At 42.9% G+C, this 144,179-nt stretch overlaps 1 protein-coding gene and 1 long non-coding RNA gene across 8 annotated transcripts; one reads left to right on the top strand and one right to left on the bottom strand.

The window, feature by feature from the left end:
* Window positions 1-31,802: 31,802 nt before the first annotated feature.
* On the bottom strand, window positions 31,803-114,501 carry SPRED2 (sprouty related EVH1 domain containing 2). 7 transcript variants are annotated; one of them, XM_037896040.2, is made up of 6 exons: window positions 114,033-114,501; window positions 60,435-60,612; window positions 59,318-59,486; window positions 56,490-56,554; window positions 35,779-35,928; window positions 31,803-35,115 (listed from the first exon to the last, which is right to left on the bottom strand). In XM_037896040.2, the coding sequence occupies exons 1-6, from the start codon at window positions 114,077-114,079 to the stop codon at window positions 34,465-34,467; spliced, it is 1,260 nt and encodes a 419-aa protein (XP_037751968.1). In that variant the 5' UTR covers window positions 114,080-114,501; the 3' UTR covers window positions 31,803-34,464. The 7 variants fall into 7 exon arrangements, with proteins under 7 accessions (XP_037751968.1, XP_037751966.1, XP_037751965.1 ...); XM_037896038.2 differs by having other exon boundaries at window positions 56,481-56,554; window positions 114,033-114,431; XM_037896037.2 differs by having other exon boundaries at window positions 31,803-35,118; window positions 56,481-56,554; window positions 114,033-114,430.
* A 1,500-nt stretch (window positions 114,502-116,001) lies between these two features.
* Window positions 116,002-137,028, top strand: LOC122465242. Its single transcript, XR_006289940.1, has 3 exons — window positions 116,002-116,539; window positions 135,694-135,818; window positions 136,763-137,028. It is a non-coding gene; the product is annotated as an uncharacterized LOC122465242 (long non-coding RNA).
* The last annotated feature ends 7,151 nt before the right edge of the window (window positions 137,029-144,179 follow it).

Here is a 144,179-nt window from a genome sequence, read left to right as displayed (position 1 = left end):
GACTGACATGATGCAGGATCAGGCCCCAAAGGGCATAATGACAGAGCTCAACTTGAAAAGGCAGAAAGGCTCTTTTGTGACCAGAGCCCTTGCTTTCTTTTCCATATATGTTCTGTAAAATATATACATCTACTATAAAAGTCACAGCAAATGCTCTCCCACTTGGACCACTGTGGGGCTGCTGGATCTGCTCAGTATATGGGGAGAGGAGGCTGTGCAGTCCCAGCTGTACTTGAGCCATAGGAATTTTGATACCTATGGCCACATTTCTCGAGGCTTGTGCGAAAAGGGCTATGATCAGGACACAGTGCAGTGCAGAGCAAAGATAAAGGAGCTGAGGCAGGCGTACCATAAGGCAAACCATTGCTCTGGTGCTTCACCTAAGACCTGCCAGTTCTATAAGGAGCTGGATGCTATCTTTGGTAGTGACCCCACCTCCACCACCAAGAGCACCGTAGATATTTTGGCGGGTCTGGAGGCGGTGGAAAGAGGACCCAACCTGGAGAAAGTAGTCATTGACAAAGAGGTGGAGTTAGACAACCATGTGGAGCTCCTGGTGAGGTCACCTGGTGGGGCAGGCAGCCAGGAACTGTTCACCACTCCGGAGCTGTCTAGCAACTCTCAGCAGTTGCTCTCCAGTGAGCAAGAAGCAGGAGAGGAGATGCCTGGTAAGTGGCTGTGGTTTGTGTAGTGCAGAGGTGGGTTCAGGGTATAGAAATGTACAAGGTTGGCTGTGTTTCTGTGAGCTGGACATTTCCCTGGGTAAATCCCATAGCTAATCAGTATGGCAGAACAGGGTGTTGATGCATGCTGAGATCTCCCAGGACTCCTCCATAGAGATCTCCAGGAAACTTTCCTGGAGATACTCAGCAATCCTCTGCTGAAGGTTCCTTGGCAGAGCTGCTTTTTCCTTCCCCCATTGTAGGAAACTTTCCTGTGCCATTCGGCAATCACTTGTGCAGGGACCAAAGTGGCACACAGGCGACCAGCATAGGGAGCAGGGCGGAAGCCACAAGTATAGTAGATGTACCCTCACCTCCCTGCTTACCCTCAGCAGTGAGAGGTCTGCTACAATGAACCTCGCCTATGGACAAGTGTGGGAGAATTTTATAGTTTTTTCCCTAGGTGGCTTGCAGAGTGCTCTTTTCCCCCCCATGTTGAGCACCCCACCCCCAGCCAACACTCACCATGCTTTGGTGTTCGCAGACATGTGTGCTTGCCAAAGATGAGTGAGAGAGTGACTGTTATGTTGCAAAAGGTGTATTTAACTGAAATGTTTCAATGCTGTGAGTGAATTTAACAATCATGCTTCTGTGCATTGTTCCTTGTGCTTTGGCAGATGTGGCCTTCAGGAACACCCCCACACATACACCAACCGAGTGTCTCCGCCAGATAAGAAAGTGCCCAAGACCCAGCAAAGAAGACATGTTCCGGGTGGTACTGCACTGCTCCAATGCAGAGAAAAGGGAACATAAGGCATAGAGGGAAGCTGAAAGGCAGGACAGAAAAGAAGATCAGGAGTTTGTTAAGGACACTACTGAGCAGGTGATTAAAGTCATGGAGGAGCAAACGCAGATGCTGAAGTCCTTAATAATTCTGCAGACTGAGCAGGTACGGGCGTGCCTGCCCTCCCCTGCAGCACATTCAGAACCCTTCTCCATGCCCCCCTCCCCTGAAACTCCGCCCGCACAGTCCTTTCCACTTTCCGGAACTTCTCAGCTTCCCCTTCACTCCACCCCCTGGGACAACTTTCAAAGTGATAGCTGGATCTACACACAGCTCTAAAAGTCTGCCCTTCCCTGGCACCTCCTTTCCGTGTGTGTGTGTGGCGGTGGCAGCTGTTCTTGTACAATAAAAGCAAAGTTTTTGAATGGTAACATCTTTATTTGTTTCCTACGAATTGAGATAGCAGGCACTACCAATCCAGACACAGGCGGTTTAATCCTGTGCTTGCTGGAATGTAAGGCTCCAAAATGTCACTATTGCTTCCTAGGACAACTACATGTAATGTAACATTGCAGCACCAATCACAGGGATATACATTGCTGGTTTTCATTTTCCAAGTGTTGCTTCAAAGCCTCCCTGATTCGACTTGCCCCACTCTGGGCCCCTCTGACAGCCCTGGTATCTGGCTGCTCAAAATCAGCAGCCAAGCAGTTTGCCTCAACACTCCACCCCTGAGCAAACTTTTTACCCTTAGCTTCACAAAGATTATGCAATGTACAACAAGCAGCTATGACCATGGGAATATTATCCTCATTGAGATCTAGCCTGCCATAAAGGATTCACCAGCGCATCTTTAATCTGCCAAAGGCACATTCCACTGTCATCCACCACCTACTCAGCCTGTTTTTGAACTGCTCCTTACTGCTGTCCAGGTTTCCCGTGTAAGGTTTCATGAGCCACGGCTGTAAGGGGTATACTGGGTCTCCCAAGATCACTATAGGCAGTTCAACATCCCCCACTGTAATCTTCTGGTCTGGAAAGAAAATCCCCGCTTGTAGCTTTCTATACAGGCTGGTGATCCTGAAGATATGTGCATCATGTACCTTCCCAGACCGCCCTGTGTTGTCGTCAGTGAAACACCCATGGTGATCCACAAGTGCCTACAACACCATAGAGAAGTACCACTTCCTATTGACGTACTCCATTGCAAGGTGGTCTGGTGCCAAAATTGGAAAATGTGTGCCATCTATCGCCCCTCCACAGTTCAGGAAACCCATTTCTGCAAAGCCATCCACTATTTCATGCACATTTCCCAGAATCATGATCCTTCATAGCAGGATGCGATTAATTGCCCTGCACACTTGCATTAACGTAGCCCCAACGGTTGACTTCCCGACTCCAAACTGATTTGCGACCGACTGGTAGCAGTCTGGAGTTGCCAGCTTCCACACAGCAATTGCCACACGCTTCTCTACCCATAGGACAACTCTCATTCTGGTGTCCTTGCACCGCAGGGCTGGGGCGAGCTCTGCGCACAGTTCCAGGAAGGTGGCTTTCTGCATCCGAAAGTTCTATAGCCGCTGCTCATCATCCCAGACCTGCATGACGATGTGATCCCACCGTTCGGTGCTTGTTTCCTGAGCCCAAAAGCAATGGTCCACCCTCTGCAGCTGCTCTGTGAATGCCAAAAGCACTATAAAGTTGCTCCTATCCATATCCTACAGCATGTCAGGCAAGCGGGAGTCATCTTCAGTTAGGAACTTCACGATTAACTGCACTGCCATCTGTGATGTCTTCATGACAGTTATCAGAGCATAGGAGAGCAGTGCGGGATCCATCCCTTCTCACAAAGATGCCGGGGTGCACAGCAAGGAAGGGCTGTTGAAAAATGCCGCAAAAGAAAGCCAGAAGTCCATGGAATGCTGGGACAGAAAGCAATGCATCATGGGACATTGAGCCCAATCCCAAGATGCGCCACGATCTGCTCTGCCTTCCCACAAGACGTAGCAGCAGCAGGTGTCAAGCTGGACTGTGGGATAGGTACCCGCAGTGCGCTGCTCACACTGTCAATGTTAGTGCCCCCACTGTGGATGCGCTCTGCTGATAGAGGGAGTGAGTGTGAACATGCAATGCCCATTTTTATTATAGTGCTTTGAGTGTTGACATAACTTTTGTCAACACAACTCTGTAGTGTAGACAAGGCCGGTTACATATACAAGGCCTTGGTACTGCTGGATGTGAATGGGCCTGATGCTTGCAGTCAATTAGAGCTCTATGCAGCACAGTCTTCTTCCTATAAGTCACAGCTTGCATTGCACAAGGCAAGAGGCAGGGGTGAAAACCTGGCCTTATTGGAGCTAATGGGAGTTTTGCCATCAACTTCTCTGGGGCCAGGATTTCCCCCCCACAGGTCTTTGTATAGGGTGCAGTACACTTAAAAGTAAAATGTGACAAGTAGAATAGGAACAAGACCTTAGAGGAAAATGCCGAGTTTGTCCTTAATAATGTAAGACACTTCTTTTGCACTCGGCAGGGGTTTTATTTTCCCTGAGCAGTATATAATCAATCAAATTATGCCCAAACCATACAAGAAATACTCCAGATGGCACCGTAGCATGTAAAAGAGGCCCAGAGTACAACCAGTCTGGGAATATTTCTACAGAGAACTAGCAAAAGGTACAAATTACTTCACAAATGGTCATCCCACAAAGCGTGTGCTAGGACTGACGACAGCTGCAAGAGTAGGGAAAACAGAGTAGAGTGACTAGTCATTAGAGCAGGAAAATGGAAGGCAGGACTGACGGGTATGCCTTCGACTGGGCATGTTGCTTCATTTATTTGTACCTCAGTTTATCTAGCTGTAAGCTAGGTGTCATTGTTCAAAAATATTGTGAGGCTTTGTCAGAGTGCAGAAAAAAGGCAGAACAGAGTCAGCAGTGGCAAAAAAATGAAATTAATAGGCAGCAGGCTTAAAGCAAACACAAGAAAGTATGTCTTCACACAACACACAGTCAACTTGTGGAACTCATTGCCAGGGGAAGTTGTGAAGACCAAGAGTAAAACTGGGTTCAAAAATAATTAGATAAGATCATGGAGGATAGGTCCATCCATGACTATTAGCTAAGAGGTCAGGGATCCAACCCCATGCTGTGTGTGCCTCTTAGCCTTGGACTGTCTGAAGTTGGGACTAGACAAGAGGGGATGGATCATTCGACAATTGCCCTGTTCTGTCCATCCCCTCTGAAGCATATGGCACCCATCCCCTGTTGGAAGACAAGATACTGGGTGAGATGGACCATTGATCTGATCCAATATGGCCATTCTTATGTAAAACAGCAAATTTGAAATACGTGAAGGTCAGACTTTAGTCCAACCTGCAGTGTCTAGTTAAGCTTGATAAAATTTCCCAAGGGGACAGGAGTAAAACTCCTCCTCTTTCCTTGCATAAAAGCTTGTTGAGTTTCAAATATCTAAACCACAGACACATCACTGCCCCTCCCCCTCCCAACACAGAGAAACCCAAACACAGGCCACTCGGTAAAGGGGTAGAAAGGCAGCTAAGGAAAAAGGGGGTTGGGGAATACATGCATACAAAGCAGGCCTGTAGAACTGCATACCGAAGAGCAGATGATAGCATTACTTATTTTCACAGACAGCTACTTAGCTGTCAACATAAGGAACAGCCCTGAATAGAGAACGACAGACAAGGCATAAATTACAAGGCCAACTAAAAAGAGAATATGGATCACGTACTACTTTAAAAGGCAGACCAGATGTCTTCAGATGCATTGAACTGTTCGTTCGGCAAGAAGAAACGCTTTCCAGATTGGCTAACTAAGGTTACAGTGCATGCTTTCTCTGCGCAGCTGAATGGAGCTCCTCCACTGTGGGGTGAGTCTTTCAGCAACCAGTTTGCAGTTAAAAAAAATTATTTTTATATATAAAGGAGTGAGCGAATCCATCCAAGTACGTATTGGAACAAAAATGACAAAGAGCTGTGGGTCTGCTTGCCTCCTTCTAACTTCAGGCTCAGTTTTTCAGAGATCTAAGAAAGCCTCTCATGTCTGCGCATGTCTGATTTGGCCTGTAAATTGCCAATTCCATATTTTGTCCCAAGTGCCTAGAGATACGTAGTATCCCCAGCTGGCCTGCCCACACCTCTGGGCTAAGTCACCTGGGTGCAGAGGTGCACCTATCTTGGGAAATTCAGGCCCCAGAGTTTACGTGGCTGGTCGTCCCCACACATCCCCTTTGCAGTCCCACCTAGCCAACTATCTGGCACAAACCCCAGTTCTCTGCATGTCAGCATGAGTCTAGTCAATCTGAGAGAGGATTACTGCTTTTGCTGGATCACGTTCACCATTCCATTTAAGTGGATTAATGGAGGTTAGCTCCAATTTAGCCCTGCACAGCACTAGCCAAGTCACATTAAGTTCTCTACTACTGGCAGTATTTTTGCTTTTCCCTTGTCATGATGCATTCTTAATAGACTTGTGTGCAAAAGCAGCTTTGTAATGTCTTAGGCTCCTGGTTTCCAACATAGATTTGGCATGTCAATAACGCTATGAATATTTAGACCTATAGTTTGCTTGAACTCACACAGAATTGACATTAACCCTTTCTTGACTCCGTTATCACCAGTCCTGGGAGAATGGCATAAGTACGCCATCCCTATATGGATACTCCCCTGCCCTTACAATAGGCCTGTCTGTACCCACGAGCTAAGTCAACACAAAACCACCATTATCTTTGGATTCTTTACATTAACCTCAGGATTAGACTGCTCTGAGGAATTAAAAGCTGGCGAAGACATGGTGTTTTCAACAGAGGACTTTAAACATACTCTTCCTTCCCTATGTTATGAAATGAAGGCATAAATTGTTGTAATGCACTGAAATGAAGACACCCATTATTATTATTAATAATAATAATTATTAGAATACTGCTTAAAGTCACCAATCGAGATCAGGGCCCCCTTGTGCTAGGGGCTGTACATATGCCGATTAAGAGACAATCCCTGAAGAGCTTGCAATCTAAATAATAGGCACCTGAGACAGAGAGACTAAGTGACTAGCCCAGGGTCACATGAGAAGTCTATAACAGAGCTGGAAATTGAACCCAGCTCTCCTGAGTCCCAGTCCAGTGCCTTAACCAGAGATCATCCTTCCTCATGAGAAATTTGCTTTTTAAGACAGCTATTTATATTTTTTAAATACACTTCCTACTCCATCATGCTACATAGTAGCCTTTACCGAGTAGCCAAATAATCTTATTAGTGTTTTCCTGTCATTCCTTCCCCAACCCCTCTCCTACTTCAGTCAGTCACACTGGGATTGGTTTGCAAGATCTGAGAGACAGGGATCATGTAATCCAATCTGTACAGTGAGGAACCCAGCATACTCTTGAGTGCTGCAAACTAGTAGGAACAGATGTATGGGGCTAGGTTTTAAACACCCAATCCAAACTTATTCCAGCATCATGACAATTTTATTAAAATCTCCTGGATTGCTTTCAATAGTCTGCTGCTGATTCCGGGAGACTCCAGGCAAAACCTGGAGGGTTGGCAAACCTATCTTCTAGCGTGATGTTTGCCTTTGGACCTACGTACAATACAAATGCAAGCCTGTTGAGGGGAGTCACTTGCAACATGTTGTACCACAGTTTGGCTAATTCCTGGTTTTGTTTTACAGTACAGACAGGAGCTAAGCCAACTTTGTAAGAAGCGTAGTAAAGCCTTGCCATGGTCCTGACATCGATGCAAAGCTTGTGTAAATGTGATGCTCTAGAAGATCCTTTGTGGTATATAGTGTCTTCCACAGCTTCATATGAAGTTGTATGGGTATCTTCCTCCTTCTCAAATACATCTGAGAAGTATTTACATTTAAAGGAAATACATCTAAAATGTATAAGCTTGGGAGGAAACCATGTTATTTTAAATTAAATTTTATACAGATATATTACCTTTCAACCCAAACCACTTTTCAAATGATATATAATAACTTTACTCAGCATGGAAATGCAGCTAACTCAGCTTGCAAGTCAGACAACTTTTTCAAATGTAGGCCACAATCCTGCAAAGATACATGCCTGGGCTTAACTTTACACACCATGAAGAGTTCCATTGACACCAGGGGGGTTACTCATAGGGCATTAAAGTTAAGCATGTTTGGCACCTTCAGCCATAAATGACCTCATGTAGTGAGGACCTCAATTTTACATCTCTGAGAAACACCAACCTCCAGTTGCAGTGTCCTAGACCACATTAGGATATTGCTCCAGACGGCAGCTCAAAGGGAAGCATCTCTCCTCCCAAACCCTGACACTGCTGGACTTAGTTGGTGAGCACCATCCAAGGTACTACGTGGACTCACTTGTGAAATCAGAAGTGATCAAAGCCTGCAGGTATAGAGCCAAAGGCCATATTTTATGTGAGAACATATTTCTGAGGCTTCTGAAGCTAAACTGCAGCTAACCCGACCTACTCGAACATGTCCATGTGCTAACATTTGGACCAGATTCAGTGGAGCTCTCGCGTTTGAGTTGTTACTAACAGCAAGACCCAACTATCTTAAGCTTGCTGTAGTCCAGGTATAATTCTCATTACTGTTGTGAAAGCCGAAGGAAATCTCTTGACATCACTGACTTTCAGACTTCTCCCAGTTAATGGAAAGATGAGGTACGGGATGGAAAAATGTAGGAGCAGACTGTTCATTATGGCAACAAACAAAAGCAAATCATCCACCTACAACACTTCAGTGATACATCCTATACTCGGAGGTTGAATTATCAGATCATGTGGCTAACCCTGCAGCCAGAGCTAGACTGAAAATTACTTGATATGTGCCTCTCCAGACTGGGAAAACTTTCCACATTCCATCACGTAGGCTGCATCAGAGTATACGATTTAAAACCTCCCAACTTGTATAAGGCCTTTCATCCAAGAGTCTGAAATTGCTTTACACAACATATTGGCCGGAGGGAGAGCTCAGTGGTTTGAGCATTGGCCTGCTAAACTCAGGGTTGTGAGTTCAATCCCTGAGGGGGCCATTTAGGGATCTGGGGCAAAAATTGGGGATTGGTCCTGCTTTGAGCAGGGGGTTGGACTAGATGATCTCCAGGTCCCTTCCAACTCTGATTCTATGATCACTAGCACTATTATACTGCGGAGCTACACTAAGGCACAGAGGATAGGGCACACATTTTCAAAATGTCACTAAGTTTAGGTGCTCAGCTTGATACATCCAGGCCTGATTTCCAGAGGTGCTGAGCGCCTGTCGCTCATGTTAATGTCAGCGAGAAAACCAGGATCTAGGTCTCAAATTGGGCTCCAACGTTAGTGGATCTATTTGGGACTTTTAGACTTCGCCTTTTCCAAAGTCATGCATTCAGTCAGTGGTAGAACAGCAAATGGAGCAGAGGTCGGCAACCTTTCAGAAGTGGTGTGCCGAGTCTTCATTTATTCACTCTAATTTAAGGTTTCGCATGCCAGTAATACATTTTAACGTTTTTAGAAGGTCTCTTTCTACAAGTCTAGAATATATAACTAAACTATTGTTGTATGTAAAGTAAATAAGGTTTTTAAAATGTTTAAGAAACTTCATTTAAAATTACATTAAAATGCAGAGCCCCCCCCGGACTGGTGGCCAGGACCCAGGCAGTGAGAGTGCCACTGAAAATCAGCTTGTGTGCTGCCTTTGGCACACGTGCCATAGGTTGCCTACCCCGAAATAGAGCTTGAGTCATAACAAATCTATCAGGTTCTATTACCTGATTGCCTATTACCTATTGTTTAGCCTGTGGAAGAGAAGAATGAGGGGGGATTTGAGAGATGCTTTCAACTACCTGAAAGGGGGTTCCAAAGAGGATGGCTCTAGACTGTTCTCAGTGGTAGCTAATGACAGAACAAGGAGTAATGGTCTCAAGTTGCAGTGGGGGAGGTTTAGGTTGGATATTAGGAAAAACTTTTTCCACTAGGAGGGTGGTGAAACACTGGAATGCGTTACCTAGGGAGGTGGTAGAATCTCCTTCCTTAAAAATATTTAAGGTCAGGCTTGACAAAGCCCTGGCTGGGATGATTTAGTTGGGGATTGGTCCAGCTTTGAGCAGGGGATTGGACTAGATGACCTCCTGAGGTCCCTTCCAACCCTGATATTCTATGATACCTCAACTGACCTACTTTCATGAGTTAGTCAAGCAAGAATAATCATCTACTCCTGCTTTCATCAAAACCAATGGCTGATCTTCTGCTGATGTCATTTGGAAGCAGGATCACAACTTTGGCCCTTATACTGTACAGGGACTGTGATGGTCTCTCAGGCTGCAGAGGTTACGAACAAGTTGTCCTTTCGTATTGGTTTATAAGGGAGGAGAAAGTGTACAGAAAAGCTTTCCACAAATCTAAAATAAACACAGAGGCATTTTTGTATTGTTCTATATTGTATGTATTGGCCAGGATTTTAGAAAAAATAAATATTTAGATATGTTTCCAAATACCAGGCCTAGAGTGAAACCCTGGCTTCACTCAGTGAGAGATTTGCCACGGATTTCAATCAGACTAAGATTGCAGTCCTGATTTTAAGAAGTGCTGAGAACCTAGCAGTTCTTCTTGACTTCAGTGGGAGCTGCGAATGCTCAGCATCACTCAAAATTAGGCCACTTTTATTTAGGATCCTAAATGTGGCCCTGATAATGATACAGGTCTATGGTACAATTATTTCTGAAACTAAGGGATAGGTGAGGCCCAGAAAACGAGTACCTTGAATCCAGTCTAATCATACCTATTGAAAATGATCAAACAAACATGCTCCTCTATCCTCACTGTCTGCCTCATATGCCCACCTAGGATTATTGTGTCCCCTTTTTGGCAGCCAAGAGCACACAGGGAAACTATACAAGAATAAGAATGTACCACTCTTAGCAGGGAAAACTGGAAGATACATAACAGAACTTCAGAACACTTATTAGCTGAGAGAGAAAAGAATAATAAACACAACAGCCAAAACCAGTTGCAAAATGGCAGCTTTAGGGCTAGCTGTCACAAAGCATGCTGGGAAAAACCAGTTACTAACCCTTCCGCAACTGTTGTTCGAGAGGTGTTGCACACGTCCATTCCAATGTAGGTGTGTGCACATCCCAAGCACAGTCGCTGGAAATTTTTCCCTCAGTGGTATCTGTTAGTCGGCTCTCAGGCCTTCTGGTGCCATGCGGACATAGTACCAGTATACAGGGCCCTGCCAACCTCTCGCCCCAAGTTTCTTCTTTCTGGCCAACTCTGCTAAGAGGGGTAGGAGGGCAGGTCTTGGAATGGACATGTGCAACACAACTCGAAGAACTACAGTTACGGAAAGATTTTTCCTCGTTGCGTGCTTGCACATGTCCACTCCAACGTAGATAGACTCCCAAGCAGTTGTATCGGTAGTGAGCTTGGAGTTCATGGACATGGTGACTGCAATACAGCTTGACCAAATCTGTCATCGCCCCTGGCCTGCTGAGTGATGGCATAATGAGAAGAAAATCTGTGCACCGACGACCAAGTCGCTGCTCTGCAAATGCTCTGAATAGGGACCGGTGCCAGAAACGCCACTGAAGATGCTTGTGCTCTTGTGGAGTGGGTAATTAGGACAGATGGAGGTGGAACACCCACCAGCTAGTAGCACATGTGGATACACAATGAGATTCTCTGAGCTGAGATGGGGAGACCCTTCATCCTATCTGCAACTCCTACAAAAAGCTGGGTGGATTTCCAGAACGGTTTGGTCGTTTCTATGTAGAAGGCTAGTGCATGCCTAACATTTAATGAGTGGAGTCTCTGCTCCTCCCTGTTCGCATGTGGCTTTGGAGAGAAAACCAGCAGGATGATTGCTTGTTAGCTATGAAACTGGGAGACCACCTTTGTAAGGAAAGCAGGATGTGGATGCACCTGCCCCTTATCCTTAAACAAAACAGTGTAGGGTGGCTCTGAAGTGAAGGCCTGGATCTCTGAAACTCATCTGGCTGAAGTAAGAGCCACTAAGAAGGTCATTTGCCAGGAGAGGTATAGCAGAAAGCATGCTGCCATTGGCTCAAACAGGAGGCCTGCAAGCTTTGATACGACCAGGTTGAGGTCCCAGGGGGGACTGGCTGTTGCACCCAGGGTACAACCTCTTAAGATCTCTAAGGAAATTGTTAGAAATATTGTTTGAAAAAAAAAAAAAAAAGTGGATCAGTCATTCACCCAAGGGTGAAAAGCCAAGATCTCTGCCAGGTGGACTCTAATTGATGAAACAGTTAAACCCTGCAGTTTTAAGTGCAGTAGGTTCTCTAGAATGAACAGCAATGACCATAGTGTAGGTAAGACACCCCTCTGGGAAGATCCGACAGAGAACCGCTTCCATTTCAACTGGTAAGTAGCCCTGGTGGAGGGCTTTCTGCTTCCTCGGAGAACCTCACAGACCTACTCCGAGCAGGCTAGTTCTGCAGGGTTTAGCCATGGAGCTTCCAGGCTGTCAGGTGGAGGGACCTGAGGTTTGGTTGGAGCAGACAACTGTGGTCTTGAGAGATCAGGTCTGGATGAACAGGTAGTGGGATCAGTGATGCCACCAAGAGGTCCAGCAGAGTGGCAAACCAATGCTGGTGGGGCCAAGTCAGAGCTATCGGGATGATCTTCAGCAGAACCTTGTGTACTAGCGGAATAGGAGGGAACGCATAGAACATGGAAAGAGGAAAGTGTCTGAGGGGGACATGGGGCTGTGACTCAGAAGGGAACAGATCTGGTGACATCCTATTGTGCCTTGTCATGAACAGATCCACCTGGGGAGTCACTCTCTGCTGGAAAACAACCTCTGTGACATCTGAGCGAAGGGACCACTCAGGGTGATTGGAGAAGGATCTGCTGAGGTGATCTGCTAGCTCGTTTTTGCTCCTGGTAGGTAGGAGGCCTCGAGGAGAATTGAATGGGCTAAGCAAAATTCCCACAACTGAACTGACCCCTGACACAGGGGGGAAGAGAGAGCTCCTCCCTGCATGTTTATATAGAACATGGCCATCGTGTTGTGTGTGGGAACCAACACTTTTGTCTGTGACATGAGGCAGGAACACCTGGCAAGCCAGGCGGACTGCCCTGAGCTCCCTGACATTGATGAGCAGAGAGCGCTCCTCCAGGGACCGAAGGCCTTGAGTTCCGAAGGGATCCAAGTGAGCTCCCCAGCCCAGTGCTGACGCGACTGTGACCAGGGACAGTGATGGATGGGGCTGTGAGAGAAGAATGCCAGTGCAAACCACCAGTGGGTCCAGCCACCAATCAAGGGAGGCAAGAACCAAATGAGGAACTGTGAGGACCATATACAGATGGTGGCAATTTGGTGAACACACTGAAGCCAGCTACGCCTAGAGAGGTCTGTGGCGTAGTCTCATGTACTGCACTAGATAAGTACATGTGGCCCAAAAGCCTCAGGCAACTCCAGGCTGTCATAATTGAGTGCACCTCAGGGATCACCATGAGTGCCAGAACTTCTTGAAACCACCCTTCTGGGAGCAAGGCTCTGGCCTGGACAAAGTCGAGCACCTCTGATAAACTCCATCCTCTGTACCGGGGTAAGGATGGATTTCTGAGTATTTACAAGCAGGCCCAGGTCCCAGAAGGTCAACTGGATGAAGTGAACGCTGGACTCCACCCGAGCCCTGGTCTGGCCTCTGACCAGCCAGTTGCTGGGGTAAGGCTACACCTGCACCCCTTGCCTTCTCAAGAAGGCCGCTACAACTGAGATGCATTTTGTAAACACTCGCGGGGATGCTGACAGGCCAAACGGGGGAAACTGTGAATCGGTAGTGCATGTGATCCAAGATGAATTTGAGGAACCTTCTGTGTCCCTAAAAAACTGAAATGTGAAAATAGGCGTCTCTCAAATTAAGGGCAGTGTACCAGTCCCCTGGATCTAGGGAGGGGATGATAGAAGCCAACAAGACCATGCAGAACTTTAGCTTCTTGAGGTAACTGTTGAGCTGGAGCAGGTCCAGGGTAAGTCTGAGACCTCCCTTGGCATTTAGGATTAGGAAATAATGGGAGTAGGACCCCTGACCCCTTAAATTCCATGAAGCCTCTTCCACAGCTCACACCTGCAGGAGTGACTGCAGCTCCTGTGCCAGAAGTTGCTCCTGAGAGGATTCTCTGAGGAGTGGAGCAGGGCAGGTAGAACTGAATTGGAAGGTATATCCATCCCACTTCTACCATGCTTAGTACCCAAAACTCTGTAGCATGCCCAGAGGAAGAGGGACAAGCAGTCCACAAACAAGGGGTAAACTGCATCTGAAGTCTCCGACTAGTACGGCATCCTCGAATGCCCCATCAAAAAGGCCTGCTTAGAGCCCCATGAATGTCGGGGAGGGGCAGGCATTGATGTCAAGGACGGGAGTGGAGGGCCTGAAGCCCCTGCTTTTCTTCCTCAGAGTCCTGCCAGGCTGGCAGGGGGAAGAACTGGGAGGACTCCTGGGGCTATATTGCTTTCTTGAAGTCACCAGGGTGTATAAGCCCAGAGACTTCAAAGTAGCTCCGGCATCCTTGAGGCCATAGAGCCTGGGTGTCTGTCTGCTCTGAGAAGAGCAAAGTGCCCTCAAAAGGGAAGGTCCGGGAGGAACCTCTTGCAGGAGGACTGAGGAAGCCATGGATCTGGAAAACTCCCAATTGGCATCTTGGGGCAATGAGTCCTAAAAATTTAACAAGGAATCCCACTGTTAAAGTTGTATCTGCTCAGGAGCCCTTGTTGGTTAGCGATCCTGAGCTGCAGGACCCCAGTTGAGCAGATCTTCCCCCCAAACAGGTCCAACTTTGTGTCCTTTGCTTTGCGGGGGTCACCCCTTGCAAACCTTGCCACTCACACTCTGACTGCAGAGACCACAAGGGATCCTGGACCAGAGTAGGTATATAGGAATTCATACCCTTGAGCCAGGACCAAGTAATTCTTGGTCTTCTTGGTCATGTGAGGTAGGGATGCTGAGGATTGCCACAGGGCTTTAATTGGGACCATGATGACCTCATTGAGAGGGAGAGCCAATCTTGACAGGCCTGCAGCAGTCAAGATGTCCACCAAAGAGTCGGAGGACTCCTTAACCTCTTCTACGTGTATGCCTAGGTTTTGGGCCACCCTCTTCAGCATTCCTGGTGGGCCTTATAGTCGTTGAGGGAGGGTGACCTGCCTGCTCCAGCCACGGCCTCATCAGGAGAGGAGGAGGAGGAGGCCAACACCGGCAGAGGGCCTTCCTCCTCACCTTCGGCACCAACCAGATCCCATGGCATTGGTTCCTGGTGCTCACTCCCAGCCTCAGTACTGGAGTCTGGATTGGGCGCTGCCTGAAGGGGAGGAACTCTTCCCTCAGAGGCCACCGAACAGGAGCACCTCGATTGCAGCCCCTGCATTTAGGGAAACCCCATGCATTCCAGAATGGCCATTGCATGGGTACCAGCCAATGCCCTGGAGATCGACAGCCCTCCCTGGCCCGGGTCCAGCACCGGGTAGCACTGACTTGAGATGTGATGGGATCAACTCCTGTCATGAGAGGAGTACACCTCCGACTCTGAAGATGAGAAGTCTGTGCCCAGCGACCATGGAGGAGTGGCCCTGACTGGTGCTGGGGAGTGGAAGAGTGGGACCGAGCCATCATGGCCAGTTTCCTCTCAGACAGCACCAAGGGCCTCAGTGCCAAATGGTAGGCTGCAGCCTCGTGTTCTCTTCTGCCTGTCAGCACTGATACCACCGACTCTTGCACTGCTGTCAATGCCGGTATCGAGAGAGAGAGAGGAGGTCTCTTGCCACAGCAAAGGACTCTGGGTTTGAGGGTATTGCCATATCACTAGTACCGCGCTGCCCTTCCGGTGCGGATGGGATGTCCAGCAAATGGGCTGGAGACAAAGGTGCAGACTGAGCTGCTAGAACTGCAGAGTGGCCTGACAAGGATTGCACTTCACTCTGGACTCTGTGCCTGCCCCTTCTCGGGGTCAGGGAACATCCTCTCTCAGCTGACAGCTTCTTTTGATTCTTCCTCAGCACTGGAGATGGAGAGCAGTGCGGAGACTCCTGGAGGGCAGGAGGAGCACTTCTCATGGATGCCAAGATGCTCGGAACCAAGTTGGAATGGCCTGGCTCCAAAGGAATTCAGCCTAGCCTCCCGATCCTTTTTAGAACAGGGCTTGAAGTCCCTGCAAATTTTGCAGCAGTCCCTGATGTGAGCTTCCCCCAAGCACTTGTGACAGCTGGAGTGTGGGTTGCTCAGGGGCATGGCCTTGCGGCAGGAGGCACAAGGCTTGAAACCCAGCAAACAAGGCATGGTGCCGAGAGAACTTGGCTAATCACAGAGAACACTAACGACGAATACTTCATAACTATAAAGAACAACTATCTACAATTTAGAAGAAACAAAGTCCACTGAGAAAGACTTGCAAAAGCAAGGTAAGCACAGTTCTAATGACCATCCTGGGTGGTAAGAAGGAACTGAGGGGGCAGACAGGGCTCTTTATACCAGCACTAGAAGCATGCAGCACCAGAGGACGTCAGAGCCGACTGAGGGGAAAATTTCTGGCGACTGTGCTTGGGGTGCACACACCCCTACATTTGAATGGATATGTGCAAACACTTGAAGAAGAAAAAGGGTTCCTGTCAGAGGATGACCCAGCACTGGGGAAGTCCCCACAAAAGGTGTTCCACAGGGATGCTGGAATTAGGGGTGCTGGGGGTGCAGCAGCAGCACCCCCTGGCTTGAAGTGGTTTCTATCATATAATTTACAGTTGTGTTCAATGGCTCTTAGCACCCCTACTATACAAATTGTTCCAACACTGCTGGTGTCCCTGGGTGAAGGGCTGCTTTGCTGTGGTGTGGAGGAATTACATACATAGTAAGTGTTTTGTGCTCAATGAACACAACCTCTTTATCACTGTTACAGTAGATAGGGGACACAATTATGAGTCATATAAAGCTTTGTGCTTCAGAGCAAAAACCAACCACTAACTGCCTGGGCTTGGTAAGAAATATCCTCTATGGGCAGGTCATTCTAGCAAGGAGTTTCTTGCATCTTCCTTCTGAAGTTATTGGTTCCAGTTGGAGACAAGATCCCAGCCTAATAGGCCATGGGTCTGTTCCAGCATGGCAGTTTCTATGTTCCACACTATTGAATGTTTGGTACAGCTAGCTAATAAAAATAAATGCTAGCACATTCCCAGCACACCTCCCTTCTAGGGAGGATTGCAGTGACATTTTCAACAAGATGTTGCATCAAAATAGTGGGAAGATAACATCTGTAGGAATCTCCTTTATATTCGTTACAACAGAGGCCTCTCTCTCTCTATCACACAGAACCTACACATTCATAAGGGTCTAGCTTTATTCCCCATGACAGTTGCAGTGTAACAGAGCAAGTCCACCATTTCACAGCACTGTACAGATCATAGCAGCATTCTCTCACTACCCCTCTCCCTGGTTACTTTCAGCACTGTCAGTCACATCTGTAGATCACAGTCCTTCCATTAGGAAGCTGGGGCTTGCAGGCTGAGCCTTCTTGAAGATTTATTTCAAAGCTCAGATGGTCACAAAAGGCAGTTGCTCCACTAGAAAGGTATCAAATTTTCTGTGAGTTCAAAAACTGTCTCTGCTCAGCATCTGGATTCTCTACTCCTCATGCCACAGCTTTACAACCACTTCCTTCAGGAACTTGCAATAACCTCAGCATGGATGGCACCTTTTCAGATCTAAGTTGTGTGAAGGGGGTTTACCTTTTTTTTTTAAAAAAACAAAACAAAACAAGCTCCTTTCAGGGATGCTCATTTCAGTGCTTGCCATCATGTAGCAACCCTCGTATGCTTAGACTTTCATTCACTGGTTAGTGTTTTAAAGAGACTGTCAACTTGAAAGCTAACCAGATTAAAAAACAAAACAAAACAAAAAAAAAACAAATTTAAAGTGGTTTGAGGGACTACACCTTCACTGAATGCTCCTGCCAATTTGTGTGTCTTTAAATCAGGGCTTCTTTTTGTTTTACAGTGTTTCTCTCTTTCCTGGTGGTGTTTGAAAGTCTCATGAGGACAAGGAAAACTGACCAAATTAACACTGGAAATGGTGAAACTGTCTATAAGGAAAGTGCTGTCAAATGCAGTGTGAACAAATGGGATAAATATCAACAACAGTCTGATCTCTTTTGTTTTGTTCTACAATTTCACTCTCTCACATTCATTCCACGAGCTCAGGTGTTACGAGCGACAATGGCAGGTACATCCTTTGCAGACAGATGTGATATCAGTTGACAGCGTGGCTTTTAGGGGACCTGGAGTTTTCTCTCTTGCATTTTCCACACTTCTCTTTGAAATTTTAGCTTGCAAACATACTTGTGCTTAAACCCGAGCTCCGTCTGGTTCCCAGTGCATTCTCTTCCTGCAGCTGGTTCCTAACCATGCGGAATGTGTGATGTTCTCGTAGCAGCATACTGTTATCACCCACAGAGTTATGACTCTGCAGCTGCGGACGGTGGCTCTTATTTCATACACAAATCTTTAGAGCTGATGTGCTATGGGCGATGTAAATTCCTTTTCACGGGCCGTGTCCATAGCCATGGTAACATCCCATCGGAAGTGGGGAAGAACGTAAGGCCTAGGAAACTGTGGGAGGTTCACCTTATGGAGTTCCCAGTGAATGCGTCTCTTTGGGAGAAGGGCTTGGAGACCACAGAGAAAGCAAGGGGCGTGGCATCCAAACCAAATCCCAGGAGTGAAATCCTACCGCATGGAAGTCAATGGGAGTTTTGCCAGTGACTGCAGTTGGATTAGGATTTCATCCCAGGGATAAATGGGGAATGGCAGCTCCAGCCTTGTCTATGCGCTGTTTTTTGCTGACCCTTTCCCACCTGCATTGGGAAAATAAAACTAAATTCAAAGCCTGTGAAAACACCTGCTCAGTAGATTTGTATCTTTACTGCATATTTATTTTTAAATTAAACTCCCCGAGATCCTGCATTTTCTCCTCCGTCTTCTGCACGGCAATCTGCCAGTCCCCCTCGGGGTATGTCTACACAACAAAAAAAAAAAAAACCCAAAACCAAAAAAAAAAACCCCATCCTTTGGCAGTGAATCTCAGAGCCCAGATCAACTAACTTGGGCTTGCAAGGCTTGCTCTGTGGGGCTAAAAATAGCAGCGTAGAGGTTTGGACTCAGGCTGGTGGCCAGGCTCCCCCCTTGCCAGGTTTCAGAGTCCGGCCTCCTGTCTGAGCAGGAACATCTACGTTGCAAGCCTGACTCAGTTGACTCAGGCTCTGAGACTCCCTGCCAGGTTTTATTTTTTTGCCGAGCAGATGTACCCTCAGTCTCCCAGAGATCTAGTGTCCCTTCTCCATAGGGTATGACCCTGTTAGACGCACAGGTGGGACAGATGTCTGTATCACAAAGCACTCCACTCCAATTAGCACTCAGGGAGGATATGCATTCACACACCCTACTCTAGAGTACATTTGGCCAGACAGGGAAGGGGAGGGGGATGGTATATGACTGCTACCCATGCTGTGGATGGAGGAAGCCATTTTCCAGTGGCGTTAATCTGGCACCTTTATAATTCCTTGCCAAAAGATCATTCAGGAACATCCTTTCATCTCAGCTGGTTGAACGCACAGGACCAATACACCCAAGATGTACCGACTTCCTGGCATAACCACAGCTTAGTAGCTGTGTTGTTGCTTATTACTGTCCACTTGTAGACAACCATAATTGCCATTCAGCATTGAGCTAACAAGCGAGAGAGAACTAGGCTGACATACCTTCCAGTTGGGTGACAAGATATTTGCTTCACGGTATCAATAAATAAACGTGTTTTCCTTTCCCCCTTTGGAAGGCTTCCCTTTTCTGGGGTTGGGCCTGGCCAAAGGCCAGTGCGGATCTGAGGTTTTCCTCAACACATTCACATTCATTGAAGCATACCCTAACCAAGCAGAGAGCTCCTTTGGTGAGTCCCAATCCTGGGGCTATTGCAGGGAAGCCTCTTTCATTGTTGTCAAGCCACTAGGGGCTGCCATGCAGCTGGAGTTCATTTATTTATTTTTTTAAAAGATTTACCGTGTCATGCGTTTTCAGCTCATTTTGATAATTGCAAGATTCTGCCTCCGTAGCAATTTCCCCCTCACCTTTTCCTTTTTGCAGCCTGAACCTTAGCAATGCTAATCTCTAGCCATTCCTCTTTGAACATCAGCACCTGCTGGGGAGAGGAGGGCTGGGCATGGACATGATAGAAGCTGCAGGGTGCTCAGCACTTTTGAATCAAGATCTTTAGTCAGTTGCCTAAATATGGACTTAGGACATTGTGTTTTAAAACTTGGCTTCAACTTTTATGTATATTTTATAGCTGGGGCAGCACACACTACAGCTCAGGCTGACTTCCGGTTTCGATTCTAATCCACCTTTTTCAGTTGTTCATAACCTTTTAACACAAATTCCTTTCAGTTTGAAATTTCCCAACCATATCTTTTTGAAAATTTGGAACAAAAACAATGGTGCTGATTCTGAGATGTGTGCATTAAAAATACTATGCTTCCAACAGAACATCTGCAAAACACGGTTGAAGTTTGGACTTTCTACCTTGGCTTGTTTCATATTCTTAATAAACCACGTTTGAAGAAAAATAAAGTAGAGACTATAGGTTTAAAGTTGTGCTTGTGAAGTCAGAAATGTCACATGAGGGCAGAAGAATTTTGCTATGTAAACTTTTAAAACAGGTTGCATTTTTAATGCATCCAGAGTCTGAATCCTCCCAGAGCTAAAGGTGATCTGAATTTAGGTGGTCTCAAATGTAAAGGGGACTTGGATTTGGAAAGTTGTCAAACTTGATACTTCAGGATCAAGAAACTGAAAATTCCATTGGCAAATGTCCCCGCCCTCTTCTCTTTTTAGAAAACTGAGAAAGAAAATTCCATCCAAAAATTCAACCAAATAAGCCGACATTAACGCAGCATTATGGTAGAGAAATCAAGAACTCTAATGTCAGGAAATGCACCATTGAGACTGAAAGCTCAATATTAAAACCATCCCTTGCCTTAAATATATTTTGGTCAACTGTGAATACTATCATAACTTAACAAATGTAGATGTTGAAACAGAAATTCCAGTTTATAATACACTGTGTACTTGACAAATATGATAGTGGTCTAAGGATAAACCACATTTTAAGAGTATATTATATTGCAAAAGGGGGAGAATTCAGACTGAGTTTAACTCAGTGTTTGTTGACTTTGGAGTGGCTGATTTCACTCCAAAGTGTATTTACTGATATATCAGTATACAGTTATCAGTCACACATGCAGGCACAAAGATACTTTTGGTTTTATAGTGCTTTAAAAAGTTACACCAGTCAAAAGTACTGATGTTGTCATCTTGTCTTACCCTGCATAGACAGTGGGCTGCACTCAATGATCAAATAGAAATCAGACCCAAGTCTGTCAACTCTTGTTTACAGGCAAGAAATGGCAGAATCAGATGAATGACACTGACTGGCTGTGCATGAATGCAGGGAGGCTTGCTAAAAATATTTGGAGAGATTTAAGTGCACCGCACCAAAAATACATGCATAGTTTCCACCATTGTAAATATCTAGTCTCTGGTCAAGAGCCAAGCATTTTTATATTTATTTCCACTTGTGCCATCAAGCCGTTGAGGAATTTAATCTCATCATTCAAAATGTTAAGAAAACAGCTAAAGGCACATCATCCTGGGCTAGGATGAGGTATTAGAAAGTTGTTCATTCCTTTAAGCATCATGCGCTGAAGGCACTGAACCATCTCTGGGGTTAGTTCTGCAATCAGAGTCTGCCACTTTGTTTGTAAGAACGGATTGGTCATTTATGAAGCCAAGTTTTATCCATAATAAACTTTGGGAACACACACAACAATGGATATGCTAATGGCTATCTCATGCGTAAGCTTCAACTGTCATGACAGCTGGCTGGCAATTCACATTCCAGCTGGAATTAGCCCAAGACCCTGATTTACGTGTTCTATACTAATTGAGACAATTGGTTTGTTTCATGCTCCATCTAGAAAGTTGGTTGTGTAACCCAAAACTTCGCAAGCAGAAAGGCTGCTAGCAAGAAAGGAAAGATGGTCTTGTGTTAAGGCCTAGTCTAGAATGCAGACTACTTTTGTTCAACTCCTGGCTCTAGCACAGATTTCCTGTATGACCTTAGCTATGTCACTTAAGCTCAGTTTAAGTGACATAGCTAAGGTCTCAGTTCCCCACCTGTGAAATGGGGATAAATAACACTTCCGTTATCTGCCTCGTCTATTTAGATAGGTTATTTGAGGACAGGGAATGTCTCTTACTATGTGTGCTTACCACAATAAGGCCCCAATCTTGGCTGGAGCCAATAGTAAATTTAGTATTAAGTAGCACCTAATATTTCATAACAATGTCAGAGCTCCTGGTCCCTGTGATGAGAAGGCAAAAAGCATCCTGGGCTCCTGGAAAGTTGCAAGAGGTGGGAACAACCATAATCATGCTAGTCAGCGGCAGAGAGAGAGAGAGGCGGGGATAGTTATACTGAAAGAGCAATGGATGTGTGCAGACAGGGATGATTTGGAGGAAGGCTTATTCCCCCACCCAGACATCAATTAGTTGGTTACAAACCTGTTTTTATTATTTACTAGGTTCTAAAAAAAAAAAAAAGCAGCCATGAGCTTTGTATCTCCTGGCTAAAGGGTTCTGTCCCTGATGGTAACAGTGTGGTGTGGAAATTATTCAACTAAAATACTTAATGATCAGGCAACATTAAGAATCTGACCTAGAAAAAACCTCCCTTGTGTGTATTACAGAGGTTGTATAGATGGAGAAATATGTATTAAATAGATACCTACCTCTGGCTGTTCCAGCTGTCTCATGGCTGATTTCCCTTCTCTCCAATCCAGGTAACAATCTGATAGAATCATAGAATATCAGGGTTGGAAGGACCTCAGGAGGTCATCTAGTCCAACCCCCTGCTCAAAGCAGGACCAATCCCCAATTTTTGGCCCAGATCCCTAAATGGCCCCCTTAAGGATTGAACTCACAACCCTGGGTTTAGCAGGGCAATGCTCAAACCACTGAGCTAGCCCTCTTCCCCACACCCAATCCAAGGGCTCTCTGCAGCAGACTCCTTTGCTCTGGTCTGCAGCTTCCTTTTATATGGGCCAGCTGGGCCCTGATTGGCTGATCCAGATGCTGCCCTAATTGTCTGCAGCCACAGCCCTAATTGGCTGTTTCCCTGCAACCACTCCTTTGGCTGCCTGCTGCTCAGCCTCCCTAGGCTGGTTTTAACCCTCTCAGGGCCAGTGCGGGGCAGGTGCCCCGTTGCAGCATGGTATAGAACTTTTTACACAAGCACAAACGCAACATGTGACGAACAATAATATTATGTAGGCAAGAATCGTGCTATAAACTAAACATTATGTAATATATAGCACTAGCTGGATTGTAAAAAAAAAAGAAAAATCTTCCTCATGCTAGGCAGAGAAATGGTGCTCTTATCCCATTGATCTAAAGGGGAACTGGGGTCAGGCCCTTCATATTTATTATTTCAGTCTCCCACTTCATTTTAAACTCTTAAACTGACCCCCTTATGCTTCCTCACTTATTTCAGTGGCAGGACTTGCGGACGGTTTAAACTGAATCCTGAGTTGATTAGCTGAGACAGGTTCATGAATGAACCAGATAGAATAAAAACAAGGGTGTAGAACACAAGGTGTGTCAGACTGTGGATTGCTACACAACAAGGACCTATTTACAGCTGAACCAGCACCTGCGTGGAGACTTCTTCTCCCATTTAACGTCACTTAAAGATTGCTGTTGAACGTCTGATGATAAAAATAGCTAGTAAGTATGCATAATAAACCTGTACATTATTTTGCATCATATACAGATAAAGCAGCCCCTAAAACCAAATTGCAATGTATGATATTTTGATTGGAGAGTGGTGAACTCAGCAATTGCAACTCAGTGTACTATACACATCTCTACTGTGATTAAATTACGACTCACCTCTTTTGGGGGCAAGAATAATTACTTATTGTATAGTCGTATAGAATTTAGCTTAATAGTGGTAAGCTTGTACCTAAGCTAAATTATAACTTAATTGGCATAATTGAATTTGGTGGGATAAATCTCATGACTGGAATATTGGTACTGAAGGGTATAGCTTGTTCAGGGAGGACAGACCAGGAAAAACGGGAGCAGGTGTTGCATTATACTTCAAGAATATATATACTTGTTCTGAGGTCGAGGAAGGGAGAAGCAGATGAGCTGAAAGTGTCTGGGTGAAGATAAAAGGGCAAAAGAAAAAAAAACATGGTAGGGGGTCTACTATCGACCATCAAATCAGGAGGAAGAGATGGTGGATGAGGCATTTCTAGAACAAATATCCAAAAGACAAGATCTGGTAGTAATGGGGGCTTTAAGTAACCAGACATCTGTTGAAAAGGTAAAACAACAGAACACGCCATGTCCCATAAGTTCTTGGAAGATATTGGGGACAACTTCTTGTTTCAGAAGGTGAAGGAAGTAATTAGGGGGACAGACATTTTAGACTTGATTCTGACTAACAGGAAGGAATTGGATGTGAACCTGAAGACTGAAAGCAATTATGGTGAAAGTGATCATCATGCAATGATAGATTTTATGATTCTAAGAAAAGGAGGAAGTGAGAGTAGCAGAAGGAGGAGGATGGAAAAATTCAAAAAAGAAGACTATTTACAAAATCAGAAGTGGTAGGTATGGACCCATGGGAATAAAATCTAAGGGAAAAAGGAGTTCAGAAGAGCTGGCAGTTTCTCAGAGACAATATAAGAGGCACAACAGCAAACTACCCAATGCAAAGGAAAGATAGGAAGAATAGTAAGAGGCCAAAAAGTCTCCATCAGGAGTTCTTTAATAATCTAACGATCGAAAAGGAATCCTACAAAAAGTGGAAACACAGATAAAGGGCACTTCCAGTTATTGGTCTGGGCTTAGAATTGGAAGCTTGTATTTCTGAATGTAAACAATATGATCACACTCTTCCTGACTATGACTTGTTGAGGTGGTACCTCCTAACATAAAAATGTGTGGGGAATGTTTATGCTAGAAGGAATTCCTATAGTGGAGGGGTATCTCCAGATTTAGGAGGATTCACATATACAGAATACCGAGCAGACACATTAGTGCCTTGATGATGGATGCATGTCCCATGGTTTGGGGGGGATGCATGTTCCAGCTTTTTGGTGATGCCTTTTTAACAGACTGGAACATTTCAGTTACTCCAGTAGTAAATCTTCAGAAAGTGAGTTACTTCTTTGAGTCACAGGTTGACGTTATGGAAGAGGACAACAGAGACTAAGAGAGGATATATATGGCCCTGTAAAGGTGAAAGCAAGGAAGGAGGAAAGAAATCTCATGTCATGAGGCCACCTGAAAACATGCTGCACCAAAAGGCCCAAGAAACAGAGCTGAAGAGTTCATGCCAGAACTACAGGGACAGAATGTGCTGAACTGCGAGTTGCAGCCTTTTAAGAGTAACCATGTCCTCAGTCCAGGAAGCATAGATTCCCTGTTTGTGGGGTTAACGGCAATGCAGGCCACAGGATCGTCTATGCAATGATAGCCCTGCTAAACACAAGTCCTGACTCACATTGCAAATACTACTAAGGTGGTCTGCAGAGTTTGTGTGGGCAGAGACAGAAAAACATTAACAAAATCAGACCTAGAATCTTTGAAAAGCTGCAATAAATGCCATAAGTCAGGCCAGTTAGGTTATACATCTAAAAGGTTCTCTGCTTTGTGGATGGATGCAGACTTAGATAGCATGCCTTTGTTCAAAAAGAGCTATTTGAAATGCTTTAAAAGGACATTCTTAGTTCGGAGCATGTCCCATTGCACACCCCATTCCACAAAATATTGACCACAGTTCCGTTACTCTTCAGGCATAAAAAACAAATGGCAACGAATTAAATAATGTAAATAATTAAATTGGCACTCTTGTATGTCACTTCAATATTTGTTTACTGGAAAAACAGCTGGTATTTTCAAAAGTGCTCAGTGTTAGCCTAACTCTGCTCCCATTGAATTAGATGGCAAAAGGTACAATTTACTCACCTACCCATAATTTTTCTGTCTCTGAAGTGAGTACTTGGTACTCTGTGATCCATTACATCTGGATCTCCTTTTTCCAAGCATGGAGGCACCTCCCTTTTTTTTTTTAAACCTCTCTCTCTAGTTTCATAATGTAGTAACAGCCTGTGGTACTGTTCAGAGACCTGATTGCCACTCTAGTGTACGCTGGAAAAGGGTTGTGGTTACAGCTATACCAGCAAACTCTCTTAGTGTAGACACAGCACTCTTTTGCTGATCCCGGTTTATACTAGTTTCACTGGATGAAATAAACTATGCAGCATAACTGCTCCTACACAAGGGCTTTTCTTTAATATAGAAAAGCTACAAGTGTGAAGAGGGGATTCCAATTCCCACCATGTGGTAAGAGGGAACGTTGGCCCGCATGGCCTCCTATAACCTCTCATAGAACACGTGGTGATATATGATGACCGTGCAGGTCAACGGCCACTGCTGAGGAAAAACATACAGCTCCAGCGCATGACACACATGCGCACCTGCTTTTGGAATACATATAGGGCTATAGGGCCCATCGCTCAAAGAAGAATCCCAAGATGTCTCCATCTCTCCCTCTTTCTAAAGGAATCCCCTGTAAGGGAAAAAAAGGAAGGATTTAAATATTTCCCCCCCGATTAGAGGATGCCCTGGGTTATGTCTCTCAGAGCAACAAAGTGCGCACTTTAGAGAGAGAAAAATTTACGATAAGTCAAATTGACTTTTCTCCCTTGTGAGCTCTGGGTGCTCTGTAATCTATTACAACCGGGCAGTAGCCAGCAGTAAAACCAATCATCAATAAAAAACTGAGCCAAGAGGAAAACCAGTTTTTATCTGCAGATGAGCTTTTATTGTTTAACTTTTGCTTTTCTTCTCCCTTTCCCATATGCAAGGTGCAGGCCTCAGAATCACCTCATCTGGAATAAAAAATTGCACATAAGGACTGCAGGTGGGTAAGACCTCAGACTTAGTTCCTCTCCTGGCCAATGCAATTGCTAATGGGGACAGTATTTTAATAGAAAGTACAGGGAAAATCCCTCCATATATTAAAAAAAAGAAGGTTCAGAGATTACCTAAAGCATCACATCATTCCACCACTCTCCTGACAGTGTCTTGGGTGCTGCACAAAAGGGTAAGGGAGTGGAGAAGGCAACAAGAATCAGCCCCAATAAAGAGCCTTTCTAAGAGCAACTCCAGTATCTCTCTGGTTGAAACACAATGATTCTTGTCCTTTCAAGAGCACCATGAAGATCAAGTTCTCAGAATCCCTTGAAATGCCCAGATTTGGGGACAGTTTCTAGATCTGAGAAGGAAGCCCACAAACTATCCTGAATATTCTCCTGTAAACTGAGAGGTTTTGACAAGAAACTCAAGTGCTGTAGGTCTGTAGGGAGAGAATCCTGGAATAGAAATTACCTACAGACCAGGAGCTTCAAAGGTGCTTAGCTAATATATTTAGGAGTCAGAGACCATGGGTGCCTGGGCCACCATAACTGATAACTGCTTGAGGACTCAATGGTTTTAGGCAGTGTGGCCTAGTGGATCGGACATTGGATTAGGACTCAGGAAAGCTAGGTTCAATTCACAACTGCTGCTTTGCTGGGTGACCTTAGGCAAGTCACTTCCTTCCATTTTTCCATCACTAACGTAGCAATAATGATATTGACCTCATCCGTAGAGCACTTTGACATCTAGGAATGAAAAGCAACATAGAATAACTAGTTTTATTCTCATATATCCAACTGGCATCTGCTTAGTCAGGTGACCTACAGGCTGCTCTTACTGTCCTTAGTGAGGGCTTGGCTTAGTGAGGGCTTACCAAGCATGGGCACTTCCGTAAACAAACAATAAGTAATAAATCAACAAAACTTCCCGCTCTAGGAGCAAGAAAATTTCCCTTGCTTCATTCAGGATTCTTAATGTGTCCTGAGGGGGCACTATTGGTTGCTTCTTATGTGAATGGCAACCAAATTCAGAGGAAATCTTGAGAGGGAAAAGCACCTTCTTAGCTGCTTGCTACTGTAGGAAGTTGTTCTGATGAGTTTCTCAGGACAACCATGTACCTTGAATTGAATAGGGCCTGTTAAAGCTCCCTCAGTGATGCAGAAGGTTCCTGATTCTGGAAATTCCATGGACAATCAGGAACATGTGTAGAATACAGCAGTGCGTCGCCATCACAGAATATATTTTAATCCAATCACTGTCTCATAAAGTAAGTGGAGTACTTGGGGAGTTCCCAGAAAAAATACAAACTGTGAAATATTTCCCTGGGCAACTGTACTAGAACCAGGAATGTCTGCTAGAATGTCCAGAGGCAGGCCAGATCTGACTGAGAGGACACTAGGGAACACCTCTGAAAATAGATGAAGGCAAGGGACTTAAACAGTTGGAAGGCCCAGTCAGTATGTACAGATAATATTTTGTATTGGTGGGCCATCAAGTCATCTGTGAGCTTTCAGTCATAGACTGGACATCAGATATATTGGTAGACTGGTAAGCCAAGGAGGGGAGAGAAGCCAAAGGCAAAGCGCAGGTAGCACTGGCAAATTGGCACATGAGGACAGGCTCCAATCCCGAAGCGAAGTTTAACAGAATGATCTGAACTTCATGCAGAAATGGGCTTTGCACATTGTCATTCAGCCTGGAGAGAAACAATACTGGGCAGAACTTGTCTGTTCTCTCCCAGCTAGCCAGTGTCTTGAATGAACCCCCTCTCCCTGCACTCTCTCTCTCTCACACAAATAGTTCTCAGGAAAAGGAGTAACTGTTTCTGGTGAAATAAAGTCTGCAATTGCCTGTTTACTTTTCCCAAGGAAGGAGAGGAACTTGAAAGTCTATGGAGAGATTCTCTCAGGTAGTTTTGAGCCCATCAGTCTGATACGGATTTTTAATTTGATTTGGAAGGCTTGAAAGCTATGGAAGAAAGCTTTGTCCTAAGTGAAAAAACAGTGGAAACCAAGGTGTTTTTTACTCCCCTTCTGCTCCTGTTTTGTCTCATATACCCTTTTGGGGTGCTTTTTTTGGTTAGAGTACACTAAGGCATCTTACAGAAGGTGTGAACTGACCACCTCAGAAATGGCAGAGGCCCCAATCTACTGGGCATCCCAGTCTCACAGCTGTAAAGAATGCTGTTTCCACAGCTACAGCTTTTGCTGCTGTCCCAGTCTGTGACCTGCCCTTTGGAAAGACAAGGGAATCAAACCAACCTGATAGCTTTCTTTGACAGGGTAACAAGCCTTGTGGGTAGGAGGGAAGTGGTAGATATGGTATATCTTGACTTTAGTAAGGCTTTTGATACTGTCTCGCATGACCTGCTCATAAACAAACTAGATGGAATACAGCCTAGATGGAGCTACTGTAAGGTGGGTACATAACTGGTTGGAAAATCGTTCCCAGAGAGTAGTTATCAGTGGTTCACAGTTATGCTGGAAGGGCATAACAAGAGGAGTGCCGCAGGGATCGGTTCTGGGTCTGGTTCTGTTCAATATCTTCATCAGTGATTTAGATAATGGTATAGAGAGTACATTTATAAAGTTTGTGGATGATACCAAGCTGGGAGGGGTTACAAGTGCTTTGGAGGCTAGAATTAAAATTCAAAATGATCTGGACAAACTGGAGAAATGGTCTGAAGTAAACAGGATGAAATTCAATAAGGACAAATGCAAAGTACTCCACTTAGGAAGGAACAATCTATCAGTTGCACACATACAAAATGGGAAAAGACTGCCCAGGAAGGAGTACTGCAGAAAGGGATCTGGGCATCATAGTGGATCACAAGCTAAATATGAGTTAACAGTGTAACTCTGTTGCAAAAAAAGTAAACATTCTGGGATGTATTAGCAGGAGTACTGTACGCAAGACATGAGAAGTAATTCTTCTGCTCTACTCTGCGCTGATTAGGCCTCAACTGGAGTATTATGCCAGTTCTGGGCACCAAATTTCAGGAAGGATGTGGACAAATTGGAGAAAGTCCAGAGAAGAGCGAGAAAAATTATTAAAGGTCTAGAAAACATGACCTATGAGGGAAGATTGAAAAAAATGGATTTGTTTAGTCTGGAGAAGAGAAGACTGAGGGGGGACATGATAACAGTTTTCAAGTATGTAAAAGGTTGTTACAAGGAAGAGGAAGAAAAATTGTTTTTCTTAACATCTGAGGATAGACAAGAAGCAATGGGCTTAAATTGCAGCAAGGGAATTTTAGGTTGGACATTAGGAAAAACTTCCTGTCAGAGTGGTTAAGCACTGGAATACATTGCCTAGGGAGGTGGTGGAATCTCCATCATTGGGGATTTTTAAGATGTTGGACAAACACCTGTCAGGGATGGTCTATAATATATTCCTGCCTCGAGTGCAGGAAACTGGACTCGATGACCTCTTGAGGTCCCTTCCAGTTCTATGATTCTGTTCTATGTGAGTGCTGTTCAGAAGCCCCTTACTCATGCAGTAATGCTCTATGAGCTTTAAAGCCTTGCAGAAATGGTTTTAAAAACACCCGTACAACACAGTGGTGTGCTCTCCTCGCTTAACAATGGGATTTTAGTGTCGGATCGTAGCCTTTCTGATTGTCCACTGGAACTGGCAGGCTGATGGTAGGAGCAACTAGATACTCAGCAGTGTGGCTTAGATGAAAGCTGTCAGGTTCAACAGGATGGCTGGCTAGGCCAAATTGGAACACACAAAGGGAAACTGGAAAGAGAAAATCTTCTACCTGCAGATTCCAGCCATTTTGGTATATGCAGTGGTGTTGTAGTCATGTCCGTCCCAGGATATTAGATAGACAAGGTGGGTGAGGATATTTTTTATTGGACCTTCTGTTGGGGAGAGACAAGCTATTTTGGTGGCACATGCAAGCTAGCCATATGGGCTGGGGTGCTGTGCTGCATTGCTAAGACAAAGCAATCAGTGGGTGTGGTAAGCAAACAAAGATGGCAGGCTGGGTAAGACCACACTGTCCACAGGGAGGCCAAACAGAAAGTCTGCTGGAACGAAAAGGATAGCAGTATGGGCTACATCATGAAGAACAAGGCTGCACTTGAGGGAGCCACAGGAATTGAGGGTTAATTTGCACCAGCAGGCTGGTAGAATGGGCCAGACTCTGACTGGGAGACGGAGGGGAGAGAAATACATTGGAAAGAGGGGGGAAAAGAAAGGGCACAATAGCGGGCTAAGCTGTGCTGCAGAAACCCACATCTGAGGGAGCGGAGAAACCCGTCAGGCTGCCATGATCATGATGTCATGGGAACTGGTACCAAATACAGGGAAGCTGAGCCATTTGAGTGTGTGTGTGTGTGTTTTGGGTTTCTTTGGTGTAAACTCTGGTTTTGGTTTCAGAGCCTGTAAGAGTCAGAGCGGCCCTCAGATGGAGGGGGCTGACAGAATCAGTGACGGGATGGGGATTCAAGAGATCAGGCAGGATTGGATAAAACCCCTTCCTGGAATTATTGGGGTAAAAAATCTGGCTACTGAGGCAGTCTGAAAAGGGTAGTGGTGGTGGGGGTGTGTGTTCCTGTGCTGTGGGTTTTCCATAACTTTCTAACTTACCAGCTTCTTAGTGACACTCCTGGACTCAGTATTTCACCCCAGTCAGAACAGCAAATGTCCTTGGCTGGGTTTGGGGCTCTCTAGCTTGTTGCTTCCAAAATGCCAGATCCCTTGCTGCTGAATTTCCACCCCAAACAGTTCAAAGCTTGCCTTCCACCACTGCTGTGGTTGGGAGTCAGCCAAGGCTGCCATGTGTCACCTTGCTGTACAGTGACGGAGACCCAGAGTTCCTGTGATCTTAATTGGGCCTGCTACAGAAAAATCAAAACCAAACACAATGGGAAGCCTGGAGACACAAAGAGGAGAGTCCTAGGAGAATCTCTTGCTTCTTTGAGTGGAGATGAGGCACTGGGAGACAGCCAAGTCTCTGAACAGCTCCACTCGCTGGCAGTATATTGTCACTCTAGAGGGAGAGGAAACTCCATCCTTGGAAAATGAGGAACTCAGTTATAATAGAGCATCAGGTGCCCAAGAGGAAAAAATCCCCATTGACCTCACTGGATGCAGATTTAGGCCAGTGTTGAATGCAATCAAAAATCCCACGCTAACTGGAGGAATTGGCATCATGTGTTCACCTGGCTTAAAAAAAAAAAAAAATTCTTCCTTTATCCCCTCCCCTCCCATGATCAGTTCTCTCTTTTGAGTCACCCGTATTTGTAACAATGCTAGGTCCCGGTCTCATTTCCAGATTTGCAAATAACGTAAGCAGCAGCATTTTGATACGATGTATTTATATTTACATGGACTATGCTGATCATACATATTAGAAACAATAAAAAAAGAAGTTAACTAAAATGTACATCATACACTTGTGTATATATATATTTTTTACACAGAGGTAAAAAGGCTTATAAAAAATCAATACAACAGGGTTTTAACTTTTAGTATACAGATACATTATGGATGTAGGCTTCAGGCACTTTCATTTGTTAATGTGAGCAATAGCTTGAAAAAAACCTCTTCACAACCGAAAAAAATTTTGGTTAATGTTTTGTTACCACAGATACAAAAATAAAATCTGGAGAATGTCTCTCAAATGATCGATGTCAGTATTGCAAAGCTGACTGGGAAAACACGACACACTGTTCAGCTGCAGTGTGGAGACCAATGAGAAATATTTACAAAGAACGCCTCCATTTTCTACCCTTGTGCCCTTACACCATTGCCTTCACAATCCAAAGAAAATGTGTAACAAGATCTACAAGTATTACAAAAACCAAGAGGGGTAAGGAAGAGGGATTTTTAAAAAGATGACATACATAAAGGCTTGGAGTATGTCTGATTTAGTTAAATAAATAGGGGCACTTAATAGAGACTTGACAAAAAACTGTAAGATCTCTTCGTAGTGTTGTGCTTTGTAGAGGCAAGACCTTACAGATATTTGTTTATATGAGGCTGGCTTGATGTTTACTAGACATCATTGAGAGATTTGTCATTTGCGATCAGGCACAAAATATTTATATTCCATTCAGTGAACCCAGACACATTACACCAAGAGCAAAAATCCATCCCTTTCTATCATCATTCCATTTTTTTTGAACCTAAACCCAGCAACTGCTGCAAATTAAGTTTACCAAACTCTACAGTCTATAAGCATGTTGCATAATTAACGGATGGTTTACAAAAAGCTGTGATTAACTCTCAGAGGAACATTCCAACTCGAAAGAATGGCAAGCATTTCTTAAATCTATTTGGCAAAAATAAAAAGTTCCTTTCCTTTAAGACTGATGTCAATGTGCAATAAGAGGGAGGGAAGGGGCATGCATCCACTGGCAATTTACTGCAGAAAAAAATTATGGCAGGAACAGCAGTGCCAGCTTTGACAAGCCAATCCCTAGCTGCCTCAAAATATTCAGATTGTACTATGCTAGTTATAGCTAACTGATCTAAATCTTTTTTGTTTTTTTTTTTAATAAAAATTATTTGGCTATTCCTTGTAATATATTAGAAAAATACTCTTTTCCCAGCTAATTACAAGCCTTGTACACAAGACATGACAGTAACATTTTTTTTTTTAAAGTATTCTCATCTTGCTGTATGCATAACACAACCCTCCGGATCCACTTTCCGTATCTGGGTGGTGAGCTGGGAGGAGAAGGGTGTAGGACACACTTTGGCCCCAATCGCACAAACACTTACTCATATGATGAACTTTACACCTGTGAGTAAGTGCTTCTAAAGTCAACGGGACTACTCACATGTATAAAAGCAGCACATGCATAAGCATTTACAGGGTCAGGTCCTTAGTCAGGAAATGGGAGTGGTAGTTATATGTAGGCTTTTTATTTTAATTACATATTCCGAGTTACTCTAACATGTGGATTTCATTGTGAATGTAAAATTCTCATGCACATGTATTTATTCTATAGAACAAAATTTAATTTAAAAATATATTTTTTCTGCATAATCCACCACTTGTTCAATGTTTCTCAAAATCACAATGGATTATGCTACTACTTTTGTGGTTGCACTGGCTATCCTGTTAATTCTCTGCATAACAACGAGAAGAATTTTTATTCAGCTGAAATATTAGTGTTTTATTCTCAAATAAAGACATAGCAGGGTAATGAAAAGCTCCTTCCCATTATGTAGAATTCCAAAACTAAAGTTTTATTTGCAAAATTATTTAAGAAAAAAGCCTAAATTTAAATTTCCCTTTCAAGTATTGATCTGAAATGAATGCAGTTTGGAGGACTTTCAGATTCTCAAAAGTTAACTGAAATTAAGGCTCATTTCCCACATTCAGTTAATATTTGAAATTTAACATCAGAGAAATAATTTAAGATGTTTGCCAAAAGAAATGATTATGGACTCTAACGAGAAACTGCAGCTTACATGAATATTTTGGCTTTAGAAAACAAACAGTGACAGCAATACTGTGTTGTGGTACAAGTTTGTTACTAGAACACCTTCTATACATACAATAACTGATCGCAGGTTAAAATACTTTCTGGGTGGGATTTCATTCCATTACACTATATTTCTCAAAGTGCCGATGCTTGCTAGGTCTAGATGGTACTGCTCAAGGCAAGCTACGGCAAGACAGATCCATATTAGAGATGTTCTAAAATCCACCACCATCCACAGTTCATATCTCAGAGTCCTTTTAACTGAAAAAATATAAACATGTACACGACATTCTGTTCGATTACAGATTAATAATACAAAAGTCTATGCTGTAAGTTAGTTTGTTAGAACACTTGAAGAGCAAATCAATGCAGAGTGGCCCATGAAAAACCAAACATAAATGATCCAAGTGGTTTCTGGACTCTGTTGGGCACACAGGCTGCATCAAAATATAAAGGATTTGAATGCTCCAAACCAACGTGCTCCTTAACTACAGGGAAAGCATAACACAATTTAAACTTGTGTGTAGTCATCCAGCTGCTTTGTGTTTCCCACCACAGCACCTGCACATAACCCCACAGTGGTAACAAGCCCGAAGGGGCAAGTAACAGCACATACATGGGGCAAAGAAAGACAAGGCGATAAGGGCCATCCACCGGAGGCAAAACTTTTCATCACTGGTGTCACATGAACAAGGGTCTGTATAGTCTCCTTCTGGATCAGACATACAGTGATACAGCATACTGTCCGCACACCACATACAGCTGACTCGACGGATGCAACTTCTGACGCGGTCTGGTGCGTCCTGACACTGACCCCGCCTATTTTCCTCATGATTGAATATGTCCCTGCAATACACGCACCGCGATCTCTCTCCATCTTCCTTCCGTCTTGGTTTGAACTTGACAGGCTGAGTCTTTATCGCAGCACCCTTTATATCTTCACCCGGGTCAAAGTCTGAGCTGTCTACGTAAGGATAATTGTAATCATGTTTTGAGGCATCACTTTTGGCAAAACGTACGTACGAGTCCACATCATCAGCGTCGATGTACTTCCCTCGTGACGGGGCATGGCGGTAGTCCTCATAACCTGTCATCCAAATCTTTTCCCGAGGGTTAATGCGCACTATCTCCTCATCATCATCTGGAAAGCTGACGTGTCGATAGGACCTTTGTATTGACTGCTGGAGAAAAGGCAAACAGTTAATTTTTCTATCAAGAACTGGCAGAGACTTTTGACATTTTTGATCAAGTGCTACTAAGCATCAGTAGTGCATTTGGGAAATAAATTTTAATCACTGTTTTCTTAGTTTTTTTAAAATTTATCTTGATCACACACATTATTAAAATGGTAAAATTAACTTAATTTTCTTTTTTTTTTGTATGCTACTAAACTGTGATTAACAAAATAGACAAACCACTTTCACTTTATACTGTGCCTCACTTTCTGCCCTAGCATGGTGGTAACAAGCTTTCACATGCTGTGACCCTACGTTGCAACAGAAAGTAGCTTCAGAACCTGCATCCCATCTACACATAAGGAAAGGCATGCTGCTCACTATGCCCCCTCACATATGTACAATATGCACATATTTGTAACCACCACAGGGACAGAGCCCCAGATTAAGAATCCACATGCCAGCTCAATGCTGCAGTTGTCTGTTGCAGACAGCACAGGTGAATGTTCAAATTCCAATTTTTTTAAAAAAACCCAACCTCCTCTTCACTGAAAACTTTTAAAAACAAAATTCATAAGTCTCTTAATATCAGACTATTTAAGAACTTGATGCTTGAACTTTCTCACAGTATCCCTTTAAGTAAGCAGCAATTAATAAGAAGCTCACTTGTTCTAGTTGGTAGTGGTCAGAGCTATACTGGTCGTGAATGTGACCATGAGTGCAAATTCTGCGATGTTCGCAGGGTGTGGGAGAGGCTAGTATCCGCAGAGGCTGTTCCCTTTTTTGAGAAGAATTAGAAGAGCTGTCTGTAGCATTCTATTTTAAAGGAGAAGGAAAAGATAATTAATTCATACAGCCATATATTACTGCATATAGCTTTGAGATACATGCAGGAACTCAGATATCTGCAATATTGGCAACACACAAAAGCAGACACCATCATACATGTAATCTGCTCCTAAATTCTAGAAAAAAGCAGATGGATCTATATGTAGGTCACAGAAGTTGCTACCACAGACAGAAAATACAATATGCCATAGCCTATGAGTGCTTGGTGAGAGAACACAATTTCTATTTGCCTGGTATGTTATTTGTTGTAATGTACATTAGAAAGCAGGATGTTCATGCTATAACTCCTTCTGGATGGCAAAAATTAGCTGATTGCATCATTTAAAGGAATTTAAATAGGATGCTTTCAGACAATGTTAGGTGTGACTAACTGATTTATGCACACAGACTAGATAGTCAGGCTGCGGAAGATTTAGTAATGGTCTTTTGCAGGTTTAAAAAAAAAGTCAATTGGAACCTTCTTTGCAGTTCTCTAAGCATTTGCCTAACACTAATGGGTCACAAACTACTTACATAGAATGATCAACTTTTTAAGCTTTTTTTTTAAAGTTCTCACCAATCTCAAAATTCAGCGAATATTCTTTAATTTTCAAAAGATACGTCCAGTGTTCTTCTAGCCCAGATCTTGCCTAGAGTCTTGAAGTTTTTTGAGTCTGATACTACTGCATCACTGCGTTGCAATGAGTATCTCAACAAATGGGTGATACATCATGTACTGCCATCAAGATCTATCACAAGACCTGCAGCTTCATATTAAGATTATTTCTCCCGCAAGAGAAATTCCAAGGGGTCTTAACCAGCATCTCTATTTGATCATAGATTTCAGGATATAACAAACAACTTCATGTGCAGTCTTGATTGAGAACTCTGAATCTGATATGCAAACAATATGCCCACCATATCGATGCAGACCATCCATTGAACCTGTTTCAGAAACTGGTCCAACTTTTCACCTGTACCATAAATAATCCAGAGAGTGATTTATTTAACAAGTTCTCTTCCACTTGCATGAAATCCTTCATTGTATCAGCACTGAAACTGGCAGAAGTGCCAGTACACCTCATTGTACCTGTTGGCACCCCTGCCAAGAAGCACTGGGAGAGTGGAAGGAACGGATGGCAAGAGAAGTCACAAACATTGCCTAGGTACCAAGGAGAAACACTGTACTGTTGCATAAGCCTGGAGTTGTATTGATGCAGGTGTCTTGAAGTGTCAGAGAAAAATCCCTGCAGGATAACAATCCACGGCCAACAAGAGTATGAAGTTGTTAATTAGTATACAGCCCATCACCATTTTTTTGCCTCCCATGATGATTTTATGGCATGTGATTTTAAAAAGCATTTTATGCTGCAACTGATGTATGAGCTGGGATTTCTGTTGCCTGTGCGCTAGCAGTCTTCCCTCTCACTTCAATCACTGCATGCCACCAGTATGCTTCTTGGGGATGCGTTTAGAGAAATGTGTGCCTCTGGGGCCATTTCACAGAAAGTGACGGAACAGCGTGCTACACCATTCCAAAGCATCGCTAGAGAGGTCTGTAGGAGGATCAATATTCTTCCTCAGAGCCATCTAAAACCAGTTCAGTTCCATTAGTTCATGAAGGTAGACCGTCAAACCTGAAACTGAAAGAGGCAACACTCTGTCCACAACGTGAGTATACATATCAGTACCCCCCTACCTCCACTCATCTCAAACATTAGGACTGCTGAAGAAGCTGAACGGCAAACCTCATGGCAGTCCCATGACAATCACTGGTGACCAAGAAATCCCAGGCTGTTTCAGGCTTGTTATCCACATGGACGCTGAAGTCACCAAGCACAATTATTAAATACAGGGGTAAGTGAAAATGTGAGTTACACACATTTATAAAAAGGAGTGTGCGTATAATGTGTCAGATACAGTTGGTGGGGAAGAAAATACAAATTATCCAGTTTCTGTGTGAAAAGATCTCTATTATAACACTGCAGTAGGTTTACTTAAAAAAAAAAAAAATGCTTAACTTACATTTCCTTCTCAGAATTTGAGACGTTCCTTTTTCAAATGACTTCGTCATTTATAATTTTAAAAGCCTAGTCAATATATGTCTTTAGTGAAGAGCAGTGTGTTAATCATTTACTACAGTCCATTTCCCACTAAATGTGTTTGTTGCTCAAGAATGGCTAATCAGGTGTCTGAGTAATATCCTGAGATAAGCACTGATCACAGAACAAGATGTGAAAAGACTACTTCCCAACAGTGACAAAACTGGACTGGTCACCTTGCCTCTGCTGGCTTTTCAGAATAGTTTCGCCATTTGTTATGCAATATACAGGATGACTATATAAAGAAATTTGAAAGATTCATGCTGAAAATATGAAGCAATGCAATATGAGGCAGGGTCAGAAGTCAGTTGCTCAAGGGAAGTAATGAAAGCCTTATCATTTGGGATTTTTAAAAGCAGACTGAATAGGGCACTAAGAAGTGTACTGTCAAGAATGATTCTTGAATGATACAATAAGCCTTTCTAGATTTTATGATTCCACAAAATAAAGTAATCATGCTTTTAAAGTTAGTCAGGAGATACACGAATAATAGCCTAAACATAATCTGAATCTATATTACATTAGCTTGGTCGTCGTCTTTTTTTTTTTTTTAAGCGTAAAACATCACTAGCTGACCAATTCTCTGTGTTGCTTTACATTGCTTTGCTCACTTCCCTGTGTTATGCAATCCCATCTGCTGAATCAACCATGTTTGGTTTGGAACGTGGGTGGAGACAGAACCACTCTCTCACATCCCCTTCTCTCCGCCCATCTCACGCTTGTCGCTGAAGTGTCCCAGAGCCCCACCAGCCACCACCATTCTCAGACAGCAGGAAGATGCATGGAGACAGTCCAACATCTTTCCCCAGCCTCCCTTTTCACGTTGGGAAGGATGAGCAAAACTAATCATTCCTTTTCTTAAGCAAGTTATTCCTCTTCCCACCAACCTCCAAGTATCCACAGGGATGGGGGGACTTCTCCTCTCACCAGCAGCAGTGGTGTTTTGGAGAGGAGCCACTCTTTGCGGCTCCAGAGAGAGAGAGAGAGAGAGAGAGAGAGAGAGAGAGAGAGAGAGAGAGAGAGAGAGAGAGAGTGTGTGTGTGTGTGTAGTCAAGGGAGTTATAGTTTTGCATGTGTCTGAACTTGTACTGATGCAGGTGCCTTAAAGTGTCAGAAAAGACTGTCACTGCAGGATAACACAAAAGATGGGTGCACACCAGGGTGAAGAAGGATGACTGCACAGCTAACATCCTCTAGAGAGAGTAATTTTGAGGCCTGTGGAGAGCTGCAGAGCCATCTGATCTTCATGCCCAAACAGGAGCAATAGTGATCAATCATTAGGACAATGTATCCTGCTCTCCAAGGGAGAGGCTGTTTAAGCAGTAGGGCTGGTGAGGAGGGACAAAGACCTAACAGGTCAGGAGATGCCAAGTTCTCTTGACTGACAGCTTCCTCCAACCACCTACACATCTGTGAGGATCTTCTATGTGGAATCTACCCCTTTGTGTATTTACTATAGTCAGATGCACTAATTTAAGGGGAGTAGCACAAGCTATTTCTTCTTATATGACTCTCTTTATCCAGTTGGATCACTGGGGAAAAAAAAATTGAAATGGCAACACCATGGAAGAAAAACCACAATATCTGGGCACATAAAATAAATGATCAGACAACTACTGGGTTAAGTTTGTGTCTGCACTTTCTCTGCAGACAATCCCTCTGGTTTACACTATTTTAATGTGTGTAGTTTGTGCACAATTTCAATAGCTCGATCGGGGTGCAACCATCTTTCCAATGAATTCATGAGATGTCATTCTCCCAAGATTCCTTCAGTTAAATCTTATAAGAGCAAGTCCCCAATTTGGGATGAAGCTCTCAGGAAAAGACAAATGCCTTTGCACTTTTGATTTTGGTAGAAGTGAGGGGAGAAGAAAATACTTTCTTCTTGTGTCATAACACACCAGTTCCCCCTCATCAATGAGATTTTACAGACATAACCCCCACCCACCAAGAAATATTTTGCAGGATCAGATTTTCAAGTCACATCTAACATTGTATTTGTTGTGCCTGTAAAAAGGCCAGGTTGAAAATCCCTTGAGAATTTGGGCTGTAAAGTGAGAGAATACAAAAAAAATTAAAAAAAGTTAAAATTATAAAATGATTTCTTGTGAACACAGGCAAATTTAAGTGACAAAAGAACAAAACTAGTCAAAGAACACATTTTTGCCAAGAACTTGTAAGGTAAGTGGTTATTGGATAACCCTGAAAGCGATGCTGCATAAGGACAGATTTAAGAAAAAGATTGTACATTTAAAAAATATCACTACACAACTGCGGTAATACACAGAAACCTGAAGCAAATGTGAAATTGTCTTTCCACGGAGTTCAGAGAAGATTTGAGTGTACACAGATAACTGTGGTTACAGTAAGCATGGGTTAGGATTTTCTAAAACAGGAATAGGACTACAATTTCTTAAATGATTGGACAGTTTCCTAGTCGCTATTTATACAAATAGCAAAATATAAGTTTTGCAAGTTAGTTTTAATGTTACCTTTTTGTTTGTTGGAGTGGTAACATATAGTGGCAAGATTACTCCCATGACTGTGCTGTGTTAAATCAGCATAACTTAATGCAACATTTACATGGATTCTGTGCACAAAATCTTCTGATTAAACTGCATCTTAGTCTGCTTCTGGCATTATTATGTTCTCTCTTATGTTGTACAAGGCTTGATTAAGACTCCCTCACACTACCAGCGTGGTAGAAGGGGACTTAGTATATATGAGAATCAGGCGCACGAGCAGTTTAATTAGAATGGTACATGGTGTCAAATGTGCATAGAGTAAAAGCTCTGAGTTTTTTCTGTGTTCTTTAAATACTCTTGACTAATTGTCACTGACACAAGGTGTCAGACATGTCTCTTAAAAGCAGAGGACACAACAGAGTTTTCACAACAGAAAAAGCAATTTTAATATCAACAAATTTTAAAGTAAGAAATTTGTGGATTAAAGCCACCATTCTAATACGATCTATAATCATCTTGTATGTTCTCATATCCTGGACACATTTGGTAAGGAAAGGTCTCACTTTCTAACTTTCAAGAAGTTGATATAAAAGGAGTAGTGAAAAAAGTTATATGGGATGTTATTCAGTTATATGGGAAGTTATGCTGACAGCAATGGCTAAAGCTATCACATGTTACAGTGATGAGTGCGGTACGACAACCTAGACAGAAAAGAATGTTCTTTCAGCCTACAAGTTCTGTTTATGAGACTCTGGAGATTCTCTCGTTATTTGGGCATCTCCAGTTTCCTTCTCTTTGTGCCTTGCCTCTGCCTTAATAGATTTCTCTTTAGTGAGATTAACTAGATCATTTCACTGGGAACATGGACATTGTCATGTACCTTAAAAATCACAACCCTTTCCTCTTCAAAATCTTTGGTGGTTGTTTAACTTAACCCTCTGTGCAAAGAAGGAGAGCCTGCCCTTGTGAGGAGGGGGTACTTACTGCATGGTAACAAGCTTTGTAGTGTTGCCACACTGCATCGTTAGTATATTAGTAAGTGCACAAGCAAGTACTTTCAGTAATTAATTTTTTCAGGCCTCGAAAGAGCATTCTGGTGACAGCTTATGACAGTCTGTAGAATCAAGAGCTGAGTCTGCACGTTCTCATTTACAGAGATCTGCTTCAAGATTAGCAAAGACACCCCCTTAGAGCTGATGGTAGGACAGGCCTTTTCAGGTGACTAAACACCCAATGTTACTTACAGGCTTATCTTTCAGAAATCTGTATAAACACTACCAAGGCAAGAGGAACTAATTGGGAAAAGAGCACTCGTGGGCGTGCACACACGCACAAGCAATGAGTAACTTTGTTCTGTGTCCATCTGCTGGTAGGAGCATATAACACGAGATAATTCTACAAAACTGGCTATTTGATAGCAACTGTCATTCCAAGAAAACCTGGAATTAAAAAACCTTAAACAAAACCAAGTTAACTGAGCTAAAAAATTGTGCATCCACCCCCACGTTAAAGGGTTTGTTCTTTATAACTTTTTAAAAAAAACCATGCATTCAGCTGCACACAGTTCAGCAGACTGAACTGATACTTTAAGTCAGTAAGGGGGTCATTTATTTAATTATAACTATCCACATTATTTTAGCTGGAATCCATCACCAAAATAGAACTCAACAGCTGATGCAAACTTTTTAAATACTCTCACTGCATGCCTTGCAAATATGTTAAGCTTTGTTTAAAAAGGCAGTAGTATTTATTTATTACGAACTTATCTTTTTGCAGAAATAAGCAGAGGATGAAGTAACCGCCTACTTATAATCACTTCTGATTTGATTTTCATAAAACTTTTACAAGATGCAGGGAAATCAGGCCCTTGACAAATCTCATGAAGCAGGTAGATGAGGGAGGAGGGTTGTTAGATGCAGTCGTTTACAATGGATTTCTACACTATGCAGAGTTAAATTTTCAGTCCCCCACACTCAGATAAGCTGATGACACGTATTCTTCCTCTCCATCTATTAGCAATACGTTTCTATAGAAAAAGTTGATTACCATGAAATATTACAGTAACCCTCTTCCACTTCCTTAGTGAACCACACTAAAAGAAGAAGAGGATTGAATGGAAGTGTTTGCTCTAGGTTTTAAAAAAAAAATTTTTGTTTGGTTGCTGACTCATCAAAACACATTCATTGTTTAGTTTTATTAAAATGTCACAAAGAGATTTGCCTTCTCCTTTGAGAACTTTCTGCAACATTTAAGAGAATAAAACCAAATTATGGTTGGTTTAACAACTCTCCTGTGTGCATTTCCAAGTAGACTGAAATCTCTGCATGTTTCCTTCAAGTTACTAGAGACAAGGGGAATCAAACCAGATTTGTCTATGTTTAAAAGAGCATGTGGAAATTACAGCCTCTCTCCTGAAGAGTGGTGGTTAGACAGTCATTTGCCCTGTGGTTCTGAATCAACCCTCTTCCTGTCATCACTAAGACAGATGGTCCAAGCTAGCACCAGGAGGCAAATTCCCCTCCCCCCACTTTAAATTACAGAGGCCAGGAGGCCAGGCACAGCTTCATCCACTAATTCCAGATTCCACTTCCCTCCAGCATTCTCCTCAGGCTTCACTAACATTGTTGTGTTATACACTGAAAGGCAATTCCCTAATCCTTTTTACTGTGGTAACAGGAAGTTGTCAATCATCTCCTTGTCAGGCTGCCAAGGCTGCCTCTCTTTCAGACCATGTTTACATGCTAAGTTTGGCCAGCTCAGTGTGTCACCTTCAAGAGCAGAAGGCAGAACTGAATGACGAGCAAGAAACAGAAATTTCTGGCTGCTCCTCTGCGCGGATTGCTAGCTCTCTTAATTCTAAATACGTGCCCCAGAGCCAAGGAAACTAGTGACGTCTGTTTTAACATATCAGAAGAATGGCTCACCATTTACGAATCTATCTTCTTATTGAGAACAACTTCCTTAGTTATATGTAATACATAACAGAAGTTTTCAGCCTTTACTACTTCGTGAAATTTTCAAGTATCTTAAGAGCCAAAAGACAACAAAAGATTTGTGTGTATTTTACAGTTTAGATATTAGTGTAAAGAGCTGTGTCCATAGATTAAAAAGGTTTCAGGAGTAGCAGCCGTGTTAGTCTGTATTTGCAAAAAGAAAAAGAGTACTTGTGGCACCTTAGAGACTAACAAATTTATTTGCGCATAAGCTTCCGTGAGCTACAGCTCACTTCATTGCTGAAGTGAGCTGTAGCTCACAAAAGCTTATGCTCAAATAAATTGGTTAGTCTCTAAGGTGCCACAAGTCCTCCTTTTCTTTTTGCGGATACAGACTAACACGGCTGCTACTCAAACCAGTCTGGCTATGTTACTGTTACTCTGCATCCTGAAATAAATATATTAGGTGAGTGAGAGTACACTGATCATATAGACTCTTCTGGGTAACTTCAGCAGGATTTAAGGAGGGGCAAAAGACTATAATTGCTGACCAATTGCTGAGCCACGGTCCACACAAGTATACAGAATTTCCTGAAGGGACACCAAGAGGACATCTAGTCCATCCCTGACTGATGTTGGTCTAACCTGTTCTTAAAACCTCCAGTGATGGGAGTTTCCACAGCCTCCCTAGATAACCTAGTCTAGTGATTTAACTATATACAAATTATTTTACAAATAAAGTTCTCTCCTCCCCCACATCCTCCCACCCAAACAAAACAAGGCAATGCGATTTATTACTTTAACCAGCTGTGACCCACATACATTTTAGCAACAACACACAAAGGGCTTATCTAAACTAGGATAAAAAGATGTATTTCAGAAATGTGTTGGCCAACATGATTTAATTCACTAGAGCAGTGGTCCCCAAACTGTGGGGTGCATCCCCTAGGGGGGCGGAGAGGGACGTTTGGGTGGGGGTGCACGGCGGAGCCTGGGCCAGCCCCCACTGGGGGCAAAGAGGGAGTGCCACCCAGCCTAACTCTGCCCCGCCCCCTACTCTGCCCCTAGCCTGGTCCAGCTCCGGTCCCAGCCACAGCTCCACTCTGCCCCTGCTTTGCCCCCAGCCCAGCTCTGCCCTCATTCCCGCCCAGCCCAGCTCCTCCCCTATCCCCAGTTCTGCCCCCAGCTCCGCCATCAGCCCAAGCTCCTCTGCTGAGCCAACTGTGCAGTAACGGAGGGGGAGCGTGGACAGATTCCATTATTGGTAATGGGGGGTGTGGCAGGAAAAGTTTGAGCACCACTGCACTAGAGTATCCAGGACACGTTGTATGTGTGTCAGTTGGTTGAGGTGAACCCCAAGGGGTGCATAGGGTTCACCTTGACCAACTAGCACATGCTAAAACAAAACTTGTCCTGCTTACAACAGTGTTAAAATGTGTTAGCTAACACATTTTAAAAATACACCTTTTAAAAAAATCTTATTTTAGATAAACCCAAAGGCTAAATCTAAACAAACTCAGCGTGCTGTTAGACATGATGTAATCTTCCAAGCAGATACATGATGTCCGCCTTATTCTCTCACACCTACTATAAAAATAGAAAGCTTCCACACAACAACCTCTTCTCCATTCCAAAAACCCTGTGCTTAAAATCAGACCTACAATTATTTAAACAAACCAACAAGGTCAGAGAGATTTGGACTGCCACCCTTAACTATACTCTGTCTGTCTATATAGTACACAGGTCCCTTGGGTAATTTTAAATAGCAGAGACAGATTGGATAGAGTTACAAAGTTGGATTCTCCAGTCTGCCCAGTTCGCTTGTAGTGCTTATGCAGCACAAAATGAACTGAAAGTGGCTGGAGACAGCTAAGTTGCCCCCTTCTCCAACCACATTTCCATCCACCTCAGAACTTGCCTGTCAGTGTAACTGGAGGCTTGGGGCGTCAGAGTTTGTACATCTTCATAAAGTTTTAGCTACTGCAGTTTTCAAATTCAAAGTCCCATTGTCAACAAGCATCATTCAGGATCACCTTGTGACAAATCAAGTGTGAAGCTCGACTGTGTGAGTGCATGCCCTTTTCAATTGTCACTGGTTGAGTTCAAGAGCATTAAAAGAAAAACAAAACTAAGACAAGCTGAAAATACCCTTTCCCACTGCTTGGTTTGCATGGAGAGAGGTGTTAAAACTAACACGAAAGCGTTTTGAGGCTAGATCTCAGAATTAAGTAGGATCATTTCAATACAGACATTTGCCCTTACAAAATTATTTTTTCCAAACTAGAGAAACCGAGACACTTTCAAGTGATATATGAAAGTGTGACTTTGCTACAATACATTCATTCAGAACACAGGTTTATTCACCTAGGCGAGAGACAGCAACTTTGAAAACGGCGACTGTTCAATTCATTTTGACCTCCGGCAGCATTCACAGCACAGCCCAAACGATGTACTTTATGATCTGAAGGAGGATGCATTTTTCTTTTATTAATTTCGTCAGGTTAGAAATCTCAGATATAGGAGCATTATGCGTGTGGTGGTTCTTGGTATTCTGAAGAATACCTGATTGCTTCCAATTACAATTATATATAATAAAGCAATTAAATGTAATACACAAAACCAAAACAATCATCATATGAAATAGTGTTGCCATCGTCCGTTAACCTGAGGTGCTAGGCTCATGGGGCTGGCAGGGCGTTTCTCATTAAAAAGCTGCCCCCAAATTCCCACGTTGGCCGTTAAATAAAAAAAAGGAAAACAATATAAAATGATGCCTAACTGGCACATCTTATTACAAAGCTTACATGTTTTGGCAAGATACAACCGTAAGGAAACTTACATCACTGCAAGAGACCACTTTTCAATTTCCTACAGGATATATCACTGTCCCACTGCAAACCTGACTGCATATGTATATGGGAAGATAGAGAGCCAGGAAACGCACTATAAAACTGTTTTTAGAGAAGGGAACTGGAGGCAACAGAAATTGCTTCTTTTAGGTAAAGGAAAAGTAGTTTAGCACAACTAACAACTACTATGAATTATAGAAAAACTGCATGTTAGCAGAATCCATTACTAGAAAGTGTGTGTGGACTGTAGATATTATTTACAGATTTGCTGAAAAATTCAGCATTGAAAACAAATGCTATCTGTGCCTCTACACATACTGTAGAACCTCAGAGTTACGAACACCTTGGGGATGGAGATTGTTCGTAACGATGAACAAAATATTATGGTTGTTCTTTCAAAAGTTTACAACTGAACACTGATTTAATACAGCTTTGAAACTTTACTATGCAGAAGAAAAATGCTGCTTTCCCTTTATTTTTTTAGTAGTTTGTGTTTAGCAGTATGGTACTGCAGAGACCATTCTGCCCACATAAAGTTACTGAAGCACTGGTATGTAAGTGCTTTGTCAAGCACTTTGAGATGTTTGGAGAATACTTTTCACTTCACCTGTTCCCTAAAACATTTTCAGAACTGTGTGGTGAAATTCACAGACAGTGAAATGGCAGGGTGATTTGGTGAAAAGGGATGGAAGTTATTCTTTTAAGGCCTGAAACTCATACAACAGAGGATGTGTGGTTCAGAACACTTTAGAGCTACCAATTCTATTTTCCTACACTCTTGGAACAAAATCCAGCTTCACTCTCCAGTGATATTAATTTGGTTGCTAAAAAAAATTTTTTTTTTTTTTTTTTAAAAAAGTAACTAAATCTTAGTCACATTTTAAAAACCTCTACCTTGCAACCATTTCCCCCAAAGGTTGAGCTTGCTACATGTAAATAAATTGGGGGCGGGAGGGGGAGATCAGTTAAATATATTAGAATGAATCCATTTTATGCACTACATATCTATGCAACTTTCACCACAGTAGATTTTATGACTGATCCTCTCTAATCTACAAACTGCAATGGAATACAGATACTTTATAGCCGGAACTATATGATTATTCTTGTAGTTTAATCAGTTTAGGAACATAGGAATTGCCATCTCAGCTCATACCAATAATCTGTCTAGCCCAGTATCAAATGCTTCAGAAGAAATCATAACTTGATTGTATTGGAAGCAAATTTAATTTTAATGTAGCTTTTTTCAACCTATCTACTAAAAAAACCCAAAACACTGTGGACAAAGGCAGAACCATGCCTTAACATGACACGGACGTGAATGAGAGAAGGTCCCACACTTAGCAAGGGATTTAATTTTTGAAGTGACTTCCTACAGTAAAAATCTTTCCAACTAGTGGAGGTTCCCTGTTGATTGCCCAGGACTAGTTAGTAGCATAATTAATCTGAGAAAAGAAAAGAATCATATAAACATAGAGCTAGATGGAGCCTCAGAAGGTCAGATAGTCCACCTCTCCATGGTGAGGCAGGGCCCAGTATACCTAGACCATCCCTAGCAGGTGTTTGTCTAAGGTGGTCTTAAAAGCCTGACAGCTATTCCACAACCTCCCTTGGTAACCTATTCCAGTAACCTAATCCTTACCAAGCTTAAAAAGACTGTCCTCTAACATCTAATCTAAATTTCCCTTGCTGCAGATCAAAAACGATTATTTCCAGTCCTTCCTCAGTGGACACAGAGAACAACTGAACATTGGCCTCTTTATTACAGCCCTTAATATATTTGATAACTGTTAGAAGGTCCTCTCAGTCTTCTTTTCTCAAGGTTCAACATGCCTTTAAAAAAATCCAAAAAACAAAAATCTTTTCCTCACAGGTCCTCTACTCTCTGAGCAGAGCAGAACAATTATCTCCCGTGTCTTACATATGATACTCCTGTTGATAATACACTCTCGTATATTAGCTTTTCATGCAAATACTCCATATTATTCGGTCATATTCAATGTGTAATCCACTATAACCCCCAAGATAGAGGAGAATAAGAAAAATCAAGTCGTAAGTTCTGTATATTCAACACTTATTCATCCACCCACACATCTCAATATTCTCTCATATCTCTGCCACAGGGTATGGGTCATAAATATAAAGGGAAGGGTAAACACCTTTAAAATCTCTCATGGCCAGAGGAAAAACCCTTTCACCTGTAAAGGGTTAAGAAGCTATGATAACCTCGCTGGCACCTGACCAAAATGACCAATGAGGAGACAAGATACTTTCAAAAGCTGGAGAGGGGGAGAAACAAAGGCTCTCTCTGTCTGTGTGATGCTTTTGTCGGGAAAAGAACAGGAATGGAGTCTTAGAACTTAGTAAGTAATCTAGCTAGATATGCATTAGATTCTGTTTTCTTTAAATGGCTGAGAAAATAAGCTGTGCTGAATGGAATGTAGATTCCTGTTTTTGTGTCTTTTTGTAACTTAAGGTTTTGCCTAGAGGGACTCGCTATGTTTTGAATCTAATTACCCTGTAAGGTATTTACCATCCTGATTTTACATAGGTGATTCTTTTACTTTTTCTTCTATTAAAATTCTTCTTTTAGGAACCTGATTGCTTTTTCATTGTTCTTAAGATCCAAGGGTTTGGGTCTGTGTTCACCTATGCAAATTGGTGAGGATTTTTATCAAGCCTTCCCCAGGAAAGGGGGTGTAGGGTTTGGGAGGATTTTGGGGGGGAAAGACGTTTCCAAGCGGGCTTATATATTTTTTAGACGCTTGGTGTTGGCAGCAATGAAGTCCAAGGGCAAAAGGTAAAATAGTTTGTACCTTGGGGAAGTTTTAACCTAAGCTGTTAAAAATAAGCTTATGGGGTTTTCATGCAGGTCCCCACATCTGTACCCTAGAGTTCAGAGTGGGGAAGGAACCTTGATAGTATGCAATTCAGGAGGATTCCATTAGAGGTAATGCCAGGAAGCATTGTCAAAACACAAGACATCTTAGTGTCAATAGAAGGAAAAGAATTATCACCAAACTGTACATGAGACTTATTATGGGGATGTAAAACTCAGGGGTCAGTCTGTTGGAACAAATGAAGACAGAGATCTGGAAGAAGTGATGAGACAGGAAGGATGAGAGTTGTACTAAGATACAGGAACATTTGGCCAGTGTAAGTTTGGCATTCAAGTAATGGGTTCTGATGCACAGTAATAAGTTTTGTTTAATGCAAAATACTTAAGTACCAAAAAAATCTTATCTACTTCTAAGTCTTTCATTTTTCTTCTTTTGATAAAGCAGAGAGGTTGTTTTTTGTTTTTTTTTGAATGAGGATTTGGGGAGGGGATCAGGTTCACTTTTCTCAGCTGGTATTTTCGACCCAAACGGAACAGCTGTGGTTTGCATGCGAGCCCAAAAGCCAACCTCAGAGGATGTGGGTGGGAGTGCTGAGCCCACGGTCATACGTACAGAACAGCAACAGGAACCAGGAGCAGCAGCTACGGTTGGTTGCTAAGCAGCAGGAAGAACATAGGCAACATATCACCTGATTTCACTGTTGTGGCTTTTCCCTGAACTCTGCCCAGCCTATAGAAGAGTCAAGCTGGACGGTGGAACCTGTCTAGTCCTCTTGGCCTTTGCACTGCCCTGTAAAGAAGCACATTGCCTTTCTGCCACTATCTCATAGCCCCGTGAAGGGAAGCCACAACCTGCTGCTGCTGCTCAAGCTGCTGTCCAAACTAATGCAGGAGTTGGTGCGGACAGAAGAATCCTACCGCCCTTCAACATTGTCCACAGAGAGTCCCTTCCCCCAGAACAAACAGACTACATTGTTTTCTGACAAAAAAAAAAAAAGTATATTCCAAATTTAAATACAACTTAAAAAAATATCCTGTGGCCAGTAACAAATTCTTTAATGAGTTTCTAAGTATTATCTCTTTAAAAAAATGGCAGTGGTTCTTGACAAGAACTCTCTGAGTGTGAACTGACATGCTAGCAAGAAAAATCAGATTTAGTGCATATTCAACTTACATAAATCTTATGAATCTTAAAACTGGTGCCTTAGTGCTTGAGACCCACATGGGAGATGAAAGTAGGGGAAAGGTTTCATGGAAAGGCAGTGGGACGAGATCTGTTTTTTAAATTATAAAACAATGAGAGATGCAAAAAAAAAAAAAAAAAAAAAAAGCCTGCAGTGTTAACATTTGACATAATCTGTAATGACATGGCTGGTAATCGGGTCTGAGACCTAAACAGTTGTTAGCAGCAGCCAAACCACGTGATAAACACCCAACAACCTCACAATTTTATCCCCGGGCTATGGGAATTTGTGATTATACATGCCTATTGAGAAAATGCAAGAGAAAAAAGGATCATTCTCGACACGTACTTTAGGGCTATCTCAACCAAATGTTCAGTATACTAAGTGAAAGATCCAATGTATTCCACAGCAGGCTGGACCTATGTTCTAGTTCAAGGATTCTATCTAACGTATTTGTATGTTCCCCAACTCACTCCTTCACTGTAGTATCTGAGAACCTCACAGTCTTAAAATGTATTTATCCTCACAACTCCCCTTTGAGATAGGAGAATATTCTGACCCCCATTTTACATATGGGGAACTAAGGCACAAAGACTTGCCTACAATCCCACAAGAAGTCTGTGTGGGAGCAGGGAATTGAACCCAGCTGTCCAGAGTCCTAGGCTAGCAGTATAACTAGGGCTCTACCAAATTCACGGTCCATTTTGGTGAATTTCACAGTCAGAGGAATTTAAGAATAGTAAATGTCATTATCTCAGCTATTTAAACCTGAAATTTCATGGTGTTGTAAGTATAGGGGTCCTGACCCAAAAAAGAGTAGGGGTGGGGTCGCAAGTTTATTGTAGGGGGGGTTGCGGTACTGCTACCCCTATTTCCATGCAGCTGCTGGCAGAAGCGCTGCCTTCAGAGCCGGGCAGCTGGAAAGTGGCAGCTGCTGGCCAGGAGCCCAGCTCTGAAGGCAGAGCTGCCGTCAGCAGCAGTGCAGAAGTAAGGATGGCAAGGTACGGTATTGCCACCCTTACTTCTGCGCTGCAGCCTGCAGAGCTGGGACCTTAGGCATCAGTCGCCGCTCTCCGGCCACCCAGCTCTGAAGGCAGCGCAGAAGTAAGGGTGGCAATTCAGCGACCCCCCTAAAATAACCTTGTGACCCTCCTTCAACTCCCTTTTGGGTCAGGACCCGCAATTTGAGAAATGCTGGTCTCCTCAGTGAAATCTGTAAAAGCACACAAAAGACCAGATTTCATGGTCCATGACGCGTTTTTCATGGCCATGAATTTGGTAGGGCTGCAAGTATAACCACCATCCTTCCTCTTTAGATTATAGATTCTGCAGGACTCTGGTGTAGCAGATTGGAGATTCTTCAGCAGTTTCATTTAAACGGAGAGGTTTTGATTAAATATTAAAATAGTCAGTACTGTAGCATGTGTTAGAATTTGATACCAAAGTAACTATTTTACATTGGCATATTAATAATTGAATGTGGGAGGGGAGAGAAAAGAGAGAAAGATATTTGTATTTATAAAACAGAACTACATTGAGGAAGTTGTCAAGGGGAAAGCTAGAGAGTTTTTCTGCCACTGGGTCCACTTCTGGCACACAGGAAGGCTACTTGGATTTATACGATACACAGATCAGACCAATGTTTCTGCTAAGATTGTCAACAGGTTTCAGAATTAACAACCACTATTTATTTCAATGGGCTGTTTACACTGCTCAGAGCTATTCCTTCATACATTCTGCAGACTCAGGAAGACACACTCCATCGTTCAGTGGACAAAGTTCTCATTTTTCAGTTGATAATCATATGGGAGAAAACCTTCTTTTTATTTTAATTTTTAAAAGTGAAAGCTTAGATTTTGAAAAATAATTCTCCAGCAAGGGATGGAGGATTCAGCTATAAATTCTGTGGCTGCAGAAGCACAGAATACATTGTGTCCTGAAGTATAAGTGATACTTCCGAATTGAAGAACATTTAATTGAGGAAGGCAGTCTGCATGTAGACTGGATTAGTGAAGGCAAACAGAACAATCCCAGATCCTTGGAAAGACAGCGCTCCCCCAATGGAAACAGAATGGATGGCTAGCCTTACTCAGATTGCATCTCTTGAGAGGAAAATTTATAATATACAGGGACATGTGAAATTTATTTGCAAACATATGGAAAACATTTATGGATTCTAGTGAGGGTCTGGAATTAAAGTAATACTACTATATACCGTTGAACCTAAATGAAGGTTTCATCTTTAAAACATGCATTTTACCTGCAAGCCAATCATTAGTTTATGTAGTCTTTTGGGGTGTTTTGTTTTCTGTTTAGGTATGGCTTTGGCTTTCAATGAGGGAAAATTTATCAAATAATTATAGGTCTAATTCCCTCGTTCCCACCCCCTCCACTTACTTCCAGCCATATTATTTACCACTACATGAAGTGAACAGAACTAAGCACACAAAAGCACTATTATCCTGTGGTATCCGCTGGAAGGATCAGACTTTGGTGCCTATCTATACTAGGGATTTTGCACTGATATAATTACATTGGTAATTTAAACTGTCAGTGTAGACACACCTCAAACTGGAGTAAGCTACACTGGCGCAACTCTGTTTTACACCAGAGTACTGCATCTAGACTGGGGTTTTGCATACATGTAGCTATATTGATACAAATATCCCCAGTATATACAGGTCCTTCGACTGAACAGATTATGGTTGGGATTTTCAAAAGTGACTTTGTGCTCTTACATCATCTGGGCACTTTTGAAAAATCTCACCATAGGTATGTTTTTTAAGTTGTTATGGTTTTATAAAATATATAAGTACACTAAAAAGAGAAGTAATGCATCTTCATCTTGAAGAGCCTCGTAAGAGAACGCTGATGACATCCTACTAGTGCATACAACAAAGGTAATTTTTCTTCATTCTCTTTCAGTTTTAAAGGACTAAACAGTAAGCAAATAAATAAATAAATAAAAAATCCTAACCAAAACACAATTTTGTGGCCTAACAAGGTCCCTTCACTCCATCGTCATAAATCCCAGCTCCCTGATGAGATGAGCTATAAATTAACAATCCAAAACTTCTTAAAGATACTGGAAAGGGAAAGTTCAAGTTTGAGTTCTTTTACTAACTTGGGCAACCAAAGAGGACAACTTGACAACAACACTCATTGACTATTGGAGCAATATCATAAATTGTGAACGGATGGCTTAAACGGTGGCAGAGTAGCCAATCACCTGATACAAATGCTTTCCTGCTTCACAAGTACAGTAAAAGCTGTTTTATCTGGCACTTCACTAACCAGAAAGTTCTATAAACCGGCATTTCTGATCTTCATTGAAATTCTGGTTTATAGTCCGGCACAGGAGGCAGTGGGGGGTTCCAGATCCGGGGGGGGGGCGCTCACCTCGGGTGGCTCACCGCAAGCGGCGACCTGTCCCAGCTACTCCTAGGCAGGTGGCTCCGCACACTTCCCCTGCCCCACCCTGAGCATAGCTCCGCAGCTCCCATTGGCTGGGAACCACGGCCAATGGAAGCCGCGGGGGTGGTGCCTGTTGGTGGAGGCAGTGTGCGGAGTCGCCTGCTGCACCTCCGCATAGGAGTGGCCGGGACAGGTCGCCGCTTCCGGGGAGCCACCTGAAGTGAGCGCCACCCAGATCCGGCACCCTGCACCCTCTCCTGTGTCCCAACCCACTCCCTGAAGTCCCTCCCACACCCAAACGTCCTCCCTCTTAGTTAACTGGAATTTTTCACTTACCGGCTCCTCCCATTCCCCCAACATGCTGGATAAAACAGCTTTTACTGTGCTATGGATTACATGAGATTCAATGTTACGGTCAACAGAGTGGCACAGAAACAGCCTTCTAGAGACTATCAACAGCTACAAAAGACAACCCAAAGCATAGCCACCTACAGCTAGTGAAAAATGGCCCTGGCCTTTGGAAACCCAAAGACTTAGCAACCTTACTTTTAGTACATAAATCAACACATTATCTTGTTGAGAGAACTGCCAGACAGGTTGAAACAGAAGAACCCGAGGCATAAACTTCCACCATTCATCTTAAGTGGATGCTGATCACAGCTAAGTTTTGACTACTTGCATGCTAAGATTATCAATAAACGTAGCCTGAAGTACACCATGGAGCTTGACTGTTTTGAGTGTAATTATATGAAAGAGGTGAATCTTGGGTCCCGCCTCCCGCAACAAATCTGAAGATGCACATGAATAACCCGTCGCTGTAATAATATGTCTACAGATACCTTATATATGTGTGCTTCACTGGGAGTCAAGTGGGAAAAAAATTAGTTTATTTTTCAGTTCTGGCTTTGAACACTGAATGGAGGATTGATGGTATATTTAAAGTAGCTGCTGCACAATTTATCCAGCTTTCCTAACACAAACATTAAACTACTGCCAACACTTGTTCCTATGTAAAAAACAAAGCACCCCAACTTTCTATTCCCCTAGAATCTAGACATGGGCCCAAAACTAAATATTATGGACAAAACCATGGGAATTTTCAGGCCTCAGTTACTTGCATGGATCCATCTGGTCCCTCAACAAATTGGACTGATTTTAGGACGAATATCCTTAGCTATTTTCAATATTTCCCTTTAAAGCACTTAAAAAGAAATGTAAATGGAACGTTCATTTGGCAGCTTCAACATCTCTAACACGGCTAACAAAGCTGACCTGTACGCATGACAAGTTTTGAGTGCCTCCACTTTACAACAAACGCTCAAAAGCAATACACAAGCCTGAAGAGACGTATGCATTTCAAATGGCACCAGAACATTGTTTTCAAGGATCTTGTAACTCTTGGATAAATACTACAAAAGAGTAAAGCACTCTGGCTCCAATGAGGCCTTACCCTCTCCCATCTCGGATTCTATAAATCACTTCTGGCAGGTAGCTGGGAAGCAGCTGCTAATGATAGTTTTGCTCTGGAGCACAGGAAGTCACCTTTTAACCCTGCCTGCTGTTGTTTGTCTCTTAGAACTGTGACAAAAGAACAGATGTGAACAACATGCCAACTGTCAAGAGGATCTGGTCAAAACACTGCAGGAAACCTGTCCAGACCCACACCATGCTTCTAATGGAAGCTCAGCTAAATTCATCTTGAGCTACCTTTCAGCTTTGGGCTCTCCCCTCCCCCACCCCAGCCCCCTGGCCTGACATTCACAGGATTTAACTGAATGTTTCCTGCTCCATTTCCTCCCTCCATTATCCCAGATACGCAGAAAAGCACATTTTTGAAATGAGAAATAAATGAAATATTTTCACACTTTCACAGCAATGAAATGCAGTGTTAAAGTATATTTGTTACATCTACTTTGGATTCTGAAGATAATCCACCTTTAACCCTCTGCTTTCTCCAGTGTTTTTCAACAAACAGTTCATTTAAAACGTAAAGAAGGTGGGTATGCGCACTACTGGAGCTGAGCAAATAATCTGATGAATTTAGCTTTTTTCTGCCCATGGAATAATATCCATGACCAGACTGAAATTTCATTTGATATATTTATTCAACCTTTTTAGCTTATGGATGGGACAGGGACACTGTCTTTTAGGAAAGCTCCAGACACATTTTTGATGCTACTACAAAATAAAATAAGAAACTACCATTATAAACAACAACAAATAATAATGAATGGCTGACTTTCTACTGTTATGTAGTTGCTATTGGTCAGTAAGTCACAAGATCTGGTTTGCTCCCCAATTTGAATAAGCTTGGATGGACTTCTTAAGTTAATGCCTGCACAAGCAAATTTAAAATTCAGTTTTCATGAGTAACCACAAACATGACTTCAAAATTTGATTTCCAGAAACATGCCGGTAACACTCAATGTCTCTAAAACTAGCAGACAGCTAACACAAAAGGGGATGAACTCCAAAGCCAAGTCATTTGAAAATTAAATTAAAACCTATATTTTATTTTTTTGGCATTATCTACTCAGCTCTGTGACACTACGAACATTTGCTCTACATGCGATACTACAGTGATGACAATGGGAGGACTTTAGAAGGCTGAATCTTCTTTTGGGCCATGGAAGGCAGAAGATGAACAGAGAAATATCACTTACAGACATTAAAGAAAATCATGATGATGAAAAAAGGGCCATTCAAAATTGATCAAGTGAACCACAGTGCAAAAGAGAACAAATTCAAACTAACTTTACTTACTGTGAAGACATCATCATCACCAATCTCAGCCTCATTGTGGATCGTTGAAGAGGAAGTAGTAGATCCTGGAAAAACATTATTAAAATATATGACATTTCTAAACATTAGATATTTTTAAATTAAAAATTGGTGGATTTTATTTGGATTTATCTTATTTGTGGCATGCTAACCTGATTATCATGGACCATTACATTCTCCAGATGAACTGACACAATAAAATTATGAAGTGAGAAAGTGGTATCAAATTAACAAGAAAGAAGAAAAGTATGTCTATTGCTAAGTAGGTTAGAAAGGTGACAACCAGAAAAAGTTCCTATGGCTGCCCGTACTATTAGGTCACGGCGGAATAATGATAAGCACTTACAAACATATGGTATTTTCATTTTCAAAATGTGATAAAAGTATAATGAATGAACATCCAGGGCCAGATCTTCCAACTAATGTAAATCAATGGAGCTACACTGAATTACATCAAGCTAAGGATCTGACCTCTTAAGTCAGAAAACTTATTGATTTTACTAAAACAAACAAAACATACAAAAAAGCTCAATCAGAAAGGGAATCAATCTTTAGCATTCAGGAAGTAATGACCTACTCTGAAGAATTTTTGTTTTAAAAGATATTTGTCAGAGAGCTCTCTCTCCTTCTCACCTCCCCCCTGTAAACAAAACATGTAAGAACTGACAGAAGAAAGAACAAAAACAGGCAGAAGAATACATTAATTTGAGAAGCTTCTGATTAACCTTGTGGTAACTATTAGGGTTTAATATGAAATTTGCAAATTTCAACCAAGAATCCTTCCTTCACCTCATTTAACATTTTATGCATTTAAAAATGGACAATGCACTTTCTCTACATTTTGGGGGGGAAAAATAAACTCTGTATGTGGGCTTTTAATATTAAACCAGAATCACCACCAAACTGTATTGTACCAAAACTCTCTCCCTCCCACATCGCACACAGTTTTTTTTATTGCTTATGAGTGCTGAGCTTTTAGTAACTTTTTTTTTTAAATTAAGTTGTTTGTACTGGGGCAGACAATGAGTTACATTAACTTTGAAAGATTTTAGAAGTTAATCTTATTTGTGGCATGCTAACCTGAGTTGAGTATTCATGAAGACATGCAGAGTTAAAGGCAAAATTTTCACCTAATGAGCAATGTGCATACATATTCAGGTTGAAAGCCCAGCCCCCATGACTCCAGAGCTGTACAACATCACTAATACCAAACAGAATTTCTGTAGTTCTGATACTTCAAGAAACAAGCTAAGGATTAAGTTTTGCTTATAAGAATATTTGAATGCAGTGAAGCTTCAAATGCATATGCTTGGTTGTGCTAATTTGACCAGATTTCATAGACAGTACCGAGATACAGTGACTCAAATCCAGAACTTTGAGAACTGGTTATTGGTTTTAATTTGGATAGCCCTATTCGGAAGTTAAGTAAGAGTGTATCCATCAGGATTAGTCTGTTCTGTTAATGTGATAAACACAGATGCACTGATTTTGAACAGTAGCTAAAAAATAGCCACACAGCTTTAAATTTATACTTGAATCTTGCATTCTACTCTACTTCAATACATCTTCAGTTAGGAGTTGCTGCCATGTACAAATGTCCTCAAATACCATTTTATTACTATTTCCCTTCAATACAGAGTATATACATTATTAATATATTGAGCTTCAGTGTGAATTATATTATAGAAGATGCCACATTTAATGCCCCAAAGAGCTTACAGTTTATATGAGACGAACAAGAAAAGGAATACAGTTCAGAAGCATAGGGCCTAATCCTACTCCCATGGATTTCCGTGGCGCAGGGTCAAGCACATAATGCATGAATGACCACTGAGAATTTGATCTCATCTCTCAGTGGAGCATCACTGAAAGGTCTGCTTTAACAGAGGGAACTGAGTGATAAGGCATGGACGAGAAGTTAGAATGCCATGTATTTGTGTTGGGACAGCTAAAAATGTTCAAGAATTAAAGATCCCAAAATGTAAGGAACTAGATTTTTTGCACACATATCCTAAACTTAATCAACTGTTAATATTTATTCCAGTCATTCAGAAAAAAAGGATAGCGTTGGCAGCACAACTACCTACGTATGAAAAGCCATTTATCAAATAATTGATTAATTATTTTTCACTGAAATGAGAACAAAATACAGGATAATTTTGATTTGAAGATACATTTTGATTCTCGTTTGATGGCAATATAATGCAAAAAGGAAATGTTTATAACAACCTCAAAGTATGTACCATTCTTTTTAATTAAAATAAAATTTTTGATGGGATAAAAAATATGAAGCCTTCAAGCACTACAGTTCTCCAATTAAGTTGAGATTTAACATAAATAATTTTGTTGAAGAAAAAATCCTTATGATTTATTCAAGTCCACATAGGAATTCATACGATAATTTAACAAAGCACAACAAAAACATATCATGAAATAATTTCCAGTGCAGCATTAGCTGCATGTACAGAAAAGGGACCTAAAAGACAAGATGTGAAATACCGGTACTTTGTTCTTTTGCTAGCTATAGTTAGATCCACAGCTATAAGTAATGCATCTTTTCATCTTAGGTCTTGATGGATGAGAGTACATAGGGATGGGAAACTCTGAAGAAATGCTTGAGTTAAATCCTTCCCTCCCCAAGAGACTACTAATCTAATTCTCTGCTGAACAAGAACTAAACTTTATTTTAAAGGCTAATTGGCTGACCGCAGTAAGAAATGCGAGAAATGCATTCAAGTTAGCTTGAGTCCTGTCTCTGGAACCTCTCCTCTGCAAAGAAACAAGCAGAATGCTGATACAAGCTTCAGTACCTTCATTGAGGTCTTCAATTGCTTTCCGCACTCCTCTATCAAATGCTCGTGCATCGGCAGGACTTTGAAAAGTGAGCCCAAACTTCCTGTTGTCAACCTTCCAGTGATGAAATGTAGGATTTGCTTTAGTATAGACCAAGTCCTTTTTTACAAAGCATTCCAATACCACCTAAAAAGTTTCAGCACAAAAGTAAGGTTACATTTACACTTGAAGGGCAGGGTTGTCACTGTTTTAGTACAGACCAGAATCTCCTGCCCCACAATCTCCCCAACACAAAACAAGCAAGTTATAAATCTGTTACTCTGGTGCGAGAATATCGTTCAATATAAAATCATGTCAAAAGCAGTTATAAATGAAACAATCACTTTAAAAATCCCAGCTCTCTTGACAACAAGACCTTCTTAAATCTACACTATACTATCCACTTTTATTCAAACACCTATTCTAAACCTGTACCAAACCACTTTGCAAGAGGTGGATTTTTAAGCTTTTCCATTTTATAACTGGGTATCCTAGAAGCAACACGAAAAACTAACCAACAGGGAATTAAAACAACAGTTGTTTTTTTAAACTTCCAATTCATATTTGAATATAAGTTTTATTCATTTTATTTTGTGCAATAAAAGAAGTCTTCTAAAAAATAGCTATTGGAAGGAACTGAGCTTGTCAATTCATAAAAAGACAACTTGTCCTCACATTCTTACTCTACCTTGAATAGCATGCAGCATAAATAATTCATTGCCGTTTTAAAGGCTTGCACTGCATTACTCAGTACAACGTGACCGGCTTCATGAATTCTTTACACTTCAGTTCACTTCTCACATATTCTTATCAGGTCTTAGAAAAATAAATGTGTCAGTTTCATGTTTTAGGAATTAAAGGTGGACTTTACATATTGCTGTTCAACATGCAATTGCTATTTCAAGGAGATAACATGGCAACCTAAAAACCAGATCATGATAATTTATTGTTCATTTGAATTAGGATGGGATTACTTTGCACAATCTGGCATTGCTTTCCAGTTTTTTTTGTTTGGTTTTGAAACTCCTAAAAAATATGTTGATTTTGGGTAGCTTTCCTAAGAAAACAGACAAAAGTTGAATTAGGTTCTATTACCAGTTTGTCTTTTTGCCTTTCCCCATGGATTAGAAATCCACTTCTTCCGCTGCCCTCTGGGTAAACGACCTTGCAGACACCAACTTTACTGAGTCCGCCTCCTTCTTGCGGTAACCATCCCCCACTGGAGTCATCTCGGGTCATAACCACAGCTTTGACTCGCACAATATAGCTGTCACTGTAATAACAACAACAACAACAACAAAAATAACTGTGTGAGATCACATATAATTTTACAAAAGTTTTATTTCTTGCAATATTTAGGAAGTACAGATCTAGACTCCAGGTACTTGGAGAGCAATTTAAAGTTTTATCTGAGGATACACCTTTACCCCCATATAATGTGGTCCTCGGGAGCCAAAAAATCTTACCGCGTTAGAGGTGAAACCATGTTATGTCGAATGTGCTTTGGCTTCGAGCATTTCCGTTATTAATAGTCACTCCCCGCCCCCTGACGGACCCCTCAGAACCCCTGACCCATCCAACCCCCCCGCCCCCCGGCTCCCTGTTCCCTGACTGCCCCGACCCCTATCCACACCCCTGCCCCCTGACAGGCCCCCCGCGACTCCCACGCCCCCGTTTCCCATCCCCTGACTGCCCCGTCCCCAGAACCTCCAAACCATGCAACCCCCTCTGCTCCCTGTCCCCTGACCGCCCCCCGAGACCCTCTGCCCCTTATCCAACCCATCGGCCACGGCCCGGCACTCTTCACACGCCGCTCAGAGCAGCGTGTCGGAGCCAGACACGCCAACGCGCCAATCTGCCAGAGCGCACGGCCCCGCCCCGCCCCCCAGAGCGCTGCTTTACCGCGTTATATCCAAATTCATGTTATATTGGGTCATGTTATATCGGGGTAGAGGTGTAGATATGAAAGTGTTTATAGCAGATGTTCTTTACTGCCAGTCGCTATACAAACAGCCACTATACAAACAGCAGTAATTGCCCAGTCTAATTTCAGGAGCTGTATACACAAACCAAACAACACACCACAATCAAGCCTGAAGCCTTTCACCCCAGCACATCGGGAAAAGACCTTGAATGGGAGACAAGCCTTGCAACATGCCCCGCAGATCTACAGATGTGGGCTCTATTGGGCTACAAAGAGAAGAAAGTTCCAGGGTTGAATACCCCTTGCTGAAAAGCATCCTGCCAGCAGTCCCCTCTTGAGCAGGGGAAAGGATTCTAGCTCTAGTGTCTCCCATGATCACAACTGCTGAAGTATCACACAGGGAGAGTGGGAACTTGTCAGGTACCAGCGTCCAAAACACGTAGGGCTACCTCCCACCCTGAACACATTAAATTACATTTGGAAACTCATCTGCAACTAGCATAACATGCTCCCTGAGAGAAAGAATGAACCTTGCAATATCCCACGTAAGCATGCCCTCTGGGCACAGGAACAACTTGCCCAACATTAATCTTTAGGATCACACAAGAACACTAAGGCAGCTCCACCTACCCCGTAGGGAACACAGTGTTCCACCAAGATCTCATGGGCAGTGTTGGAAGCAGCTCACAGAGCTAAGAGAATCCGTGCTGATACCTGACAAAGAGCAGATCAACCAGTGTAACTAGCACAAATTCCATACTATACCCAGGCCTGAAACAAGAGTGGAATCAAGGAAATCTGAGGATTTCTGACACTGCTAGGCTTGTCTCACCATTCAGAGATGTTACTGAAAGCAAAAGGAGAGTGGTCTTGTCACCTTAAGAGCGTTCCCTTCGAGAGACACCCATAAATGCATTAGTTTCACCAGTCTTAGCTGGCAACCAAAACAAGACTTTCACACATCATTGGAAGAGAGTCCAAACAGAAGGTGGCAGAGGTCAGTCCTGGACAAAGGCGTAATTACTACCCCATCTACCACCAACCTGAGTCAAAAACCCTCTATGTCTAGTATGTGGTCAGTTGTACTGACTGATCCTAAGGATAGTTCTAGTGGCCATCAGGTCCCTGAAACTGAAGAGTCACCATTCACATCAACAGCTAACAAGCACAATTATAATCACAATCGGTTCCAATGCTACAACCGACATCTGATCACCTCATACAGAGACACTGTAGCACACTAGTGAGCCTTGTGGGCCTGCACTAGTCTCACTTTTTTTTACTGGGGAATATTAATGAGGAGTATGCTTGTAAATTAATTGACCCACCGCACAAGGGTAGGAAAATACAGAAGAAGAGAAAACTAATTACTTGATCTAGTAAGTTTTCAACACACTGTCAAATCAAACAGACCCAAAAGTTTGTACTAATAAATGACACAACCTGTTCAGGCCCCAAAACATACTGTCCATAAAAAGGAAGGTAAATCTATGCAGCATTCCCAAAGGATGCCTTTCAAAATAGCTAGAATTCAACCTGAGGCTTGAAATTTATTTTTTGCGAAAGTTCTTGGCATCTGAACAAACTGACAGTATCTCTTTAAACTTGACAAGATCCGGCTAAGGTTAATAGAAAGGCAGCACCATTCGTCCTTATACATGTAGTAAACCAGTTTTTTAAAATTTACCAACACACAGTTAATATTTCATTAAAAGTTGCTGGTGTTTGATGTATCACTTGCATTTCTCAAATGCAACCAGGCTCTAATATCTAGTAAGTCAACAACAGTGGTCTTGCTTTTAGCTTAGCGACATGACTCGGAAAACATTTGTTAAAAATAAATATCCTGTTTATTTCATGTTTCCCTCTCCCTTTAATGGTTTATTTTCCACTTTAAATAACTTCAAAAATATGTTTAAAAATAAGCTTTGCATGTAGTCCAAAATTACCATCACCCAGAAACCAACCAGTACTTCATGCTTATTTGCATCCTATGGATTTTACATACACAACTAAGTCAGTCTGGCCACTGGGGAACAGCAGAGAAATAGCATGAGAAACTTTGGTACAATAAAGACTTTCTCTAAACACTAAAGTGAAATTAATGCAATGATTTATGAAAATAAAAAGTCAAAAGGAGAACTTCTTACTTATTAATAAGTAATAATAAGGCTTATTACAGATCAACCACCTGGTTCACTTTGCAGTCCTTTGGTACTGTTATGGTGCGACCTCAACACCAGTGTATCCCCTTGCGTCAGGGTGTGATGGGCGTACAGGGTGTGATCCCCAGTATGCAGTCTGCTTGTATGCAACTCAGAGGTAACAGAAGTTCAAACTATTACCCAAAGTCTCTTCAAAAATCAACCCTTCCTCGTCTACCCTCACCCTTCTTGTAGCTCCAGACTCTTCTTTCACTGCTAGTATTTGACCACTAGCCCCTCAGACAGAATCTCCCTGAGGGATCTGTTCTCCTGCAGACTCAGGCCCCTTCATAGGCGACCTAGCCCCTTCAGATGATGAATCCTAAGTGTCCATTACCTGATGCCTCTTAGGCCCACCTCTCTAGTGGAGAAGCAACTAATTACAGCACAGTGCAATAGATGTAACTAGAATGTAAGAACATAAAACAGCCATACTGGGTCAGACCAAAGGTCCATCTAGCTCAGTATCCTATCTTCCGACAGTGGCCAATGCCAGGTGCCCCAGAGGGAATGAACAGAACCGGTAATCATCAAACGATCCATCCCGTTGCCCGTTCCCAGCTTCTGGCAAACAGAGGCTAGGGACACCATCCGTGTCCATCCTGGCTAATAGCCATTGATGGACCTACCCTCCATGAACTTATCTAGTTCTTTTTTGAACCCTGTTATAGTCTTGGCCTTCACAACATCCTCTGACAAGGAGTTCTACAGGCTGACTGTGCACTGTGTGAAGAAATACTTCCTTTTGTTTGCTTTAAACCTGCTGCCTATTAAATTTCATTTGGTGACCCCTAGTTCTTATATTATGAGTAAGAGTAAATTAACACCTCCTTATTTACTTTTTCCACACCAGTCATGATTTTATAGACCGCTATCATATCCCCCCTACTGTCGTCTATTTTCCAAGCTGAAAAGTCCCAGTCTTATTAATCTCTCCTCATATGGCAGCCATACTAATTGGCTCTTAACCCCTTTTATCTTGTGATGGGGTTTTGCCTTGTCACAGGTATGCTAAAAGCAAATTCCAAGACAGGAGTGTATCTAAAAGACACCCCAGCTAGCACTGTTCTGTATTTTAGCCACAGGATGCACACACAGACTAGTAGGAAATAGGAGAAAAGAAACGGCGATAAGTAAAATTATTTTTCTCCTGCACCCTCAAGTTCAGTTAGGTCACTTGGAATGTCAAAAGCAGTACCCAGAACAGAAAGGCAGAGATCTGAGATCTACCTGGCTGTGTCATGCAGAATCTGTCTTCTGACGAAAGCCTTCATAGAGGCCTGACAGTTTAGCTTATGATAGTGATAAAGGTATGGATCGATGCCTACGCTGTTGCCCTGCAGAGTTCATAACAGAACTCCTCTTTTCCTGGAAGATCCAACCGCCCACTCAGAAAATCTTCAGAAGTTACCCAAAAACAGAGAGTATCCTAAGGAAACTGGAAGACCTATCAAGTTTGGCAAAACATAGGAGTCTGCCACACAGTGGAGCCTCTGGGTATATTAGGAGTTACATAGTCTGTTTTGTGGTGATGGAGAGTTCTAGAAAAGTCTCTCCAGAACGGTTTCCTTTTGATCAGATTTATCTACTGGACTTTTGGTTCTCTGATTGGATTTGCATGCAATACAGCTTCGTAATGACTGTCTGATGGTTTAGTATGGCTTTTATTCCCCTATACACAGCCCTGTACACGGTAGAGTTTCACCTTCTGTTTGCCCTGGGCCTCTGCCATTACTTTTTCATTGGCTCTCCATGACGTTTTCCAACATATTTTGATGTTGTCATAAGCGGCTTTGCTTGGACATCTGCTTTTAATAAAGTCATGTATGCCTGCATTGCTGCCCATAGCTCTGACTGATATGCAAAGCATCCGTAGAACGGAGATTAAGTGGCTAGGGATGTCTTCAGAAATCTTGCTCCCAGCCCTCAAGACATTGAAGCCTTCTATAGCAGAACGTCAGATGAGCATGTCCAGAGTCTGATCCAGACATTAGTATTTTCCCAGTAAAATGTGTTATGCAGCCAATGGCTTCTACTAAAAATAGTTTCTAAATTTGATTCACAGTAACTTTTAAATAATTTATTTGCTCCACTCTGGATACCAAGTGGCCAATTTACATATGCTACATTCTTTTCAAATAAAAATTGACTGGCTTCAAGAAAACATTCTCCATGGTAATGTTTGAACTCTCTACTCCTGTGCTTTGTTTTTCATATAGTTTCTCTCTATGCATTAGATTATCTCAACGCATTGATTACTCAAGATTAACTATTTGTCTTTCTTCCCCAATTCCCTCTGGTTTTTCTAAGTTTGCATTCCTTCTATTTTGGGCTTAACTGCTTCTATATTACATCCTCTAGTGTTATCGGGGAGTATCCATGGAATTTCAGCCTTTATTTTAAGAAAGAGACACGAACACAATCTTAAAAATACTCTTCCATAGAACAAATGGCCTGTTTCCTTTTTTTTTAAACTTCTTGAGTGTATTATAGCTCAGACTAACATTTTCTGTACAATCTAGTACAAACTTTCTAGGCAGAATTCAGAGCCTTTCCCCCTCCTGAAACAGCACTGCTAGGAACTTTCTAAAATTTGTTAATTTTGATTTTGGTTGATTTAACGACTAATTCCAATCACCAATATTTCAGATTTCTATGGTTTAAAGGTTGCATGTTTCCATTATCTCAGATAATTCTCTCTCGTCATTGACAAGCTTCCCATGTTCTTCTGTTTTAAATATTAGTATAACTCTGGGCTTGAATAGTATTATTAAACTACCCTCCCCCTCATATTTACATTCTCGTGGGGGCATTAAGTGAATCATATGGCTTTTATTAAAACATCTGTGCTGATATTCTGACCTGTGGCTCTTTTACAACCTTTAGTACCAAGTCCTGCATTTGTATCTGACTGTATAACAGCTCCCTGACTAGGCCCTGGTCTACACTAGGACTTTAGGTCGAATTTGGCAGCGTTAAATCAATGTAAACCTGCACCCGTCCACACGATGAAGCCCTTTATTCTGACTTAAAGGGCTCTTAAAATCGATTTCCTTACTCCACCCCGACAAGTGGATTAGCGCTTAAATCGGCCTTGCCGGGTCGAATTTGGGGTACTGTGGACACAATTCGACGGTATTGGCCTCCGGGAGCTATCCCAGAGTACTCCATTGTGACTGCTCTGGACAGCACTCTCAACTCAGATGCACGATTGTTTGCCGTTGCTCTGACGCAGGGAGGGGTGACTGACGACACGGCTTACAGGGCTGGCTTACAGGAGTTAAAATCAACAAAGGGGGTGGCTTTATATCAAGGAGTATTTCAGGCAGGACTTCACGGAGGGTTCCAATAAGAAATGGTGCACCTAAGTTATTGTTCTTATTGGAACAAGGAGGTTAGTCTGGCCTCTGATTGATACATGGCTAGATTTACCTTGCTGCACCTTCTCTGTGAGTGACTGCAGTGTGACCTAGAGGAAATGAGTCCCCTAGACGGGGGGGTCGGGGGGGGGGGGGGTTTGCAAATGAGTACAAAACAAATCTCGTCTATTTCTTGTTTTGATACACTCCATCTAACTTTTATATCTTTGGCTGGCAGCAGACAGTGCAGAAGGACTGCATGCCATCCACATCTCATGGCTGCTCGGCAGAAGATGGTACAGTAGGACTGCTAGCCATCCTCATCTCTTGCCTGCCCGGCAGAAGATGATGCAATAGGACTGCTAGCAATCCGTATCACCTGCCTGCTCACCATAAGATGGTTCAATAGGACTGACTGCAGGACTAAAGAGAATGACCTGATCAAGTCACTCCAAATTTAGTCCCTGCGCCCATGTCTGCCCAGGCGCTCCTGATCGACCTCACAGAGGTGACCAGGAGCACCTCGGACATGACGATGACGGCTACCAGTCCTATTGGACCGTCTGCTGCCACAAGGCAATGGGTTGCTGCTGCTGTGTAGCAATGCAGTACCGCGTCTGCCAGCACCCAGGAGACATACGGTGATAGTGAGCTGAGCGGGCTCCATGCTTGCCGTGGTATGGCCTCTGCACAGGTAACTCAGGAAAAAAGGAGCGAAACAATTGTCTGCCGTTGCTTTCATGGAGGGAGGGAGGGAATGGGGGCCTGACGATATGTACCCAGAACCACCCGCGACAATGTTTTAGCCCCATCAGGCATTGGGATCTCAACCCAGAATTCCAATGGGCAGCGGAGACTGCGGGAACTGTGGGATAGCTACCCACAGTGCAACACTCCGGAAGTCGACTCTAGCCTCGGTACTGTGGAAGCACTCCGCCGAGTTAATGCACTTAATGCACTTAGAGCATTTTCTGTGGGGACACACACACTCGAATATATAAAACCGATTTCTAAAAAAACGACTTCTATAAATTCGACCTAATTTTGTAGTGTAGACATACCCTAGATGTCTCAATCTGACACTGAACGTGGGAAAAGACAGACACTTTGTTAATTGTCATTGATGGTTCCACTACTGAATCGTATTTTGTGGAAGTTGGTTTGGTTGGATTGTACCCAATGTCATCAGCCGGGAATGTCTTAGAAGTTTGATCCCAGTCTACTCAAACCAATGAAGAGACTCAAATAGGCTTTGGATCAGGCCCCACATCTGGAAATTGCATAAGGCCAAAAAGTCATCCCAAGGACACTGCCACAGGGACACGGACACGAATTAAGTCAGATTGAACTGTAGAGTGAAGAACACAGAAAAACTGAATATGGAGGTTAGCTGGTAACAAATACAATTCAATAGAATACTGGTATAAAGTGGGAACAACTAAAAAAAAAGAGAACATTAAATGTATTTTCACCTGACTGCAGACAAGTGATAGAGCAGCCAGGTAGACTGGTTTGAATGACAAGTGGCTGGACTAATGTTATAGCAGCTAAAAATGGTTGTTTAAAGACTTAAGATTATAATTGATAAGAATCCGAACTGAAGGAACCAACATGCGATGAAAGAAATACATTTCAAAAATATGCCCCAAATCCCTGTTTTCTACAGTTGTCCAGGGCAGTGTATAGATAAACGCAGGTTCTATAGAGAAAGACATGACTTCTCCATTTTAAAGACTGTAACTTCAGGGGACTCAGGCTTTTTCATCAGGAGACAAATCTAATTTCCCCCCTGAAAATGAGATCTTTATCCCCCTTTGCCATAGCAAAAGCAACACTGCCGGACAATACTTTCCAGCTTGTGAGACAGGAAGAATACTAAATTGCTCTCCTAATACAGTCAGTTGGAATTCTGTCTACAGCTGTTACCAGAAGGTCACATTTACATTGTACGCTCTTTAGAGCAGGGACAGGCTCTCCTCCCTCATGTATCACCAGACACAGCACTGTCACTATTTCCAGATATACTAACTATTAAAAAAGACCTAGGACAATAATTATTATTTGGTTCCACTATTAAGGCACTGAGCTAGAACTCAGGAGACCTGGGGTCAACTTCTAGTTCTGTCAAACTTCATTTAACGTCTCTATGCCTAAGGTCTCCATCTGTAAAATGGAAGCAGCAATGCTTTTCTATTCCACAACAGCACAGATAAATACCTGGGAGGTGTTCAGCTAATATAGCGTTGGGTCATATAAGTATCTAAACTCTTCTGCATGCAAACTGTTTATTTTCTTTGCAATATAATTTCAGGTAACTGCATTATCGCCTTGACTAGTTGCAAGCAACTCATTCTCTATAGTTAAATAATAATAATTTACAAATCCTATGTGAGCATTCAGAGCAGCAAGAAACTCAGGATCTTGTTGATACATCCATCTACTTTTATTGTGCTGCAGCCATTTTTTTCAAGGAGATCTATTCAGAGCACGTACAACATTTGATTAACTTCCATTTATAGTATATTGAATGCCATTAAGGTTAGATAAAGGTCAGTCTTTTACTGTTAGAGTAAAACTACTAGAGGAACCGGAAGTGGCTTAAATTCTTCCCATTTTATTGGCCTCTACAAACTTTAAGACTGCCCTTAATTGCTGGGTTTGTTTAAGGCCTACATACTATTCTGTTTGTACAATCAACTTTAGGACACCAAGTTGATGGACTCTCCCACACTGACTGCAGAGCAGATTTCCCACTTCCTCACAAGTGACTGTGGAGGTATAGTGGCCCTGAGGAGCCAGATGGGGCTAGACAGTCCAAACCCCCTCAGTCCCCATGAGTTACTGGACACTCAGCCAGAGGCTGCCTCAACTTTTATGCGCCTCTCCATATTGGTTTCCCCTGCATTAGAGCACCCCACCGTGCCGGCTTGATTTTTGAGGCTAGAAGCTGATTTTTTCTGTGGGAGCTTCAGACCTCTTTGCCCCACTCAGATCCGGGGTCCTGTCAAAGGGTGAAACAGTCATTCTGCTCGCCTGTGGGGCTTTCTTGACAAACTACCGTTTACAGGGATTAATGGCCACCTGGTGGCTGTACCTTCCCTGCCCTTCTATGAAGACCGACCTCAGAGGACAATGCCATAGGCCTCAAAAGCGCCCCCAGCTGCTGATCGTGATTCACCACAGCCATGTCTCCTCCTCCTCCATCTCCTCTTAAATCTGATGTGGCTTTTGGTTCAATTAAGTACTTCTGAAGTCCCAAAATATTTTTAAGGTTAGCATTACACTGTGATTCTTAAAAGGAAATTGATCGTCCTTAGCATTTTGGACCTCTTCGAAAAAAACAACAGCATGTAATTCTTCAGGACGGACTCCCCTTCACACATGCCCCCCTGAAGATTATTTTTAAAAATACTGTAACAGTGCACCAGATGTTGGAGCACATGCCCAACCCCAGTGCCCTCATAACAGTCATGGTCCCTTTAAAACTGGAGTTTGTAGTCACAGGAGCAAGCATATTGAGTGGAGTCCCACAGGGTTCTGGGTCCAGTTCTGTTCAATATCTTCATCAATGATTTAGATAACGTCAGAGAGTACACCTATAATGTTTGTGAACAATATCAAGCTGGGAGGGGTTACAAGTACTTTGGAGGATAGGATTAAAATTCAAAATGATCTGGACAAACTGGAGAAATGGTCTGAAGTAAATAGGATGAAATTCAGTAAAGATAAATGCAAAGTACTCCATTTAGGAAGGAACCATCAGTTTCACACATACAAAATGGGAAATGACTGCCTAGGAAGGAGTTGTATGGAAAGGAATATAGGGGTCATAGTGGATCACAAGCTAAATATGAGTGAACAGTGTAAATATGAGTCAACAGTGTGCAAAAAAAGAGCAAACATCATTCTGGGATGTATTTGCAGGAGTGTTCTAAGACAGACATGAGAAGTAATTCCTCCACTCTACTCCACCCTGATTAGGCCTCAACTGGAGTATTGTGTTCAGTTCTGGGTGCCACATTTCAGGAAAGATGTGGACAAATTGGAAAAAGTCCAGAGAAGAGCAACAATAACGATTAAAGGTCAAGAAAACATGACCTATGAGGGAAGACTGAAAAAATTGGGTTTGTTTCGTCTGGAGAAAGAGAAGACTGAGGGGGGACATGATAATAGTTTTCAAGTACATAAAAGGTTGTTAAAAAGAGGAGGGAGAAAAATTGTTTTTCTTACCCTTGGAGGATAGGACAAGAAGCAGCGGGCTTAAATTGCAGCAAGGGAGGTTTAGGTTGGACATTAGGAAAAACTTCTTAACCGTCAGGGTCGTTAACCACTGGTGGTTAACACCTGTCAGGGAGCTCTATAATACTTAGTCCTGCCTAAGGGGGACTGGACTAGACGACCTCTTTAGATTCCTTCCAGTCCTATGATTCTATGACCTATAGGAAGACTGATAACTGGGTTCCTGCCTCCTAGGCAGGAGAGAGCTAGGATCAAAGACGACCCAGCTTGTGTTTCTCCATAGCAGTCAGGAGAGGTTTCTGTGGGGGAGGGATGTCACCTCTTCTCTCTTCCCTCCAGCTTATGGAAAGCAAGGGGAGGTTTTGTTACTATATGTTTGAGCTTTTTGCATCTTCCGTTACTAAAACTCACCATGAGGAAAGGGATATCAAACTAAACTCAAGTGTTAAGGCCTTATTTGGACTGCACCAGATGGTGGGGGGGAAGTTGTAAGCTGATGAATGTGCCCACTGGCTCTGGTCCTAATGAAGAAAGTCCTAATCTCTTGAGGCATCAGAGTCTTGCCAATGGGGCAAGAACAAAGTACTGCAGAAGAAAATAAAGTCCAGAAGCCAGAAGTCTTTCAACATCACTGTCACCAAAGGACAACTTTGGAATCTGAATCAGAAGAACCGAAGGAGGAATTCCAGAAAAGACTCTTATAGCTTCAAAGGCTTCAGGCAGGCAAGCAGTCATCCAGATCTTTTACACTCAATCCTTTCTTTTGAAGTGAAGGAAAGGTCGATCTGAGTTAAAAGGTAGTAAGAGCATTAAGAAATACATCCTTATCAGCTAAATGCCTGGACATTCAAAGTAAAGGTTTCCAACATTTGAAGTAATTTGAAAAGTGGAAAGTGTGCAAATTCAACAGTTAAGGTCAACCTAACAGCCTTAACTCTGCACTCATAATGCTGCTAGACTCCTGCTAACCTCAGAGTTACAAACACCTCTGAAATGGAGGCCGTTTATAACTCTGAAATGTTCACAACTCTGAACAAAATGTTAGGGTTCTTCTTTCAAAAGCTTACAACTGAACATTGACTTAATACAGCTTTGAAGCTTTACTATGGAGGAAAAAAGATACTGCTTTTACCCATCTTCATTTGAAACAAGCACAGAAACAGTTTCCATACTTTGTCAAATCCTCTTTTTAGCCTTTCCTGTATTTTTTAGTAGTTTCTGTTTAACACAGTGCTGTACAGTGTTTGCTTCTTTTTTTTTTTTTTCATCTCTACTGCTTGATTGCGTACTTCTAGTTCCAAATGAGATGTGTGGGTGACTGGTCAGTTCGTAACTCTGGCGTAAGTAACTCTGAGGTTCTACTGTAGTTATTTTAGGTCTTCCTGAAGACAGATCTGAGATGCTTTGCAGAGCAGGCATTGTGAATTCCTGCCATTTGCTCTAGGATACTACGATACCACCAACCTATATGCTAAAATTAAACATGTAGGTGGGAAGTAAAGGAAAAAGGGACTGAACTGGTAGAATAGGTAAGCAAGGGAACCGCTGCAGTTAGGGTTGCCAACTTTCTAGCCGCACAAAACCGAACACCCTAGCCCTGCCCCTTCCCACGAGGCCCTGCCCCCTGCTCACTACATTCCCCTTCCCTCAGTGGCTCGCTCTCCCCCACCTTCACTCACTTTCACTGGGCTGGGGTGTGGGAGGGCTCTTACTGGGGCTGCGGGCTCCAGAGGGTGGGGCAGAAATGAGAGGTTCAGGGTGCGGGAAGGGGCTCTGGGCTGGGACAGGGAGTTGGGGTGCAGGAGGGGGTGAGGACTCCTGCTGGGGGTGTAGACTCTGGGGTGGGGCAGGGGAATGAGGGATTGGGGGTACAGGAGGGGGCTCTAAGCTGGAGCAGAGGGATTCGGAGTGCGGGGGGGGGCTGTGGGTTGAGGCAGGGGGTTTGGGTGCAGGAGGGGGTGAGGGCTCTGGGCTGGGGGTCAAGGGTTCAGGGTTGGGCTCTGGGCTGGGGATGAGGGGTTTGGGGTGCAGGAAGGGGCTCTGGGTTTGGCGGGCAGGCTCAGGGCTGGGACAGGGGGTTGGGGCTCGGGCTTACCTTGGGCAGTTCCCTGTCAGTGGCGCAGCGAGGGGGGGCGCTAAGGCAGGCTGCCTGCCTGTCCTGGCACCCAGTGGTGCTGGAACATTTTTAGTAGTGTGGGTGCTGAAATCCAGCCCCCTTACCCCTGTCCATCACACCCCCCCCCTTCCTGAGGCTTGGAACAGGGCTGTGTCTCTGGGAGAGAGGGACCTGCACATGGGTAAGGGGGCCAAGGCCACAGCCGGGGGCGGGCCTGGGGCCAGGAGCGGAGCCCTGGGCAGGGGCCAGCAGCCGGGACCCCATGCGCGGGGGCCAAAAGCAGAGCCCCAGCTGTGAGGCCAGATGCAGGGCTCCGGGTTTGGGGGCAGCAGTTGGGGCCCCAGGAGCAGAGCCCTGGGTGAGGGGCCAGCGGGCCCCACGAGCGGAGGCTTGAGCACAGGGCCAGTGGCTGGGAGGCAGGGCATAGGCGTGGAAACCACGTCCCGCACCTCTACTTCCCACACCTATGCTGGCACCGCATGCAGCAAACAGCCAGCAGGTCCAGGTCCCAGGCGAGGGACCCAGGAGGCTCCACGCGCCGCTGTCTCCCACAGGCTCCTCCTCCTGCTCCCACTGGCCAGGTCCCAGGCAATGGGAGTGCGGAGCCGGTGCTTGGGGCAGGGGCAGCGTGCAGAACCCCGTGCCTCCCCTGGCCTAGGAGCTGGGCCTGCTGGCTGTTTCCGGGGCGCAGCGTGGTGTCAGCCAGGACAGGTAGGGACTAGCCTGCCTTAGCACTGCCAACTGGATTTTTAACAGTCCAGTCGCCAGAGCTGACCGGAGCCTCCAGGGTCCCTTTTCAACCGGGTATTCTGGTCAAAAACCAGATACCTGGTCTCCCTAGCTGCAGTGCTTGAGTGTCTGACTAAAGAGAAGCAGCTCTGAAGAAGGCCTAGTAGCAACGTTGTGAGTAGGTGAGTAAGAAGGACAAAGCTGTGAACATCAGTGAAAGGTATATTGGCATGGATGGTGGCAACTGAAGTGTTCATTTACGTTTTTAAACTCAATTAAGAGACTCGTTTTCAATGCGATATTTCTCCTCTCACACATTGTCAGTTTAGAGTAACACAAAACAGAGAATAAAATGAAGTTTGAGGAAATTTAAGTACCATATATACTCGATCATAAGCCGGTTCATTTATAAGCTAAGCCCCCCAAGATGGATAAGTAAAATTGGAAAATTTTTATGACCCATTCATAAGCCGACCCTATAATTCAGGAGTCAGCAAACTCTGTCTCCCAGGCCATCAGGATAAGCTGCTGGTGGGCTAAGATGGTTTGTTTACCTCGAGCGTCCGCAGGCACGGAGGTAAACCTAAATAAACCTGACGGGCTGGGACAGCAACTGGGGGGGAAATTTTTTTTGGGGGGGGGGGGGGGGGGGGGGGAGGGGAAGAAGCTGGGTGTCAGGGGAGAGCAGCGTGGCCAGAAGCGGAGAGACTCTGGCCCCGCCTCTTCCCTTCTGGCTCTGTTGGCTGTGGTACCTCTCCTTGCCCCCTCCGTTGTGGGGAAGGGCTGTGTCCCACCTCTCCCGCTCTATACCCGTTCATAAGCTGACCCCCTTCTCTGATGCTTCCCTTTTTTACTAAAAAAATTCAGCTTATGAACGAGTATATATGATAAGTTTCCGTTTACTAAATCTGTGATGCTCATTGTTTGCTTCAATGATGATCTAGAAAACCATATGGAAATTTTAGCTGCATCGTAAGGTCAGTTTTAAAGCATAGTTACAATTTTATAATACCAGTCAAACTACTGTTCAAAGTTGTTTTAGAGAGATTCTCATTGAAACTTCGTTCAGCGTTTGTTGTGGCAGTAATAATGGATTATTAGATTATTTATTTGTGTAGAGACTTGTCTTAAAATACCAAATTGTTACATTTAAACAGACTAATTATTCAATTAATCATTTCAGTTGTACATAAACTCTGGGACACACATTCAAGAAGCAGCAAAAGAAATTCAGTTTAAACTAATAGTTTTTGAATGATGCACCCTGTCTCATATTAAAATGCAAGGGCAATGACAAGCAGAGTAGAAGAGAAAAATCTAAACTGAGGTATCCCAGATTTTACACAAGACCGCTGCTGATTTAGGCAGAAAATCCTTGTAGATTTCAACAAAATTCCCCACAGATTTCTGTTGCTCATTACTATTATCCCCTGTTGTAATTAGCATGTTATTGCACAACAGATGGCATTTGTTTCATAGCATATGCAAGATAAAGGAAGAGTGCTCGTTTAGTATGTCCAGCCAAATAAACAGGCAATTCAAGAATTGCATCATGAATTACAATATTTTTAAACCAGCCTTACCTACTTTCATCCTTTGCTACACAAAATTATTTGTGTAGTACATACCGATCATAAAAATCCCATTATATTTATTCTTAAACTAAAGCAAGCAATGACATGGTTTGAATGAGTAATTATCAGCAAAAATAATAAATAATGCTAACAAACACTTATAGGGGGTTTCATCTCAAGACGGCCCCGTTTTACAGATAAGGAAATGGAGGTACAGAGAAAAAATGCAACTTGCCCAAGATCATAGAGCAAGTCAATGGAAGAGCTGGGCAGAAAACCCTAACCTCCTGACTCCCAGTCCTGTGCTATTTCTACTGGATCCTTGTCTTTTACAAATGAGATTTTTCTTGTGATCCTGTACATAGGTATCACAACCGCAAACGAACAGAAATTCAGTACGCCAGACATCAAGTCATCTCCTTATTCCCAACAATTTTCAGTTTCAGAGGCTAGAGTTTCTGGTCCTGATGCAGCCATATTAGTGAACCGGCATGGGGAAGCTTACACAAAAACACGTCTCTCTCCAACTATAGCCATTAGTCCTTAAACATTTGATACATTACAAATTTTAGATGATTGATAAATGTGGTATACACACAGGTTTGAAACGTACAAAACAGCAATTCACACAATACTTTTAGTGCATGTAAAATATATTTTTTTTCATTCGGCTTCATTTTGGTGAATGCAGAATGCATCTTTTATTTCAATCAGAAATCTTCACTGTAGTACATATATTACAATATAACAGACTAATCTGTAAGAATATTTTGCAGATACACGAAGGCTATTTCAGTAATTCAGCACAAGCTCATTCTAATTCACAAAAAATAAAAAAGGATATATACCATGAACACATTCTCAATTTAAGTATTTTCCAGGTAAATAAATCAGAAAAATTATGCTCCTAAGTTATATAAACATAGTATATCATGCACAATTCAATGCACCTTCCTTCTCTTCCTAACCCCTCACATCAATTACTGCCCATGAAGAGGGGGCACCCACCTAGACAAGTTGTTTCCTAGGCAGCATCTATTTTCCTCTCAGAATTTTATGAAAGGATGAAGATTAAAAGATTGATATTACTTATGAAAACTGACATATTAAGCATAAATGAAAAAATATATGTTCCTTAGAAGAAGTCACACAGTATTTACTTACAGATCATGTACAGAATTAAAGAGAACCAGAGGAGGAAAGGGGAGGCAGAGAAAAAGGAAATGTAAAAATGAAATCATAGGTATCAAGAGAATACATATACCTGCTGGGAGATGCCATTTCTTCTACATTTTATACCCAGGGTGCTCTGTCTTACCATTATTACCACTATAAACCTTCTGATAAAATGGATCGTCTTTTCCTGACCTGAGTACCAGCTGGCTGCCTGAAAAGTGGCTTCCCCCCATGTATGATTCAGTCTCCTTGACAAATATACTGCATTGTACTAGATGAGTCATCAGAGGGTTATTCTGCATATTATTGGCCTGTTGTATCATTACTCATATTCAACATCCTGCTTCTCAGAATTGAGGCACGCTGAACTGACTGAAGATCTCTGCCCCCTTGCCATCCCAGTTCAATGCTATGTTTTTTTAAAGAAAATTCTGTAGCTACCATTAATTAGTAATTCAGCAATTTCATAATAGCTCACGAACACACTGCTAAAATCAGTCAGAAATTACACAGAATCATTATCAGTGAATTGTCCCAAATTACAAAGAGGTTCAAAGTTGAAGGAAGGTATAATCTCTTTAGTGACTCCAAATTGCACTTTGTGCTAGCTGTTTATGCTGAATAATGTTCATATTATATCATGTTAATCCTAAAAGTTCAAACTACTTGACACTTCTGTAAGCAGCAATCTGCACCTATCAATGGGCTGGTCTACGATACAATTTGTAATAGTGTTTTAGTACGTGTTCGCTAACGTGATTACAAATTGCAGTGTAAACAAGGTCAATGTATTTCCAAGTACCACATATAGTTAAATGCAAAAGAAACTGGAATTAGCATAATGTTAACATTGAAGTTCTCAAGTCAGGAAATTCCCAAAAGTTTCTACCACAGTGTTGGCCACACATATCACATGTAGCATTTCTTATTCCTGTTTTTCTTATTAAATGTAAAATAGAATGTATTACTACTTAGGTTTGTCTTTATTATATAATATACAGTACATGTAACTTTTAAAGTCACAATACAAGAAAGCCCTTAAGCACATGTTTAATTTTAAGCATGAAATCAATGAGACTTAAGAACATGCTTATAATTAAAAACATGTTTAAGGGCTTTAGTGAATTGGGGTTTTCATGCTTACTCACCCTTAAAGTTACACACATTTCTTTGGATTTAAATTTCCCCCTTTTTTTTTTTTTCCTGAAAACAACAATGCTTCTACAGAACTGCCTTAGCATTTTTTTTCCTGCCATGTTTAACACTTGTGAAAATTCCAACTCTAAAAATATTTATAACTTTAAAGTAGTGACCTGATTTATGAATGAATAATTTTCCTTGCAGACAGATTCCAGCTTCAGCCATTTTTGAGTAATCCAAGCTCAAAGTGTGTAATCAGAACATAAGGCAAAATTATTTTCCCCTTGATGTTCGCATAACTCAAAAATGGCTAAAATTATATTGCACAAGCTTCCTTTAAGAAGCCTGGAAGAGTTCAGTCCAAAAGATGACAAAGTTATGAGAAAATGAAAGGTGTTTAGAACAGAAAAATACATTTTATTTTAAAGTGAAAATGCCAGGGTGACCCATTTATAACATTGCTTTATTTTGTAGCATACACAGGACTCTAATCATATTCCCAAGCCTTGCTAGAGACTTGGATAGCACAAAATAGGAACTACACATTTTAACTTTGTTGTAACTAGGTCAACTGACAACTGTATTGTACCCTATCCCGAATTCTTCTGTTCATAGTGTAGAAAGGCCCTTAAATTTGATGGGTAATTGTTTTCACTAAAAAGGGGGACAATTAAGGTACGACCTCATGAAAGATCAACAGTGACATGGCATATCTTGATGTGCGAATAGTTACAACTTCCTTATATCCAAACAGATGGTGGCCTGTCCCGCATATTTGTAAGGGTGTAAGTTGATTCTTTACTTTCCTGTTCTGGCTTCCCAGGTCGATGGGGGTAGGGAAAGAAGCAGGCTCTGCAGAACCTCTATCTCCATTCCTAGAAAGGTGGCTCTGGCCCGCCAATGCACTGGGCAGTGCAGCTGCACCAGGGAGATATACCTTGAATCAAATATAGAGCTGGCACAGGTTATGTCTCCTTGGAGAAAGGGGAGATCTGGAAGACTGAATGATAGTCTCCTTACAGGGCTGCTCCTGAAAGACAGACTATAATACTTGCTAAACTTCTTTTCTGTTTAAGAATTGTTTCAAAGAAACTGAATTCTAAAATTAGATCCATTAATCCGAGGATCAGAGAAACCTAAGTGTGAAAGCCAAAAGAGTGAAACAAAAAACTAGGGAGTTAATTTTGCTGCACCATCTGGTTTTCAAAGATTCTTCTAAAGCAGAGATAAAATACAGAATATTATGTAGCTTGTAATGGAATATCAGCCTAGCTTGTCCCTCTTTCAAATACCCTCCAGGTTTGAAGATATACTACCCAAACTTCAGCTCCCAGTTTGGCAACAGTGCTACAATCCTTAAAAAAAAACAACCCACCAGTGTTTGAGACTAAATGCATGTATTCCCACTTGTTTTGTGCTACATTGACTATCCTCTAACATTTTAGTATGCTTCCTGACTTGGACTACGGTGTGACTGTTCTAATATATGGACATTCTTTCTAATTTGGAGTGGAACACATAGTTTTGCTACTAGAAGACTGAAGTAAACATTACAACTGCACAGCTAACAAGGCACTACATCTGTGTTCCACTGCCTATATGCCCACAACAAGCCCAGTTCAAAGAGCTGAGGCAGTGGTCTGGGCAAGAGGAGACTATTTTCCCTGTGGCTATTGGAGTAATTACAGTTAAGGAGAAGGAAGTCAACCACTTTAAAAAAACAAAAAACAAAACCAAGTAATTTTAACAGGATTAACATTTAACAGCGAAACATTAAAAATGGGCCACTTGTCCAGTGATGCTGTGTTTTATCTGTATGTCTAAGGCTTTTTTTTTTTTTTTTTTTTTTTTTTTTTTTTTATTAAAGAAAGCACACCTTAAAGGAGTACTAAACAACCTTTAAAGTCTTCACTTTGAACATTTTCTATCCAGAATTTAATGGGTGCCTATTACTTCCATACACCCTTCCTTGCCCACAAAGAGTTCCAGTGAAACTTTTCTCCAAGTCACATTGTACTCAAAAATTGTGATCAGAGCAGTGATGGGAAGAGAATGCTCTAGTCTTACACCCTTAAAAATCATGTCAAATCTTACAGTGTGCTTGTCTCAAAAATAGTTGAAAGTCTACTTATTTGTAGTCAGGTAGTGTTGAAAACATCCCAACCAATAGCAGGATCCCACTATGCTACACCTTAAGTTGCTGGTGAAAAAAAGCAAGACTATAAAAATGACTAGATCTAATATAATGAGGTAATTCTCTCAGGGTTGTTCTTTTACAGCCATGTTATTCCAAAGTTATATCCCTAAGTATATTAGGCAACTAGGCTTCATAGCGTAGACAAAGCATTTCATAAGAGACAAATGGTCTATAAACATCAGGCGTGAAGCATTTTTTTTTTAAACCTGGTTATAACATGGTTTTGCTTCTGTCCAGAGTCAGGGCCAGACAATGTTTACAACTCACAGTTCCCCCACTACATTAAATGTCATTACTTAAGCATTTCATAGCGCAGATGGGTCCTAATGCCTTGGAGTTTAACTAGAAGCTGTTATGGGGAAGTCAAATATTTATTTTTGGTACCCACCACTGGACGAAGAAAAAGGTATCAAGGATTCCTTCCCTCTACTTCCTGCAAGGATACCTCAAGCAGCAGTGGCCTCTTCCTGTTCTCAACTCCCTCACACACGACCAGCAGCAAGTGCTTTCAAACTTAATTTTTTAATATTTTTATAACGAAGTCCCTGGACAATAACAGCAGGCCTGAAACTACCCTATCACTAACCTCACAGTCACACCACTTTATGCTCCTCCCACCACCCTGCTGCTCCACACAAGAGGAATTCCAGACAGCGGCAGCACAGCGATCTAGTCACCCTGGGAAGCAGAGGAAGTGATGTTGCATTCTGACAATAGAAGTGTTTCCTTTTCCCCCTAAAGCTCTAAAGGGCTACCGTTTTTCATCCCCTGACACTGACAGAATGCTCACAAATGTTATAATTCTTGTAAATATTCTGGAATTCAGGTGTTTTAGAATGAGAGCAAACCAAACTGGCTGCTCTTCCAAACTGAAAACTGGCGGCAATTTCCTGCTAGCAAACCTGGGGGATGTTAGAAAACCACACCACTCCCTCCTGCCACTTGCCAGTGGTGAGAAAACACATGGTCATGCAGCGGGTTATATCTAACAGATTTGAATGGTACGTGTGTTTGGGAGAAAAAGAGGAGGAAAATGGGAGACTGATTTCTACTGTCTCAGAAAATTTTCCCCAAAGCTGGGAGCTCCTGAACCCTGTTACTCTAAAGGTGTAAACAAAATACCCACAGTGAAAGACCAGCAAAACTAGGATGAGAAAACCAGGTGAGCAAAGTCAAAGTAAACTGCATATTCGATAAACGTGAGAGAGTTTGGACAACAGCCCTTGAGGATCGTAGAGTGAAATCCTGACCGTAATGAAGTCAATAGTAAACATTCCCATTGACTTCAACAGTGTTAAGATTTCACATCTTGTCTCCTACTTGTCAGGATACTGAAAGAAGCTAAAGGCCATTACACTTTTTAAAACCGTCTTTTGAGAGCCTCCCTACCTGAGGCTCAGAAGGATTTCACATTAGAAATCAAATGGGCTCTTCAGGTCAAACCAGTACAATGGTACAAGCTGAGACCAATGATGTTATTGGTGAAGTAAACACTTAACTCAGAGCTAGAGTACTACTAATTCTTAGGAAACGAGTTTCTCTCCTTTAAGGAAGTAAAAGAGAAACTGCCTGAGAACTTCTGGATTTCCCTGTGTTTTATTATTTTCAGAGTTTTCTATCCTTGAAGAGACTTTTTTTTTTTTTAAACAAGAGAAGCTTTGGCCTTTCGAATGCAACCATTTCTCTTTAGATGATCCCTAGAAGCTTTATAGGAGACTGTACCGGGTTCTCACAAGAAGTCTCCCCTTAAAAAAGGGCAATCGTGATTGTTTGGAAATCAGAGCAGTGTGCTCAACTCCAGTTTGACTCTTGACAAATTGTTTCATTTCATGTGAAAATATATTTGGGCTGCTTAAATATGCTACATACGCCAGTATAATGTCACTACTAAATGGTAACCACAAGTACAAAGGCGACCCCCCCACCAGTATATCAACAGATGCTGGAGAATGTGTGTACCGAAAGGCAAACAGTGTCATATACTGTGGGCTTGTACCAACATTTCCTGTCCACTTCTAGTCTACGAATCTGGAAACGATTGCAGGCATTCCTTCAAAAACACCTGGGTATTGTGTACACTTGACAATTCCATGATCTAATGTAGATGGACACCCTGTTATTAAATAAAAGGGTCCAGACGACATGACAAGTTGCAGAGGTAATATTCCTTGCAGCTTCAAACTGAAAAATCCACTTGCTTGACAACCATGGCAACAAAATGTATTTGTTTAAAAGTATCCACCTCAATACTATTGAGGCCAATGGCTCTCAGCAATTTGTGACAGCTACATTTACTTGTTTGTGTATGAGATTTAGGATCTTTTAGATAAAAAGATAAAAGAATTTACATTCTCTTCAATTTTGTGCATAATAATTATTGCAGCGATGGATATTTTAAAGCATGCTGTAAGATTTCAACCGGAGGTCAGAGGGATTTGTTTTTCTGCTTGTTTTCTTTGAAAAAGAAAAGAAAAGTTAGCGTCTTGCCAGATTCCATGTATTTATTAGCCGTTTCTGAACTGGACATTTTAAATGGATAATACACACCAAACTGAAGACCCTCCATACCAAGAAAGCACCAGTTTATAGCATATGCTTTTCTTCTAAGCACACCAATCTTCAGTATTTTTCAGAATATACACAATGACGTTTTCTGTGTCCACCCTTTGTCAACACTGTGGTTTCCATTTTCCTGTGAGAACAGCACCAGCGAGGGCAACCTATGACTTTCCTTATGAGGTACTTGCTTGTCAGAAGTGAGATTTCCCCCCTCCCTTCTTAAATTTTTAAGATAAACTTAACTCAAAGGCAGGCAGGAGGGTGGGGATTACCTACCTTCTGACTTGTCACCCCATTCACCCAAAAATAATAGTTGCTAGGATGGTGACTAGAATGTGTGGCTGAATTTTGCTGACAATTTCACAAAATGTTGAACATTTTCATTTTGCCCATTTTTCCTACCTGAATTTCACTTGCCCTAATTGTGGGTATATCCAAACCACATGTATTTAGCGGATGCTAGTGGAAGAATGGATGCTTATCTGGACCCCAAATTGCCAAATTTTGCCCAAATCCAGATTTATTTCAGGTAATGGGTGACATAATATTTCCCAATGTTTTACAGAAAGAGCAAAACAGACTTCTGTGCACAAGCTAAAAATCGGGGCTTCACCCAGTAACACTATGTCTATATTGTCTCTGGAGCTGGAGGAATGACAAAAGGGAAAATTCTACACTTAAAAGGTAGGTGGTTCTACTTTGAAATGGACACACTTTCAGATCAATTTCCTAGCAGGAAAATGCAGAGATACAGCATGAAAATAAAGCACACCAGAGCTTACACACCAAGTTGAATAAAAATGGTCAGTACTTCACTCTGCATAATGAACATGCATCAAAGGAACAGATCAGCCTTGTTAAAATGTTAAAATGCATAAAGTAAACAAAATCTTTTAAAAAGGCTGATCTAATGGCAATGTGTTCCCCAGGTGCCATGGTGAGGTCACGTACACAGACGGAAGGTCCATGCCCAGTATTCGAACAGGATGTTTTGGCTCAGAAACAAGGTGATTAAGCAAGCACAAACTGCCAAGTGGATTATCCAAGGTCCTGCATCCACTAGAAATGAATTTTCAAAGAGTACATATTGTTGGTAATTACATGGTAATATACATATGCTATCCTTCTTAAAATAATTAATATATACATCTCAGAATAATTAACAGGGGGACTGGACATCATAATTCACTTGCCGATACGGTTAACATCCTGTACCAAATCCACATCTCCTTGAATCTAACCAAGTGATGCTTCAGTATTAAATATAAAGGGGCTGCTTCAGAGGTCACATGTCTAAAATAGAATTATTTTGTTTTGTATAGGAGCAGAAGAAAACCACAAAGATTATGCCTTTTTACCTTCAGCTACCATCTGCAACTAATAAAAATCTATTCCTTATGTCTGAAGTCCACATCAGATTTCCATGTAATTAGAAAATCTGGAGGTTCTTGGCAGTATTAAACATTAGGATCTATAAAGGACTGGATAAAAAGGAAGCCAGACAGGATCCCTTTTTTATCCAGAGTAAGTTGCCCGTTTATCAGTGCCAGCATCAGAGCAATGCAAACTTTCAAACCCACATTTTCTCCACTGCAAGTGCAACGTGGAGGAGGAGATAAGTCATTACAACTGGGATACCAGGGATAGTGGTGTAATTCAGCACATGCCACAGAAACTTAACATGTTGCCAAGAAAAGTGTAAGTTACTGGAGGCCTAACAGATCAACCCAGCTTTAATGGATTTAGCGATTTTAAGAAGTTGGTACTTAATGCAAGAGTTCAATTCCAAACAGAAAGTCCTAGGCAGAAAGCCAGCTACTCATCCCCAAACGGAATTTGCATAACCACATGAACAGTTCAGGAATCCTTCCCCATTTCTATGGGGGTTCTTAAGTCCAAGCATTCTGTGTTGAGCTTTAGCCCATCTGTTTATTCAGAGGCAGCAACTCTTTCTACTCTCTCAAACTGGCCACTAACCTGCGTTTCATTTGCTCAATCACCATGGCATTTACACTGTTTAGAAAGATGGGATAGGCAAGCTTCATGCAAGGCTACAGCTGATGCCAATCCACAGAAAGTCCAGCAGGAAATGTTTTGGGAACTTGTTCACTTATCTCACAGAGAAGAAGAGTGACATACTGATCTCCAGCAAAGGCTGGGAAGTCACTGTACTTCAGGTTAATTAGCCCATCACACTACCAATGTCTTGAGTTTTAAGTCGTGGACTCCCATCCCAATTTCTCTAATATGCTGGGCTGTGGACTTGGTTTGACAGCATCTTCCACTGTCCAGTAGCCATCGAAGTATAAGGCGTTGTGAAAGACCGCAGAACAATTATAAAAACACCACATTATGTCCCGTCTACAATGGAGGCAAACAACATGCTAACTGAAACAATTTTAAAACCACCATTTTTACCACAGTGTTTTCTGTAGCACATACAGGCCCCTTCAACAGTACTACATCCCATTAGCTAGCATGTTCTCCTCCTCTATAAAATGGAGAACGTTTTTATAGTCCTTGATTACACAGTGAGCTGTTCAACAGTGGAGCTGAGAACTGATTTTCCTGAGAGGAGCATCTGAAGCCTACTCCTCTCCCCAAAGAAGGTAAGTTTTAAATAATAATTTGTTTCTGTGGTCTAGTTACACTAATCCAAAATTATGACTTCTCCTTAAACCCAACAGTCAAGGCAGAGGCAGCCAGTCAACAGTCAAGATTTTCACACCCATCAGTTCTGGGTTAGAACACAGAAACCACATTCACAATTTGGATCATTAAGACTGAATCAAAAGTTACATAATGGGTCTGTAGTGGATTCTGGAGTTGATCCCCATCCCCTACATAAATATATTTTAGGGGGACTAAAAGACATCTATTCAAAAACTGAGCTTAGTTTAGCTGGACGGGGAACAAGTTAATAGCATAGTTAAGAGAATGACTGCTCCCATCTCACTGAAGATGTTCAAGAAAACAAGGGGTCTGGGTTGAGTACAATAGTACAAACTGTTGATTAAAAGTTAATACCTCACTTATGTAGGCCCTTCCAACCAATGATTGCAGTGAAATATCATGTCAGTCTTGGAGCTGATATTAGATTGAGCAGTATCCCTTCTGTAGAACCAGGTAGTGTGCAGACAAAAGGATTCTAGCTGCACTTACTACTGAATATTAAATTTAGCTAAAGTAGTGGCTAGCCAAAACTAACACAAAGATAGTGACCTCTGGAATTTGGGGCTACATGCACATGTCCTAAAGGATGCCATTGGCTAAAACATACAAAAGGCACTTTAACCCGCCAACAATGCCTCATTGAGATTTTTCTAGCAAAAAGCTTTATTACTATGGACAATTTCCTATCATTCAGAGCAAAATTTAAAAAAGAACTAATAAAAACTAATTTGATAAAGACAGATAAGCATGTACAGGAAATACTTCTAAGATTATTAATCTACATTACTGGAGACAAAACCATGCCTGAGGAAATAAGCTAACTATGAAAATAGGAAGAAGTAGAAGTTTATTTTTTTAAATATTATTTAGAGTGAATATTTGTTTTTGTGAAGCTAAAGATATTGGCAAAACCCTCCCAGCTGCAGGTCCTGCTACTCTATACAAGGACAGTTGCAACAAAAGCGTCTTTACACAAGCCCACCACAGACCTCTGTTCCTTGCCCAGAAAGGCCACGTTTCAGATCTACAAGCTATTTACCTCACTAGCCACAGGTATTGCTATTCACCTTGTTTAGAAACCTTTACAAGTCATAATGTTGGCACTGTAGCTAAAGGTGCATAGATGATAATACAACAAAATAGGGTTCCTTTTCCATTGGCTTTTCCTAAAATAATATGCTGAATTAGTAATCTGTTGACAGCTTTCCTCACGTAAATGCTGTATTACAGACGCAGTGTCAGAGCACAACTTTGGTACTACAGCCACAGATTTGACCAGTCATGACAAGTTGTGCAGTTAAGGTAAAAGTTTCCATTAAAGACAATTATTGCACATGAGCAAATAAAGACAAGCTAAACTCATTCTACACACAGAATCACTTCATTTCACACACATTCTTTATTTGAAAAATTAACTTGTTTGGTATTGCCTTACTGGTTCACCCAATAGTCATTTTTGTTTAGAAAATGACCCACAATGCGGTATGGTGCTGCAAGAAAGATGGTTTTAAACTGGGATAACTGGGGATAGTGCTTCTTTAGGCACTGCCTGAAATCAGGGCAACAGGCAATTGTCTGGGTGGCAAATCACCAAAAGAGTCCTGCGATTAAAAGATTTATAATATTAAAAGAAAGGAATCAAAATCAATTAAAAAGAAAGAAAGCCAAAAAATGGTTAAGTCTGCTTCACGCAAGCTAACCTGGTTATATTTTGATTGCTAACACTAACATTTTCTTCCTTTTCTGAAGCATATATTTACTGTCTTCTACAAGAATCCAATAGACACACGGTAAACTATATACAAAATAAATATTTTGAAACAATTAAACTTGTCCTTACATAGTACATCTGAGGAATAGTGCAGTTCTGGATGACCTACGGTGCTGTATACATTTTTGTTGTTTTTAATCACAAACCCCCAAACAACTTAAACCCACATCCATTTGTTCTATTCCAGTAGCTATTTTAAAGTATCAAGTGAACCTTCATATAATCTGGGAGCCACAAGAAATCTGAGTCATTCAATTTAAGAATAAACTTAAGGTGAAAACTAAAATAAAGAGGAGTGAAGCCCATGTGTAAAACCCTGACAATGGAGCGCAGTAAGCATAGAAAAATTTGATCTTACTTTCAAAGAAAATGTTCCCTTCTCTGATACCCAATGCCATCTCCTTGTTTCCGGAAGATAGTGCCATTAATGAATGGCAAAATGATTTATTTTGTGGATAATGGGCACCCGAAGTTTCTTTGGTTATAGTGAGACTCCTGGTGTCTGATGTTAGAGAATGATGAATTCCAGAACATCTTCACCAAAGCAGGAAGTGACAAAGAATTTCAAAGCCGAGGAAGTTCCTAAATACTGTAGGTCAGCTGCAACTTGTTTGTACTGAAAGCAGTCAACAGTCTGAATTGGGACATTCTTCTCTTACTTTGGAGAATAACTCAAATTGTGTTGGCTTTGCCGTTTCATCTTTAATACAGTCTATATCTCCAAATTAACTATTCGTTTCCTGCAGTATTCCAGTTGGAGTTGCACTCTAACCAAACTACGAACATAAATTAACAATTGTTTAGTGTACACAACTTAAATAACTGTTTGGTACCCAAACTATAAAGTACCACACCACAGTATTTATATTTTACATACCTCAACTTGTACAAGTTATTGCCGCAATTTAAAATAGATTAAAAATAGCCAAACTAACACAGAAATAAAGATTTGGCTGTAATATACCTTAACAGCTATGAAAAAGTAAATAACTTCAAATGTTCTCTCAAAATAAATATTCCGCTAACTAGCTTTACACAGTGTAAAACTTCGAAGTGTGCCCCTTTCAGAGTATAGTTATAGTCAAGAAACTACGTCCCATTCCATACCTACTGCATATGAAGTGCCCCCATATTTATTCACTGTCAAGTGTTTTCAGTTTACAGGTCAAATAATTATTTTACAAAATTCTGCTTATGCCAATTTGCTTTATGACCTGATGCATGTGTAAAGTGAAACTTTGTTCTGCCTCATGCTTTGTCACTAAATAAGAGATTTTGCAAATATACAGTTCATTTGCACCAACCCTTAGTTTCTCACAAAAATAGGGCTGGAGTTATAATTGAAAAGTGACTCTAAAAATACTCATTTTACATAGCTGTTCCCCCAAGACTGCTTTTTTAAAGTATGTAAAAGCACCCTGACCCAGGGAAGTACGCTAAAATAAATGCTAAAATAAAATAATAAATAAAATAAAAGCTAAAATAAATAAATAAATAAATAAAAATGATATGATAAAATAAAAAATGACTTATTTAATATTGCTTGCTTTCCTGACAGTTAAATATTTACTGGGTTAGGACTTGCCCAGCCACTACAGAATTACAAGCTGTGCTCTGCTCTGCCTTACACACCAACATCATTAACTAAGTTTAGGTTTTTTTTTTTTTTTTTTTCAAAAAAAGGGCAACCCTTAAAGTTGAGATTAAGGTGGTACAAACACAATCTTTGTCATGCCTCTGCAAAAAACCACCTCGTGCACCTGCTGACGAAAGGAGGAAGCAGCAAATGAAGATATGTATCAGTGGAGAGAGAGGAGCCCTCTTGTCTCTCAGACATTTGCCAGACAGAGATGACAATCCCTCAACCCTGCCCCTTATCCCCCCGCTCAAATCCCAAGACAGCCCCAGGAGAAGGGAGTGCGAGTGCCACTGAGGGGGTCAGGAAACTGACATGCAGTGAAGCAAACCTGCCCAGCATGCTCACATTTACTTCAGTTAACACATACAGCTGCAGCCACATTGACCCCATAGGCAGAAGGCGGCAGCATTGACTCTGGTTCGGAAGGTGGGTGAGGGGGGAGGGTCTGGGTAGGCCTTAAAAATTTGGCTCCAGCAGACTTCTACTCCCCAGACCCTCCATCTTCTCCTCTTGAGAATCCAGGTACCTGAGGGCAAGGAAAACTGCATCCTATGTCTTGAACTGAGACCGGAGGTAATTTGCTCAACTTATTTCCTCTCCAGCTCTCATTGGAGGAAAACATGGGAGTGCTGCCCTCTGTGAAATACTGTATAGCACTCTGGATCTCTTTGGCTTCTCCTTCCCTCCCCAATCCCCAACATACTGCCATATCTGATCATTTGGTTAGGGCGGGGGAGAGGGAGAGGAAGCCTACCTCTGTCATAAGCCAGTGGGAGTCTTCTTTCCTAGCAGCAGGAAGAATGGAGAAATTAGACTTGGGAGAGCATTCCGTATCTGTACATACAGTTTTGTTTTAGTTTTAAATTACATGTAGAAAAAAGCAGAAAACACCTACACTACAAGGACAGATGTGACCTTACTTTGATTATAACATGCCCAATAAAATGTTAAGAAATTCCCTTTTCTGGCATTAAAATAAATAAAATTAAATATAGCCTAAAAATCCCTTTAAAATGTGTAAAGGTTTTTCTGCTCCTTTTTTGATATTTATAAGGATCTTTTCAGCCAGGAAGAAATTGGCCGGGGGCGGGACAGTGGAAAGTAACCCACTGCCCACCAAGTGCTGTCTGATGCACAAAGTAAGCCAACTGAAAACAAGAGAGAAAAAAATATTTCACTAATCTTAGGCATTACAATTTAACAGCAGATTCAAAATCTACAGGAAAGTGATTTTCAAGTTGATAGTGTCCTTTGGGAGGGGACCTTCATTTTCCCTTAGTAGTCAATGTTGAAGTGAATTTTATAAGCAAACAGAGAAACTGCACTACTTTTTGCTCAGGAAAAGGGTGGTCATGAATCAAAACATAGGAGAGATTAAAAAAACCAAAACACTGATGCTCTCTACACGACATGCAACCCTTCCCTTTTCACAAGGGTTTCATTAATTCTAGTTTGAGCATCCTCTAACAGAACTTAATATTTTTGAAGTATAGAAATAGGAGCCCGGCCTCAGTGCTTTGATACATTGCAGTGGTACAGGGAGCACCAGTGAAATTAATACACTTGCACAGGACAAAAATAAGCCACTATTGACTTTAATATGTACCAGGCTAATCATTGTTAAACAGGTTCTCTTCTATCAGGTTATTTTAAAATCATATCAGTATCTTCTCCCAAGAAGTGGTATTTTAGAGCACTAAACCTCTTATTTTGTTCTCAATTTAAATGCCAATGCTGTGTCAAAAAACACATTTTGCAAATATTTAAATAGCCAGTACATAATTTTTAAAACCATATTTTTCAGAATTTAGATTCAGCATCAATATGCTTTACTGGATTATATGTGGATATTCTAGGCTCTACTCACAGTCCTTTCCTTGGGAATTTGTGTATTGCCAACACATACATTATAACGATTCCCTTCCCAACAGGATGAGAATTGGTGTGTTATACCAATATACAGAAGCTTCATCCGCTTTCACTAGCTTCTCTACTATCAATTCTCCTCCCTCCAGAAGTGTTTGCAGAGAGAGAAAGGGAGAGAGAGAGCGCAAATGCAACCACCAGTGAAAGGAACAAGCGAGTGGGCTTGATGCTGGAGATTCGCCAGTACTGCATAGAGGTGGCTACTCACAGCCTGCTGCCAGGAGCAGCTCAAGGGGAAAGCACTATCACAGATCCCTGGGTGGTTCTTCATAAGCAGCAACTCTGTTCCCGAAGGTTTGTTGAATACCCTGACTTCCAACTCACTGCAGTTCCTCCGACCCAATATTCAGAAGTCCCCCTACAGTCAGACTGATTGGACTGCCAAGGTCCCTTTGTACACCGCACAGTTAAGACTCCCTTCTCCCTCAAGCCTGCAGTAGGAGAAGAGAATTAACATGGGTATTGTGCTGGTCCCACAAGCAAAGAATCTTAGCAAAGAGTCAGTTCCTTGGCATTGCTCTCACACAAGTCAAAGTCTTCTCAACTTCCATCCTCCCTAAGAGAGCTTGTTTCATGCTATGAAGTGAAGGATGGGACTAGGCAATAAATCCAACCTAAAATTAAAACTATTAAAATCAAATAATCCTCAGCGAGTGGTTTACTAAGGGGAGCAGAATTTAAAAATGTGAGATTTGCAAGCGGGAACAATACTTAAATTGCTTACAAATGTTCATTGTAAACCTTTTTCTGTTCCCTGCAAAAAACTTTACAGCTGAAGTCCACCTATTTCTGGTCTCATCTTTATTTGTTCTATGAGATGGGAAGGAAAATATTCAGGTTACCAACCTGCTTCAAAGGAAGAAATTGTGCAGTGCTTCTTCAGAACAAGTGACTGGTACTAAATTAGTTGGGCTCCCACCTTGTGTCTTGTTAGCGTATTGCATGCCAATTAGTGTGCACTGCACTAGGGGGGGCCAGTCTCCATTTTCTTCCCTCCACCTGCCAATAATTAGCACATCAGGTACTTCAGGCTAGAGTCAACAATGGCCCCTCAAATCCCTTTTAATGCATTAAAAAAAAGCATTTAAAAGATTAAAAGCTATTAGCAACTTTCTGAATAGCTGGGGAAAGGCTTTGTCAGAGACAACCCTTCCGCACCACAGTCATTTTTCACCTGTGTGCACTATCCCAAAGCTACATTCAGAAAGTCCTAGAAATGCATTTTTAAAAATACACTGCGCTCACCATGGTTCTCAAAGAGAGCTCTCAGCAAAGGCTAGTCAAAGAGCTTCTCAGTTTGCTTATCAGAGACCAACTCCTCTGGAGATTCTCATGGCTTCTAGATTTTGTACAGCTGTGGTCGCCTTATGTCCATGAAGCCACGATAAACCATTCTTCCCTTCATCCGTTCTGTGTAAACAGTTTAGATACTGATTTCTAAGGAATCAATTGCCTTCAAATGTCACTGTACACCTTTCTCCCTGCCTTTAAAAAGCCTACGTGGTTCTCAACTAGGGGTCCGGGCCCTCTGGGGGGCTCAGAGCAGGTTTCAGGGGGGCTGCTAAGCAGGGCCAGCATTAGACTTGCTGGGGCCCAGGATAGAAAGCCAAAGCCCCATCCCATGGCGCTGAAGCCCAGGACCCTAAGCCCTGCCACCTGGGGCTGAAGCCGAAGCCTGAGCAATGTAGCTTCGTGAGGGCCCCTGTGGCATGAGGCCCCCAGGCAACTGTCCTACTTGCTACCCCCTAACATCGGCCCTGGCTTTTATATGCAGAAAGCTAGTTACTGTGGCACAGGTGGGCCATGGAGTTTTTAGAGCATGTTGAGGGGGAGGGGGCTCAGAAAGAAAAAGGGTGAGAACCCCTAAGTCTAAGAGGCAAAGAAAAAACAAACAATTAAGTCAATCAGTATTTGACACCAGCACATACTTACAGGGAAACTAGTCAGATTCATGCCAACTTAAGTCATAACGATGATCCAAGTCAGTAATACTGGGCTATGTCTAAACTAGCCCTTTTGTCAGTAACACTTTTGTCGGAGGGGGTGTGAAAAAAACTACACCCCGGACTGACGTAAGTTTCACCGACAAAAGTGCCAGTGTGGAGATGTCTCCTGCTCAGGCTGCTCCTTGGAGGTGGTTTTAATTTCGCTGGCAGGAGAGCATCTGTAAGGTCCGTAGTGTAGACATAGCCTGAAACCACAGTGGTTCAGGAGCCAAACTGGCAATCAATATTACCCAGAAGAGTCACAGTAGTATGAATTCATTATTTTCGTTTACTATTTATATATATTATTCTCACAGCAAAATGACTGAGAACAATTATTTTATCAGATACAATTAGTTAGTATCATAATAAAAGTATCCTTATTGGTGAATAACTTATATTGGTGAATAATTAAATCTCACAGTGTTTTAATATCATGTGCTGCAAAGAGCTGCAGGAGACACATTAAAGAGCCACTTGCAATTCGCGAGCCTCAGTCTGAGTATAACTGATCTAAATAGAAGACATGAAAAGTTTGCTGGACACCTGCTAGCTCAAAGGCTAAATCTATAACTAGGGAGATGCCAAAGACAAAGGTTTGGCTTTGTTACTGGGGATCACAAAAACTCACTGATGAGAAGCCCATCACCATTCTGACCAGCAAATACTGCTAAGGAGGAAGGTACCAAAAATGCTGCCCCTGGATCTTGCTTGGGGCTTCTTGTTTCTTACCCATCTGTGACAAATAAGTATCTCATAGAATTTCATGCTCCACCCACCCTCTATAGCTATTAAAAGGGACTGTTGTCTCTCTCCTGCTTTCCAGACTCCTGGGGCTACTCCTGCTGGGGCTGGACAGGATCTCCCCCATTTTACAATTCCTCCAGCCTTTATTTTTTGGATGGTCCTTCAGTTCCTCACTCTGAAGCGGCTCTTAGTTTTTCCAAACAGCAGCATGAAATGGACATGGTTCTTCTCAGTTTCACAGTTGCTCACATGGTTCTGGAAAGCAACAGCAGTTAAATTGACCAGAGTCTTATTTCAATCTGCTGGTGTTTGGCCAACCAATGCAAATAGCACTGGCTGAAGAGGTCATTGCACTGGTTCATATTGTTCATATCTGCAAGGTTAAATTTTATCTTATGTCAAATGACAGCTTAATTTTTTGGTTCAAGTCCCATTGCTCGTTAGGGCAAGTTATTCACCTGAGGCAAGTAGATTTTTCAAGCTTAAATCAGAACATAAACCACACTGAAGAACTTAATAGTTAACTGAAATACCGCACCAACTCAACGTGTGTTCTGAACATCTTTCAGGACGGTGAAACTCCAAGAGTGGGAGTAATTTGGGGTGGGGAGGATTAGTGTTTAATTTTAGAAAGAAGGAACATATTCAGCACACCTCTGAGTTAAAACAAAATTATTCTGTCCAAATTCATGGTTAAGAGGGATCTGCAGCATGCTCTGAAGTTGTGACATGCCCAATTCACATTTTAGCACCTTCTATGGCATGCTGCGGATAGGACCCAGATGACAAAACTGATTACATTTGCAGGTCTATGCAAAATGCTGCATACATGAACCTCATGTAAAGTTCACATAATTCCTGGAGCGTTTGAATTTCTCCAAATTACTAATTGTACATCTGTGGCAACCCTATCTGTGTTATACTTTTTCAAGGGAAACTCTATCTTAGATTCAATTATCAGCTTAAAATATTTGGTCAACATGACAGAAAGCTGAAAAAAAGAAAAAGTCAACCAAAACACCTATAGCTTTTGCTTGCAAAGCACAGGTTTGGAATCTAGACAAATGTGTATCAGTCATTACTAGCCTAAATTAGAACAATGATCTTTACAATATCAAGCACTGACACGTCTAGGGAACTCATTCTGTGTTTGTAAACCTGAATGGTTTCTTTGAGGTACCAAAACTTGAATGTAGCCAAAGGGCTTGCTGGGAACTGAAGCTTATTACCATATAGGAAAATTTGGATCTGGCAAGCCACTCCCCAGTCAGACAAAAATATTGGGAATATGCCTTTGCATAACAGAATTATTGGCTTCAAGTCCAGAACACGGAAAATGGCTTCGAGATCAGGGCCAAAAAGGGACTCGAGAGAGTTGCTCTCTATTGAATGATTTCATCTGAAGTGTGGTCATACAGAAACACACAACAACTAGCCACAGGGTTTTGTTTGTTTGCTTTGTGACTGGAGGGAAAAAAGAGACATTCACCACTTATCATATTTAGAACTTTCAGGCAAATGGCTTTAACAAAGTGAAAGCAAATCTACAATGGGAAGTCACTACACACAGAAAACAGAGGTTTTTCTTGATTATGCACATAGAGGAGTTTAGTATAGGCTAGTATTTTGATGATGTCCTTGAATGGATCACAAACCCACATTCCTACAAAGTATCTGTATGTATTGATTTTATCCTAAAATGTCTTGCACATATGTGTGGGTTTACTCCTTTGAGAATTCCCCTCTTCCCTCACCCCCCCAAAAAACAAACCCCAAACCAAAATTCAAGGTCTACAGTTTGTGGCTATAACATTCACTAAATTATTAAATACAAGCTAACTTTCAAAGATACCAGCTGTGATGGTAGTTACTCAGCTTAAATAAAGGAAAGAAATTCAGAGAAGGGCTGGCATCTCCTGTCATTCCTGCACTGACTTATTCATTGCTTTTGCAACTCTAAACGTATGGACAAAGTGCCATTTTAAACTGAACAACCTTCATTCTTCAGGTTTCTCCACTTTCACCTGTTTGTGACAAAACCATGACACATCTGAACTATTTTAAATATTTGGAGTAATTAGCAATGACTTAAGGTAGATGAGTGAGCACAAGACTGGGAGCCAGGAAACTCTACATTCTCATCATAGGTTTCAGAGTAGCAGCTGTGTTAGTTTGTATCCACAAAAAGAAAAGGAGTACTTGTGGCACCTTAGAGACCAACAAATTTACTTGAGCATAAGCTTTCGTGAGCTACAGCTCACTTCATCGGATGGAAGTGAGCTGTAGCTCACGAAAGCTTATGCTCAAATAAATTTGTTAGTCTCTAAGGTGCCATGAGGACTCCTTTTCTTTTTGCGGATTCTCATCATAGCTCTCATATCAACTCCCTTGGAAGCTTGGGCAAGTAACAGTCTCTCTTCCTCAGTTTTCTCCATTTCTAAAAGAGGGGAATCCCCTAGCTTACAGGGTTATTGAAGGCTTGACTGTTTGTAAAGCAGTTGGAAGATGAAAAAGAACCATTGTAAATAATGTGATCACAATCTCTGCCATTCCAGGTCTTTACCTCTCCAGAGAAAAGCCTACCAAATGCGTCCAACCAATGCTGCTATGTGCACAAATGACAGAGAGAAGAACCTGTAGAATCAAACTCACTAGTAGCAGGACTTGAATCCAGTATTGTGACATGAAATACCATGCCACTCTCTTGTACCGACTCCTCTGAACATATGTGTGTAAATATTTCCAGTTGCTATTGTATCTGGCCTGAGGCAACTAATTATTTCAAACAGGCAAGGTTTCCATTGCAATTATTACAACTCCTCCTGTTTTAAAGAGATACTTTCAATGAATCCACAAGTTTGAATGACACATTTAGCAGATGTCAGCCCGTATCATGACTGGTATGCATTAAATAATGAACCTTTACGATCATTAAGATTAAGGCACAGTCCAGATTTCTAATATTCCACTGTGCGTACTTTGGAACACTTCTACTGAAGTCAGACCAGGCCTGATTCTACCACCCTTACTCACATTGTATAGCACACCATACTAGGCAAGTGGTGCCATTAACTTCAATAACGCCATCCGCATAGTAAGATACCACATCTTGTCAGCAAGAGTGGGCGAATTAAGCTCCAAGATTTTGCCACAATACGGAGGCCAGGTCTACACTCAAAAGTTAAGTTGACCCAGATGTGTCATTCAGGGTTTGAGAAAATTCCACACCCTGAGCGACATAGTTACGACGGCCTAACTCCCGGTGTAGATGGTGCTAGGCTGACGGAAGAATTCTTGTCGACCTAGCTACCACCTACTGGTGAGGTGGATTAACTACGTTGATGGGAGAATCCCTCCTGTCACTTTAGTGAGTGGCTACACTGAAGTGCTACAGCACTGCAGCTGTGCCACTGTAGTGTTTCCAGTGTAGACTAGCCCTGAGATAGCAGGATTCTTGTGAATCTGCATATTTGCATACAGAGAAGAATAGATTAGAGGCACAGTAAGGGATACCATGCAGAGGGTGTGCCAAGCTTCACAGCATACCTAGGAGTTTAATTAATAGCAAAATAAGGTTGAGGCAGTGGATTGCTAAGGATCAAGTTTAACCCCTTTGGTGGTTACATGCACATATCATAAAAAATTGGCATAGAGATGTTGCCCTTTTCAGATTATGAAAATTAGTTGGACCTTGGCTTCATGGCCTGTAACACTACATGAAGCAAAAAACGGTCACTCAAATGCACTGCACATTCTGTGTCATTATTTAAAGAAAGTGACTAAGCCAACAATTAAACTAGTATCTATAGAACATTCAACAGTTCTGGGGAAAGTTTACATTCAGACAATAACTTCAGGCATTTCTGTTCAGTAGAAAGCATTGAACTAACCTAATTCTTCATTCTAAATCTGAAAGTAAAGTGCTCGCTACATAATATGGATTTATTTATTTTTTTTGGTTATAGCTTGTGTTTTGATTGGTGGCAGCCATGCTGCTCACCTCATAATATTTTATGTATAATATTTTACCTGAGAAGAAGATCCAGCATTTCTTCTATGTTCAAGATGAGTTTTAATGCCACTTTCAAAGTATTCTTAACACTTTGTTCCATTTAACCTTCATTTACGAAATATAAAGGAGGCATCCTCTTTGGACACAAGCTCTCGGCCACCGTCACATGGTCAGCCCCTAAACAACTGTCTTCTCCACATGCAAGGGGTGCACCTCTAGGTGCTCCTGAATATCTTTGCAGGTGACTACATGAGCACAGTAAGCGCAGTTTTGAGCATCTGCTTTACAACACTGAGCTGCCACAATCACTGCAAAGAAAAACACAACCCAGACTACTGGCATGGAATAAGGAAGGGACTTGGTTGAGTATGAACAAGGACATATTGAATCTTATTTAAATGGCAGTCTGAGCTAGGGTAAATCCTGCCAAGTGCTTGGTTTCTGTATAGTAGTTTGAGCCAATTTAAAAAAAAAAAAATAAGGAACAAACTAATATCCAATATCTTTAAGCGAGAATCCCCTTTAGTGAAGATAGGAGTAAACATTTGGCTACTCTATTGTACCATAGTCTGCATGACTTTGGTTAGCAGCAGAAGTCTCTCTTGCACACAGCCAGGTTACAGAAGCTAAGAGTTACTGTTTTACACAGATCAAAGAGAGAGACTTCTTGACCTCCAAGAAAGTCAAAGTAGCACCAGATGAAAATGTCCCAGTGAAAATTTTGGAGTATGAAGGAATTCCCTACCCGAAGCAAACACCACATAAACATGGGCAAAGATGACTAAAATGTGAAAGATCACCTTGACTGTTCCAAATAAATCAAACACCCGGTATCTAGCTCTCATATGCTCCATGTGAAATTTTTTAAACAGCAAGTTCACTCATTCTTTGGAAATTTGGAATCCTACAAAAGAGAAGCAAGTTTTGAGCTCATAAGGGACCTAAGTCCCACTGACTTTCAATTAAACTTTTGCAAATGGGACTTGCATGCTTTTAAAAATTTTACCCCTTATCAAAATTGTCCTTGGAAATAACTTGCGTATTGATTGTTATTATAAATCAGTCATTGAAAATGCCGTTCTTAACTTAAGCAGCATACTGCATGCTAGTTCACATTACAAAGAAACAGACAATAAAAGATGTAATGTTGACCACTGTAACAGGACTTGAGTGGCCGGGAAGCCTAGTTGTTAGATCACCTGGCTCTCAGCCCCCTACTGGCTTACTGGCCACAGCCTTTAAGGTTGGGGTGAGGGGAGGGGGACCCGGGCCCTCTCCCAGGGCCCTGCGTATGTCAACCCCTGAAGAGGGAGGGAGGTGTCCAGGGCAGGGAGTCAAAATCCGCTGCCCTGGGCTACTTCCTACCAGTCTATTCAGTTTGGGGTGTGGCCCCTCTAGTCTAATCTACCGGGTGGCTTGCTTCCCGCAGGATTCCCTCTGGGACCAGATGATGCCTTGCTGCGGTCCTAGACTACTTTGGGCAGGACAGCTGCAAGTTGGCGAGGGCAAGCCTCACAATGTTTCTGTGGTTTGCTCACTCAGTTTCCCTATGCTGGGGGTTCCTCTGCAGCCTCCCTTGGCTGGGAAACCAGTACTTACTTCCAGGGGGCTGCCCTGACTGGCAGGCACCGGTGCTCTATCCCTTCAGGCAGGGAGACAACCAGCTTCTGCCTCTTTGCCAGTCAGCCCTGAACGGAACGTCCTTCTTTTATTCCCCCTCCAGGCCTGGCATCGGCTGCAGGTATAGCGGGGTGGGGCTAGCTGGGCCCAAAGGCTTTCTTTAACCCCTGCTGTGCTGGCTGGCAGTTTCTCTGCTTCATGACAATCATTAACACCACAGCAAGTTAGAGGAAAATTATTCTAAGGAGCCTAAGACTATTCTCTGTTGAAATGAATAATGAAAACGCATGGGGTCCTTCAGTCATGTTGAAGAGGACTTCAGTAGCATAAAAAGTTGAGGGGCTTGTCCCCCTTCATCTTCAGTCGTTGCACTAAGGTGTAGGGTGGAATGCTATTCTTCGTATTTTCACAAAACAACCTTCCCAGCAAATTCACTTGCAGAATGAGCAGGCTGCTGCTCTATAGTGCCATGGATTTATGTTGGGTTCTGTGTACCCTGGCCTACAGCTGCAGCCTTTCATGAAGGAACATGCTTGCCAAACAGACGCACAGATAAGCAAGACATTTAGCTGATTGTCTTAAATTCTCCAGCAAGGTTTACTTTCATAAGATATGTTTGTGGGATTTCTATTTTAAGGCTTGTGGCTAGACCTGAGTGGAAAAAAAGTAACCTCTTTCACAAAAGACTTTGATACTTGAAATTTGGTCTGAGGGCAAACTATCCTGAAGATGCAGACACTGGAAGCCCAGGGTCCCCGGTGGGTTGCTGATGAAGTGGGAGGGTGAGCTGGCAGATATGAAACCAGGTATAAGTAATCCACCTCCCAGAGAAGTGGTAGCTAGGCAGACGAAAGAATTTTTCCATCAACCTAGCACTATCTACATGGGGGTTAGGTCGGATTAACTATATTGCTTAGGGGGGTCGATTTTTCACACCCCTGAGCAATGTAGGTGGGTAGACCTAACTCTTTAGTGCAGACCAGAACTAAGCATTATAAGTATTATTTAAGGATAATTATTTCCCTTTGAGAAACATACAGAATATTTTTCTATTAGCGACTCTGGACATCCATGCAGTTTCTACTTCAAGTATTTTATTCAGATATCAAGAATCTATTGGTCGCTGGTGTAACACTATTATTTGTCCACACTTTAATATCCACATTAAATATACCTCAAAGGCACCGGTGTAATCAGGAAAATAAAGTCATTTAACAATTATATCACCAACATCATTAGAGGGCATATGCACACCAAGGATATTATTTTGTAGCAGTAACATCTAAGAAGGAAGTTACCCCTCATGCTCACTGCTGGTTTATAACAGCGTTCTGCTTGCTCAGATCAAATGCCCAAAGCTCTCTCTTTGAACTAAGTTAAACAGCCACCTCTGAACTGTGCTGCATGGACTCCAAGGCGCATATATTGTATTCTTCCCATCAAATGAAGATAGTGTACATAAAAAATATAGCAATGAAATATTTATTGCATGTGTTCTTTCTGACCTCACAGCATGCTGGGATAAGCTGTTCCTCTAATAACTTGATAAAGGTAGCCTATACTTCCTTAGTGATATGAGTGTTCGTGCACACATCCCCAACATGCCAAGCCCACAAGAATTATTTTTCACTAAGCTATTATTAAATATCTGAATGCTATTCAGATTAGGACACAAGACAGTATGAAATTGTACTACCCTTTTAAAGTGCTGAAATTTGGTATATTTGGCTAGCTTTATTCTTGCGTGTGAGAATAATCACGAACTGGTCCAGAGCTACTGAAATTATTTTTAGTTTAGCATCTCATATATATGTGTGCGCATGCACAAGGGAAGAGCACATGAGATAAAAGCCATAGCCAAGCTATCATAAATACAAAATACTTTATGGATCTTAAGTTATCAATAAACAACATACCTCCAAATTCACTACAGTTATTAACTTGGGGAATATTCTTGGCTACTATTATTTTGAAAAATGAATTAGAAACTGGTTAAATGAATAATCTTTTGCATTAACTTTTTAAAAGTAAATGGTTACAATGTATTTGACAGGTCTGCTTGTTTATGAACATTTCAGTTTGATATATAAAAGGTGTACTTATTTTCCAGTATGTACTTTTATCAGGCAATTTTGGAGGGGCGGGGGGGGGGGGGGGGCATTGGAATTTTGTTTTTAGGCATTTACCAAAGGTGATCTGCAACAAAATTTAAAGTCTGGTCATTACAAATAAGGTCGAGGCATATAGGTTGGAATTTTCAGAGGCACCTCAGGGAGTTAGGCCCTTGGCTAACTTAACTCCCTAGACACCTTTGAAAATCCCAGGCATACTGATTTCTTTTACAGATGCTCCAAAGTTATGTTCCACTAGCTCCAGCTCCAAGTGATGCCACAACTATCAAGAGCCCCACTGGAACCTGGCCCATTAATGGAGACTATTCCCCCTTCCCCTCATTAGTTGTATACATTATTGAATACCAAAAAGCTATTTTAAAAGGTTAAGGTTATTAGTAACCAACCACTCAAAAGTCTGGAAATGTCAGGCAACTTTAATTTGGTCCCCTGGCGCACATACACTATGGGCATGTCTACACTGCAATAAAAACATGTGGCACCAACTCTCAGAGCCCGGGTCAGCTGACTTGGACTTGTACGGCCAAAAATAGCAGCATAGACATTTTGGCTCGGGCTGGAGCCCAGGCTCCGACACTCTGCAAGAGGGGTACAAAAGACAGCTTCTTGTGTGAAAAGGACTGTAAAACAGACACAAGGATAGAGTCTCACCCTTCTATTTTTTGCTTTTGTCGATTTGTGTCTCACTTAATTATCTTTATGTTTTTAAATCCTCTTTTTGAAAAAGCAATCCATCTAGAAGAACGAGAGTGATGATCTCCAGAAACCTTATGACTTATTAAATTTAAACTGATGCAAATTATATAAATACATGAAGAACTTGTAGAAACATGAACTAACTTGACTAATGGCTCAGAAGTAGCTGTTGAGGTCTACTGTGTAATTTGTTTTTAGGAAGTATTTTTAAAAGGCACCTCACCTATGTGATAAGATCTTTAGAGCTATTATAGTTTATGTAAGTACATGGAAGAATGTTAAAAAGAAACCAGTCTTGCAAAACCATCACTAGTGGACACAGTGCTTACAATGAGAATCTTTCTATGACCTCCTGCAGCATTTGGTCCTCAGTGTGTATATTAGACCCCACTCAAAAAGATGCTACATACATACAATATTGCAGGTCTCAGTAATACAGAGTCCTATCCTGCAGATAACTAACTAGTTCTGCTGAGATATGGAACTACTTGTTTAAATAAAGTCACTCATATGCATTAAGTGTTAGTTGGAGCTATCTTTCTTTATTTACATATACGTCTTCAAGGAAAATAAGAATCATGATTTACAAAATTTCCTTACAACCACCACCATTTTCCATTATTAAAATGGTAAGCATTTTAAAAGTCTCTGTTACTTTTGTCTTGTCTCCTATTAGCTTACTTTCTGCATTTCAGTCAGTTGGGACAATAAAAATAGATTTGTCTTCATCACTTTTGTGAAGTCAGTTTCTAATCAATTTTACTTTCTGGTTCTCATGCACAATGCCACAATCTCTGGTTTGAAAACATGATGGGGAAAAGTTTATTTCTTTAAAATAACTGTTTCTATAGGAAGCTTTACTAATCGCCACTTTATAAAAGCTTACTTTTTACAAAACTTAAAGTTTGAACTAATTTGACTGACAGTATCTCTTATTTCTAAGTTTAATTGATTTTATTTGGACTAATTATTTGACAACTTTCATTTTAAAACCAAGTTGATTTAAGTCATATGAATACAAAAGAGTATCAAAAGTATTCCTTACAAAAAGGACACATGCCAACATAACTTATTACCTTTCCTCCTGCCTCCCTCCGGCCACCAATAAAATAAATAAATAGTCTCATTTTAATAGCATGTAAAAAAGGGGAGGACAGGCAGGAGAATACAACCAGCCTGCTACCCTGTTGTGCCAAGTTTTAGTCAGGGGTGAATTATGATGGCAGAGCTATGAATCCTGAAATATAAAGTTTCCACTACAAATTGTTAAGTATAAAAGCACCAGCATGCACCACTAAAATATCAAGCGTCAAACTACTACGGTCTGAATCAAACTACTACCACTGACTTACTGGCTGGCCTTGGGAGAGTCACTTAGCCTCTCTATCTTAGCTTCCTACCTAAGAGACAGAGTTGGTAATACAAGAACAAGCCTGCTGTAGCAGTGAAGTTAATCCTAGAAAGACGGTACCAGACTTTGAACATTTAAAGTTCTATACATTTAACAGAGTCCTTAAAATTAAATAAATGATTTCATAAACTTCTAGGGCTCAAAGGACAAGATGGTCTATTTACCCTCATACAAGCATTTAAAAGTCAGCCTATTTGTAAATAGCTTGCAACAGCCCATGTAGAAGCCATGCAGGAATGTTTGAATTTATGCTCTCATTAACCCTATGGATGCCTCCTGGCATCCTTCCACTGCACTACTTGGCTAACAACGTGGGACAAATGTCTAGCTGGTGCTTTAAAAAGCAGTTTTAAAGATCAAGAGAGTTATCAGCTTTAGTTCCAGTGTTGTGGGCTGCCAATTCCCACTCTAAAGTCACTAGGAAAAAGTCCTGTTGCCAAAGGAGAGGAGGATGTGCAAGAGGAAATACACTGAGGCCTGCCCCTGCTGCAACCTAATATCGGAGCATTAGCCAACAGAGTCACAACCTTAACTCACTTTTGTCTCAACTTGAGGCAAAACACACTCCTCTTTATATGTTGTAACTTGAAGTATTAGTAACCTTATAGCAGCTTTGGGGCATACCTTTCTGCTCACAAACCACATAAACAGGTAGATTACTTTCCACGTGTTAAAATGCAGGAGCACCAAATTGTTAAGACATGTTAATGGAAAAAAATATACTGAAAACATGGGTGAATTAGCTTCCTGGCTTTCACTGAACATAGCATGTAATATAGTCAGCTATGGAAGCAGTGTGATAGGGCATTAAAACACCGCTCATAGAGAACATTTGGTGTCACCCAGTAGGGACCACTCTATAGATGCTGTTTGGCAGCACTTCAGCTGCAAGAAACAATTCATTACTGATTTTTCACAATGCAGACCACTCTGCCTGTTTCTGAGTGGTGTTTAAAAGAAAAAAAATAAAATAAATGCATACAAGAGGAATCCCTAGCAGAAGGGTGAACGGGAGGCCTTTTTGAGTTTGATTGATCCTTTTAGAACTGCTTTTTCCACTGCATAAGGACAAAAGAAAAAGATACCATATGAGTCAGTGAACTATAGTCTCGTCTGGAGACTCTATTTTAAAATAACCTTTAGGTCACAAGTGAAGTGGTGTTAACGGTATCAATCTAATCCTCAATGTGCATTAATCCAGATAATAAAGCCACAGTTTAATACAATTCCAAATGCTGAAGGCAAGGGAGGAACCAGACCGGTGTTGTAGGCCACAGACAGAGGGCACTTGGTCAGCTGTTTGGGGAAGAACGAAAAGAGATTTCCTCTAGCGTTTGAGACTCTTCAGTGCCATCATCAGACTTCATGAATACAATTTAAAGAAATTTTAATAAAAATGAAAACAATTTTTCCCCCACGATAGTAACTACTACACATACCTGTTTAAATAAGTACACTGGCAGTTAAATTATTCAATATTATAAAATTACTGAACAGGAAAATAATCTTGCTCAGCTACTAATAGTTTATTAAAGCGATGCTATGCATTTCAATATATGACAAAAAACAGAATCCGGGGTGTTTTCTAATAGAATTTAGACTAATTTGAAACTCTAAGCATATTTTTTTATTCTGAACAGTACTTTTAAAATCTAAATGTTTCCAAGTCTTCACATGCATTCAAGTGCAAAGCAGAATTCTCTTACAAATTCAGGCCCTGATCCAGCAATAGGGCTCCAAACAACTGCAGGGGTCTGTCTGTACAAAGCAGCTTGCAGGATGGGGACCTTCACTTTCACATCGTACTTACCGATGTTTAAAAGCTGCCATCAGCTTTTGCACAAGACTCTGACTTCAGTGGGAGTCCCTCATAAAGAAAATGGATGCAGAACATAAATTATCCAAGTGATACCTGGCACAAACGTTACGGCTTTCTACATAGGGAAATCCTCCAGCGCAGCTATAGTGGAAGAATTATTCTGGAATAAAGTCACTTTCATTTCAGAATACAGTGTCCACACAGGGAGTTAAACCAGTATAGATAGAGCAGAACTCTTATAAGTCTTGCAGTATAGCCATGCTGGTCAATTTCCCCATGTAAACAAGCCCTTACTGTGTTTCTTTTTAAATGGGGTTGGGGGTGAGAATTAGTAAGACCAAACAAATGCAAAGGCAAAATGAAGAGGAAGAAGAAGGGAGAGGAAAGGAGGAAGAGTGTATGGAAGGCAGGGATAACAAGGCAGAAAGCAGAGGTATCAAGGAAGAAAAGCAGGAGTCGTCTGAGGCAAAACAAGGGGGGGGTCCCCTTGTTTTGAAGTTTGAAGTGTCCCAAAATCAAGTTGCAAGGAGCTGATATCACAGACTAAGAGTTTGGAAGATGCCCCGGTACCCTTAGCTCCTACTTGGAGTGAGGAGGGCCTTCATTTCTAGAGGCTGGTTCTGCTGCTGGGAGCTGCTCCTCTTCTTTTCCCTAGGCCTTATGACTGGGGAAAGGTTACAATACCCCCTCTTCAGTTCCTGTTGTGCATAGTGTATATTTGTTGGTGATTCCATTTTCAGTCCATTTCAGTCTATTTGGCAAAGGAAATAAAAGTGCAAGGATTCTCCTTATACTCCTATTTGCTACATTTCAATCCTAAATATTTAATAGCAGTCCAGCGATGAAAGACTTGCAGAGAAAACCAAGAGAATTAGCCATCCATTCACCTCAACTAAATGGATAACTGGCCTAAGTATTGTGTTTCTGGCTCTCTGTGCACAAGATGCAACGTCAGGTAGGCTAGAAATTCACTCATCATTTCATAGATTCTACTAAATGAAACATATACCCTCACATCAGAGCTTACATACCATCATTTCTTGCTGTCTACACTACCATGGCAGTTTAAATACACAGACTCACTAGTCTGTTCAGCAAACAGGTTACGTAACAAAGACTCCACCTGCAGTTTCTGATTATGTAGCTCTGTGTGTGCCCATAACGTAAACTTGTATTCATGTAAATTTCAGTTTCTCATAGGAAGGCATTATTCTGCCTTTTAACAAACATGCCCAATCCACTGAAATCAGCAGGAGCTGCACATATCTTCTTGAGCAGAATCTGGTCCCAAGATACAAGGATATATAGGGTGCAGCCTTGCAAGGCTACAAGTCTTCTTAATCCCTTGACTTCAGTGGAAGTTGAGTGCACCCCGAATACGACAGGCTTGAGTCCCTGTTTTATACCATTTGCTTTGGATTTGTTCTAAATGGCAACAGTCCCTCTGAAGATATAAAAGGTATTCAACTGCCTGACGACTCCTCTCCCAGGTTTTACCCAACTGGAGGATAATTTCCTCTCCTCCAGCACAGTGCAAGATGATGAGTAGAGTTCATTTAATAAACCTGACAGTGCGTGTTGGGAAGCAGAGGAATTGGATGGCTCAAGGGATTTATAGTGGCATTCAGTTGCCTTTTGTCTCAATGCCACTGGTTCTAATATGGCTCAGTCTGAGTGACTACAAGTGAGTGCCATCCAATGGTGGTTTGCTGGCCTAACACACAAATTTATAATTTAAATCCAGCTCTCAGAGAGCTACATTAAAAACATTCCACTACATTGAAGACTCTTGTTTGCAACGTCAGGATTTAATAAACCCGCAGAGGAAATAAACCTTTCAGCCCTAAGTGGCTGTTTTGCCAGGTCAGGAGTGGGGCACATTGCAGGGCGGTCCATTGCCACTGCCTGGGCTGCATCTGGTTTATAAGTAGCAAACAACCTCTAGGTCCAGGGCTGTCAACCTGAGAACCACACCTGCCCAGAAACAACCAAAGAGAGTTTAAAAGGATGTACGGACTATGGACTTTTTTGTCTAACTGAAGTCAAATTATTTGATTCTCCCTTATCACTTCAGCTTCCCAATATCTGAACTTGCTATTCTGTAAGCTGAGCCTGTCTGTAATTCAGAGTAAAGTGCTACCTCTGGTGAGAAATATGGTGCACCTCTACCAGTTCTGTTCCTCCCCTGTTGTCTTGACTTCTCTTCCTCTTGCTTTCTCACTTGACCATGTGCCACATATCCTCCCCATAAACCATTCAGGATGTAGCATAAATACATAAATAAACAAACCTAGGAGTCCCTTTAAAGCCCTGGCCTGGGATAAGGAAGTAGAAGGTGCTAGATTCAATTATCACAGCTCATTAAGAACTTCCCTTGAAAACAGTTAGTTCTCAATGTAATTGAATCCATTAGCTAGTTACTTGTAGTATTTTTTAAAGTAACATATAAACCTCAGAAATAATCATATTACATTTTTAGGCCACAAAGTGAATGGTTACATTTTGGCAAGCCTGCATTTCCTGTCCCAAGCGCAAGCAATGATGTCACGACACACAGTATGGCCAGTGTCTTCCTGCACAGCTTGTACTCATGACCAAAAAAAAAAAAAAAGCAATCAGTTGTTTATTACATCTAGGAGAAAGCAGTCAGTAATGTGCAATAGACAAAGTTACTATGAAAATGAGACAAGTCTAATTCTAAAGGGCAACCTTAATGCTTCACTATGTTCAGTATTCACAGTAAGCACAGTGATGATTTATTGCTCTTATTTTCAGTGGTGGGTGGGTTTTGGGATCAGTCTACCCAAGGGCTTGGCTACACTTGCGAGTTACAGCGCAATAAAGGAGCCCCGGGTGCACTAGCTCACTACCCGTCCACACTGGCAAGGCACACAGAGCGCTCGGATTCTGCGGCTACAGCGCTGCTGGTACTCCATCTCGGCAAGTGGAATAACGTTTGCTGCGCCCCGCTGGAGCACCGTGGTGCCAGTGTGGACGAGGTGTTGCTTTACTGCGCTCTGATCAGCTTCTGGAAACGTCCCATAATCCCCTTAAGTCAAGTGGCCACTCTTGTCATTGTTTTTGAATCGCTCCAGGAATGCGGATATGCCTTTTGTAAGCTCCGTTTCTGACAGCCGGCTGTTTTTCTGCTCCGAGACAAAGCAAACCATTAGTGTGGAATGCTGTGTGTGTGAGAGAGAGAGGCGCGCCGGGGGGGGGGGGGGGGGAGGAGGGAGGTCTGCTGCTGTCTGAACTTACAAGACAGCATGCTGACATGCTCTCAGCCCCCCAAAAACCCACTCTCTCTTCCCCCACATACACACAACACACTCCCTGTCACACTCCACCCCATTTGAAAAGCACACTGCAGTCACTTGCATGCTGGGATAGCTGCCCATAATGCGCCGCTCCCAATGCCGCTGCAAGTGCTGCAAATGTGGCCACGCCAGTGCGCTTGAAGCTGTCAGTGTGGACACACAGCAGCGCTTTCCCTACTGTGCACTCTGAAGGCTGGTTTAACTCAAAGCGCTCTACATTTGCAAGTGTAGCCATGCCCTGACAATAAAACCAGCTGCAAAACATGCCAATGCAAAGTTAATATTCCACTTTAAACTGTTATTTGAAACATTTCAAGAGGATTGCTAGTCATATTTGCAAAGTTTGGGGATGTGTCTCTACTGTTTCTAGGACCAAGTTTCTGCAAGGTCAGCGCACCATGGCACAATTGCTACAGACTTCCATAAAGCAACTTTGACACTTCTAATCAGAGTCTCAAACTATTTGCTCCCCAGCCAACTTAATGCCATGAATAAGCTACAGGTGCCTGGTGGAGGAGCTAAGGCCAGTTTATTTCTAAAGGAGAGCATCCACACAAGGTGTCAAGGTTCCTTCCCCACTCTGAACTCTAGGGTACAGATGTGGGAACCCGCATGAAAGACCCCCTAAGCTTATTCTTACCAGCTTAGGTTAAAAACTTCCCCAAGGTACAAACTTTGCCTTGTCCTTGAACAATATGCTGCCCCCCCCCCCCCCCAAATATCCCCGCAAGCCCTACTCACCCCCTTTCCTGGGGAGGCTTGAGAATAATATCCTAACTAATTGGTTACAAAATCATCAAAGACCCAAACCCCTGGATCTTGGAACAATGGAAAAATCAGTCAGGTTCTTAAAAGAAGGATTTTATTAAAAAAAAGAAAGGTAAAAATCATTTCTGTAAAATCCGGATGGAAAATACTTTACAGGGTATTCAGATTCAAAACACAGAGGATCGCCCTCTGGGCAAAACCTTAAAGTTACAGAAAACAGGAATAAACCTCCCTCTTAACACAGGGAAAATTCACATAAAACAAAAGATAAACTAATCCGCCTTGCTTGGCTTACCTATACTAGAGACTTGGATTAGGATGGGTTGGAGAAGATGGATTTCCATCTGGCCTCTCTCAGTCCCAAGAGAGAACAACCACGTAAACAAAGAGCACAAACAAAAGCCTCCCCCCAAGATTTGAAAGTATCTTGTCCCCTTATTGGTCCTTTGGGTCAGGTGCCAGCCAGGTTAGCTGAGCTCCTTAACCCTTTACAAGTAACAGGATGTTGCCTCTGGCCAGGAGGGATTTTATAGCACTGTATACGGAAAGGTGGTTACTCTTCTCTTTATATTTATGACACAAGGGTTTAATGTGCTATATCTTCACATTTTAAGTTAATTTGTCTTAACTTTCCTGAATGTCCCCATATAGACAAGCCCCGAGACTAACTTAATTATCTTGACACAGTACAACAAACAACACTACACACAAACTCAATCTCATTTTCTGACCTTTTCCATCTAATTACTTTCTGTGACTTCTTCTGGCACTGGGGGTATGCATTATGCTCAATGAAAGTAGCATTAAATATAACAATCTTTTTGTACATGCAAATTCTGATGGAATCTTATATTCTTCCCAGTAAAACCCATAAACACAACACCAGCAACGTGCATTTAGGATTTGAGTTACATATTACCTGCCCATTTCTTGAAAATAAATTAACATCTGTACTGAACATAGAATCAACTAACCTATAGTCTTCAATTCTATAGACAATTGTAGTGGAATGGCCCAGAGGAACATGGAATTTAACATTTTTTTTTTTTTTTATGTCTCCTAGCTTCAACTCACTCAACACTACATCTTAATTAGGTTTAAGTTTTATTAAATATTCGCAAGCCCATTAACACCAACATGGATTAGAAGTACTGTGGTGATATGCAGATGGGGAAAGGAATGGGGACAGAAATAAAGCTCTAGAAGCAGAAAGAGGCATTCTGTGCAATGACAAATGCACCTTCAAATATTGATCTTAATGTTTCAAACACTCAGTTTGGATTTACAAATGGTTACAGAGTTGTTCCAAAGTTTGCTCAGTTCAATACACTAAAACAAAACAAAAAATTACCTTGAAGAAGGTTGTTTTAGAATTCATCTCAACAGTGGCCATTTTTGTAATCTAGTTACATTTGCTCGTAGTTACTCAGTGAAACTAGAATAACTAAGCAAATCAGAGCCAGATATCAAGGGCAAATAGAAGAGCTTATTACCACTGTTCGGAGAGCTTAAGGAAATTGATCAGAGTATTGGTCCTTACTTCTTTTTCCTGAAGTGAAAAACAACGTACAAGTCACTACTTCAGCAACACTATCCATCAGTTTAGGATAGGAGGTGAAGAATTACTTATAAAGGAAATTACAGAGAATATTGAGGCAAGTCATAATGTAAACCGCCTGAGTTGTACTGCATCAAGCCATGTTTCACCAGAACAAACAAGAATACTCTTGCAAATACTTGCTCAGGATGTTTAATGACCACAAGTGGTCAGGACCTTTGTTTTACATTTGACCTGAAAGACAGCACCTCCAATAGCCATGATGACAATTAGCACTATATCAGGAAACTGGTTCAATAGTAACTCAGACTAAAGAGCGCTGCCCACTGAGGCACCAGCACCACTTCCACTCGCCCATGAGATTTTCTTGTACATCACACATTTAAGTAATGGCCAGGGACAGCTTTGCTTGGTTAAACTGTGAAGATCCCAGGGCAAGCTAGTGTGGCATTGCTTCCCGCCCCCTGTCAAAAAAAACCCTGTCAAAATAAAATAGTCATGAGTTACTTTGCTTTTTAAAAGCGTGACCGAAATGCAAGTCTAAGCAGTGGGACAGTTAAAGGGAAAAATGATTCTAAAACAAATCAAAATGAACCACTGAAAAACAAAGCATCAGATTTCTGAACAGAATTCTCTCAATTTTGTAATATGCTGTTTTAAATCAACATTCATCCTGGCACCAACCCCCAAATGCACTTAGAATACTCTGTCTTCTAATACCATAAAAAGTACAATATTGTTTAATTAGATAAAAAAGCATAAATAAATACATAACCACTAACCACCTTAATCCACTGTAAACCAGAAAGTTAATTTCTCCACTACAGACTAACTGTGCTTAGACGTGGCCTAGTAGGCTGGAAAGCGTGGCAACCATTTTTTGTAATACTAAAAAACCCACCCTAGAGTTTGTTTGTTTTAAACCTAACTTAATTAGTGGAAAAAATCCATACGATAAACTGGACTCTTACTTGGAAGAATTGCCATAGTCTGCTAGACTTCAAAATAATTTATTAGTAACCTAGCAGATCACAATTTCAGAGGCTATGCATATAGTTTACAGCTTCTCCATTGAGAAATGTGAAAAATATAATCCCTCTTAACACCTGGGTTGAAGTTAAAAGCCATTTCCTTCACCACTCTTTCTGCCTCAACCTGATTTAGTGTTGGTTCGGTTTTTAGTTATAGTGATAACATTTGACACTCCACTGAACTACCATTTTTATTGTAAATAGGAATAAAGCTGTACATTTTTTACAATGTTTTAAAGTACCTGTGAGCAGTTGGGTATTTTAAGTATGGGTCTAATGCCAAATTCTGGAGCATATATCCATTTTATATGCTGAGACTCACTTTTCTGACAAAGCCAGAAAAAGATAGCCAGGAACAACGTTTTGGTGAGTACATCTCTTAAATAGGTTTCTGTAATATTGCTGTAACATCTTTGTAAATTTATTTTTGAGACCAGTCTTCTCAATAATTATGAAATAAATGCGAACATGGCATTCCCAGCATTTACCCACAAAACAATCTTGTAGAAGTATTAATCTATTTATTTGCAAATACTGTTAGAACAAGAAAAAAGCATTACAATATTGGAGGAGTTCAGCTCTTTCTACTCTGTTGCTATTGAAACAGAAATGTCATGCTAACAGTCTGAGTTGTATATTAAATTAATTATCTTGTTCATTTTATTGATGACTGTTGCCATATTGCACTGCAGGAAGGTTACATACCTAAGAGTTGATCCTGCAAACACTAAAGAACATGCGCTTTATGTAAATTTAAACATGTGCTTTATGTGAATTTAAACATGCATGTAAGTGACTGCTGAATCCGAGCCATTATTATAATTGCCACAATGGAACAGTTGAATAAATTATACTACAATTCCTTTTTTCTTCAACCATGTCAAATCAAGATTTCTGGACAAAATGTGAGGGCATGGGACTGAAGAACTCATTACTAAATATGCATACAAAGATTGTAAGCTGCAGAAAGCGGAGGGTAGTGCACTTTTAATAGGCATTTCCCCACACCAATTACTTTTAAGCAGGGTCCAATGTTATTTTATGGTTTGACATTTAACCTTTTATTTAGGTCTACTACCATTCCTTGCATATGATGGGCAAGGTTCATTATTTGCAACAGGTATATATATACCCAGTGGAATCCCCTAGTCAAGTGTGGATACCGCATTCCTGCATCAATCTTCACGCAAAACGAAGAGGCAGGAACTGCTCTTCCGAACGCGTTGATGGCCACCCAAATTAGGGGCAACAGTAACAATATGCTCCCCACGCCTGCGAGATTACACCTTCGACATCGACCGCACCTCCCCTATGCTGCAAAACTGAGTCACTTCCCCTTCAGCGGAGCGCATGGAGGAGGAGGTGGTTTGGGGCCCACGAGTGTTGTTTTTTCTGTAGAGGGAGAGTTTCCCAGCCAGGCAAAGCCGCTCCCCGCCAGGCCCTGCGGGCAGCAGCCGCGCACCAGGCAGCCGGAGCGAGTGAATGGGACAGGCTGAAGGTTACCGGATTTATGAATGCCAGGATCATGTGACAATAACGGGAACCGTCTTATTCACAAACAGCCGCCGCCGCCGCGCCACTGGCTGAGCCGGCCCACGGGGCAGGGAGAGGCGAGCTCTGCCCCTGCCCGCCTCCAGCCGTGCACCCTGCCCGGCGGGGGAGGCCGAGCCCAGCCCCAGGGCAGGCTCCGCGGGGGTGTTGCAGCGCCCGCCGGCAGGCCAGGCACGCTCCGCCGGGCGCCCCGGACCGCCCCGTTCGCACGGGACCGCCGCCGCCCCAGGCCCAAGCCGCTGCTGGGTCTCCGCGGCAGCCCCGCGGGGCCGCTCCGCCAGCGGCCAGCCCCGCACGCCGCGCCGGGCCCTCGCCTGTCTGGACGGGGCTTTTTTTTTTTTTTATGAATGAAAATGTGGTATGCAAATGAGGGCGATTCAAGAAAAAAGAAATGGCGGATGTGAGGGCTGCAGCGCGCACACCCCGGGGGAGGGGAGGGGACTGCCCAGGCTGGAGGCACGGGCCGGGGGCTTCCAAGAGCCAGGCTGGGAGAGCCGGGGGGGGGGGGCAGGGTTAATAGGACCGTTCATATGGCCCAGGCACAGACAACACACTGGGCCTCCCCGGCCGCGGGACCTTCCTGCCCCCTCCCCGCCAGCAACAAAGGCTGCAGAGACACGCACCGTGCACCCAGTGCACACAGCAGGGGCCCTGCAACCAGCCAAGGGGGGCGGGGGGGCGCACAGGCTGGGCATGGCTGCAGGGAGCAGCAGGCATGCACCGCCCCCGCTGGCCCGGCCCGGGGTACCCCCCAGCAGCCCTTCCACGCACAAGTGCCGTAAGTTTGTCCCCCTCCAGGTGTTTCTCTCCCGTCACTTACTCGTCTGGGTGGGTTTCCTCGGTCATTTTCTCCCCCTCTAGGCTCATCCCCCGCCGCGGGCAGCCGGGCTGCGCCTCCGCATCTTCCTGGGCTTCACATTGCGGGGGAGGCCGCCCCGGCTGCGGGCGGGGGCTCGGGGCGGGCGTGCGGGCTGGCCCGGTCAGCGGGCGGCGGCACGAGGAGCAGCAGCAGCAGCAGCGCCCGGGTGCAGCCGGCGGCCCCGCGCGAGCCCCATCCCCGCCTCAGTCACTCCATGGCCGAGGCGCGCCGCCGCCGACGGCAGGAGGAAGCTGGGCGGAAGCGATGACGTGATCGGGCCGCCCCGCCGCTGCCAAAGCCGCCGCCGCGCGGCAGCCTCCACTCCCGCCGGAGCGCGGGGACTGCGGAGCCCGAGCGAGCCGGGGAGGGGCGGAGACGCGTCTGCGAAGTAGGACCGCCCCCTACCTCCTTCTCCGGCCGGCCGGGCCCAGCCGCGCTCGGCGTGCACGGGGCGGCGCTGCGCCAGCCCCCGCCCGCTGCCTCTGCTCCCCGTAGTGCCGGCCGGGCCCGTCCCGCTGCGTGGGCTCCCCCCCACTCGTGTAACCCCGGCCGGGCCCCTCCCGCTGCGTGGGCTTCCCCCCTCCCACTCGTGTAACCCCGGCCGGGGCCCGTCCCGCTGCGTGGGCTTCCCCCCCCCCCACTCGTGTAACCCCGGCCGGGGCCCGTCCCGCTGCGTGGGCTTCCCCCCCCCCACTCGTGTAACCCCGGCCGGGGCCCGTCCCGCTGCGTGGGCTTCCCCCCCCCCCCACTCGTGTAACCCCGGCCGGGGCCCCTCCCGCTGCGTGGGCTTCCCCCCCCCACTCGTGTAACCCCGGCCGGGCCCCTCCCGCTGCGTGGGCTCCCCCCCCTCCCACTCGTGTAACCCCGGCCGGGCCCCTCCCGCTGCGTGGGCTCCCCCCCCTCCCACTCGTGTAACCCCGGCCGGGCCCCTCCCGCTGCGTGGGCTCCCCCCCCTCCCACTCGTGTAACCCCGGCCGGGCCCCTCCCGCTGCGTGGGCTCCCCCCCCCCCCCACTCGTGTAACCCCGGCCGGGGCCCCTCCCGCTGCGTGGGCTTCCCCCCCCCCCACTCGTGTAACCCCGGCCGGGGCCCCTCCCGCTGCGTGGGCTCCCCCCCCCCCCCACTCGTGTAACCCCGGCCGGGGCCCCTCCCGCTGCGTGGGCTCCCCCCCCTCCCACTCGTGTAACCCCGGCCGGGCCCCTCCCGCTGCGTGGGCTCCCCCCCCTCCCACTCGTGTAACCCCGGCCGGGCCCCTCCCGCTGCGTGGGCTTCCCCCGCACCGGTGGCAGCGGGGCCTCTCCTGCTGCATAGGATCCCTTGCAGAACCCCAGCCCTCAATACTGCATGGGATCCCCCAGATAACCACAGCAGGGTCCCGCTGTGCTGCATGGATGCCCCGGTGTAACCTCAGCTGGGCCCTTCTGTGCTGTATGTGATCCCCCTGTATCTCCAGCCCCCTGTACACCATGGGACCCACTCCAGATAATCCCACCCAGGTCCCTCCGTGCTTCACGGGATCCCCCCGTGTAACCTCGGATGGGTCCCTCCGTGCTGCATGGGATTCCCCCCCGTTTAACCTTACCCTGTACCCACAGCCTCCTGTGTAGTATGGGACTCCCCACAGATCATCCCAGCCTGGCCGCTCTGTGCTGCATGGGATCCTTCAGACACCCCCAGCTCTCAGGACTGCATGGGATCCCCCAGCTGAGCCCTCCCCACTTTGCATGGGATCCCCCATATAATCCCAGCCCCCTGTACTGCATTGGGTCCCCCAGATAACCCCAGCCCCTCAGTAATGTATTGGATCCCCCATATTACCCCAGCCGCTCAGTAGTGGTTCTGCCCCCTATACAATCCCATCTGTCTCAAAAATGCATTTGCTTCTGTATAAATTGAGCCTCTTGATGCATCTGATACCCCATATAACTCAACCCCACAATATAACCCTGGACCCCTCAATAATGCATCTGATCCCTCGTGAAACCCAATACATCTGCCCCTATATAACCACAGCTCTGTCTCAAAAATGCATCTGCCTTCATATAACCCCATGCCCTTCAATAACACATCTGATACCCCATATAATCCAAACTCCTAAGGACGCATCTCTCTCTTATAACCCCATTCCCTGGAGCCTCAGACCCTACGCTTATTTTAAGGGACAATATCTGTAACTGTCCTCTCCCCCCCCCCACCCCACACCCTTAGTATCTTTGCAGGAATGTCTTCCACACCCATGTGTTTCAAAGCAGTTAAAAGGCGCACCTTTTATTTTCCCTTCCCAAATACCCCTACTCGTAGTTGCCAGATATGAATGGGGAAGGCCCTTGCTCCTGCCCACCAAACGCAAAGGCCATTCATGCAAACAGAGCTGGAGCAGCGATTGTGTCCTCAGCTCACCCCCTTGTGCTCAGGGGCTGCAGCATGTGCTATAGCTCTAGGCAGCTGTGCACACGCTGGGACACCCTGGTAAGTGGTAGTGCGGGAGATAAGGGATTTTTTTTCACTTTCTTTGCTTCTAGGGTTGTAAATCAAATCCCTTCATGTTAGTTTCATGCATTTGATTTGTTTTTGCATTTTTCATTGATTTTTGTCTTGTTTTCTGTTTGCCTTCATTTCACTTCACAGGGAGCTCTTTGCTGTGGTGCCAGGTGGTTTGGTGGAGTTCAACACACTCTCCCCCAAGCAGCGTCATGCTTTATAATAATAGTAATGCTTGGCACTTGTCTTCACACAAGTCTGTAAGCTGCATTGAATGATACTGGCATTGTAAAATAATGAATAATAATGTTATATATTTATATTACTTCCATATTTTCAGCACTATATAAATATAGCACCTTATTACAGCAGATCCTCTATTTTACAAACCAGTTGGGGATTGAGGTGTTCATAAAACTGAATATCTCACAATTACAGTAGGCATGGTGTATAAGTTCCAGTGCATCACTTTCTTGCTGTTCTTCAAACCACTGCAAATAATCGATTTCCAATGCATTGAAGGCATCAGAACGTGAGGGATGTTAACTTGTTCTTCATCAACATCACGTTTGTTCTGTATTTTGTTTCTTCCTGTTTGGAAAAATACTTCATATCGTTGGTTGTTCGTAAGATTGTTGTTTGTAAACTTGAAGTTCTACTGTGTTTCCAAGTATTAGAGGGGTAGCCGTGTTAGTCTGTATCCACAAAAACAACAAGGAATCCAGTGGCACCTTAAGGACTAACAGATTTATTTGGGCATAAGCTTTCATGGGTAAAAACCCCACTTCTTTAGATGCATGGAGTTTGTTTTTGTATTTCCAAGGGTCTCAAAGCATTTTACAGAATAAAGTACTTACTTTATAGATTAAATCAAAAGCCTGTACTGTAAAAGCTAGGCTATACACAGACACAATGTACTATAATGGCTCCTCCAGGAGCATTCCAACATGTTTTGCTTAACTTTTAATTGAAGAAACTTGTTTATACATCTAATCAGACAGCAACAAAGAGACATTTCACTTTCTGTTCAGTCTCTCTCTTCTTTTGCTGTTACTTGTTTTTATAACTCACTTTATTGTACACTTATAATAATTATAAAGCATCTTCCCCAAAAGTGTATTCTAAAAAGATTCTTACACAGGGAAATAAGTCATGATTACTGTGTACTCCTGCAGACACTTGCTACCAGCATGGGGCTTACTACCATGAATAGTCCTATTGGTTTGAATGGGACTACTCATCGTAGTAGGCATTATACCTGGCAAGTGTCTGGAGGATCAGGCCCATAGTTAGGACATATTATTCTCCAGTTCACTGACACCATGGGTTATATTATTGTTCCAATCTGCACTACGAGTTCTTGCATGGCATGCAAGGCACAAAATAGTTCCATTATAGCATGGGTCTCGGTGATCTTGAACTAAATACCAAGACTGTGGCTAACCTTGTGTACCTGCACACAGGGGATTAAAGGGATTAAGTCACCTCCTTCCTCCCCTGCACTGGCCACCTGCATCACAGGTTATACTGTTGTGTAGACTGGCCTCTGCTTAGCTGCTACTACTCCCCCTCCCACACAAGTGGGCAGGGTCCGGATTACTCTCCCATCCCCTCAACGCACCAGCCAGCATAGCTAGCCAGCGAAGAGGTAAACCACAGGAATAGATAGAGTTGGTGGTGGATTACTGGCAGCAAGGGGGGAACTAGGGCCTCATATGTAACTCTCTCAGCCATAGTTTGGTCCTTGGTCTGCTCCTGGGGCAGCATAAATAACCTCTCAGTCATGCCTTAAATTATTGACTAGGTTTAACCACCCCTACCATCAGGGGTTTTTTAAAGTAAAGAAATAACCAGTTATTAGCTGTGTTTTACACCAATACCCTGATTTCTTAACAGGAAAGAGGCTGATGAATGTCTGGGATAGGACGTGTCAGAGCCCTGGGAAGCTGACACGCAGATTTTCAGCTGTTAGCATGTGGCAAGGCCTCAACTCCACTATCCCCTAGGAACCAGCTTTATGAAGACTGAAAGCGTGATGCCTGTTGTTGCTAGGAGCTGCAGCTGAATGCCCTGGGGGCTGGCAAGGTCATGCATGTCTGAGAGAGAGAAGCTGCAAGTAAAGGGGAGCTGCTTTTCCAGACCCAAAAAGGCAGGAGAGAGGAGTGTGGCCCTGACCCACTGGCAGGTGGGCGACACCTGGGAGGGGCAAGAAGGGTTACATGCCCCCCTCCAGATGCCTGGGGTGGGGCACATTCAGCAGAGAACCACAGCGGTGAAAAGAGCAGAATGTGGGGCCGCTGGGGCCCGCCCCCAGCCCTTCCATGCAGCTGTGTCTCCTGTCTGGGGTTTGTACAGCCCTGCCGGAGGACAGGGCTGGGAGTGGTACAGCCACAATGGAGAACAGGGTTGGGGGCGGTACAGCCGCGCCAGAGGAGCTGCCAGCGTGGGGCCACCCGGCGGCTCCACGTTCTGCTCCTTTAGCTGCCGTGGTTCCTGGGAGAGCCCTGCGATTCAGATATCCGTATCTGCTGAAATCAATACCGACTGCAGCAGGTGGATAGAGGCTACCCCCAAGGTAACGTGGGATGGGGAGAGCGTGGAGGCCCCAGGCTGGGGGCGGGGCAGGGTGGAGTCACGTGGGGAGGTCATGTGCCCCCCCCCCTTTAACTGGTGCCATGCTTTGTGTCTCTCCCATGAGTTGCCATCGGCAGACTAATCGCCAGCTCCTCTCATCTGGCAACCTTCTTCCTTTCTTTCCTGTAGAAGAGGAGTTGTTGAGAGTTGCATGCTATCGTTAGAGGTGAGGGACAAATGAATGAGTCCTGTGTTCCCATACAATCCTTCTCAAGTCATGGACAAAGAAGCAATTGCCCATTTTAGAAGCAAAGAGCCATTTCCATGAGGCATTTTAATACTGTTGCCTCTCGGCCCAAGCAATTAGCCAATATTCAGTTCCTTGCCAGGTTAGGTACTCCTTTGATGCAATTCCATGTATTTACAATGAATCTACACAAAGTCCTGTTTCACTGAACGCAGTAGGAACAAACAACAGGAGGCAGTTTCCTTTCACAGAAATCCATGCCTGCTTTCCAGCTGGTCCTGTGCCCCAAGGAGCTGTCTCAGGGTCAGGATACCAATGCTTCTCTCACTGTCCACTGTCCGCTTTCTCCTAGCTTTCTGCTTCTCACAGACATGCACAACTACTGGATTTTCAATCAGCCCTTGGGGAACCCCTTGCCCACGTAACCCTGCTTCTGATTGGCTTTGCATGTGGTCTGGTCTCTTGGCTGATGGCTATTGATTCAGCTTTCTTACTCCACAAAGAAGCCTACAATATTTGCTTTTTACTGTACGTTTATCCTGGATTAAAGGTAGCTAGCAGCCTGAGCTATGTATCTTCCAGTAGCCAGCACCCTCCTGCATAACAGTATCTATGCAGGTCCTCTGTGTTGTTCTTGGCTAAAGAGGGTACTGACAAAAATGGTATCATTCTTTACATGCAACTGAATGTCTGCAAATACATTGTGAAATCCTTTCCTAGCTCTGAAAAAAACAGAAAAAAAGTCATTTTCAGTTTGCCCCTAACAAGTGAAAACCCAGTAAGTATAAATATACATGAGGGACAAACACATGAGCAGCAGTAGAAACTGATTTTTGGAAAATAAGATTTAATTTGTATAGTCGAATGACCCTTACAAAAGGTGATAATGAAAAAACAAAATTCCACCATAATTGATTAGTAGTGGGAAAAAAAATATTTCCGTCCGGTCTAAGCTTTATTTCCAAGAAGGTCATCTTTGGCTGCTGTCCTATGGAAACTCCTTATCTGCAGAGTCTACTTCTTATTCTAAATGGGAAATACCTCTTTTTAGCAGATACATTGAACTTAATTTTAAAGGGAAGTCAGATCAGTCTTAGGTAATTGTGAGTGGAAATTGTGGCACGTACATGTCCAACTACCTGATTGTGCTTGCAAATCTAAATGGCGTAATTTGTGCCAACAACTATTTGAAGGCTCAGAATTGGAAGCCGTTTTTGGAAAACTTGGCTCATTAGGCACTTCACAACCTCTCTTCCCCACAGGCAGAAGTTGATTAAATTTACAAGGTCTATTTCAAGTCATTCTTACACCAGTTTTGTGCTGGTTTAAGTCAACTTATTTCAGTTGGTTTACAGTGGTGTAAGTGAGCTAAGAATCAGATGATAGTGTTTAATACCTTAAAAGGAACAAAACAGTCCTGTAGAGATACTGTAGGAATCATACGCTTTGTTTTGTCAAAAAGAAAAGGAGTACTTGTGGCACCTTAGAGACTAACAAATGTATTTGAGCATAGCTTTTGTGAGCTACAGCTCACTTCATCATACGGCTAAATTCAGTGCCTTGCATAATGACAGGTTTCAGAGTAGCAGCCGTGTTAGTCTGTATTCGCAAAAAAGAAAAGGAGGACTTGTGGCACCTTAGAGACTAACAAATGTATAAGCTCACAAAAGCTTATGCTCAAATACATTTATTAGTCTCTAAAGTGCCACAAGTCCTCCTTTTCTTTTTGCAAATACAGACTAACACGGCTGCTACTCTGAAATCTTTGTTTTGTCAGTTCACCATGTTGTAGAAGTTAAAATTACTTTGTCACCATTTTTTTCATAGTGCTGACTTTTGCTTTTGCTCTCCGTCATTTGTAAATATCCTCTTACAAGCTAGAAAACAAACGTACTTTCCTTAATGATTTGGTCCTTGTCCTATGTGTAAAGCACGTTTCCCCACTGTGTTTCTGGGTTGCTGGGTTTACAAAGGCCATTAAATTCTATTACACCTTTTCATGCCAAAATGTCTGTGTACAGCAAAAGTACTGATGATGTCAGCAGATTACTGAAAATAGTATTTGGTTGTTAACTGCTGCAGGACCAGAATGAGTATAGAAGATAGAACTAAGACATAGCAGGGGTCATGTGGAGAAAATAGCGTATCATAATTAGGCATGGACATCTTAGACTTGTACGTATCTGTAAATGTCAATAAATATCAGTTTCACTGTACACACAAACTGAAGAAAAATATTTCTATTGATGATCATAGAAAATTAAAGATAGGCAAAGTAAGAAAAATGCTACTTGAGAAATTGTTGGAGTTTGACAAAGTTATTTACTTAGTATATTTTGACATATGGTGTTGACAAGTTGTGTATTAGTGATCATAAAGCTTTAACGTTTTGAATCTCAATGGCATGAAATAAATGTCTGAACCCGCTTAATTTCCTGCAACTGTGAAAATTTAAATAGATAAAAATAAGAAACGCTTAAAATAAAGTTTGATATCTGTTGAAGTTATCAAAATATTAAAATTGAATTCTGCTAAGCCTAGTCATAATTAAAGCTGCAAATCATTCATGGATGTCACGGAAGTCACGGCTTCCACGACTTTCCATGACCTCCGTGAATTTTGCAGTGCTGGTGCACTGACCCCCCAGGCCCACCCCAGCAGCTGGGGAAGCCCCAGGGTCAGCTGCACTGGCCGCTGCTCTGGCAGCCCCAAGTAGCTGGTCCCCGGCACTGCCTTGGAGCAGCAGTTCAGGAGCAGCGGTGGCGGGGCTCTGGGCCGTCACCGGCCAGACCTGCAGGCCCTGGCTGACCCTCACCCAAAGTGGCAGCAGCGCTACGGGCCACCCCCTGCCCGGCCCGGTGGCAGCAGCGGGAGGGCCACGGGCCGCCCCCCCACAGCAGTGGCAGGGGGCCCCGTCCGATCCCCGCCGCCAGCAGCAGGGGACCCTGGGTTACCTCCAGTGGCAATGGGCCTCGGGCTGCCCCCCGCAACAGAAGCATCACCCCGCGCTGCCCCACCCCCAGCAGCAGTCTTTAGGAGCGCCCCCTCCTCGCAGATAAGGTTTAGTCACAGGCATTTTTAGTAAAAGTCATGGACAGGTCACTGGGCCATGACTTTTTGTTTATTGCCCATGACCTGTCCATGACTTTTACTAAAAATACCCGTGACTAAAACGTAGCCTTAATCATAATGCATATACACAAGGGGTCTGAATTATGATTGTGGGGGCAACCTTAATTCTGGCATTTCCTAACTCTTCCATGCTTGACTTTGCAACCTTAATGTTCTTTTAATGTAATTCTTTTGTTTGTAATAAATACATAATGGTCAGATATGGAATCCTCTTAGACTTAAGAATTGGATTTTGTACCATAACTCATTATAAAAGTAATTTCCCCTAGATCTCAGATTTGATCTCTGGTCTCACTATCAGAATAATTTAATTGTTATTAACATAACTATTCTTTGAATTGTTTCCCCTGCTATGCAACTTGAAATATATAGCTATTCAGTATCCCTTTAATATTTATGAATACTAAATGATAGTTTTGCGGTATTTGAAGCTACCATGCTGGTCCCATGGATAATGACTTACAAACATCTGGCTTTTCTGAATGAAATAGCTGAAAGATACAATGGTGGCTGTAAGCCATAGAAAAGATTGGATATTTTGAATGTCTCTCAGGGTTACATGTTCTATTTGTATATCCCTCCTTATTGTGTGTTGCGTACAGTGTTACTACTCACACAGAGAATGCAGTTTTCCCTGTGATGTGATCATTCCAGTACAGAAAATTAGCCATTGGTGAGAGTACTTTAAGACAGCAGTTTCAGCTTAGTGTCTAGCTGCATGATATGACTGTTCTACATTCTGGTTTTTAAGGAAAGTTTATGATGCAAAGTTATATTGTAACTACTTTAAAGAATATAGTGTATTCCAAACTGATCCTTTTTGACAGGAAAATGGAATTCACCAAACTTAGTTGTAGCATTAGCTGGCTCCTATAGTTGCTTTGGTTTAATGTGTCATCTTTTACAATAATACAGTTATTTGTTAAGTCTATAGTTAAGATTATTTGCAGACTTCCATTCTGACCTCCTGCTTTTGCATACTCTCATCTTTTTTAGAAGTTCTTCTTTTGGGCTGAAACTTATTTAAAAGCCTAAATATGGGTTTAGGCACCTATCTTTAAACATCCAAGTTGAATATTCTGGTTTAAATGGCTTTGTCACTGACTCATTCTGTGACCTGGGATGAGTGAGGAATAAACCCTATAGTCCTGAATCTATCCATCAGAATAGTCCTTTGGGAAGCCGATTGTATTTTAAAAGCAACAAGAACGAGCATCAATGTTTTTCCCAGTGACGCTTCTCAGGGTTTATAGGAAAAGCAAATAATCTAAGCTTGCAAACACGAACAGTTCAGTGTAGATGCATTTCTTAGATTGTAATGTTTTGAAATATAACCTATAGATTCTTCACTTTGGTTGAGATTTTCCGTTGGATCTTTTTTCAGTGTAGGCCTAGGAGGTGAGCATGTATGTTGAGGATTTTTTGTCACCTGCCAGTGGGAAAGGAAACAGAGTTATAGTCAGCAGTGTTGTATCTTCACCAATGTGTAATTTTGAGATAAACAGAGAGCAGCCCTGCAGGATATAGAGGCTCTACAGAGTTGTAACATCATGTGGGAGAGCGAGATATGGCCCACATTGCTGAAGGCTGCTGCTTTGCATGAGATCTGGCAGTCCTAAAGTTCTTGTTAGGTTTTTATTGCATTCTGTTTTGTTAATGGATGGAAAATACTCATTAACTTCTCTTATGAAGTTCTTTTATATTTCTTTATGCTTAAAAAGTATTTTTAGGCTATTAAAAAAAAACCCATTTCACTTCTCTCTCCTGTTCCCCTTAGGAACTCTGATCTGACCTGAGCAGTAAACAATTAGAGATCTGTTCCCCTCATTGCACGATGGTTTCTCTCACGTGCATAACTTGCTTTAGATGAAAACAGAAGACGATAAACCCAAATCTTAATCTTAGATGCACATGACACGTTGTCCTTGGGGCACAGATAGTGTTAAAGTTCTTTGCTCTTGAATGGAATTGTGTGATGGGTTATTAACACCATACTAGTATCCTGCCTCTGAAAGGGTTAATGTGGGCCTCAGAGGCCAGTTAACCCATCTGTCTGCACCTGGAGGTTGGGCCAGGCTTAATTAAAGATGAAGGCAAGCTGGAGAGGAGCTAGGTGGGTGAGTATAAGGAAAGGCAGCACAAATTAGAAGGAGGCTGTGAGAGGGACAAAGAATGCTGCAGCCTCTGAATAATGGAGGGTGGAAACTGGAGAGATACAGAGAAACTGTAGGATAGCGAATGCTACATCAGTGAGCCTTGACAAAAGAGCAAGACCTGGGCCTCCAGGGAAGAAATCCAGGAAGACATTCAACTGAAGAGGAGCTTCAAGGGAATTTACTTCCCTGTGATGGGCCTGATGGGAGAGGGAAGCAGGGGTGAAGGAGAATCCTGGATTGGGTCTGAGAGAAACCCAACTGATGAGCAGATGGCCTAGGGGGTAGATAGGAGTGAAGGATCCAGAGTAGAGGCAAGGTTCCAGTGTGGTAACTCTTGAGAGCCAGCATTCTGCAGAGGAACAGAGAGCTAGGGGAGGACCCAGGATGGATTAAAAGTTTAAGCATGAGGAAGGGGCAGAAGTTGCTTTTATTGTGGTTTGCCTTTCCCTTCTGAGTTTGGTTAAGAGACTCCAGGGAGAAGAAGCGGGGGGCCACTACTCTGACAAGAAAGTGGAACAGGAAAAGAGCCCTGGAAGAGAGGAATATGTCATATTTGATGACCAGTGTTGTTTGGCATATTGATACCCCGGAAGTGGTGGGACTAAAAGTGACGTGGCTGGAAGGCTGAGTCATAAGAAGAGGCAGACTACCACAGGACTGAGTTCAGAGTAGCAGCCGTGTTAGTCTGTATTCGCAAAAAGAAAAGGAGTACTAGTGGCACCTTAGAGACTAACCAATTTATTTGAGCATAAGCTTTCGTGAGCTACAGCTCACTTCATCGGATGCATCCAATGAAGTGAGCTGTAGCTCACGAAAGCTTATGCTCAAATAAATTGGTTAGTCTCTAAGGTGCCACTAGTACTCCTTTTCTTTTCACAGGACTGAAGCAATTGTTAGCAGGTGGCACTAGAGAGGAGAGCATTGCCACACAGCAGTGAGTCCACTCTTCTGCAACTCGCTGTTTCCAAAAACTAGAATTTCTCCTGCTTGATGACAGGAAAAATATCATCAGAGTGTTGACAACACTAATGAGAAAACAATATACACAAGGGGATTCCTTCAGACAGGGTGAGGCAACAGGCTAGCGACACATTCCTCAGAGGCCCTGTTGAGCTTGAATCTCTGGTGCTCCCTGGAGTGAACAGGTAACATTTGAATGTATATTTTGTGTGGTTTCAGAGTAGCAGCCGTGTTAGTCTGTATTCGCAAAAAGAGAAGGAGGACTTGTGGCACCTTAGAGACTAACAAATTTATTTGAGCTTAAGCTTTCATGAGCTACAGCTCACTTCATCGGATGCATTCTGTGGAAAATGCAGTGGGGAGATTTATATACACAGAGAACATGAAACAATGGGTGTTACCATACACACTGTAACCAGAGTGATCAGGTAAGGTGAGCTATTACCAGCAGGAGGGGAACCTTTTGTAGTGGTAATCAAGGTGGGCCATTTCCAGCAGTTGACAAGAACATCTGAGGAACAGCGGGGCGGGAATAAATAGACACAAATCAGACATCAAGAACTGTAACATTCAAAAACCAGTCGGAGAACTCTTCAATCTCTTTGGTCACTCGATTACAGACCTAAAAGTGGCAATTCTTCAACAAAAAAACTTCAAAAACAGACTCCAATGAGAGACTGCTGAATTGGAATTAATTTGCAAACTGGATACAATTAACTTAGGCTTGAATAAAGACTGGGAGTGGATGTGTCATTACACAAAGTAAAACTATTTCCCCATGTTTATCTCCCCCGCTGTTCCTCAGATGTTCTTGTCAACTGCTGGAAATGGCCCACCTTGATTATCACTACAAAAGGTCTCCCCCTCTCCTCCCTCCACTCTCCTGCTGGTAATAGCTCACCTTACTTGATCACTCTCATTACAGTGTGTATGGTAACACCCATTGTTTCATGTTCTCTGTGTATATAAATCTCCTCACTGTATTTTCCACTGAATGCATCCGATGAAGTGAGCTGAAGCTTACGAAAGCTTATGCTCAAATAAATTTGTTAGTCTCTAAGGTGCCGCAAGTCCTCCTTTTTTTAATATATTTTGTGTGTTATTTTACAGTGGATTTTTTTTCTGTTGATGGTTTTACATGCATGGTTATAGTAAAGATGTTGTTTAATGACTTGGGTAAAATACTGTTAATGCTACAACATCATGTATTGCTGGGAATTTCCAAATAGGGCCCCACTCAAGCACATTCCTTACTTAAAGCACATGAGTAGACCTGTTGACATGAAGTTAAGCATGTGCATAAACTCTACAAATATTATAATATGTTCTTCTGACACAAGGGTTAAAAACACCTTTACTGTTTGGAAACACTTAAGAAATTAAGTCTAGAGCCTCCCTGCCCTATCTAGCATGTATTTCTGACCATTTAGGCCTCTGGGGTCCCCTGAAAATGTAGGTCAACATAGCTACGGCACTATGCTACACCTCCAGTGTAGACGCAGGCAGGTGAACAGAAGAAAGCTGCTTTCAACCAAGCTACCTTCGCTTGGGGAGGTGGAGTTCCTACAGCAATGGAAAAACCCCTCCTGCCGCTGTAGTCTGTGTCTGTGCTACAGGATTACAGCAGCATAGTCATGGCACTGTAGCTATGTTACTGTAGTGCCCATAGTGTAGACATGGCCTCAGTCTATGCTCCTGACCCCTCCCCATGATGATGGAACTAGATGAAAGCAAAATATTTTGATTCACTTAGACCAGTGCTTTCAGAGCTCAGACTTGAAATCATTTGAACAGTTAACACAATAGAAGCTCAAAAAAAAAAAAAAGAGATATTTACAAATACTTTCAATTGCAACATTTCCTCCATCCCAAATTGGACTGGGCAGGTGTACAGCAATCGAATGTCCAGCCTTGGGAGTGTACGGGAAAGACTGAGATACACAGTGCCTAAAGAATGGATTGCTAAACTCTTTGCATTTCTGCATGATTCTGAAATCGATAAGTCACAGCATAAAACAAGAAAGTTGAAAGGAGAATTCAAGGGTACCACAGAGAATGACTGTGATGCTTTCTCACAGTGCCCAGGAATGTGAGTTATCTTGTCCCCCCCGCCCCTGCCCTCCGTCGGCCTCCAGCAAGAGGAAGGCATGATTGTGCTTAACTGGATGTGAGCTCTCTGACACCTCTAGTCTATTAGCCACCCAAACAATCTGTTCTGGACAATGTCAGCCCTTACTTTGTTTTTCAGGTTAACAAGAGGTGTACCCCAGAGTCTGAGCAACTTTAAGGGTTCTCCTCTGATGTTCAGTTCTTTATCCACTAAAGACTCACAGTTGTATCAGGTTTGCTGTCCCAAAGGAACAGTGTACACAGCAACTTCAGTGACACCACACCACAGCACTGAGTTATATTTATAGTGAAAACAATCATAATTTTATCGTCAAAGATTAAGATTTAAAAGATAGTGGAAAAGGATAATGGAAACAGAAAGGTTCCATATCAAACCAGATCATAACACACCTTCTAGAGATTAAACTTAACTTTCTGTCTAAGAAAGTTTAACTCACCCCAAATGTCTTTTCAGCGTTTCAACCAAGCCTGGCTGAGACCCAATTTTCATTAATGTAAATTTACTGTCCAAGTACGACCTCTGGTGCAAGATATAGGGGTGTCTCCTTGCCTTCTACTTGTATCATTGTCTGCCCCAAAGATAGGACAATCCCCTGTGGTTCAGTCCCTGGTGTCTTCCCTCCCTGTTGACTTCATTTGTAAATGGGGCTTCCATTGCAGAAAGAATTCCAATGAAAAATAATCACATGCTCCTTCAATATTGTGGTGATTGCCAATATATTGAACTTGAACAGTCCCAACTTCTTTTACGGAGGCCCTGTCAAGTCGATCACCGCATACGAATCTGGCACAATAAGCAGATACAAACATTTTAGTCACACATACATGTTCACTGTGTACAGATGGATACAGATGTATAGATCTAGTACTTAGGTATTGACTTACTTTCATTTGCAGTAACAGAATACGTGGCCTTTCACATGTTTCCCATCAGTTCAGGAAGACTGTGGAACATCAGCCAGACCCTGATTCATACTTCCATCACAATATAATGAATGCATGAAATGGAAGTCAGTATTACAAAAACAGTAAGGCTGCAGTTCTTCTCAGTGCAGTGGAGCACCTTTTAACTGCTTAAGCTCCACATTAAGGATTTAAGTGATGTTTCTCAGCCTTTCCAATCTTGGGAGTGGCTAGACTGCTTGATAGGTGTCCGGTTTTCGACTGGAACGCCTGGTCGAAAACGGACCCTGGCGGATCTGGTTAGCACTGCTGACCGGGCCATTAAAAGTCTGGTCGGCAGTGCAACAGGGCTAAGACAAGCTCCCTGCCTGGCTCTACATGGCTTCCAGAAGCGGCTGGCATGTCCCTGCAGCACCTAGGCGCAGGGGCAATCATGGAAGCTCCACGCACTGCTCCCGCCCCGAGCGCTGGCTCCACGGCTCCCATTGGCTGGGAACCACATGGCCAATGGGAGCTGTGGGGTGGCGCCTGCAGGCACAGGCAGTGTGCACCGTGCAGAGCTGTCTGGCTGCCCCTGGACCTAGGAGCCGGACATGCCAGCCACTTCCGGGAGCTGCACGGAGCTAGGGCAGGCAGGGAGCCTGCCTGAGCCCTACTGCACTGCAGACCAGGGAGCTGCCTGAGGTAAGTGCCTGAGGCTCAAGCCCGCACCCCAAATCCCTTCCTGCACTGCAACCCCCTGTCCCAGTCCTGAGCCCCCTCCCAGAGCCTGCACCCCCTTCTGTCCCCCAACCCCAGCCCTGAGCCCCCTCCTGCACCCAAATTCCCTCCTGGAGCCCACGTCCCCTCCTGCACCCCAACCTCCCGCTCTGAGCCCACTCCCACACTTCAAACCCCTTGGTTCCAGCCCCCTCCTGTACTCCAAATCTCTCATTCCCGACCCCACCCCAGAGCCTGCACCCCAACCTCCTGTCCCAGCCTGGAGCCCCCTCCTGCATGCTGAACCCCTAATTTCTGGCACCACCCCAGAGCCCGCACCCCCAGCCGGAGCCCTAACCCCCTCCCTCATCTGTACCCCAGCCCAGAGAAAGTGAGTGAGGGTGGGGGAGAGCGAGTGACGGAGGGAGGGGGAATGGAGTGAGTGGGGGTGGGGCCTCAGAAAAGGGGCGGGGTAGGGGCGGGCCTCAGGGAAGGAGTGGGGCTAGGGTGTTCACTTTTATGGGGTTAGAAAGTTGGCAACCCTACTGCTTGAGGCTTCGGAGGATTAGACCAGGTTTCTGGTTCAATCCCAGCCCAGACTGATAGTGATTTAAAGTTATCGGAGATCAGATTAGATGATCGTAATTGTCTGTTATGGCTTGAAAAATCTGTGAATTAAAACAGTCTTAAAGTGGCCTACATAATGAAGTGGCAATTAAAATAAGATTTTTTTCTCATTTAAAGTTAAGCTAACATCATCCCACTACTGTGATAAGTGATGATTTTTGTCCTTAATTTGATTGTTTATTGTTATAGAAAAGAATTACTTGGAATATGCTGGAAAACAGCAATATTTGTCATGACTTGTTTCCATAGTTTGAATAATTTTACAGAGTGTATGATTTTTAGATAATCCTCTTGCTTGATGCACAGTTTATCAGGGATTGTGAAGTGCACACACTGATCCATGGTAGGGTAACGTTTGTATTAGATTTCTCCCTCTCCCCGTCCCCCTTAGTTCAAATCATGTGCTTTGTTTTACAACATTTACACTGCCACTGTCACATTCAAATAAATGCCCCATTTTTTCCTATTTGGGAAGATAAGATCATGCATTTCATACACATTTGTTGATGATATCTGTCCAATTGCAGCTTTGTAAATTGTCAGTCATCACTACATCTAGAGGTTGATTTACAGAGAAAGAGCATACACAATACTTGTCTGACCCAGCTTCCACTGAAGTCACTGGGAGTTGGATAAGATCTTTAGAAGAAAGAATTTATTTCAAGAATCGAGAACATAGATTCTGTGAAATATTGCAAAATCATAGGCCCTGATCTGCAAAGGCTTAAGCATATGCTTGTTTTTAAGCCTGTGAATACTGCAGTTGACATAAGAGGGGATCACTCGTGCTTAAAGTTAAACGCACATGAATCTTTGCAAAATCTTTGTAAAGCCTTTCATTTTCAGGTGTTCCATGTTACTGATAGAACTAGATCCATACCCGTCAGCAACCTATAGGCTCAAAACAACTGCCAGAAGCAGTACTAGAATATGTTGCCCATTGTTCCAAGTATTCTACCAATTTTTTAAAACAAAGAACTTATGAAAAAAAGGTGGGGTTTTTTGTTAGTGACTGATCATTTTTTTTAAAGGGCATCTGTTTTGCTTTTTTATTGGACGTATCACATAATCGAGGCTTCTCTGAAGTTTTTAACTTCCCGCTCTGCTCTTTTCTGTCAGATCTGCACCACACGTACCTTGCTGCGGTGTCACAGGAAACCAAGCGCAAAAGTTTAGCTGGAAGTGACGGAATCAACGTAACTCTAAGTGGTGTGTGTGCGCTATTGCCTAGTACACATTCCTTTAGCCTGCACAGTCATTACACTACCAGCTCTTAATGTATTGCTGTGTAGTGTGCTTTGGGAAACTCGGACACTGAAATGCACCCTATAAAACAATTGCTACTCGGTCCTAACAAGATTTGGATCCTCTCTGATTCTACCAAAATACTAAATTGTGCAAGCTCCTAAAGGATCTTACAAGGGGACTGAGAAGGAGATGGGCACCATTGGTCTGACCAAAGGACCACGAGGCAGGAATCCTGGGCTCTGACACTGCTTCCCTCTATGGCCAAAGGTTATACCTATCTCGATGTAAAATCCAAACGAGGACAAGCACAGGTAAATTTTACCTTGATGTGGTTAGTCAAGGTCAACTCTGTAAACCCGCCTCCCTCCCCCATCCCCAACCTGGTATTAACTCTACTAATTACATCAAGGTAAAGACTACAGTGCTTTGGCTCCACTAGGATTTTACAAGATAGCTATATCCATGTAAAAACACCCCTTTCTCTGCAGTGAATACATAGCCACAGGACCAGACTTTCAAAAGTGGCCACTGATTTTGGGTGTCCAACTTGAGACATCTTGAATCTGACTTTCAGAGTTGCTGAGTTCTAAATGACTTCAAGTTGGGGGCCTAAATACAGTGGCCACCTTTAGAAAATGTTGGACTCAACTTCCCTGTTTCAGTTTCCTTATCTGACCTGCCTCGCTGGATGGTGTGCAGCTTAACTAGTTAGGGCCAAATTCTGGTTCTTTACTCATGTTCAGTAGTGCCTTTATGCCATGATTAGTTCCAATGAAATCAGTGGGCCTGCGGGGTCCCACTGAGTAAAGAGCATCAGAATCTGGCTCTTAATGTTTGTAAATTACATTAAAGATGCATCCGATGAGGTGAGCTGTAGCTCACGAAAGCTTATGCTCAAATAAATAAATCAAATAAAGGTGCCACAAGTCCTCCTTTTCCTGTTATTAAATATGCTGTTATAAGAGCCCCTGAAATAATGGTAAATTCTTTACTTTGACTAGTTATACAGCAGAAAGTGACAGAAGGTTTGTTGTGACTTTGTGTTACAGCAAATACATTATTCCAAAATAAGATCTTATTTAACGATTGAATTGCATAATAGCAAGTTCCTAATATTTAGTTTTCAAACATCATGTGTTGAAAAGAAGCACCCACAGGTGTAGTGGATAATACTGCACCACCACTGATATAATCAGAGCACATATGTAATAATATCTAGTGCTTTTTATCAGTAGATCTCAAGCCATTTTACAAGGGAAGGCAGTATCATTATCCCCATTTTATAGATGGAGAAACTGAGACACAGAGACTTGCCCAAGGTCACTCAGAAGACAAGTGGAAGAGCCAGGAGTAAAACCCAGGTCTCCAGAGTACTAGTCCAGTGTCCTATCCACAAGGTCACGGCTTCACCTTCACTTCATTCCCAATGCATGTTTATGTATAATAGGCATTCTTCCTTGCCTATAAGTGATAGTTTAATAATTGCTAAAAATTCCCCCCTCTGTAAATTTTTGTGAAGGATGAAGATTTTTCTGTCATTTTTTTGAGGTAGGTGTGTGTGTGCTTAGCAACATTTGTAGGGTAAAATCCAAGCCTTCCAAGCCTAAATATTGTACTGTTTTTTCTCCTCTCATATCTATTTAGTTTACCATTATATTGATCAAATCAAGAAAAAGGCAGTAAAAGGGCCCAATCAAATTGGACAGGGCTGTATTCTTTTTGAGCTGGTCCAAGTAATGCACATCCGTTGTACATTTCCATCCCACTGTAGTGAAATCTTGCTACCTCCTAATTTCTTTGTGTTTAAATAACTCCCCACAGAATAAACACGTTTCCCCCCTTCCAAATAACTGTTTTCACTTACAATTCTCTTTGTTTAAACATGAGCCCCTTCCTCTGCACTGGTGCCAACATGCAATTTGGATAAAGCATAAAACCTAGACTCCTGGTTGTAATACTTTTCTTTTTAAAAACTTAAACCTTACTGGAAGACACAGATCATCTCCCTCCTTAACTGTAATCTTTGTAATGAAGGTCTTTATGAAGAATGCATCAAGAAACTTCTTTATAGTATGTTTGTGCCTCTACAGTTAAGTTTAGTTGCCTTTTCTATTGTATTCTTTAGCTTTCAAGGTTTTATAACATTTACCACTTTGCATTACTTTAGGTTGGAATATACTGTAATATGCTATAGTGTACAAACTCAGCTGGGCAAGTTAAAGGGAAACCGCACTGAAATATAAAAGATATTGTAATCACTGCATCTAATTGCAAAGAAGATCAAGGCTGAGATTTTCAGTAGGGCCTACAGGAGTTAGGTACCCAAAATCCAGTGACATTCAGGCTTCTTTCAAAATCCCAGCCTAAATCACTAAACCCTGAATGGGAGCCCTAACTCTGATTGGTGTTGAAGAACTGCACCAGTGGGAATAACAGGTTGACAATTTGGCCCTAAATGAAAGTGGATTTAGCTCCAGTTCTTTGAGCTACGAATCCTCTGCTTTTGTAGGTTAAATTAGACAATTGGGACCGGATCTCATGTACCCTGGTATAATTCCACTGACTTTTTTTATTTTGGATTGATACAAGTGTGAGACCAGAATCTGGCTTTTAATATAACATCAGCACATTTTCTTTTGTCTAGGCATAGCCATAAACAATATAACCCTGCAGATCAGGAGTCCTCTGACTCTCTCTGTCAGTCTCTCTCTGAGTTTGTATCAGATTAACAACAAATACCACTGAAGTCCCATGACCCCTTTCCAGTTCCAAATGTGCATCTTCAGAGTGCAATAAGCTGTTACAGTGCTCTGGTGTGCAAACAAACGTGCCAAGTTTCATTTCATGTTGGGTGAGACGTCCTCATTTTGGGTTAAATTTAAGTCAGTCTTTAAAAGTAACCCACTGTTGTGAGGAAAGATTTTTGCAATACGGTTCAATTATCAGACATTTGCGATCACTCATTTAAATTTTCACAGCTTGAGAGTCCCCCGTGCTAATTGAGTAGATACAATATTCTCTCATGTCTCGAATTCGCAGCAGCCACAGTTCAGCCAGATTCAATAGAGGGGCTGTGCTGGGTAAGACCAGGGAAAAAGGTAATACAGGAGTTGCCACCATTGACGGAAACTAACTACCTTGGCTACTCTGGCTGTTCTGCTGTGTGCATCTGCAAAACCACAGTTCTGATAAGTACCTTGAGAGCCTTGAACTGGAATATGCTATAGATCTTTTTCCTCTCCCTTCCTTTTTGGGGACTGTCTTTCTTTTCCATTGCAGCAGCATTTGGAATTCCTTATTGTTATTGCGTCCTAGGGATTCCTCTCCATGCCATCTAAGCCAGAGCTCTACTCTGAGAAGCTGCCTATGGAAGGTGAGGTCTCTGATTGAAATGGAAAGAGGGACCTAAACCCTTTCCAAGGAGGTTTACTTTTTATTCCTTTCGTTTCCGTATTCTGCAAAAAAGAGAGGAATTTCATCCTATGCCTTATTTGAAAGACTGAGCAGTTATACTGGGAAGCTCCAAGTTTCCTGGGGTCCTGATTTACTCCCTCACTGAGTCCTTGGAACTAGTTCAAAGTAGAGCTGGTCAAAAATAGTAAAAATGTGTCTTACCAATAATTTTTTTTTAAATTTCATTTTCTTTTGTTGTGTGTGTGTAAAGATAATTTTCTTGTCAGTTTTTTTTTTAAACAAAAACATCAACACCTCCCCCCCCCCCCCCGAACATTTTTCAATCTCTGTAAATCAGAAAATTGAAAAAAATACAACCATGAGTAACTTGGCTTTACACTAGTCTAAGGGAGAGGAGAATCAGGTTGTCTCTTTTTAGTTTGGATGTGTATAGTGTGAACAGTAGAGGGAGAGATTGCGGTCCCTATAATTAGGTTAAGGAGAGGAGACTGGACCAGTTGTTAAGGTGCTAGTCTAGGACCTAGGTTTAAGCTCCTGTTCTGCCACAGACTTCCTGTGTGACCTTGGGCAAATCACTTAGCCTCTCTGTGTCTGTTTCCCATCTGTAAATGGGGATAATACTTTCCAGCCCCACTGGGGTGTTGTGAGGATAAATACATAAGAGACTGTGCGGTACTCAGGTTGCTGTGTGCATATGGTTTCTCTGTGTGTATGCTCTGTAAGGTGTAAGGGAGTTCCCTATTCTTTGAGACCAGATGGTGGGCGTGTTGTCTGCTGTGTGGAAGTGAAAGTAAGTTTTGCTATGGTGCATGTAGTCACAGAGCTGCAGGCAAGTCTCACTCATTTGTGGTGGAGGAGGGGTGGCTCCAGCATTTCAGGATTCATTTTAAGGTTTTGTTGTCTCTTCCTGTGGGGATGGAAAATTTTGGGGTGTGTGTTTCAATAGGACCTTTGAAATGTCACCATAATCTCCCTCATTTCACTGACCCAGTCTGAGAGAAGTCCCACAGTTAGAATCATAGGACGTCCCTGAGCTTGTTTTTATCTTCTAGACAAATCTCTCAATGAGGAAAAGTGAGAAAGACATACACCTACAGGTACTGCAAGCGCAGCTGTCTGTTGTGGGACCACAGCAAACCGCCGGAAACCCACTGAAGAGGATGCAACAATGTAAAAGGTGAAAAAAACAGTTGTTTTCTTTTTCTAGATGCCTAGCTGCAGGTGGCATTTATGAGCAGAATAACCTCACAAAATAAGCACACATCTTAGGTAGATTTAGATTACAAAAATATTTCTTTATCCTACTGGTAGATGTTGAAATTAAGGGTAATAAAGGTCATTGCATAACAATAGTCTAGAGACAAACAGTACTTAGCATTTTCAGTATGCTGTATAAATTAACAAATCCTCACAGCCACCTGCCAGGTTGGTAAAGCCCATTTCCATTTTATAGATGGGGAAACCGAGGCACAGAAGTTAAATTACTTGCCAAAACTATACAAAAAGTTAGTGGCAGAGTTGGGATTAGAATTCAGGCTCTCCCACCGTCCTTGTGCCATTCTCATTCATTCGTGCCTCATGTAAACATTGTATATGGATCAAGACTGTGATTCACAAGTTAGGGCAAATTTACGTAAGAGGTGAAGCATCCTGAATAAAAATGGGTTTCTGAGGGACTAATTCAGTTTTGCCCCAAAGAGGCAAATTATATGGCTTCCTGAAGTCTCTAGTCCTTATACTGCCAGTAGCAGAGGGAGCAGGCCCAGGACATGGAATACAGACTTCTGTGGAGCTAATACAAGTTCAGCAACAAAGTGGAGGTGGGGGGAGATTCTGTACCTGGGGGTGCTGGATGTCAGGTAAGATGGCGAGGAAGTGTTCTAAGCATGGAGGCGTTTGTGGGTGTATTGTGGAGAAGTTGTTCTGAGCCTGTGGACTTTGGGAGGAAGAAGGTGGTTCTGATCTGTGGAACGATTCCACAGGTTCTCAGCCTAGGTGAATAGGTTTGCATGTATTTCTGAGCCGGTGGCGGTTGGGGGAAGCTGGATCACAGAGAGATAAACATTATTTTTTTATACCCTTCCCTTTATAGTCAAGGGTCCCCGTTTTTCATACTGAAAGGGAGAAGAGAAGAGGACACCCCTTTTTCTTTCCACTTCCACACGAATCTTGCTTATATCCTACCATTATGCTTCTCTGTGACAGTCCCCCTGCAGTGCTGTAGTTTTTCACTTTGAAACTATGATCAATGTACAGGAGAGGGTGGGAGGTAAGTGTTTGCGCACACAATGGGGATCAAGGGAGGGAGCAGCTGGCTGCCTGCAGGCTCAGCCCTACCACTTGCTGTGGCCACTACTGGGGTAAGAAGGAGGAAAACAAAGGTTAAAGGGAAATGGGAAAAAGGCCATCAGAAACGAAGAGAATATGGTACCATCCACCCCTAAAGAGCCAGCACTGAATAAAACCCTTTCTTCTGGTATGTCTTCATTGCAGAGTAAACTCAGGTAATCAGCACCTGGGCTAGCCTAGCTCAGGTGTGAGCAGCCACACTACACAGCCATAACTGAATCCTGGTGCCGCACTCACCTTTGTGTGCTGCTAGGATTTCTGGGGGCATATTATCCCATGATTCTTTGGGCTGCAATAAGCTGGGTCACTCTGATTCTTTCCCAGTCACTTGTGGGAGAATTTGACTGTTCTTCTGGGCCGTGGAGGAACTGTGGGAAGGCACTGGGTGGGTGGGTTACCAGCTTCAGTGAAAACAGAACCTGGGCTCTAACCCACAAGCCCAGAACAGGCCAGTTAGCCTGGGTTGAAAGCACCACTTACCTATGGTGAGAGTGATTTGTGTGTGGATGGGGAGAGGGGTTGGGACAACACCCGAATAAGAGCCTGGGTTAAGTCAGCTGTAAAAAATATCCTTGATTGTAAGAATCTTGCCAGTTAACACCTTCTCTGTTTGGGGGAAAGCTATTGAAAAAGGGCTATTGGAGCAGCGGCACTTACCTCTTAGTCTTGCAGTTGTCTTCTGTCCTCTATTTTCTATCAGTCTGATTTTTAAATGTGGGTGTGCTTGGGGGATGGTATTGTTATTCCTGGTTGATCTTCTACCAATAAATGCCCACCCTCTCTCTGCCCCCTCCCACTTCCCGCCCCCTGACTGCCCCCCTCCTGGGACCCCCCGCCCCTAACCGCCCCCCAGGACCCCACCCCCAGTCCAACCCCCACTGCTCCCTGTCCCCTGAATGCCCCCCGGAACCTCCTTCCCCTTATCCAACCCCCCCCACTCCCCGCCCCCTTACCATGCCACTCAGAGCAGCAGGACTGGCAGCCGCATGACCCAGCCGGAGCCAGCCAAGCTGCCACGCTGCCCGGCAGGAGCTTGCAGCCCACGCAAAGTGCTGGTGGCACGGCGAGCTGAGGCTGCAGGGGAGGGGGACAGCAGGAGAGGGGCCGGGGGCTAGCCTCCCCGGCCAGAGCTCAAGGACGGTCCCGCAGGCCGGATGTTTGCTCACCTCTGCTCTAAGTAGTCCGATAGCTAGAGCTATCATTACCTTTGATACCATTGACCTTGAGGTTTTGTTAATTTGCCTGCAGGATCCTTGCAGAGATGCATGGGAAAGGCAGGGCCATTCTTTCCTCTCTGTGTGGTGTGAAAGGATAGTTTGAGTACCCTTTTTCCTTATAGGCCCTCTCATGTGGAGTCCACAGGGTTCTTGTCATCCCTCTTGTTCGATGTGTTTGTGAAGATGTGAGAGGAGACAGTGAGATGGCTGGCAGGGTCATCAGAATGCAGATGTTACTCAGCTCCGCATCACCTTTTCATTGAACCCCGATACTGTGGTCTCCTTGCTTTCCTACAGTTCTGACAGATGTAGGATATATGTAAGGGCAAGCTGCCTTGCTCTTACCCCAGGTAAGACAGCAATTATACTGATATGCAAAAGGAAACATCTAGAGTAACTGATTGCAATATGGCTTCTGTTAGAAATGTTTGTCTGACTTGCTCTTACCATTTACAGTCTGGAGGACATATTAGATCCATCACTCTTCTTGTATCAAGGGCGTAACAAGGCCCAAGAGGGCCATGGTGCAAAATAGGTAAGGGACCCATTCCCGAATCTGAAATCTAAAATTTTGCTTATCTTTACCCTCTTGGAAAATTAGAACTTATCTATCTCATCCATAAATACATGAACACAATATGCAGACTACATCTACACATTTTTGCTTACTGTCTGCAGAAGTTCATAACGAGAAGACCAATGTGTAGGACACAGTCTTTTCAGAGAGAGGTTGGATTCACTTGCAAAGGGAGAGCACAAAGCCCATCAGTTAATGCTGTGATCAAAAAAGTATGTAATCACTCATCTAAATCATAATAATTTTGAAATTCTGTGATTGTCCGTACTGAATCCTTTCACACTAGATTCATATTGTGTGCAGCACAGTGCACATCTATTGTGTTTGGTACTTTCTCAGCAGTTCTTGCTTCTACACCACAATAGATTCTGCTCATATTTGCAGTGCCATCATATCCCTGTCCTCCTATTTTTGATAGTAGTAGACCTATCTTCAATATACTTGCTGGTATTGCTTTCAGGATTAGCATCTGATTGACCACTTATTCTGTGAAATCCTAGAAAACTCTTGTTAATATTTATTTTGGAAGGATTGCCTTTTTCATCTTTTTCTATGGTAACCTACCAAAAAACTTGGTTTAGTTGGTCGATTTTGGATAAATCCTGGGTCATGTCCATTATCTCTGGGTAAAATGGAGCATTCCTGATGTCATCAACAACACTTTCTGTAACCTGGCCTGATAGCAACTGGATGATTTAATTTGGAATTTCTGGTCTGAAGTAAATTGTTGAGCCTTTTCGCTTCCGTATGATGAACAGGATTGTATTTGTCCGATAGTTCGACAACGGACAAAAAATTACTGCTGTTTCCCTCAGCAGTGACCTCTCTAGAACCTCTAAATACAAGATTAGACATAGATAAAGTGATGGTGTATTAATGATAAGGTTGGGGTTGTGCCTTAAGCAACTGGCCCCTTTTTCTTATTTTCAATTTGAGATCTTTGTCAATGGTCCTATGTAAGCCCCACTGATCATACACTAAGCAAGCTATGAAATGACAGTCAGATGTCTTTGAAAAGTCATGGAAGACAGGAGAGATTCCAGAGGACTGGAAAAGGGAAAATATGCTGCCAATCTATAAAAAGGGAAATAAGGACAACTTGGGGAATTACAGACCAGTTAGTTTAAGTTCAGTACCCAGAAGAATAATGGAGCAAATAATTAAGCAATCAATTTGCAAACTCCTAGAAGATAATAAGGTGATAAGTAACAGTCAGCATGGATTTGTCAAGAACAAATCGTGTCAGACCAACCTCATAGCTTTCTTTGTTAGGGAAACAAGCCTTGTGGATGAGGGGAAGCGGTACATGTGGTATATCTTGACTTTAGTAAGGCTTTTTATACTGTCTCACATGACCTTCTCGTAAACAAACTAGGGAAATACAACCTAAATGGAGCTACTTTAAGGTGTGTGCATAACTGATTCCCAGAGAGTAGTTATCAACTTCGACTTCTGGCCTGGCCAGAGGGTGGGACCCTGGGGGAAGAGGAGGAGCAGGGGGAAGGGCCACAGTTCCAGTGCCGGTTCCCCCTGCACTTCTACCCAAGTTCTGGCGCACATGAGGGGGCCCCCAGACTGACTCATGCATTATTTTGCCACTGGTTGAAAGTGCTTTGGAGGATAGGATTAACATTCAAAATTATCTGGACAAACTGGAGAAATGGTCTTAAGTAAATAGGATGAAATTCAATAAGGACAAATACAAAGTACTCCACTTAGGAAGGAACAATAAATTGCACATATACAAAATGGGAAATGGCTACCTACGAAAGAGTACTGCAGAAAGTGATCTGGGGGTCATAGTGGATCACAAGTTAAATATGAGTCAACAGTGTAACACTGTTGCGAAAAAAAAACAACAAAAAAACCCCCCATCATTCTGGGATGTATTAGCAGGACTGTTGTAAGCAAGACGCAAGAAGTAATTCTTCTACTCTACTCCACACTGATTAGGCCTCAGATAGAGTATTGTGTCCAGTTCTGGGCACCACATTTCAGGAAGGATGTGGACAAATTGGAGACAGTCCAGAGAAGAGCAACACAAATTATTAAAGGTCTAGAAAACATGACCTATGAGGGAAGATTGAAAAAATTGGGTTTGTGTCGTCTGGCGAAGAGAAGACTGAGAGGGGACATGATAACAGTTTTCAAGTACATAAAGGGTGTTACAAGGAGGAGAGAGAAAAAATGTTCTTCTTAACCTCTGAGGATAGGACAAGAAGCAATGGGCTTAAATTGCAGCAAAGGAGGTTTAGGTTGGATATTATGAAAAACTTCCTATCAGAATGGTTAAGCACTGGAACAAATTGCCCAGGGAGGTTGTGGAATTTGCATCATTCGAGATTTTAAAGAGCAGGTTAGACAAACACCTGTCAGGGATGGTCGAGATAATACTTAGTCCTGCCATGAGTGGAGAGGATTGGACTAGATGACCTCTCGATGTCCCTTCCAGTCCTATGATTCTATGTTTCACATATCACTGTATTTATCATTCCACTTATTGAGGCCAAGTCATCTGATGTTTTTTCCCCTGAATCCCTGAAAAGCCAACAGAGTTTGGTAGTAAATGTTGTCCTGCAGAGGAGAATAGCATAACCAAATTAGTTTGTTTGATTCAGGCCTTTGACAGGGAGTGACATTGGACGCAGCCAATCAGAAAGAGGCTGCAGGGAAGCAGCCAACCAGGTCTCAGCAGGCTGGTATAAAAGGAGCTACAGGGAAAGAGTGAGTTCAGTCTGCTGGCTGGGACCGGGGGAGCAAGAAGTGCTCCTGGCTAGCTACAGGAGCTGTGAGGGCCAAGGCAAGCAGTTATTGGCCAGGGTCAGTAGAGCAGGAAAGGTGATCCTGCTGGGACTCGAGAAAGATAAAGGCCGTTGGAAAGTAGCCCAGGGAAATGCAGTTAGTTAGAGGGATGTGGCATGTGGTTGCTACTTATAGGGTCCCTGGGTCAGGGCCTGGAGTAGTGGCTGGGTCCGGGTGGCGCGCCTTCCCCCCCACATCAGCCACTGGGGAAGTAGCTACACCCGGAGAAAGGGAGTTTAAACAGGCCTAGGGATGTGCTGCATCTGGAACTGTTACCCCCTCCCCCAGAAGGGGGCTGAACTGAGACTGACTCAGCTGGAGAGCTAGGGTCCATGCACTGAGTTTGAGAGGAGTATCTCAGCTGGAGGGGTACCAATGGAGGGGTACCGTGTGCCCTAAAAGGGGTTTGTTTGGCTTTGCACATGGACTGTGTGTGATTTGGCTGGAGGGCTGTCATCGAAGACCTGCCTGATGAGCGCAGCGGCCAGCAGGGGGCACCGTGAGTGGAGAAATCGAGCTAAAAAGAGCAGACACACGCACACTTGATTAAGGGGTGGTCCCATACGGTGAGTGCACTCCGTTACACCTGGTTTCATAATAAGATGCTGAAAAGCATTGATTTGTCTGAGTCGTGGGAATGGTCCCTCAGAGGTTGAGAAAAAAGGCCATGTTTTTCAATAAAACATTTCTATTCTGAACTTAAAGTTTGTGCACTAAATTTTGATTTGTCAATGGGATTTTCTTTAGACAACTCAGCTTCAACTTCACTGCAATCAGTCAGTAAGACGTCAGTGGATGCTACTGAGGTATAAATATTTTCATTCTGACCCAGAGTCTGCTCCTGGAACACTATCGAGTTTGACTATCTTGGGGATATCAGGATTAAAACATTTTCAACACAGACACTGACTGCCAAAATCTTCCATGATTTTGTCTCTGGTAGCTGAAGATGTTGTGGGCCCGTCTGATGCAGTGTTAAGAAAACCATCAATTTTTGGCTAATTTGCAACTTACTCACTAGTTTAATTTTGCTTCTTGGATTTAGCAGCTCCACTCAGTTTAACATTTTAAAAACAGTGTGTAAATTTCTAGCAATACAAATAATTCACTTTTTATATCTGAGACTTTAAATCAAGTAGCAAGACATATAGTTAGTCAAAAAGCCCAACGGCTTGAGTCACCATTGTGTGTTACTCCAGTTTCAAGTTGGTGCAACTGTACTGGAACTAAATGTCTGGAGTAACACCACTGTAAAAGAGGAGTAATGTAATGGGGAATCAAGCCCCAAATCTTTATAGCTGAACCTACAATTTTGCCGATGGAAAAACTTGCAATATGACCACAAGCAGCACTAGCTTTGCATTCACCAATGGTGTGGCACCAAATGCAAACAAGTGTCACAAATTTACAGACCACTCTTGAGGATGTGGTCTCTGTGTCACAGAAACCAAACACAATGATTCATACTGCCATACAATTGAAAACAATTAAAATAATAACATCCTCAGGACTTTTCAAAGATTATGATACCTAGTCCGTTTTACATTACTGTGTAAGTCAGACACTTACGGTGTGTCTGTTTCCATATCATCAAAATGTTAATTGAGCTAGATAAAAAGCCAGCCCTCACTAATATGAATACCATCTTCTAAGAACTTCTAAAATACACACACTGTTAGGATTGGATTTGATCCTACCCCACGTGGGTATGCTTCAGCTATTTTGGGCCACTCCATAAATCTAATTTAACTGGCTGATCAGACCAAGTTGACAATGGTTTTCCATGTCAGAATGTTGGATGGGAGCTACCGTGCAAAAGTGAATCTAGTTGCATTAGGAGAAAAACAGTATAACAGAGTGAAAAGAGATTAATTCTTATCAGGGGCTACTCCCCATATGCCTCCTCCATCTCTCCCCTAGCATCCTCCTTCAACATCTGGGAACAGGGACTTGCTCCCCATCTGTCCCCTCCCTCCCGCAACCCTCCCCCCAATTTTCTTCACTCCTAGTGGCCTGTGTCATGGATCAGTGGAATTGGGATCAGAGGGCTCGTGCCCTGGAGGAACCTCCCAGTCCAGCCCGCCTGGCCCCGACACTCCGCAAGACCAGTCTGCCTGTCCTCTGTATCCTCAGCCTAGCCCACTCCCCCCGCCTGGCCTTCTGCCCCCCCATTTTGCCCCCTGCCCTGCGCCTTTCTGGATAAGTTCCTTGCTGTTGGATCAGTGGCCACAGTGCAAGTCCGGAGCAGCAGCAGTCAGGGCAGGGGCTCAGCATGGAGCAGTAGGTACAGGCTGGACCTGCCAGAACCAGCCCTGAGCCAGTCAGGGCCTGAGGAGTGGAGGGCACAATTTTATTCACACTGGGGGCTGGAAGTGGCTGGGGAGGGGGCAAGAGGGCTTCTCTGACTGGGTGGGGACTGCTTTTTGCCCCTCTGAGCCCTGTCTGCCCATAAGTAGACTGGAGGCATAACAATGATGGTGTCTAAGGTAGAATGGCCTCTGCTGGTTGGACCCCCATAACCTTGTGGCCCTTGGGCATCTGCACTACTTGCACCATCATAGCTTTGCCTGTCTTGGATTCCCAGGGGACAGCA

Source organism: Chelonia mydas, chromosome 3 (assembly GCF_015237465.2).
Source record: "Chelonia mydas isolate rCheMyd1 chromosome 3, rCheMyd1.pri.v2, whole genome shotgun sequence".
NCBI classification, from domain to species: Eukaryota; Metazoa; Chordata; order Testudines; family Cheloniidae; genus Chelonia; species Chelonia mydas.
The sequence above is the reverse complement of the archived record's forward strand: the minus strand, read 5'-3'. Positions and strand labels throughout refer to the sequence as shown.

Bases quoted from the DNA above. Each gene is read 5' to 3' on its own strand.
- SPRED2 (XM_037896037.2), bottom strand. From the start codon at position 114,079: ATGAGCCTAGAGGGGGAGAAAATGACCGAGGAAACCCACCCAGACGA. The intron at 59,487-60,434 runs GTAATAGAACCT...GAAACTTTTTAG, and splicing joins AAAGGCAAAAAGACAAACTG to GTGGTATTGGAATGCTTTGT. The intron at 35,119-35,778 runs GTGAGCTTCTTA...CCTTTTCTCCAG, and splicing joins ACCACTACCAACTAGAACAA to CAGTCAATACAAAGGTCCTA.